The sequence below is a fragment of the Strigops habroptila genome, chromosome 5, assembly GCF_004027225.2.
Source record: "Strigops habroptila isolate Jane chromosome 5, bStrHab1.2.pri, whole genome shotgun sequence".
In the NCBI taxonomy this organism is placed as follows: domain Eukaryota; kingdom Metazoa; phylum Chordata; class Aves; order Psittaciformes; family Psittacidae; genus Strigops; species Strigops habroptila.
In genome coordinates, this window is record NC_044281.2 from 72,267,999 (window position 1) to 72,412,177 (window position 144,179).

Genomic DNA, 144,179 nt, shown 5'->3' on the forward strand with positions numbered 1-144,179 from the left:
TGCAGGCATGTTTTAGGTGTGAAAGAAGGTGACTGCATTTTGCTTAACAGCTGTGTGTTTCTTTGTAGCCTGTGGATTTGCTACAGGGACACTGAAAGCTGTGGGGTCACATAGCGACTGTATATTAATGAAGGCTAGTGAGAGCTGCTGAGATTAAAATCTCAACAGTATTCAATGTGCTGGTCAACGTGCTGATCTCCATGTGTCCAGCTTTGTTTTGTGCTACCTGTCAAATGAGAAACGAGGATTTTGCAATAATTATGACTGTTATTCAGGGAATTGGTTAGAAATTAAAGGTCATCTAGAAAACCAAAACAAAACAGAAAAAAAAAACCCAGCCTCAGAAAGAGAAGACAAGAATGAAAACATCAAGCACTAGGAAGCTGAGAAATATAGCTAAACCTTACTATTCCCCAAAGAAACTTGACACAGGGGTTACAGCGTATTTGGTGACTTTACTGGATCTTACTGCCTTGTTCCCAGCACTGAAAACAAATGCAAATCACTCTGGGAGCAAGTAACTGTCGAAGGTTCCATTCCTTTCATTCCCTTTCTTGTCATTTCTCTTTCAAACCCCGATACTTGCTTTGCAGACTTTATTATTGGCAGCTGTGGCTGGGACTGGGGAGGGCGTTGCAGGAGGAGAACTATAGATATCTTTTTCTTCAGATAAAATGATGTCTCTTTCTTGGTGTTCAGTGCCTTGGAGCAACTTCACTGTGGTGTGGCAGGGTGTGTAAGTGAAACGGAGCTAGTAATCCTGGAAAAATCACCTTGGACAACCTATTTAACTTCCAGGCTGCTCTGAATTCAACTCTGGGGCTGTCCAACGCCCCTCAAAGCTCTGTTGTCATTTTATGGAAGAAAAAACAGTCAGTACATATGTTTGTGATATCTACTGTGGAAGGTTGGCATTCAATTAAAAGAAGGGCAAAACAACCCATTTCCATTTAGCACCAACTATGCAGAAGACACATTACAGCAAGGAGCATATCACCTTTGTATGTTAACTTACCAGGGATTTACCAGGCTTGTTAATTCTCAGCCACAACAATGCTAATAATAACTTTTCATGCTGAGTGAGTCCCAACGTTTTCCACTGAAGATGACCACTGAAGAAGTGTAGAGCAGCTGCTGCGCAGGGTGTCCTGGGTGCCAGCAAAGAGAATAAAAGCAGATGTTCTTCTCTCTGCATTGAGCAGTGCAGTGTGGCAACTCTCTCCCCCCTCCGACTCTAAGTCAAACCAGAGCTGCTAAATGTTGGTTATATGGCTTGAGAGCAGCATTACTGTGTCTGGCCTATGCAGCCAAGCGTCTCTCTGCTGAACACATAGGGAGAAGAGGGTCAGTGAAGGTCTCCTCTTATGGTGGGATCAGGGTGCAAGTGTTTGAGATTTCTAAACACAGTTTCAGAAATGTTTCTGTGCCACTATTTTTAGGAATTGCTTAAGCCTCTTCTCTTAGAGAGCAGTAAAGCTAGGATAATACTGAGATGGTTAGAATGCCTCATCTTCTTTCATTTAATATGCCAGGTGGAATAGTCTCCGTTAAGCCCCTGTAAATTATTAACTCTTTTTTTCTAGCCAGAAAAGAAATGTAGTTCTTTCTTTACAACTTTCTGACTGATATTTAAACATGATAAAATGAAAATGGCTTCACACTATAATTCACTGGGGCTTCTCTGCTGAGAATGGAATGGAGCAATGCAGGGTTAATGTTGATTTTATTACTCTGTGTTTTCTTCTCTAATGAAAAAAGCTCTTGCAGATTTAAGGGAATGTTTTTTTGTGTGGTAATCTCTGGGGAGCTGTGCTGCTTGTGTTTAAGGACTGTGTGGGTCCAAGCCCCTCAAGACTGCATGGAGGACAGCCCTTTATGAGGATCAGGGTGACTCAATATCATAACAGATTAGGCTGTAAGAAGAGGAGCCAGTGAAACCACAACGATCATTTAAAGGCTTGCCCTGGAGCCGATCAGGCACAGTAAGCTTTGGACCAGTCTCCATCAAGACTTCCTCTCTCAGGATTACAATTGTAGATGAAAATACTGTGTGTTTGTTTCTCTCTTCCCTGCAGTACTTCCCTCTGCTCAAACATTTACAGACTACAGTTAGTGTGATTTTGGCCACCGTGATCCATCCTGAACAATGCACGTTTGCACAAGGAATTTTCAAATACAACTTTCAGCCACCAAGAAATGTTTTCTAGATAGCTCCAGCCCTGGTTTTGTGTGTGTGGCTCACCAAGGTCTGCATCCTGCATGAGCTGCAGGGATTACAGGGGCAGGAATGAACAGAGTGCAGACCATCATTAGGTAGGTTATACAGAGCTAGAATCTGACAGTACAACTGGTAGGAAAAGGAGGTCAAATGTGGCATTCATTACCTCATGAACAGCCTGATAAATCCGTCTCTGTCTTTACCTTCAACTCTTTGGCTTTTGCCACCCACAGCCGCCATGACTCTATCATCTTCATGAATAATTCAATAAATACTTTGAAACTCCAGCTATTATTGCCTATTTAAAGCTTCCTACTTTATGGTTTGTGGGGCTTTCAGGAATTGCTGAGTGTCAGTTCTACGTGGTTTTTATAGGTTTTATAAAGGGCAAAAGAAAGCAGGTGGTGTTTGGTATAGCAAACAAACAATTCATTGAAACTGGCATAATTGACAGACTGCAAAAATAAAACTATGACAGTGGGTAAGAAAGGAGAAGAGGCCAGAGAGTCCTCAAGCATTAGAAGCAGCAGAAAGAAAGTAAAAGAAGAGGAGCCATTTGTGACATTCAAGGGTGGAGCGATTGAGGGGCACTGAGGTAGACCTGGAGGAATACGTGGATAGAGCATCTCTAATATGTACAGACTTGAGCAAAAATGATGAAATGCCTGGAAAGGTGGGAGGTGAACAGGGACAGGAGGCCAAGGTTTGCATTTTAGCTTTAGGGAATAAACAATCAAAATGAGATACTCAGGCTGTGGCTGAGGGGAAAATGGCAACAGTTATAGAAAGAGTCAAGAAAGAGTCTTGAAAGAGTCAAGAGTATAGAAAGAGTCAAGAAAGAAAGTAGTTGTGAAGCAAAGCAGTATTGAAGCTCACCTTGCCCTTGTCTAAACCAATTTTGCTTTTCTCTACTTTGCAAGACAAATCATGAAAATAAAGTGGTTGCCCCAGACCCATGCTATGCATTAAGGACAGTGACGCTGCATACCCCCCATGCATGCTTGCAAGGGCAATGGATGCTGCAACATGAAAAGACCTTTTGTGCAGCATTGTGCAACACCTCAATGCATGGCTTGGGACTTCTGCTCTAGACCCTTGAGATGCTCGTGCTCTGCTTGGCTGCTTGCTTAGAGCATGGAGTTAAGCAAAATGAATCAAGTTTCTGTTTACTCTCCTGTTAAAGATGGTTTCTAAACAGTTTACAATGTCTGGAATATTTGACATTTCAAGGATGTCACAACATGCTGTTCTAATTTCTACAACCCTATATGTTTTCCTAGTTTCTAGTAGCCAAGATGTAGAAATTTCTTATATGGGGACAGAAAATATGTTAGGAGTGGAGTCCATAAAAATAACAAAAAAAAAAAAGCTGATATTTCCTTTCTCTTATTTCCTTTCTCTTCTCTATTTGACTTTCACCTCAGTAAGTATTGATGAAACTGAATGGCAGAGAGATGGGTTTATCACTGTTACTTGTACTAGAGATATCAATAAATATCATTTTCAAAATCCTACCCTATATACATTCATCAAAGGTGGGGAAGGAGCCATTTCTTTCCCATTATCCAATGAGATATTTTGATATTAAAAATGTTTTCAAACATATCATTTTTACATTTTAATTTTATTTTTTTAGATAATTTGGGAAAAAAACCCCACAAGATAAATTAAAAAAAAAAGATATTACAAATTGCTAAAAAAAATAATCCAGAACTGTGCTTTTGTCCTAGAAAGCCATAAACAGGTATTCATAGTTTGTAGCAGGAAAATTGGATGAAGTTATAAAAAAAGAATAGAATTTTACAAACATGGGTAAATTAGCTATATAAGAAACAAAACAGCTTTTTGTGAAGGAAATCAAGTCTCATAGAGGAGTCAGGGGTACATGTGTAATGATGGCCCAGTTAATATAGTGTGCTTCAGTTACCAAAACTTTTTGATGAAGCAAGTTTCCAAAGACTTTTACAGTAACTAAGCTGTTGTGGAATGGCTGTAGATGTCTTCTCTTGGAATAACTGTCAAAAGATGAGAAACCAAATGAAATAATCAATGGTCTACTTTCTCATGGAGAGGACACCAGGGGAGTCTTGCTGCATCTGTGCTAGTCAACGTATTTCTAAATGGTCAGGAAAAGAAGCTGAAATTCAATGCTAATGAATGACAGAGAATGCTTAGGGAAAAAGCAAGCCACTATGATGGAGAGACTGGCTCAAAAAGAAATTGAACAGGCTCAGTGAAAGAACAGTCTAACTACAGTTACGAAATACAAGCGAAAAAATACATCGTTCAAAATGACAAGTTTTCCAAGTCTCCATCAGAAGCTGAAACGATATACCAGGGAAAAGATGGCTAGGTTTCTGCTACCAACCACACCTGCGCTGTCCAGCCACTGACTGGAGTGACTGTCGGTCTGATGAAGTACAGATACTGTTCCAGTCCTCATCTTCTCATTCCTTCTCCACAGAACTCCTGCCTCTGAAGTTAGAACAAAATCAATGGAGTTAAAGCAGATTACATCAGTGAATAAGAGGGAAAATCACTACTTAGCATTTTTTTCCTGGGATGTGCAGATGCTGTGACAGACAGCCTTAGTTAGGAAACATCTAAAGTGTAATTATATTAATAGAATCACTTTCTTAAGCATGTGAAAATGGAGATGATATATCATTTACAAGAGAATGAAGACTCAACACTGCTAACTGCTGGACTGCATAATATTGCCACAAAATGCTTCCATAATAATGAGTCCAGGAAATTATCGCAGCTGTAACACAAGTGTGGAGGAGATGATTAGTAGGGACTTTGAATAGATTTTTAGGTTTTCCCTTTTTAAAAATACCTTTCATCCTCAATGCAGCCTGATTGCATACGGTAGCTGGCCTGAAGGCAAGAAGCAACCACAGCAAAGCCTTGTAGAGAAAACTGTAGCATATTTGTTATGTGCTGACAACACAGCTCCAGGATATAAAGAATGTGCAGTATCCAAATCATAAGAAGGAAAGGATGACAATTTTGCAACCTTAACTGGAGGACTAAGTCTTTCAAAGAAAATGGTTCTTCCTTCTCCCCTCACTCTGGGTATTTATTACAGCCTTTTTCACATTCAGTCCAAGAATCTTCTGGCTGCATCCATTAGAGGTTTTTTGATAGAAAGAGTCTGTGGAGGCACTTGTCCAGCTGTGATGGCTGGTGCAGTTTTTCTGTCGCCATCAGGTGGAGAGGCTAGCAGAGGACAGTGAATATCTTGAGACATTTCCAGATGACTGGGACAAAGACATTGGGAACGGGTGTGGTGGTCAGATCTGCCCTAATCTGGAAAGTTTTATTTCCTTACATACTCAAGGCAAGAATCAAGCTATCAACACAAATGAATAAAATCCATAGAAATCCCACAATACAACTTTGGTGGTACAATCTAGAATAATTTGGTCATGCCCTTAGTTGATATTAATTAAAACTGAAGAGAGGATTTACTCTTGCTATGCAGATTTACTCTGGTGGAAGATCCAGCCCCATGCTTTTCGTTTGGTTTTGGGATTATGACATGTTAGATTTATGGGTTCATTTGCTACAGTAAATGAGAGTCTCTGGACTGTGCCACAGTCGATAGCAGAGCAGTGAATGGACTGGCTGAGGAGCGGGGCAGGAATAAAAAGAGACCATTTGTTCTGAAAGACAGAACCCAATCCTCATTTCTGTTCTAGTCCATCATGAGTGCTTTCCACAGCCAGTGAAGATTATCTGCTCTGGGACTTGCAAAGAACAAGTGCATTTTTTTCTTAAATGAAAAGTTTTGCAATGGAAAGGATTTGACAGACCATAGAATATATTACAGAGCTTTGTTGAAGTGAACTAGCTGCACTTTCACTAGAAAGAAAAGGGTTTTTTATGGTGCTGATTTCAATGCTAAGAATTAAAGTGTAAGGAATGCAGTGTACATGCTTGTAGGGGGCATGATAGTGTTTGTTTTTGCAGTTACCGGCTGCCTTCTATTGAGATGTCCAGACATGAGCTGAGAATCACGAGAGTGTGAGGAATTTGTGCCAGAAGAGCGTAGACTCCTGAAACTATGGATTAAAAAATCATACTTATGAGCTTAGTGATAAATGAGTAAATACAGACAGACGAGACATAATGACTTCGTATGTGACAATAACATGAAGCTGGTGAATGTGATGATCACATGTAACAAATGAGAAACATATTTTTCTCTGATTTAATTTCTGACTCAGAATTTAAATTTTTCTTTGAAGATCACTAAGAAGTGGATACTTTAGTAAGGAGGAAAACTGCTTAACTTACCAAAACTCAGAGCATAAGTTTCACAGAAGATTTTGAAGCATCTGCAGATAGGCAGCTGAGAATGAATGCAGGTTGAATGCCAGAGGAATGATTTTTCCAAAATGTGTTCCCCATTTTAATACCTATCATTGATATAATATCGCCTTAATCTTATCGTAACTGGTAATGATCACTGTTACCAACAGATTTATAGCAGACTGTTTCTAGTTTGCTTTATGAGGAGTTGAGCTCCTAGAGAAGTCTCTTGGGCTGGGCATGACACCTACAGGGTGTCATGAATGAGCTGCAGGGGGACAGTGTCTAGTGCACATCAGATACAAGAGAGAAGCGTATGAAGAAATACCTTCCACTTGTCAGCTGCCCAAACTTCCACTCTTGCCCTGCTTTAACTGCTGGGCCATACAACTTCTGTTCGTACAACAGCTCTCCCGGAGGCAGCACCTTCCATTGCACAGGCTTATGTCCTGTGTGTGTTATAGTGAATTAAGATCATTCCATTGTGTGTGTGGCATTGCCATTGACCTGGTCTGTTCTCATATCACCTGGGGAGAAGTGTTTTCTGCAGTGCTAGATCCAAGAAAAGACAGTATCTGACATGAATGCCCTTTTAAGTACAAAGCAACTAGTACCATAAAGTGATTTATAAAGTGTCCTGGCATTTACAACTACTAAGATGAACTGCTTTGGGGTATACGATAAAGCCCTTTATCAAAACTGGCTCTACGTGTGTGCTTTCATCCATAAAGAGAAATGTGTGAGAACATACCCTCCTCAGTCTCCCCAGAAGGCACAAAAGGACAGTTTGTTCAGTACAATACTTGCTGTTAGGGTGGGATTTGTTTCTGGATTATCAGCTTGTAATTAAGGGAGTTACTAATGCTGAGGAGGAATTTTGAGCTCAATCCATAATCCATTATCAACTTTAATGGATAAAAGTCCACTCAGCAGAACAGAGAATACAAGCTATTACTGTGCCAATTACTCCCCGGTGTGAAAAGGTTTGACCTAACTCTGTGGAACAGCACTGATGCATGGGAGCTGAAGATCTGGCATGGCACTGACTGTGAGGAAGTTAGACAGTTTGGGATGGCAATGTACTTTTTGGGCTTTCTTTCACTCTGAATCCTCTCTGCTCTTTCTAGAAATGGCTAAAACATCCTTGTTTGGTATATGAGGTTCACAGCATTCCCTGTGCTCCTGGAATAGCAAAGTGCTTGTTTGTTGCTCTGAATCCCCATGGGTCACCTTTATGTGAGAATCTGCCCACTTCGGTGCTTTTGGGGAGGCTAAATTTGCATCTTTAGAAATCTAAATACCTTTATAATATTACTTCCTTGAGAGTTTGAACCAATGTTCAGAGAATCAGTCTTGAAATAATGTTCAGTCTCCTGTCGACTTCAGATCTGTGCATCAGGGCCAGTGTTTGGTGTTGGTTTGTTTTTTTTGTTTTGTGAATGTGGATGTTCAGTGCACTGTTCTGAACTGTTCAGCTATGGGTTGGCTTCCTGTGACCAGAGACATCAGCCTCACTGATCCAGCCAGCTCTCTGGGGCCTGTGAGGCATGATAATCTCACTAATCACCACTACCACCTTTGCTAGCTCCTTGTTTACTTGACTTTGGACAACAACATGCTATCAGCTAATTGCTACCGGGTGCACGACAGAGCCCAGGAAGGCTCATCAGCAGACTGGATGGGAGGGAGAACAACTCGGTGACTGTTGATAATGAGGTAACTACCAGCAAAATATGGGAAAGAAGCTGGGGGAAATCAGGTAGCCATCACTTCCCTGACACTAACGAAGCCTAATCAATTGATGAGAAGGACCACTCGTCTGCTAATCGCAATTACTTGAATAAATGCTGAGCAGGGTGACTTTCCTGACAATTGGGAGTGTACACCGTAGAGCCCATCCATCTCAGGGGCAGTTAATTAACTTGACTGCCTGCTCCCTCACATTTGAGGAGGAAATGAGATAGCAAGTCTTGTCTCCTCTTTACAACCTTTTACCTTTATTTATTTTGGCATCACTTTGGCAGCGACTCAGTTGACATTCTCTACCTGGCTTGTGGCCATTAATATATTAAATATGCCTCGGTGGTGTGGGATGCAAACAACCTGTTTGCCTCCTTTGTAGTCCCAGGAACTAAAATGACTTTTCTCACCTTTTCCCACAGGTGGTATGCGGAAGGAAAACACCATTGGCCGATACTGGTGTTCAATGGAAAATGGTGTTTGGTGGAAACGTGTACGAGTTTGTTTTAGAGATGTTACAGGGAAGCAGGTGCTGCAGACTTAATGTTTCATCTTTCAATGGAAAAATTGTTCAGCTTCAAAATATTACAACAAAAATTGTTTTAGATGACCAGAAAATCAAGTACATTGCTTTTCCTGTGTTTTTTCTATTCTCCTTTTTCTCCCCCGTCATGTTTTCTAGTGCTTCTGTTGCTCTATACACTTGCAAAGCACTATATACTTTTTCAAACATCAGAACCACTAAATTGCACCAGAAGTCTGGCTTTTCAAAGCTCGTTAAAAATATTTGAAATTACAAATAATCCTCTCTCAGCCATGCATTCTGCTCTGTTTTATTAGACAGGGAAAGTGAAAAGGAAAAAATACTAATACTAAAATGTCCACTTGCAATCAGGACTGGATTATTGAGTGCGCCCTCAGCAAGTTTGCCGATGACACCAAGCTGTGTGGTTCGGTTGATACGCTGGAGGGAAGGGATGCCATCCAGAGGGACCTTGACACGCTTGTGAGGTGGGCCGATGCCAACCTTATGAAGTTTAACCAAGCCAAGTGCAAGGTCCTACACCTGGGTCGGGGCAACCCCAGGCACTGCTACAGGCTGGGCAGAGAAGAGATTCAGAGCAGCCCTGCAGAAAAGGACTTGGGGGTGTTGGTTGACGAAAAGCTTAACATGAGCCGGCAGTGTGCACTTGCAGCCCAGAAAGCCAACCGTATCCTGGGCTGCATCAAAAGAAGCGTGACCAGCAGGTCGAAGGAGGTGATCCTGCCCCTCTACTCTGCTCTTGTGAGACCCCACTTGGAGTACTGCGTACAGTTCTGGTGTCCTCAACATAAAAAGGACATGGAGCTGTTGGAGCGAGTCCAGAGGAGGGCCACGAGGATGATAAGAGGGCTGGAGCACCTCCCATATGAAGACAGGCTGAGGAAGTTGGGGCTGTTCAGCCTGGAGAAGAGAAGGCTGCGTGGTGACCTCATAGCAGCCTTCCAGTATCTGAAGGGGGTCTACAAGGATGCTGGGGAGGGACTCTTCCTTAGGGACTGTAGTGGTAGGACAAGGGGTAATGGGTTCAAACTTAAACAGAGGAAGTTTAGATTAGATATAAGGAAGAAGTTCTTTACAGTGAGGGTGGTGAAGCACTGGAATGGGTTGCCCAGGGAGGTTGTGGATGCTTCATCCCTGGCAGTGTTCAAGGCCAGGTTGGACAGAGCCTTGAGCCACATGGTTTAGGGCAAGGTGTCCCTGCCCATGGCAGGGGGGTTGGAACTAGATGATCTTAAGGTCCTTTCCAACCCTTACGATTCTATGATTCTATGATTCTATGATTCTATGATTATAAGTAATACCTTTAAAAGGACAGAATAGTTAACTAATTTCTAAAAAGCCAGCATCTTTCTGTAATCTTCACTAAACCCAACAGTTCTCATTTTTTTTTCCTTTGGGAGACTGAAACAGTTGGTATAACCTCAAAGAAAATGTAAAAATATACCACTACCAGGAAGTGTCAACGTACCAGGCTGATGGTACAAGCCTAGGAGAAGAAAAACAACCCAGGTGGCAGAAGCCCAAGCCTGTCTCATGGTTCATTTCAGGCATTCCTGTTAACACTGGTTCGTCTTAACAGGGTTCTTGTTTAATACTGGTGCAAGTGTCCTGGAGAAGTGGTGAAGTCCCCATCTTTGGAGATATCCAGGGGCTGACTGGACAATGTCTCGAGCAACATGTTGTGGTTGACCCTGCTCCAAGCTGATATCTGCCAGCCTCAGCCATTTGGTGACCCCATTGCAGAGCAGAGGCAGCATTTGCCTAGAAGGGGTATCACAGATGTAAGGGCAGTCAGGCTTCACTACCGTGGTCTCAGCATGACCCATACCCTCTCAGTTGCTGTCCTCTAGGAGAGCTGCATGACTTTCCCAAGCAAGGAGCAAAAGGCATTGTGTGGAAGAGCAGGGAGCTGGATCTGCATATGTGGAAGACTAGACCACCAGGGCTCCCTCCCCCTGGCAGTCCTTGGCTGCTTTGCATGGACCATCATCATCCTTTCAGGACTGTATCATAGTAATTTACACACTGTGCTTGATGCTAAGTCTGCACTGCCCTGAAAGGCTGTTTGTCCCCAACAGTACTGAAATCATGCCACTACAAGTACATTAAGCACATGAAGAGCTCTGACAAGAGGAAGAGTAATAACTTGTTTGGTAAGCTCACTTATGCTTTATTGAATTAATTTATTGGCTGTCCAACAGCTCCATCAGGTGCTTTTGCAGCAGCCAGACAGAGAGACATGACCTCAAGTCTGGAGTCAAGTCAAAAGGTCCTCCCTGCTTCTTTACTATAGTGGTAAAATGAAAATCTCCTCAAGCGAGCAGAGATGTCCTGCCACACTGACCTACACTATGTGCAGCACAGACTAAGCATTAGCATTGTTTCAGCAGCAACAGCAAACCGTGGCTGTGCTAAGCTTTGGCAGGTTAATGTGCTCTGGCCATGTCTGAAGTGCTTAACAGTTTGATGTGGCAATAGCAGGAAATTCAATTTTAATCGAATTTAAGCATTGTTCTCTCTCCAGGTGTAATAGCTTCATGAATACAACAATGTATAATCTCTCACATTTGTTTTTTTCCATGGTTGAATGCAAATTATAATGTGTCTTTAGCACACTGATATAATAACAAGCTGAGGCAGATTGCAAATGTGCCAGTGAAATACTGAAGAAGAGGACATTTTGTCTTAATGACTGCAGAATTTGAGAAACAGGTCATCAGAAGTCTAGTTTTCTGCAAGGGAGCTTGAGACAAACACCTCACTATTGCCACACATGTGCAAAACAATTACAGTAAATAAACCATAACAGAGAGAAATTTTAATCTATTTTTTGAGAGATAAGGTAAAAGTTGGCTGGCTTCTACTGGCTCAGCATTGCAACCTACACATTAAAAATGTATTGTACAGAATAAATAGAATGGGAATAGCTGATGAATATCACAAAACAGAGACACTGGGAGCTTTGCTGCACTGCTGGATAATGTTTGGATATTTGCTAGTGACAGATGGTAGGCCTTTTCATCCATATCTGCGTGCCCTGGATGGAGGTTTGCCTGGTGACACTCAGTTACTGTCACTGTCGTCTTTGTCATTTTATAGCATTCTTACAGCATTGAGGGCCTCTGTGTTTTTAATCATGCATGCAGAGATTTTATGAGGGAGTTACTTAAGAGTGTGGTAAGAGGGAAAATAAAACAAATAAAGTCAATTGCAGTTATTCTTAATCCCAGCGAAGGCACTGTCTGTGATCACTTATACTGTTCCTAAATGGCTGGGTCTGTATTCCATGTTAGCATCTGGACTGAAGACACACGTGGTGTCAACTGGTAACACGCAGAGGCCAAACAAATAGAAACACTAACATGAACCCATGTGTGGCCTAATTCCCTCCACGCTGGATGCCAGTGGGAAGGCACAATATGTGTTGAATACCAGAAAATTAATTTTGAGATGAAATACCCTTCAGACCAGCTTGCATTTTTCTGCTGCCCAGATGAAAAGTTGCACAAGGCTGGAGGGGACTGGAGGTTTCTCTTCACAGTGGCAGAGCACCAGACATATGAATCTCACCAAAAGCACTCTGGCTGCAGGGCATCCGTGGGTCTGCACCGGCATCAGTCTTAGCCTCTTATTCCTGGTCAGGGGCTCTAGTCTCCTACTGAAAACTCTGAACACTTCTTCAGGTACATTTTAGAGAAGAGAGAGAGCAAAAAAAAAAAAAAAAAAAAAAAAAAAAGAGCAAGCAAACAAACCAAAAAAGTAGGGTTTCTCTCTTCTTGGGATAAATTCAGGGCTATGACAACACCCAAACTAAGGTGCATGGAGGTATGTTAATAATGAGCTTTGCCCTCAACACTTTCTTTTGCCTGTGTACAGACAGGTGATACCAGGCCCCTCAGCATCCTGGGTCCCGAAGATACCTTTCTGTAGCATGACTATATCCGTACATACCTGGGCTCTAAGTCCTGCTCGTACTCTGGGCCATGGAAACAAAACCCAAGTCCTTACTGTTGCATGGCACTACCATTCCTTCACATGGCAAGTGCACCCTGTCCTTGTGCAGGTGGTGTATTGCAGCTGTTTACTTCTGAAAGCAAACTAACACGCAAGGAGAACTGCTCCACAGCACGTCCTTTGGGTGCTTAATGTGCCAAGATGCACATAACTGTCCTCTCTGCAGAAACCCGAGGTAAAACAATTTCAGCCTTTATCAGCTGAGGCTGGAGCCTTAGTTTACAACTATCCAACAACATTTCTTTTAGACCCGTGATTTTTGCCTCCCCATTTCTCACTGTGTCTTCCTCTGCCCCCAGAGGAATTTATTCTTATTTGTTGAAATATCTTCTCTCTGGACTGCCTCCAAACATCAGCTGTAAGCCTGATTAATTATCAAGGAGATCATCACAATTCATAATAAGTTGTGTGCTAATTACATGTACCCTACGAGTATTTTCCTCTCATTTATCTTGTGAGTGTTCATTTTACAGACTAATAATGAATATGACAACTGCAAGTGAAACTAGTACTGTGGACTGTCAGTTAAAAGCATGGGGGGATTAGGCTCTTAATTAAACCTGCTCTTTGCTTGGCATTAAAAATGCTACCACCCATCTTGCTTCCAGAAAAGACTATTTATTAAAAACATATTATTCCTAAGAGACAGATAAAAGACACTAAGGCACTCTGGTAACACCAAAAGAATCACATAGTATTGAAAACTGTTTCATACCCACACTGAATTAAAGAGTCTATGGAAAATCTCAGCCTGTAAGACCTGAAGAGCAATACTCTCTCTTATGCAGGTGAATACAAATAAGCTTTTCTCCTCCATCTGAGCCATAATCCAAAGAACTCAGGCCTGTGGTTTCCTTTCCCCAATCAGGCTTGGCCTAGTTTCTCTCCCTAAAACTGTCTGTAGGCCTCACGAATCATGTCTGTAGTCAAGAAGTACAATAAAATTGGCTGCAAGCGGTCATCAGTCAGAAGTTACTATTTTGGTCACTGCCAGCTTCATGGATACACAAGAATCTGCAGTTTGGAAGTAAAAAATGGCTTACTTTTATAATTTTAAAGAGCACCTCATTCCTCCTCACAACCTAAAAAACAGCACCTGTGGTTTTAAGACAATAAAAGCTGTGGGTAGAAATACATGCTGTGAAATCTCTGTATTTTAAGCTACAAGCCAGCACCACAGCAGCCAATGTTTCAGAGAAAACAAGTCTTTCTTTTGGGCATCAACATTCTTCTGGCTGTTTATAGCTTGCTTTGGGATGGACTTCTTTTGGTTGGATGTAGGTATATTAGGGCAGCTAGCTTTGAGAGTGATGTGTCAGAAAAACAGTTCTGCTGCCCCCATTTCTATTGAAAATCTTACTACTTTTAACCTCCTTTCTGTGCTGAGGGGCCTTTTCAGATCATCACCTGCTTCATTCCTTGTAGTAGCTCAGTTAAATTTCTGAAGAATGTGTTATTTTCAGTGAGATTTCTTTTGTTCCTCTAAAAAGCCCCAAATTAAATTACTATGGAGTTGTGTATGTGTGTTTTCCCCTTCTTCCTCCTCTCAAATAACCCCACTAATCTTAGAGCTGAAATTCAAAAAGTAATTTCCAACAACAAACAATTCTTACAACCCTGGCATTTCAGAAATAACAAGAATGAAGATGATCTCTTGTGGAATGGCTCTAAAAAGCCTTTTTTCTTTTAGGATTTTTCATACCCCCAGAAGAGCTAATTACAACCCATGTAATTTCTTGCTCATTAGTTCACGACTCAGATGCCATGTTCTGTTACTCAGAATGATCTCACATATTTACATCACAATAGCATAAAACTGTAATTACAAATAGTTTAAAAGTCAAAGAGGTTTTATCTTGAAACACTGGTTCTGCCCATCAAAGTGACTTTATTTGTTAGTCAGAACAGATCATGGTAGTAACAAACTGGCTGGTCATGAAGTACATTACATTACTACATGAAACTACTACACGTTTCTTCTATTATAAAAGATAAATCATTCTTTTATCTTACCACCCTCGGTACAAAGATTCTATTTCACAAGGGCACTGCCTTTCTAAACATAGAGTCTTCCTTAACTAATACAACTACAATTGCTAAAATGAAAACCTTTTCATAGAACTCAATATTTTAGTTCATGTTACCTGTGCATTCATCAGAGGAGGAAAACCGAACTGGTCTTTCTCTACTAGATCTTCCAGTACTGAACATCTCTCCTACAAGTGATGGACTGACTTCTGGACCCGCCCTTGCCACAGTGCCTTTCTTTAGTCCTGCTTTCCCACTCTTACTCTGCCAAGCAGAACTGCAATCAGCTAACATTGCTGTCAAATGCCTTTCTTTTGCTATTGATACCAATCTGATTACAGAGTAGGCAGTGAGTTTGCTGACACCGGTACTTAAATTAGAATAATATTTCTTATCCAGTACATTTGTTTTTATGACCTTGATGACATATTTATAGAATTCAGTTTTTCTGAGGGAGAGGCTGGTTTGTGCTTGCTCATCCAACAGCTGTGCTTTGTCCTTTGAGAAGTGAGTATAGTCCCTATGCTTAGCTATTTTTAAACTACAGAAGTCTCACTGGTCATCTAAAAATAAGTTTCTAATGTTCACATGTAGTATACGTAGAACCATCATTTGACCAATTATGGTAGCATAAAGGGAACCATATCAGGTCTTTGGCTTCTTCTATAGCACAATAATGATTTTAAAATACACAACGAAACCATAAACAGACCCTGAACTTCCTGTTTGCAAAATACCAAGAGCAGAAATTAATGCTTTTGTGCAAATAGTGTGTGGACTGAAGATAGATACACTCCGTTTTCTCCCAGCACTGATCAAACAGTGATGGTTTTTACTTCCCCAAAAGGGTCTGGTTAATCATAATCCCTGTACACCAAGGAAGACGAATATTTTGAAGGGAAAAGTAACATCAGAATGTAAAACAAGAATTCTGATCCTCAGATGATAGAGCTTTCACTGTTCTTTCTTTTAAATAAGCATAATCAAATCTTCTTGTTATCAAGCTTTTAAATCAGAATTTCTCTCTAAGGACAGGCCCAAAATATCTAGGCCACCTGATTCCCAAGGTTTTTCGGTTTCTTCTTCCTCACTGATCCTAGCTCAGAGGAGAGACCTCAGAGGACCTGGGCAGCTCAAACCCAAAGCAATCCCCATAACAGACCAGACGCAGGTTGTGGCTACCCAGACTTTCACAAGAAAAGCTTACCAACCTGGCTGAGAGAAAACGCCAAGGACCATCTAACATCCAGACAGCTGGACTACACAAGCTTTGGCAAAATCTTTTCATTTTGATTAACTGGGCATTTCTTTCACAATAAACAGAACAGGTTAGGTTTTCAAGGGACAAGTCCTTATGAAACCTCTGTTACAGTTTAAAAGAACACCATGAGCAGCAGAATTAAGAGGCTCTTGCTTCTTACTGATTTGTGTCTCAGAAACGGACACCTTGGTGGACTTAATCATTTTTAGTAACGGATGAGCCAGTAGCCAAAGCCTCTTTTTCTCACCTTCTGTTCATTACACAAACCCAGTAGAAACTTTGTATCTTTGAGACAACTGTTTTGCTTCAAAACCCGTAGACACCGACTGCATAGTTCCAGAGTTAATGGGGAAAGATTGGTGTACACAAACACACAAAGCACGCCACTGTACCAAAAAGCTTTTGCTTACAGAGCCTGAAACACAGGTATTTACCAATACAGGAACCTCTGACCTTTTGCTTATACAGCTGTATATCTAAATTAATGTGCTCCATCCCTATGTTGTTATTCTATAGTTGGGTGTTATCATCAGGCTAAATGTGTTCCACTTAACAGAATTAAAATGAGGAATTTCGGTCACCTAAGGTTTTAAAGATTGAACATAAAGACCTCAATGCAACTGTTTAGTTTTGAAAGTAGTCAGGGCCTACTTATTTTATGAACTGAATGGAATATGCAAATCCTTGTTTTGAAGACCTCTCAAGAAATATTTCTGTATGACAGACTGTGGATGGTTATGGGATATTTTTAGTGTAATATTTGAGTGCATAGCAAGTCTGCTTGCATTCCTCTAGAAGAGCATGAGTCATTACCCACAGAATAGATATGCAGCAAATTTAAGTTGCTTTTCTGCTCATGCAATACTATAAAGCAAAACAGAGTTTCCTGAGACGTATTCTTTACTGAAGTTCATTCTTCACTGAGTCTGTATTTTTTAATTTTATATTTCTGTCACACTGTATGTAGTGGACATGATTCTAACCCATTGCAGACATTAATATGACATTAATACAGTCCACCTGTATAATAAACATGCAGCACAGATTTCAGGGAGAGTTCTGCTCCCCACAAAACTTTAAAGTCTTGATTGTGTTTCACATATACTACACATCTTTTAAAGCTTTTCTTTAGCTTCCCTTTCACAATTCTCCTGTCTCCTCTATTTATGTTTATCAACTCCAGTGCTGCCTGTTTAGGTTACTAACAGCTCTTTACTCAAGCTTTCTCTGTCAGTATTTGCCCAGCATCTGCAATGCAAGAGTCCCAACATCACAGTTGCGCCTTACTGTAATACAAATAATAAATACAGCTCTGTTGTTCCTTTCTGCAAGCTGTGGGAATGGCTGGTATTTCCTTAAATATTCAGTGTTGCACTCAAAAGAACTAAAAAAGCTCTAAGAGTGTTGCCATCTGGTTATGATGGAAAGGGTTCTGACTGTATGACAATATGAAAGGCTATTGTAAGGCATGGCTTCCCACAAAACGGAAGAAATCAAGTTCTGTGGTTTCAGCTCAGCATGGGAGTTTTCAACTATGTTTCAGGGCTTTCTGCAGCAGCAGTTTTCATAAGTGAAGATGTTTTCATAAATGAAGATAGACTCACACAATTATAAGAATGAGGTTTGAACTTCATGGTAGGATGGATGACCTAGCATTACAATGCAGCTCCTACGAGGAAACTTCTATAGTGGGAACTTTGTGATGTTTATTGAAGTTTAAGTACCTATTTTTCTTAATACATGGCAGCTTTAATGCACAACATACTCTGTTGAAAAAACAAAGTCCAGTTATATTATTACACAGTTCAAAACTGAATGGGTTAGATTCCATGCAATTCAAATCAACAATGGTCTCTATTGTTATTGCTTATCTCATGATCCCTATTGTGATTATATAGGCTATTTTTTTTTTTTTTGTGTTCAGTAAAGGAAAATATTGCAACTAAACATTGTGTACAGATTGCATTATTCAGCTGGGGTAAAGGGGCAGAAGGAGTGTTCAGAAAATCACCCCTTAGAGAAGCTAGGAAGAGATTCCCAAAGTATTGGATTATCCAAACAAACAACTTCTTTAGAAACTCTGGATCATAAAGCCTGCAGGGCACAGAGAATTCACAGAAACCATGGGAGAAAGGTTGATTCAGAGGTTACTGACAGTGATATGTTATGATGATTAATGATTCTTGCAGATACACAAATTTTAAAGGCCAGAAGAAACCCTTCCATCACCCTGCCTGTTTTCTGCAGGAACGTCCTCCAGTGTCATCTGTAACCTGTGTTCGAGGAGTTTCCCAAAAAGCTATAGGATATGTAAGACCCTAAAGAGGTGGACCGTTTTATATTTGGCCTTTATTGGTGACCTGAAACTTAGGACCTTGTATTTTAGATATTTCCAAGTGTCCCCAAAGGGGAGCTTACACAGAATAACCTATTTTATGAGGTTTACGGCATTTATTCCTTTTTATTGTTGAGATCTTTAGAGAAAAGGGATGAGAAAGGAAAGGAGCTTTGTGGTGGTGAGGCCTAGAATGTGTTTCTTTTCATTACTGACTGAACAGGTCCAGAACATGGAAAGAAAGCTAGTGAGTTTTGTAAGATGGTGGGAGGAAAGCTGGGATAAGGAAGGCCTTCCCTGCTTGAGCTGCAAAGTCATTTTCCTGAGGCAAGAGAGACAACAAAAACCTAGGGCCAATAAATTGACCTTCAACTTGCTCCAGTGATGTGCTCATCACAGTCATTAATTTGAAAATGTTCTAGTTCCTGCTTTTGATTGAAGGTTTTAGTTGGCACAGTGTCATAGTTCTTTGACAGTTCAAAACATAGCGCATCTCAGATGCAGGAAGAAAAACTTCTGCATTTCATTAAACAGCCTTTGGAGGCATGATGGAAAACTGAAGGGTATGAAGAGATTGCAAATGCTGATAGAGGCATTTACACCAAGTTTCTAGGCTCCACTTTAAATTCAACTCCTGGCCTACCAAAGCTTGGCATCATCTTTGAGCAGGACATCTCTGAGATAAGGAAAGGAATGTGAATGAGCCCATTAGTCCAGATCTCATAGATCTTATGCTTTTGGGACTTTAGAAATTGACAGCATATGTTGGTAAAAAGCCTGAGAAATTAGCCAGGACAATAAGTTACTGTTAGGAAACAGCTTGCTTATTTGGCTTTAATTTGTTACAACTGAGTTGCTTGTATGAGAGTTTGTAGCTACACATGCACATAAGAATCTTTTCACTACCCCATGCAATTCCAACCAGACATACATGCCATCCTTCACCCCTTGAATGGCATACAGCACTCCTGAGCAGTGGAACAGCTATTTCCACTTTCAGAGGCACAGCAACAGGAAATGTATTCTAAACTCATCTCATTTAGTTTGTGGAATTACTGAGGTCTCTTGCCAGCTGGAAGCTGGTTGGCAGGCACATATTGGCTTCTAGCCTTTCTCAAACACAACCTTATGCAGCTCAGCAGAGTAGGTTATTAAATAAGAAAAGGCAACCCATAAATGAGGATGGATTGGCTGTGGATGCTTGTTCAGTCTATGCCGCCAGCACTCACTACATGCCATCCACACAAGGGTCACAACTCATTGCCAGAGAAGGGAACAATGCCTCAGAGAGGTCACAGAACAGGATATAGTGGAGTATATGTGCTGGGTAACACTGCTTATTGACCACCTTGCAGAGATAAAAGCAAGCAGACCTCTATGCCTCACACAGGTGACCCGATGTCCTGTAGCTGTGAGCTCCATAAAAAACCATCTTTGGTCAAGAAGCACCAAACAGAGAACCAAGAACCATGAGAATCTTGGAGCAGTGACTCCACTGCTGCCTCATTGCTCCAAGGGGTTGCAAAGGTTGGATGTGCAGCTTCATCCTGGGTAGCCCAGTGATGTCAGCTTCAGTACTACTTGCCATTTTATTTCACCCTGTCAACAGAGATTTAAATTAGCCAGTGTTTCCTATGCCAGCACAGCCCTGTAGGCAGCTTGAGACCCATGCAATTAAAGCATTTGGCTTTTGCATTTGGCCTGATAGCCACTGTATGGCCACCTCTGTCTCATATTTGTCCTAGTTCCCCTAAACAGCAACCAGGGGATTTCTTTTATATTTCCCTAGGGAAAATCCAGTATAACCAAAATACAGCTCACAACTATTTCCTGTCCATTTCTTAGGGTACTAGTATATCATTGATCAACATAAGGCACAGCCTTCTAAACGAACATGTTACATGGCAAAATATATTTTTTGAAAATTTTTTTAAAGGGTGAATATTTTTATAAGGGTTTTTTTGTTACAGAATTCAAGAAGTTAATAGGCTGCCTATAACCACCAAAGGCTTCTGTTACAGATGTCCTAAGAGCCATCTGTAAACACATAGAATCATAAAATGGTTCAGGGTGGAAAGAACCTTAAAACTCATCCAGTTCCAACACCCCTACCATGGACAGGGACACCTTCCACTAGAGCAGGTTGCTCCAAGCCCCGTCCGACCTGGCCTTGAACACTGCCAGGGATGGGGCAGCCACAGCTTCTCTGGGCACCCTGTGCCAGCGCCTCAGCACCCTCACAGGGAAGAACTTCTTCCTAATATCTAATCTAAATTTACCCTTTTTCAGTTTAAAGCCATTCGTCCTTGTCCTATCTCTAGAGGCCCTTGTAAAAAGTCCCTCTCCAGCTTTCTCGTAGGCCCTCTTAGCTACTGTAAGGATGCCATACATAATATTCATCTCTGCAAGGTGTGGGTTATAGATATCATTTATGTTAAAACTATGTATTTAAAAAGTAAAGAGACTGTGCACTTTGCTTTGAAGCTACTTCACTGAAGATCAAAGTACAGCTGGTTCTCTTGTGCAGGAGGGAGAGAGACTACTCAACTGGCCAAGGACATACTACAGAGACAGCACTGGGGAAGAAGAGTAGTGCATTCTTTTTGCTGTTTTAAGGGGTTGAAAGCACACAACATCAACCAACGTAGAATTTGCCCATGCTGGCAAAGTTAAAACAGTGATGAAACCTATCTTTAAGATACCATATCAGACTACCTCAAGTGGCCACCCTGGTTTGTGTGGTCCTGCCAGTGCAAGATGACTCCTTATAGACAACTCTATTTTTTGGCAAAGGATTGGTTTGACTTCACTGCGGAAGATAAATCTTGTCACGGTTTAGGCAAAGGCAAACCTCCTAGAAGTAGAGCTCAACTGTGCAATGTAAAACCCAATCCCAAATTGTAACTACCCCAAAAGCTGGAAGTGTAGTTCACAGTTTGTGGCCACCTCTTGCAACACAGCTCTGGCTGGTCATAAGCAAAGTTTGATTTATTTAACAATAAGAAAGGAAACAGAGCATACTATGACAACTACAAATATTAAGGTACCTGGAGGTGTTTTGTGGGCTAAAGACAGGAAAAGAATTGATATAAACAGCTATCAGGATGGCCATGAAATTTTCCTCCCTTAAGAGACTCTACTCCAGTTATGTCAGGAATACAAATCAATACCCTCAAATTGGTTTATGCTTTGTTTTGTACTTGGTGAACTGTACCACTGTATATGTTTTGGTTAAAACAATAGAAACAAATTATATTGGGGGTTTGTGGTACTTTTTTTTTTGTTTAGTATATTTATTTCTTCCCCCCCCCCCCTTTTTCTTTTGATAGCAGTTATTTCTGCATTTAAACAAATGCTGTTGCCATATGCAGAGCTTTTACTTGGTGAAATATGGTTGTCTTATCTCTTAGAGAAGATAACCACGGAGAACTTAGAAATTATTTCAGTTCTTGGAATAAAAATAAGAATAAAAGTATTCTTAATTCACTATTCATTCAACTCTTATCTTCCAGAAGGAAGATCCAGGGACCTACAAGCTGGTCAACCTCTGCTTGACCTCTGGGAAAGTGACAGAAGAAAATAATCAGGGGAAATAATTTTTAAACTTACGAATTACAAGTAGGCTATTGGAAGAGGTCAGCACAGATTTGCAAAGGGATGCCTTCCCACCACACCTATTCTGTGTTTCTGCGAGTCTATTACTGAAGATGAAAATTGATCCAGACGCTTACACCTGACAAATACCGTAATGCACCTTGTACCTTTCTACATGGAAATTTAGTAATAAATAAGCAACAGATGAACTACTGATTCCATTTAGTCATCACCACATTTAATTAAATATCTCAATAAAGAACAACTCTTGCGAAAGTAGAACAACTCAAATAGCCAGGTTCAGATAGCAAATTGTAAAATCCTTAGTTCAGAAGATAGCACAGTCCTAAATGCAAGCTCTTAGGCTAAGAGTCTTGGCTTAGCGATGGTCCTTGCCAAAGTGGCCTCCACTCTAATAAGACTGTATTAATCTACAATCTAATAATACAAGCAGTAAAGCTACATACATGCTAGTGAGTTGTTCCAGAAATCAGTTTGCTAGCATGTCAGAACACAACAAGTTACTTGGAACTTTAATTTGTATAATATTGCCACAAAACCCAAATTGCATGCCACAAAACCCAAACCAATGCATCCTCCTAAGCTCTGAATACTGGTGTCTGGACATATCTGGTGATCTGGTAAATGTGTTCTTCAGCTGTAATGATATTGCAATAGCAATTTCAGCCATGCTCTCCACCTTTTCATGGCTGTGGCATCTGATTTCAGGAATATAGTTTGTCTGTTTGGATGATGTGGGTAAAACATTGTTTTCAAAGGAAACAGAAGAAGAGTCCCAGCAGTAAAGAGGCAAACAGAACCAGTGAATACAGTGTTATGCTGTATCATTGCTTGTTGTATCATTTGCATTGAAAATGTGAGATACTAAATACAAAAAAAAAAAAAAAACCAAAACCCAAAAAACCCAATTCTCAATATCCTGTGATTCAGAGTGCATACATTACTGCACAGGATTTAAAACCCTAATACCCCGATGGGATTACTTGGACTGGTGGCAGGGGATGTGTATCTGTTTATGCGCACGTTTAAAAAATTTCCTACTCCATTCATTCTCTCAAACACATCAGTTGGAAAATATATACCATTATCCCCCATTTCATTACTTTGTTTTTACCAAATTGTAAATCTGGAATATCGACTGCCTCTCAATAAAAAAGTCTAAAGGTAATTCAAGGTACTTTAAATCATTTAGTTTTAAACCTGTTAAATAAACTTGGCAGTGTAATTTAAATTCTGTTTTTCTCCTTCCCTCCCCCCACTCTCCTTTATTCTCTCTCTCAAAAGAGATTTTGCAAATATTGGTATAGAAGAAATGATTGGCAAACAGGAATGAAAAAAATAAGGGAAGGACACTCAGGAATAGACAAAGGGGTTTGTGGGGAAAAACTGGAGCAAGTGAGGTCTGGTTTTCAATACATATTCCAGGGACAGTGCAGGACGCCTAGGAAGTAAGAGTGCGTGTGTGTGTATACTGAGTATCGAATCTTAGTTGCAACACAGACGAGGAAGAAAAATCATGTGGATGCAGAAGCACAGGATGTTCATAACTCTGGAATGAATTATAGATAAAGTGATTTATGAGTGGGAAATAGCAGCAGAGTAATGGAATAAAAGACATGGGAACTAAGGGTGAGTATGCCGAGAATCCTGTGTTTCGAAATGTGACAGGGTTTAGATCATTCAAGGTCCACATGTTTGTGAAGGTGTTTTAAAGACAAATGAAAAGGACAGGCTGTCAGTATGCAGAAACAGACAGACCAGGACAAAAACCAAAGCAAAACACCAAAACAATCCAACAACCAAACCAGTGTGAGAGATGGATGAACAGAGCTGAGGTGGCAGACTAACAGAAAGCATAGGAATATATCTGAAGAGACATTGTGGAGAAGGAAGTATAACCCACAGAGACAGAGGAATATTGACTCATTTTGACACCAGAAGAAATTAAACCTGTGGGATCATGAACTCCTTATTAGCGAGATGTCAGAAAGCATGTCCCCAGTGTCAGAGGTCAGATGAACTGTCTGATGGGAACAAAGAGAAGACAATATAGAAACCTGCAATTGCTCATGCTGAGACAAATGACTTCTGGACTTGCTGGAATGGATCAAGGTTGTCTATGATAAACTGTGGTCGTACAGTGGTGGTCCTGGGAGTTTTTCTGGTGACTGTAGAAGGCACAAATAGACCATGAAGATTAACATAGAGCTCTGGACTTTGTATACTAAAGTTTAAGACATTGAATCATAGAATAGTCAGAGTTGGAAAGGACCTTAAGATCATCTAGTTCCATCCCCCCTGCCATGGGCAGAGACACCACACACTAAACCATGTCACCCAAGCCCCCAACCAAGTCCACCCAAGACTCTGGTCTTGAACTCTGCCAGGGATGGAGCATTCACAACTTCCTTGGGCAACCCATTCCGGTGCCTCACCACCCTCACAGTAAAGAACTTCTTCCTTATATCTAACTTAAACTTCCCCTGTTTATGTTTGAACCCATTACCCCTTGTCCTATTGCTACAGTCCCTGATGAAGAGTCCCTTCCCAGCATCCTTGTAGGTCCCCTTCAGATACTGGAAGGCTGCTATGAGGTCTCCACGCAGCTTCTGTTCTTCAGGCTGAACAGCCCCAGCTTTCTCAGCCTGTCTTCAAGCACGGGAGGTGCTTGAGTCCCCTTATTATCCTCATGGCCTCCTTTGGACTTGCTCCAACAGCTCCATGTCCTTCTTGAGAACACCAGAACTGCACACAACACTCCAAGCGATCACCTTCTTCGATCTGATGATCGATATCTAACCAGAAGGAGATATTCATGGAGAATGGACTGCTCGTGGGTAGACTTTATTGGTGTCCTTGGGCATTTAGAAGACTAATTGTTTCCAATCAGTTCCTCTGGAGGAGAAGATTTTCAGCACTTCCTGTAAGTTTTAAACTTACAGAAAAGAAAGAAAATGAAGAATGTAGCAGCAGTAAGACAAGTATCAACATACAGGAAAATAGATATGAAAGAAACAAAGTGCTAACCATGGAGGAAAGATGTTTTCTGGACAATACTTTCTAATGAAAGAATCTGATGGAGAAATCAAATGAATTAGGATAAATCAACTTAAGATTCTTATTGCAAAGAAACTGGATGGCAAAATAGAATGAACTGGACTGATTAATGCAGGAAATTAAATTAGCTATATAGGGTAAACAGAATGAGTATGGAAAACCAGTTGGCTTGAGCAGAGTTACTAAAGAACACTTACTGTTCAAAGGCGATAGAAACAAACATGAAGTGATCCAAGAGGCTGAAAGCGTAGGAATTATGGAACTACAGGAAAAGACGTAGGTTGGAAGAGACCTCTGGTGGTCACTATTCCAACCTTCTGCTCAAAGCAGAGCTAACTTCAAAGCTAGATCAGATGCTTCAGGCTCTTCTCAGTTCAATTCCAAAAGTTTTTGAGGATGGACATTTCACCACCTCTGAAGACATTCTGCTGGAGCTACATACATGGACTTTTTAGAGGCACTCAAGGTCAGATCTGCTACAACTTGAAAGCTCTTTAATATTTTTTGACAGATAAATATTACAAGGAAATATCTCATTCTAAATGTCATCAACTTTCCCACTGGAAACTCAGAACAATGCTACAAATAACGTTAAAAGCTAAACCAATTTCTTCACCAAATAGCAAAGAAATCAATGAGGAGTGACAGCATTTTAGATTTCTTTTAAATAAATTATCATAGCATTACATAACAGTATAAGGAGATGATGTTGGTTAAAATAGTCCTGGATAGTGTGATCAAAGGTTGGAGATTAACAGGAAGAAACCTGATGCACTGTACTAGAAAGGCTTGCAGTTTGGAAGTTGATGCTGCTGGACTCTATGTACAGGGCAGTCTCTTGTGGCCCAGAGATTCAGTGAAACAAGGACTGGCATAAGACCTTGCGTTCTAAAATGTGCAGAAGTAGAAAGCCAGAATTATTATTTCTGTAATGCTTTTGATGCTTGTAAATAGCTTTTTTTTTTTTTTTGGTCCAGCATGCTTTTTAGATGTGTTATTTTGTTAGCTGGCATTGCTGACAGGCTGTGAAGCAATTTATTAATCTGTGAGGACAACTTTGTAAATTATATTTCACGAATGTTGGCATCTCCCTACAGTTTTTACAAAGCAACTTTGAAGATGACATTTTTATCTTGTGAGTGGATGATGGGACTTATTGGTCACACAAAATAATCAAAGATAAGATCCCATTTGCCATGGTTAAGAAGCTAGTCCCTTGTAATCTGTGTCAGATAGATTGAGAGATTAGGGGTAAACCAAAGATGATGACAAGGCATGCAGCAGAAAAGTATGAACAGCAGATGCTTTCACAGTTGAAAAGGAGTATGCATAGTCCTTAATTTGCTGTTTATCATATGGAATTGTTAACCTATGGCTCATTAAATGAAGCATCTGCTGCAGTCAATATGAAAAATGATGAGGTGCATGTACACCTGAACAACATCAGCTTTTGTATAAAAGAAAAAAACATGCAAAATGAAAGAAACTGAGGACTCTTGGAGTGGATTAATAGATAAGGAGCATGAAACGGCTTGGCAACACCAAGCAAAGGTTATAGGATTGCTTGACAGGTGATATTTGGAAGCTGATGAAACTCTGAAATAGAGGACATAGCAGCCATGTATTTTGTTTTTTTCCCCCCTTTGAGATACTGGAATAAAGCAGAGATCATCCAGTAAACTTGATGGTAAAACAAAGGAAGCTCCCAACTGAAACACTGGGGTGTCTCCAGCTAACACAGTAATCCTTTCCCATGCCTGAGCCTTGAGCTGGAGGGCTTTTCCACTAGTGTTAATGGGCAGCTGTGCTCAACCATGAGCATGAGGAGCAGCTGAAACCCACATAAGGACTGGGAAAAAAAGTGACAGAGTGCAGTGAGAAGAAACTTTGGGATTTTGGCCTGTAAAAACCATTTCATAAGAAAGTTTGGAACTTATGTGTTAGCTGAAAATGGGTTAGGTTCAGAGGGAAAAAATAAGAGAGTCAGCCTTTTTTATTTGATTGTTCTCCACTGATCACAGAACAGGGAATATGTGCTTTCTTTGACAAGACAGATGACTGCAGTGATATTTGATTTAAGGCTAATTTCTTCTCCTGACAAATTTGACTACTGCTTTGGCTGTAAAGGGATAAAAGTATTTTTCTTTGTATATTCCTGCTATACAGCCTATAAAACATCTGTGTATCTGGGAAGAAAAATATGACATATCATTTATCGTTAAGATTTTCTGATATGATTTAGCTCTATAGAACAGTCTGCCTTAAATGTCTTCATTTTATTACAAGTATTTTTTTTTTTTTTTTCTGATTAGAGAATACAGAACTCTAAGGCAGAATAAAGAATTGTGCAGCAGACCCACAAGGACACTTGAAGTGGGCAAGCTGAGAGCTAGAAAAGAGATTAAAAGAAAATTTCCCTTCATTTAAATAGTTTACTTTCAGTCAGGCTAGCTCATGTTCAGCAGGGAGGATTAAAAGAAGAGCTCTTTGCACAAAGGCAATGAACTACAGAAAGGACCTTCAGTTTCTGGCATTGACAAGGTTTCTTTTTAGGCCTGATAAGAAAATCACAATGTAAAGTTAAGTAAAACTTGGGATGCAAACCAGGAAACTAATGCACACAAGCAGCAGAGGACATCTGATGATGCTCTGTTTAAGCTTGAAGCATTTATCTTGCCTCAACTTTATGAACATTGAAGAGGCTGTCAAAACGAGAGCAAATCCCATGCATTGCACAGAATTATTTGAAACCTTTAAGTTTCAAATGCATGCAGTCTAAGAAGGTCATTAAGATACAGCCTAAAGGGTTTTCCTCTCTATGTGGCGTTGAAGGCATGCCCATTTTCATTAACGGTCATTAAAAAGACTTGATATCAATGACTTAATTTTCACACTTAATTTCCTGTTCAGAATCATGAATCATCTGTGATTTTGAGTTCTACATTTGCCTCATTTGGTTTTGAATGTTTTGTCCTCTGCAAGCAGTTCATATAAAGAACGGAGACACTAAACCAAAACAAAGAAAATCACTTAAGGCTTTCCTAACCTCATAACAGACTCATTGTTTCGAGGTCTCCTTGCAAAAGAGAAGAGAATGAAAGCGTTTCCAGGGCTTCAATAGCAATGATTTTACACTTTTATACTTTTGTCTCATATTAAATACGAACATCTACAAGAGTCAGTAGATTCCAAAGAGCTTCTTGACACTAAACAAAGTACACTAAGAAAAAACTTGGTAATGAGTACAGCATGAAAAAGGAGATTTCTTCTCCTGACTTGATTACTAGCTCCTCATATTATCTCAGTTAAGTCCCTCTACTGAAGAGTTTTCCCTTGGCAATTTACAAACTTGTAGCTCCCTCCCCAAACTCAATTTAAGAGATTGTGAAACTTAAAAACTCTTTTTCCTTACTTTTTTTTCTTCATTGGAGAAGAACAGGAAATGCAATTACTGTTATCTTTTTAGCCTATGGGTCTTGATGAAGAAGAATCCTGCTAAAGAATTTCTTCACTATAAAACCAAGAGCATACATTGCACTCAGGACCATGGAACTCTGGTCTCCTGTTGGATCCTCTGGACATTGTTGTAATAATAGACACCATATCCACAGACTCTCATTCCATCACATCAGACACCCAGGAATCCTGTGGAGCAGGAAGCTGGCAAACATGCCAGTGAGTACTGTGGCAACTTGAATGTCGGCATGTTTTCGTGCACACGTCTTCTCAAGGCCAAGAAAAGGCAATAAAAAAAAAATGCTTGTCTTACAAGGCTTCTACTGTTTTCAGAGAGTTGAAAAAAAACCCCAAAATGGTATAACAACATGATTTTTCTCACCAAAACCACCTTTTCCCACATCATACTGATTTTCTAGCTGGCTTTGTATTCTGCTGCTCCACCTATTAGTGCTCTCTTTTGGGACTTTAACACGAAGTAGAAGCCTCGCACAGCTCTCCTCCTAGCTGTGTTGCTAAGATGACAGCCTCAAACCAGCTGCTTCCATTTCTGATATTAGGATTGCCCTGAGACTACAGGGACTGGAAGGTACAAGCTAAAGCCCTCACTGAGCAGACAAAGCTCTTTGTGTAGACACTCGTTAGCATAACCTTGCTGAGGAATAGCCCTTTGGTCAGAAAAGAAACCAGGTCCTGAACCTGGCTGGGCTCTCTGGAGAGCAGAATCTAACAAAATGGCTTTGTATGATCTTCAAGGGGGCTCAAAAAAATCATACAGATTTTTGGATACTATTCTTTGGCTGATTGCAAACGCCAATTAAGGTGTAATCATCCCTTTTTGAGCATGTGAAGCCTGATGGTAACAATCTGTTCATATATAGATATCTTTTTCCTTTCCTAAGTGAGTGTACAGCATTTACCCATGTAACCTGAGGACAGCACTGTCATTACCTGGATTTTTGCCTGTGGTCTACAGTGAAACCAAGAATGTTTATGACCCCAGTTCAGATTCACCATTATGCAAATAATAAATCCCAGATGTTACTACTACAGGATTTCAACCTAAACGCAGAACTGAGATATGTTGCCAGTTCTTTCATTAGCTGATAAAGCAAATTTGACAGACTGGCAGAGGTTTTGAAGATGTTAAATTCCTGCAGGGTTTTTTTGAGAACAGAAGCCCAGATACAGAAGAAAAAGCTCAATTAAAACTCTCCCCTGCAGGTAGATTGCAGATCAATAACATTAGCTGGCAGCATGTCCAAAGAGGAGGAGTGGCTATAACTGCCACAACCACAGAGCTCGTGTCTTACCAGACACAGGAGGATTCATATGAAAAAACACCCAAAGACCACTCAAAAAGCTTAGAGAGGAACCAACATTTAGAAATACTGCTACTCACAGAATTGTTTCTTTCATTAAATCTGAGTTATCTCAGCATTTTTCTGGGATGATAATTCAGCCACAAACTCATCTGGCAATGCTTTCAGCATCCTTTACATTTTCTTTCTCCCTGCACTTTGCATTCTCACAGTAGAACAAACACCTCTGTTGCTCCATTCTTCTCATTTTCTGTAATAAATCCAAAGCACCAACAGGAGAAGTGGGGAAGCCTTTAGACATGACTTTAAAAGAAATCCACAGCATGGACTTCTAAGGATACAATGTTCTTGTCTTTTTAAATGAATCAGCTATTTAGCAGCTAAATTGGGAAAGCAGCCAGAGTGTTCCCAAGAGACCTGCTGGCAGAAACACATCATAGTCCTGTAATATAAAAATATGAACTCCATGGCATTAAAGCTCCTTTATTATAACACTTTCCAAGATGATTTTGGGTAACAAAATGTAACAGCAAGCACAGGGTCACATGGAATTCAAAGGCACAGACAAAAACACTTGAGCCCTCCTCCTTACATCCTGCTTGCCTGGAGGTGCTCTCAGCTCTGTGCCGGCCAAGAATGAGACAACAGACCACTGTTGATTGGCATTTTCATTTGGGTTAAATACCCATCTGTATCAGTCACAATAGATATATATGTGCAAACACGTCAGAGCAAGTGGGACAAGCACTTGGAAGGCCTAAACATGAAGATGGGCCTAAATGAGCCCCCTTTTGCTGCTGTTCAGATACACAGATAGACACCGGCTACAGTCTGAAACAACAGACAAGGCTGGAAGAAACATTGTTGAACACTCCTTTGTTTAAACATATTTGTGGTATCTCTATGGCACAAGTAATGTACTTTGCTGCATAAGGTAGGGGAGGGTTTTTCAGGCCAAAACTCAGTGCAGGCAAGGACAAAAGATCTGTCTAATCATGAGACAGGACCTCCACAGAGCTAAGCCCTGGAAAATAACCCTTGTGATTTTTGCCCTGAGGAAAGGTCTCAAATCTGTGTCAAAAACTGAAAAACCTGAACCTAGATAGATGATGTCACAGCCTGGAGACCAGCTTTCCTTTTGATGAAAGTGGCCTCACACACAATTTATGGAAGTTCATTCTTACAAAAGCAGGCTGGGAAAGTGTCACTAACTGTGAAAATAAATGGCTGCTACAGCTGGGGATAAAATAACTGCTTTGAGGTTTCTCAGAAGTAGTATTTTCTGTTGAGATTGGGCAGGCGAGCAACAACCAACACTCCGACACTTGTACGTAGAAATCAAAAATCCACCTGACACTCAGAAAAATAACAACTGTTTTGTATTTTCCTTCAATAGCCAGATGCTGTGAATCTTGTGCAACCTCGGGGAATAACAAGTTACTTGATAACATGTGATTTGATATTCCAAATGGAAGAATAACCTAACAAAATGATTTGCTGAAGAAACATTACCAGAAGCATCCAGCTGTTCCCATTTCTCTCTCATGCAACGTCTCCATGGTATCCAAAGGGGTGGATTGGAAGTACAAGCTTGCCACCAGGTAGAAAGATCCAGAGCCATTTTTATAATATGCAGCCCATTGCACATACAATATTTTTTTCCAGTGTCACTAAAGGAATCATCATCACTTTATCACCCAAATAATAAAACAAATGGCATGCTGGAGATAAGGTCCACATACAAGCATTTAAGTCTGTAGGTATTTGCTATTGAAAAGGATAATTTATGAGAAAAAAGAAAAGATGTTTTATTTATTCAAATAAAATCTGTTCTCAGGCAATGTAAAGATAGGGAGAAGGTTTGGCAAAGTTATTAACCTTGTGGCCCACAGATAAAACCATATTTTCCTCCTGATTTTTAGAAGTATTCTAGGCAGTGCATGGGCAAGTTGGTGTCAGCATACTCTTCAGCAGGCAGTTACAAAGCTTCAAGGGGTTTATCTGCTCAGCACTGGGGCAGCCATCAGAGATGTATTCCTGTAGAGCCATGGCCAACTGAAACAAACCTCCCTGAGAGAGAAGGAAGATTCTCCTTCCATGCTGTGAGGCATATGGTAACTGGATTCACACAAATAAACAAATAAAACCAGTTTTTCTCCCACTCTGTCTCCCCGCACACCAAAAAAAAATAATTCCTGAAACAGCAGGGACCAGGCTTCCTAAAAATACAGAAACTGGCTTTGTTTTATTTTTGCAGCTTCTGAGGAAAGTGACTGATTTAGCTTGTAAAGAACAGAGCTGTTTTTTTGCTAAAATCCTTGTTCTCCAGTGCTTTAGCCCCATAGCTAATTAAAATAAGTCTTAGAACAGCTATTAGTCCCAAATGCTGCTTATCACCAACTCCTACTCCAGCCTCAAGGATGAAGCATCTAAAAGACGAAGTTGCAGACAAGATTTAGTAACAGATGGTAAGAACCACAATTTTGCTTCCTGCTTCAGGTTGGGAACAAGATGTCTCTGACCTGAGACAGGATGACATGCTTGCAATAAGGACCTACGAGACAGCTGGTTTTGTAAGTGATGAGTAATTATAAGATTTAACTTCATAATTTCCATGTGAATTTTGAGCTCCTCCAGATCCTTCAGAGATAATATTTTCAGTCAGGCAGCTGGATATTTAAATATCCAGCCTGTTAATCTATAGACATTACGTACTGACTACAGCTTTACTGAGAACGCTAAGCCAGCTACCATGAATTTATTAAACAGAGAGCTGACATATGGGTTAATTACCTTATTTAAGAAGAGAGCCAGAAATCTACCCCTAAATAAAGTATGTTTGTGGTGACCATTTAAACTTCATCTGGGAACAACATACAAGCAGATAGGCTATTTTATACAACTTCAAAGCCATACTGAGTCACGGACTGCCTATGTCTGACCTACCCTGCTTTTGCATAAATTTACAAGTACAATTCAGTAGTACAGAATACATATTTGAAGAACCAGCAAAACCCCCTTTTTAGTTCCACCTTGTAACACTAGATCTGGATTTTTGTTTCTCTCTCAGGAATAACATAAAACAAGGACAATGCTTTGTGGTTCTGTGGTTGTGACTTAGATTGAGGTTAAGGATAGTTGTAATCTGAAAAGTATTTGCCGTTAGTTATATGCACATAAAATGAAAAAATACAATAGGAATACAAGAGCTACTTTTGGTCAGAAGCAAATTATATTAGTGTGCTCAGTCTGATAAATGAATATTAGTCTCCATAACTTTGTGCAAAACATCAGAAGTTCTGATATTTTGGCATGTACAGAAGGTATTGAAGTTCAGTGACTGCCAGTGAAACTATTACCCCACATTTCTGGTGCTTTTAAGTATCTATTATAGTAAATGTAATTTCATTTCTCAAGATCTTTCTTCATTACCATGATCTCTTTGAGGATCTTGACACAAAATGCCACTCAGGACCAAGCTATCCCTTGCAAGTTGATGGTAAGTTCTAAAGCTATGCGGCTGAAGACAGTTTCCTGTCCACCCTGTTCTAACATCCGTAACTACTTTCTGTAGAGTGAGATCTTGCTCTGACAGCTTCAACCAATATTTCATGTAGAACTGGATAAGTTTTCTTTATTTTTTTTGAGAACTAATTTGACTCATACAATGTTCTAATTCTGGATTTGGCTCCAGGTCATAAACTTACAATTCAAAACAGAAATTGGTTTCTCAGAAGGTTTTTTTCTGGGACCTTTCTGGTAATTGCAAGGGCTGCCTTGTTCCGGCAAACAAACATAGAATCATAGCATGGTTTGGTTTGGAAAGGACTTTAAGGCCTTCTAGTTCCAATCCCCCTGTCATGGGCAGGGATGCCTCATACGTGACATTCTTACATCGCTGTGGAAATCCCTAAACCTCCATCTGTTTTAAAGCATACTACGTTCCTTTCTTCAGTGTGAGGGATGTCACACCATGTGTTCCCTGTGACACAGAGGCATCTGTAGTCCATTTTCTTTTATGCTTCTTCTCATAGCAGATATCACGAGGTCTATGGTCTGTCTTTACATAGTTGCACTCTAATTTTTTACACACTGACCCCTGAAATTGTTCTGGTTTCTGAATCACAAACTAATCTCCTTCTCTACTGGAAATTGCAGATTGATTTCAGTCTGTCAAAACCTGTAGCTTCTCCTTTAGTTTTGTTTTCCATTCTTTCAAAGGGAAACATATGCTTTGTTGGCTGGAAACGCTCCTATAGCTTTTCTTTCCCCTCTACATGTCAATACATGTTTGTCATTATTTTGAAAGCATTTGCAGAGAAGAATAGAAAGCTTGTTATCCAACATGATCCCTGTATCAGCTTTCCCTTTTTTTGATATTGGAAATTGGCTACAGAAGAAGAAAACAAAAATCTAAAAATGAAACACTTAAGTGTATCCAGCCAAATCTTTCCTGCCTTGCTTTCTATGACCTTGGACTGCAACATTAGCTTCTCATATAGAACAAAGCTTTGCAGCGAACAGTCCGGGAAAAGAAATTAACTAGGATCTTGATACGATACGCTTAAAGAATTTCCACATGTTTATGAGAAGGGAACTTTGAGTACTGAAAACAGAATGCTCGCGTCATGCTTTTGCAAGCTTTCGACTTCTATTTGTTAAAAATATCTCCACAGACTTTCCCATAACTAAATGTTCGTAGCTATGTCACCTCCAGCTGTGATCTCATCAGGTGTCCCAGGCTGAGCAAGGTCAGGCCTAGCTGGTTCATGTATGTAGAGCTTCCAAGAAAGGTCATGTTGTGAAGGGGATGCGATACCAATAATACCAGATATCAAAATGTTGGATGGCAGCAATCCTAGTTTAACCTTGGGTATTGCTACCCACAGAAAAAGAGAAGGGGGATTGTTCAACAATGAAATTCAACAGCAGTGAGCGAATTAGTAGCTGTTTTCATCAACAATTTTTTGTAAATCATACATGCAAATCAAACATGCAAAGATTGTCCAAGTTGGGAACAAGAACACTTTGCTTTACACACATGGTGATGGGGGAAGTGGCTTGTATTAGCAAAGAGCATCTAATACAAGATGTATTTTTACAGAAGCTTTCAATGACTCTGTAGAGGTCCACTGGGGACTCAAGGTAAGGTGCACAGTGATTGCTACTGAGTGTTTCTGTGACCCAGGAACAGCATCACACATCCATTCACATAGTATACTTCCATTGTTATGGAAATCGCAGGTTTTCTAGAGGGACTGAACTATTTGGGCCATGAGAAGTCACTTCTGGGGTTATATCTTATTGACATTTTCATGAGGACTTACTTTGTTTACTTGGCTAGTCTCATAATGTGTTTGTTGAAACGAAAAGTAATATTTCCCCTCCCCCGCCTTTTTCCTTTCAAACAGGAAAAAATGAGCCTCTCTAGTAATAAAATAGTTTAAAAAACACCTTAAATTTGGATTGTTGCAAATGAAGATGTTTTTCAGGTGAAAGCACCCTCTACTTCTTTGGCTTTAGGAGGGATCTAGTGACTTTCATTTATTTTGAAGAAACTCTAGTGACCTGGCACTTAATTTGCCCCATCTGTTGAACAGTGAGACAGCCAAGGTGCTGTTCATCAAGTATAAAACCAGGCTGGTTCGCCATTCTTACCCATGATGAACAGCCTTACAGTAGCATGTTTGTACTCTCACAGTCCTACTTTATTAGCTTGGATGTTTTCTCACTAGCCTGGCAAGATATCCTTTGCTTTGTCAGATCAAACTGTTTTCATATATAATGTCTCATCTGCATTTCTTTGATGATCTATCACTTTGCCCAACTCTGCATCTCCTCTTTTATCCCCCATGAGCAGCAGTTTAATGTTGTTTCCTGCTTCAGTTTCCCAGTACTCAGAACAAATGTGCCACTCAAGTTCACAACAGGTTATCTTTAGACCTGATGACAAGCGTTTGAGCTAGATACAAGCAAACCATGTTTTCCACACACATACATCATGCCTGCCTCCCAGTGTCACGCCAGATTGAAGGGACAACAGACCCATGAATTTGAGAACAATGTCATTCATATATGCAGCTCAACATGCCCAGAGGCTGTATTTTTTAATGACTGAAGACAAGATTTGGGCTACACACTACTCTGATTTATTCAAGCAGCCTGGGAATCCATGTTTCTGCATGACCTGCAACTTCTACTGATCTTAGCTGATTCTGAGAGTGCTCTTGCACCACTTTGAAGAACATGCTCAATAGGGTGTTTAGTATGCTGGAGACTGACGCATACATTTCCATGCACCACAACTCCCTGGGATCTAAAATGATGTTGAAGTAAAAGACTTCAGCAAGTCTGGTGTATTCAGAGGGGTCTGGTTTTCTCACCTTCATTTGGGAGGAAAATGACAAACAGCAAGAAAACCTCGGGCAACTTAATTATTTACTTGCCTCTGCTGAATTAAGCCTTAGGCATTCAACCTTGAAAACCATTAGCTAAAAATCTTTGAACACTGGGAACCTGACAACAGTACCCACACCAGGCACAGCAGACAAGGACAAGTATAGAAGTTTTGTAGAAATAAGTACAAGGGAACCAGACAAAAAGAAATTGAATGGAAGCATTTACTTTGTTATGGTAGGGTGTCAGCTGCAGAATTTTCAGGGCTGGCTTCTTTGAGGTATTGGTTGCTACCTTGACTGAGAGGGGATGGCAGGCTTGTTAGCAACATTAGTTTTACCTGTTGAAACATGCAAGACAACTTCAAGAGAAATCTGTTCAATAACCCACAATTAGATTAAAATAAAAAATCCAGAATATTCTCTCAGCATCTGGATTTCTCTCTCAAAAGACCAGAAGATGTGATAAAGCCAGTAGCGGTCTTTGTTAATCATACTCTAGGACATGAGGATGATAAGAGGGCTGGAGCACCTCCCATATGAAGACAGGCTGAGAAAGTTGGGGCTGTTCAGCCTGGAGAAGAGAAAGCTGCATAGAGACCTCATAGCAGCCTTCCAGTATCTGAAGGGGGTCTATAAGGATGCTGGGGAGGGACTCTTCCTTAGGGACTGTAGTGGTAGGACAAGGGGTAATGGGTTCAAACTTAAACTGGGGAATATTAGATTAGATATAAGGAAGAAGTTCTTTACAATGAGGGTGGTGAAACACTGGAATGGGTTGCCCAGGGAGGTTGTGGATGCTCCATCCCTGGCGGGTGTTCAAGGCCTTGGGCCACATGGTTTAGTGTGTGGTGCCCCTGCCCATGGCAGGGGGGTTGGAACTAGATGATCTTAAGGTCCTTTCCAACCCTTACTATTCTATGGTTCTATGATTATCTAGAGACAACAAAATGAATGCTTTGCATTCTATCAGGAGTTTAAATACAAATAAATCAAATGGCTTAGAAAGCCACCAGTCAAAGAGTTAAATGAGACCTAGAGCTAGCTTTAGCAACAAGTGACAACAGTAACATCTAGATAACAGCCTTTAGGTTTCAGCTTTTATGGTACTAGAAATTGTGCCAGGTGGGGCAGGGGGTGGAACAGGAAAGAGAGGAGGAAGGGGGAAGACATCTCAGTCATATGTTTCAATGTGGAAGATCTTGTAGCAAACAGCTTTCATCCAAACATGTTAATTTTTCAGTAGCCTTAAATTTTCTGCCAGGCATTGGTCAGGACATCAGAGATTGAACGCTAACTCCAAGAACAAACTGCTCTCGACTGCGCCTTATTAAATTATACATATGCAACCACTTAAACAAACTAACCACTGTCCTGTTTACACTATGTCTTCCAAAAGCCACAAGAAACAAACCAACCCCCATATCTTTACAATAAATGCCTCTTGTACACTTTGTGAAATGCTGTGTCTGCACACAAGCCTGAAGACAAGCTGATTCTATATACAGGGCTATACTTAAATTGTCAGGAGCCCCAGGGTCTGCTCCTGCTTCTGCTCTATGCACTGGTTTCTCGCTCACCATATTTCACTTCCCAGGAAAACATTGCAAGTATTTTATTAATTTGTACACACGATTCTGTGGTCAGGGATTATTATAGAGTTTAGTTTGGTTCTGTTACCCCAAGACAACCAAAATGTAAAGAGGGAGGCTTAACACATGTTCAATCTGCGGGACACAACACTCTCAGTTTCAAGTGTCTCTGGAAAAACAGAAGTGTCCTCCAAACTCTGTTGCTTTTCATGCTCACAGTCAAATAATCAGCCCATTTCTTAGTAAATAACAGGGTCTTTTATCAACAAAAGCCTCATGTGATGCCTTGGATATATTAACAGCATTTATACTATTGTAGTAGCAGTGGCAATCACAGCAGCTCTAGGTCCTGTGTGGGAAGGCACAAAAGCAGGGTAGAACTACTTGCATGAGAAACAGTTGCATCCAACTGTGGAAAAGGTTTCGTACCCCAGCTTGAAAACCATTCACCCCAGGCAAATGGAATGGCTGTGGAAGTCAAATAGAGGGGTGCATAGCACTATAGCTATGTTCCTGTAGCATAGGCCCCAGGCAGGAGGGAAGGTCAGTGTAAATCAGGGTAAAATTAATCCCATGGTGCCAGTGTTATGAAGGAAGTTCTGTGATGCAGTAGCTAAATTTGGGCTTTGAAGCCTAACAAGTCCAGGCTGAACAGCCTCCTTCCTGTCCTGCACAGGCAGAAGGTGAAATCTGGGCCCCCTTAGTAACTGGATATTACCAATCTGCTTTCAACTTTCCTGAGGTTTTACAGGGTTACCTGCTTTTTTAGAGACAGTAGCAGCAAATCCCTCTGTGACCTGCTTGTCTCTCTCGGAGTGACACAATGGGAGTCTTCACACATAGGTCACATCTAGCACAACAGAAATCAGATGGCTGCTACAGAAATGATGGCAGATGACATAGTGGATGTCCTGACAACTCTAACCAGCTAGAGATCTGAATTTTGGTGTATCAATGTGTGCTCAAGCAGCCATCAGTACCTCCCTACAACAGTTAGTCTGAGAGAGCTAAACTGAAGCAGGATTTAAGCCAAATCCTCGAAAAGGTATCTGTATGTGAAATCATAATGCACTGCTTCCCTACATCTAACATAGAGATAGGTTTGCAGTATGGATGCTGAGCACCTCAGATACATTTGCAATCATGAAAGTTGGAGCTGGGGGAACAAGTAGGGTTTGTGGTTACTCTTTGTAGAAAGAGCTAACAACTGCTTTGGACTTCCTGGCCAAAGGCAAGATAGAAGGCTCAAGAGAGGTATAGTACAGAGTTACCAATGAAGAATCAAAAGAAAGTATGTGCCAACAACCTCTTTTAGAGGCAAGAAATAATCTTAATTCATTTACATTCTAATTAAAAACCAAATAGCCAAAAGTAAGAATTTGTAGACATTACCTTTGCCAGGTCTCCAGAATCCCCTTGCGTCTTGAATAGCAGTGACAAACCCTGAGATAGCATCAATTGCATCACCTCTGCTTCCGAAACCTCTTTCCCATTTCCTGCCCCTAAGGCTCATACTCCCAGAAAGAGAAAGCCTCCACACAGAAGGAAATGCACTTTCTAGAAGACAGCTATTGTTATTTCAGAAATAAGCCTTGCCTCAAAATTCATCCTCATACTAGATCTAAATTACCAGATAAAAACAAATAAGTAATATCTCCTACTACATTCCTATTCCCAGCTACCTTTCTGGTATGCCCCTTACCTTACCCTTTACAAAAATCACCTGTTCTTCTATCAGACTCAGCTGTAAAGATTCACAGGTGAATCCTCCCTCATCTTCCCTCTGCATCTGTCATTAAAGCTCCATCTTCATCCCCTCCACCTTCATTAAAGCTCTTCGGCTTCAAGTTTGGTCTAATTCCTATAATTGTTTGCAAATGCTGTTTAAAAAAATATTATTAGAAAGTTCTTATACCCCCCCCCACCCCCACTGCTCTTTCTTTGGGGAAATAAATCTGTTTGTAACAAAGTTTTCAAAAGGGTTTCCTGCACTGCCTACTCAGTGAAGATCAGAGGCTTTTGAAAATCTGAGTGAAAATTATATAGCTGGAGCTCAGCTGTGAATTTCAGCCTGCAGCTGATTGTCTCCTCTAGGAGAATGTATCTAGTAACAAGAGTCTTAGATAACTGTATAATTGAATTTCTGTTATAATTAAAAAATAGATAATTTCTTGTAGTTTAAGAATTGAACTTTAGCTTTTTTTTCTGTGATTTTAATACTGACAAAGACAATACAGTCATTTGCATAACAAAATTACTAGAATGACTCTGCATCTATTGAATATTACTTTTCAATCCTAAAATGTAGTCTAGGCCCATGGAAATATGCATTCAGGGAAATAAACTGATCTTTCAGAAGCAGACATTTGATGTTGCTGTTGGCTCTGGAGCACATGCAGAAGCCTAAGCTATGTATGAGATGAGCTTTATTCTGTAAATGTGATATTTGCCAAATGGCACTGCTCACAAGAGGTAATTCATGAGTTCCCTAAGAGTTTGGGGCTTGATTTTTTTACCATCTGTTGGAGAAATGTTAGCCAAAAGGACCATGCAACCATGGCTTCTGCTTGGAAACTATCTCAAATACCGTTGCGAAATGGTGGTAAACTGAGTCATAGTGTAAATTGACAGCTGAAAAAGAACCTGAATCCACCTTCTCCTGACTCCCCACCACACCTTTTAATAAAGTGAAGTTTAGAAACAAGTTCTAAGACCAATGCCACCTCAAGTCTAGACTGTCAAACTAAGAAATAGGCAAGGCCCTGAACAGGGAAATGTGTAGCTGATGATCTGTGTTGAATGATGGAGAGTTGCCATTAACCTATAAACATTATCTCTATTAATAATCTATAAAAGGAGGACTCAGGAAATGGGTCAGTGGAGGCTGATTCTCTTTCATGTAGCTGCTGCCTTCTTATTAGAGTTCTCCTTCCCCCTCCTCTGTCAAAGGGATCCACACACATATGCTATTATGGATTAGATTAGGCAGCTGGGACTGATTTTGTGGTTTTATCTTTCTATTTTTGATTTCAATAGTGATGAAGAATTTGCTTAGAGGAAAAGAAGAGGAGTAATTGCATTAGCATTGAAAACAAATCTCTGTTAAAAGTGATGCTCTTTGGGTCTAACCAATTTGATAAAATTTACTTAAACCATAAGAGCCCAGTACAGAATGGTAAATTGTAATCTAACATTTTTTTCTTTCTTCCTCTATGTGTTTTTATATGTACATACATATATGTCTATGTTTTTATATACATATATATACACAGAATGACATTTACTTAGAAGTGTGTGTGTGTATACAGTGACACACGGAGTTTTCATGCTTTAGCAGAACTCCCTAAAAAAATTTCATCCTTTTCTGAAATATTACAAAGAAGGAGCATTGACCACTTCTTTTTTCCAAAGACATTCCCCGTTATTCGAAGTGGAAATAGATTTTTAATTTCAATGATGTCAACTAACACTGCTAAGGCAATTTTGGCCAAATGAAGACCCACTAAACATGAGCTTGGTAACTGCCCTGCTCTGCCCCAGACACTCAAGCATGTACCAGATCAGGAAAGCATGTTTTCCCACCACATGATCTTTCCTGTGAAAATAAAGTGGTTTGATAAGGAGAACGAAATGGTTTGGGAATGTTGCACAGTAGGGATGGGATATCCTGGATCCCCTTCCTGGAGACATGTCAGAAGGGGACTGCTGTTTTCTTAGGTTTCTCTGTGCACAGCTGAGAGCCTGCTAAAGCTGTAACATTCCTAATGAGAGCATGGACAGTGTCCATGTCTCACTCTACAGAACATCAAAGAAAGTATATGTTTATGAACATGCAGAGGAGACTCATGCTCTTATCACAGAGGAGACTCATGCTTTTATCAGTACCACGATGTATAAGAGGGATCAGAAAAGCCAAGTTAGAGAAAAGGCTTTTTCTGTGTACTTAGGAACTTTCATTCCCATTCTTTAAAGTGTTTTGTACAGTTGAACTTTAGAAGCCAAGAATGGGGGCAGGAAATCAGGCTGGACGTGAGGTCTAAAATGCATAGGCTGAAGATCACTAGAAGACTTACGGTAAATTTTGTGCAAAACAAAAAAGATTTCTATTACCTAACTGTACTGTGGGATAAGAAAATATGAAGTGAAATGAAGATACGTCTCTTGAAAGTAATTTTTTCTCCTGAGGATTATATAAACTTATTCTTTTTTTCTCTCTGCCAGTTGACTTATAGTCCCGATAGATAGAGTGCAAACACTTCCAGCATTGAAGGATGTTCATTCTTCTATTTTTTTCTAAGAGAAGGAATCACACGGAACTTCCTCTCCAGGCTTGTTTTCTGCAGTCTGGATCCTTTCTTGTCCTCAGTAAGTTGTAAAAAGTTGTTTCACTTTCATCAAATAATCTCTTGGAAATAATTTTTTTTTTCCCGTTAAAAAGTTGATATACTGAGAGCTTTCGAAGTAGATTTCCATTGCAAAATTATTCTAATGGATATATTTTGACCAGCCTGATAAAGAATACTGACACTTGCTGTGATAAAGAATGGTAAGAAAAACTATTCATACCACCTAATATCAGCTTCTAAATGAAGATTTTAGTAGTAGCAGTAATAGGCTTCCATTGAGTTAATGGAGCAAGATGGAATCTTGCAGAGACTATTTATGAGAACTGGGTATGTGCATCTCTCTGCTAGCTGAAGAAGGAAATTCAGGTTTCATGAATCCTACTTTCCACAAAAAAAAACCAACCCACCATTCTTGGTGCTGCAAAAGTGGGGATAAGTGAGCAATATTATCTCTTTGATAGCAGAGAGAATGCACTAATGTTCTTCTCTGAGGAGCTAAATAGTCTGTGACTTCTTTCCAGAAGTCTTTCCATCCCTTGGGCACTTACACATATGTTATGTGTAAGGATGCTGTAGATTCTTAATTCTGAATTTCGTAATTGCTTTTCCTTCACCTTCAGATTTCAATGGGACAGCTGATACCAGACATGCCTAAGAAAAGACTGCATACATGGCAATAATGAGCCATGCTACTGACTGATATCTACACAGCAGTTTGCAGCTCAGCATATATTCCCCAACTTCAGACCCTAACATCTTCACTGGAGTTTCAAGAAAGGTGAATTCGCTTGCTGTCATCTCTATGGTACCACAAGTGCTATATAGTTGTCTGGTCATAGCAATATGGAAGTCTGTAGGAGTTAATTTACCTGGAGAAAGACATGATATCTGAAATTATTTCATCCCTCAAGGAACTTAGTTTGGTGGCTGTTAGGGGTGAAAAGAACTCATAACTTTAGAACAATCTAACAGATTGAGAACATAGGGCCTAAAAAGTATTTTTGCTGCTGCATAGTTGAGCAATGGGAAGCAGAAACTCATCCCTGATAAAATATAGATGAAGTTCTCCACCTTCAAACCCAGCCAAAATCTATCCTGAGTGTCAAAAGGATGAATTGCCTCATTGCTCAGCCTTGGTGCAGCAACGTATACCCGGGATCTGAGCCAGGTCAGAATGTATACTGAAAATCTCCTTAGAAAAGCCCATCTGAGTTATTTCCCTTCTGGCATCAAGTAACTCAAAAGCCCACACTGGCTGGTTTCCAGCACACAGAGTGCCTGTAAATCCCTTTGAAGTTGTTGATAGATGCTGGTACTTATCCCATAAGATGGAAACAAAATTAAACTTGCCATGGATTTATTAGAGATACTATTTCATGTGACATACAATGACCTACCTTGCCTTTGTTCCAAAATAAAGTCTCACTAATACCCTAGAGCATGCCCTGTGATTTTTTTTTCAGGAGGCAGCAGGACTGTGCTTCATTGGCCAGTTCCTGCTCTTCTCAAGCAGCCTGAGGTGCTTGGCCAAACCATACATGAGTAGTACCCACCATTGGCTAAGACCTTAACATCATTTACTGCTTTCGTGCTCCTGTTTATGACTTCTTCCTCACATATTCCCGTGGCCAGTTAAACATGCCACAAGGATGCACATTGTTTTCCAGGAGTCATTATCTATGCCTTCAGGAAAGACAAAGATGTCACAGGTAGTGTCAACCATAAGCAGGGAGCTGGTCTCTTTCCGCCTGCTAACCCCCATGGGCTAATTTTACAGGTCGTTTTTAGGCAGGCTCTCCTCCATGCAAAGGCTGATGTATCCCACCTCGTTAGAAAGAACATTGCACAAAGCACAGGAAAATGTAATGGCTGCATGGGAGTGAAGAGCAGCAGCTGTGTCAGCATGGTGCTTGCTATAATTACACACCCAGGTTACTTTATGGCGCACTGCTGGGGTGCGTGGGGTGAGTTATTGTTTCAGCAGTGGTGCATGAATCACCGCCTGCAGACTTGCTTCACTCAGAGGAACTATGAGTAGCACTGAGATAATGTTAATTTGTCTGTGTTAATGCAGAACACTGTTGGGTTTGGTGTTTCGAATACCTTGTGCAAAGGCTACAAGTCGCTTCTTGTCACTATGAGAGCAACAACTACCAAAATAGAGAAGGCTCAGGGAGTCTGCTATCAGCCTGAGATGTTATCATTGGACTCTTTTGCCTAGTTTCATAATTAATTTTGATTGTGCTCTGCAGATTTAATTTTAACTGGCTGAAATACAGTCCATGAGAATAGCCAGTGGTCTGGAAAACAGGAGTGCTTGGTGTTTTATTTCAGTATGCCACCAGTTTGCACTGCAGCTTTGAAGAGACTGGCCTAGAAACACAACAGCTCAGGACAACCATATGCTGACTCATGGATATATATATTCATAGACACAGATATTAGCATGTGTAAGCCTAATGTTAATTCTTAGCGCTTACTTCACAGAGTATGCGCTTTTCACTAAAAACACCCAACTGACAAATGTGCTGGGAGGGACTTTCACTGGTGATGCAGCAGCAGTGGGATGGGATGCAGTGTGAGATGCTCCCCATGGATGCTGCTACTGGGCAGTGCATCACACTGCCTTGCTCCCTGCACCTATGTGTGGGGTTTGGTCAATAGCTGCAGCACATGGCCACGGGGGGACACGTGTCTGGTGCTGGGAGTCACAGCAATGAAGTCCCCAGACGTGAGAGGCACGGGCAAAAGTGTGAAGTGGGAGCAAGCAGCATGAGTCAGTCAAAGCAGAGTATTTAGGAGAGCTCAGGGAAGTAGCAAAAAGCTTTGGATAATAACATATGTAAATACAGATTTGCATGCATATCTTAAAAATGCATGTGTCTCATTCTTGCGACTAGACGGCAAATTGTTTGAGCAATTTGTTACTCTCTGAATATTGTTTCCTCTGTAGGGGAAAAAAGAGGCACAGGGGCATTAACTCATTTTCTTGGAATCATTCAGCAGATTCAAGGTACATCTCTGGAGCTGGTCCTGGCCTGGATTGTCTCAGTCACTGTGCCACTGTGAGGAACATGGTAACTTGAAAAACATCATATTTCATGATTAAAACTCATCTTCTAATGGCCAACAACTCCTATAAAGACAAATGTCATCCCAAAATGTCAATATTTTAAGAAAAAAAAAATCACTTAATAGGTTGCTATGAAGAACATTTTTTTTTATGAGGCTTACTTCCCTAATTAGAAGTTACCAGGGCTTTACAAGAGCAATCTTAAAGTGTTTATGGGGGACATTGAATAAAATACAGCTTTATGCTAACAGTGAATGTCTCCCATTATTAGTCATAGCTAATGGCAAAGTCTGTCCATTTGCTTCTGACTGTGGACATGTCCTTGTGACTGCAAAAGATAAAGGGGATTTTTTTCTTTTAGCTGAAGAAAGTTGCATGGCACAAAGGTAGTATAACAGCAAAGCAGAGGGACTGTCTGGAAGAGGCAAATGCACTTAATAGGGGAGGAGTTTTGTGAGAAGTCTATGGTGTGTTTAGAAGCACTTTTGTGTGCAGCACAAATTAACAGTAGCTGAAACGCAAATCAGAAATGTTGTCACAAAACCTCCTCAAAACAGTAAAACTAAAGAAAACAAACAAACAATCAAACCCCCAAAAAAACACACAATACTTTTTGGTCCAGATCAAGTTCTCTGAAGAAACTGCCAGAACTATTTCCCTACCAATCTGCTTTGTGTTGTTAGCTTGTCTTCCAACAGCACTAGGCAACAACACAACGACTCTCACATCTGTTAGGCCATTATTATTTCATGTGTAGGGGTGACATTGCCACTCGATGATGCACAGTAATGACGCATAATGGCCTGGTGATGCGAGTGGGCTGGCTTCTTGCTCCCTGTCACTGGGAGTCTCGGCAGCTGTGACTGTTGGGTGAAGAGGAGAAGAGAAGCAGCTTTTATTTGAAATTGTAGTGTGACATAGCAGTGATATAATTTTAAGGGCAAGCAGAAGCATAGAGGTGTCATAACATACTTCTGGGGCATTGAATAAGCTTTGAGGGCATGAGGAGGGCTATAGAGCAGGGATGTATAGGAACTAGCTGATGATTGCTGAAAACACTACGCAGATCCAAATAAGCTGTGTAGGGCTCTGCATGTCATTTGGTGCTTCAAAATGGAGACTGAGGCAAAATCTCAAAAATATTCTGTTTCTAGCCTTTTATGTGAAATAGAATGGCCCAAGCTTGATCTTGGTACAAGAGAGGAAAGATGGGGGGGGAGTGTTTTTCTTCATTGGATCTCTTATAGTATCTGAGTGCTGCTTATCAATTCAAAGGAGGGAAAGAATGTACTGAATAATAAACATATTATTGTTTATTATCTTCTTCATTGGGAAGATTACAGAGGGCAAAAATCTTTTCATTGTTTTCTTCTGCTGGGTTCTTAAATTTCCCTTCAGTTTTGGACCATATCATTTTGCCAGGCTAAGTAAGCTGAGCTGCTGTAGCTTTCTCTGATGTGATTCCTACATCTGCTACAATTTAACTCCATCTTCCTTTAACCTGTGGAAAAGAAACTGCATGCTGTCCCACACATGACCCCACACAAGCCGTTTACAGCAATGCCTGTACTCTCCTACCCCTATTGCAAAGCCAGATGTTACTGAACACTCGAAGCAGTATGTGAAGGTCAATACATATAAGCATCATATAAGCTATATTATAATCACAGTTCCTTTTTGCATGGGGCCAATTCCCCTCCTTCCCTGCCACCCCCCAGCTTCTCTGGTGGCTACTGTGTAGGGGTGATGGCCTCCTTCCACGGGAAATGGGGTCTTCAAGCCCCCGGTGGGTGATGCCTCATTGCAGAGCCACTGGCTCCTTTTTGGCTCCCTCTCTCCAGTTCTATATGGAGAAAATCTGGCACAGTTCTGCCCACCATGCCATTGCAGGCACTGGGCACTCAGCTTTCATTTTGATGTCAGTGATTTAACAGGAATACTGTTGTGGCTCTATGCACTACCATGGGTCAGTTCTGCCATAAATATGGAGAGAGACATCTTATACCTCCCACGTAAGCTACTTCTATCCCTTAAGTCCCTCAGACAAAGTAGTAATTTTCATTTCCAAACTCTCTTTTGCCTTGCTCTTCAGCACTCCTGTTCAAAGATTACAGCATCTGTTTTCTCTGTGGCTCCTGCATGAATTGCCTTTATGAGCATAATCTCAACCGAAACAAGATTTATTAAAAAGAGGAAGAAATGAAATTGAAAAAAAAGAAAGAAAAACTTTATTTAATATTTGACACAAATTTATTTACATTCCTTGTGAGTTAAACTGTTCAGCTGTGTGATAAAAGTAAAGAGAAATATGAATAGATCACTTTCCATGAAAATCAGTTTTCTGTCTATTCAAATCTTTTTTTATCATGAACTTTCTGTCTAGAGAGAGATGTATCCTACTTGTTTCTCAGCAGACTTTTCTCCAGGTAAGCATAGAGTAGAAGCTGAATCCATCCCTTTCCCTGGCAGCTGGCTCACTGGGGTTGTTATCTTAAGTGTAATTAACAGCAGCTTTTCAAATGCTCATTTACTTGTTTCGGAGACTTGTCTTGCACAGGTTGTAATAACTCAGCAGAGCAAGAGTTCTCTCTTGCATCATCTTTATCATCTTTATCAAATTTTCCTTTACAGCAGTTTTCCCTTTAAGTCCATTTTTCCTGCACTAAAAAGATGAACTACGGACAGATCCCTGGACTCGGCTTAACATTTGCCCAGTCTGAATCTTCTGAGTTTTTGGTTGTGTTTACAGGAGACAAGTCAGAGTTGGAAACCCTGAGCTGATCATCTCCAACTTTCTGATACTTGAGATCTAAAATTAACCCAAGGTCTGAAGGCATTTCTGCTGCTATGAAATAGCACCTAAAATGCAATTAGTCTTTGTAGTTGTAACAGAATTTCACCTATTCTCAGAACTCCTAAAATGCAAGAAATAAAGGGAAATGACTGTAAGCAACACAAAAAATGAAGGGAACTGACCAAGCATCCACACAACCACAGTGTGTGAGCAGCATGGCATCTGAGCTGCATGGCAGGTGTGCAACTAAACTTCACCCATTACCTGCTAAAGCAAGTATGAAGGCAGAGGACTGCTAAAATGAAGAAACTTCAGCTAATGATGTTGTCTTGTCCTAGCCTGCCATGAAGTAACAATGCAATTAGGAGAGGCAGTCTGACTAATAAGCAGATTGCCATTGTGGGCTATAGGAAGGATTTTCTCACGACTTCTCAGAAAATGGAGGCTTTTTTTTAGGGGGCTGAGCTGTACAAAACCATGTCCTTGTCAAAGCCAGGCAGAAGGCAAAAGATGTGTGATAAGACCTGCCCTGGGAGATGCTGTCAGGCTGATGATGATGCTCTCCTTGTCAGTCTCTTCTGGAGGGCTCAACCTCGTTGACACTGAACACGTGACCAGACCAGCCTTGCACATAGGTTGATGGGGAACCACACACCAGATATTGTTTAATGTGTGTGAGGGGATGTTGCAGGCCTTCTCCCAGCTTGCTGGCCCCCATGCATGGGTATCTATGCAGGCAGAGATGCCAGCATTTTGTTCCCTGTGCTTCTCTTCAGCTTCCTCTTGAGCATTTGGTCCTGGCCAGATGCCTTCAGATACTGTGACGTTAAAAGGCAATTTCTCCCAGACAGCTTTAGCCATCTCAGACTTACATGTCTCCAAGGTACTTCTTTCCTCTCCCTCCAACAAGGCACCTCTGGTGGAAGATTATTCTGTAACCTCATGTAAGAATATGATGAATCTTTCTGCTGACACCTCTCTGAGTGTTTGCCTTAGTCAACTAACCTGGACTGGTGTGGTGGGTTGACCTTGGCTAGACACCAGGTGCTTACCAAGCCTGATACTCCCCTCCTCAGCAGTATGTGGCAGGGGGGATAAAATAAGATGGAAAAAACCCTCATGGGTCAGGATAAAGCCAGTTTAATAAAAGCAAAAGCAATGGCCACACATAGAAGCAAAGGAAAACAAAAGGTTTATTCTCTCCTTCCCACAAGCAGGCAATATCCAGCCACTTCCCAGGAAACAGGGCTTCAGTATGTGTAGTAGTTGTTCTGGAAGACAAATGATGTAATAATGAATGCCTTCCCCCTCCTCCTTTCTCTAAGCTTTTATTGCAGAGCAGATGTCATATGGGATGGAAAATTCCTTTGGTCAGTTGGGGTTAGCTGTCCTGGCTATGTCCCCTCCCAAGATCTTGCTCACCCTCAGCCTATGGGTGAGGAGGGAATGTTGGAGAGAAGCCTTGATGCTGCGGGGCACTGTTCAGCAGTAGCCAAAACACTGTTGTGTTATCAACACCTTTCTATCTGCCAATACAAAGCACAGCACTATGATGGCTTCCATGGGGAAAACTAACTCCATCTCAGCCAGATGCAATACAACTGGACATGAACTTTCTTGGTGGCTAAGGTCAGGTGAGAGAAGAGCCACCATGGGTATTCCAAGGCCCAAATTTCTCTGTGGGATTAACAGCCTTGGATTGGCACCCCCATTTGGAAAATACGAATCACAATTTCAGATGTTTTTCAATGTTTAAGGTTTTAGGTTGGGATAACTGCTGCTAAAAGTGCATGCTAAAGTCTCCCCTTGTGGGTGGTAAATTCGGTTAATCTGGGATGAAGACCTGACTCCTAGCTGTCTTCTTTTTCTTTGATAAAAACAGAGATCCTTGTTGCTGAGCCTCAAATGAGACTCTATAACTCTATGAGAGAAAATGGCACCTGGGTATGTCTGCTCCTTCCTCCATATCATCCTCCCTCTGGTGTAACCACTGTGATTATTGCATGCTCCCCAGCGAGCCTGGGACAAGCAGAAACATGGTCGAAACGGAAGCCCTTACCTGTGCAGGCTGAAGTCTCATCTGTCAGGACAGTCCTGCTGATCCCGAGCAAACCAATTGCTCTTCTAAGCGGCTTTGAACTGGGGAAGGTTTAATGGTGAAAACAAAGCACTTGAGCCATGCTTCTCCCTGTTTTGCAAAAGGATGAAGGGTCCAGGCCTTTGTGTGGATCTCTTCACAGCAGTTTCATCACTTTTACCAAAGCAAGAGCTGGCAGCTGTTTTTATGGGGAAAGCTGTACAGCTTGCACAGTAGTTTAGTTTTTCAAAGCAATCTAGGGGATTTCAGACACATATCTTCCATTTGCTTTAATACACCCTCACTTTAAAGAAAGATATGTGTCTGAATCCTCCAGGCTACTTTGGAAGTCTCAGCTATAGGGTCTAATTTAAAACCCACTGAGATCAGGTGTCTCCAGTGACGTTAATGGGTTTTGGACAGTCCCAGTGTGAAGGATGTTTCTTTATTGGATGTGCCTGTAAAGGCAGAATTTAAGCCTGTTCACAATGACCCATTCTTCATTTCAGGCAGAGTTTACTAGTCCTCACTAACAGCCACAGCCATAGAGCAGTGGCATTTTCCAGGCTGCCTGGTGATGAATGATTAAACAGCCACGAATACAGTGAAGTCTTTAGTGCAATCACTATTAGAAATGAATAGGGCAGGGGGGTGAGGTTGCCTGAGAGACATCTGTAATGATTACAAGGGTCAAAGAGGATGCCCAGAAACAGAGAAAAGATATTGAGATGGTAGTTTAAAATGAATGCAAAGGCCAGAAACATGTTTTATACCCTTTTTATACACAGCTTAGTTTCTAGGCTACTTCATCTACTTCTGAAACATCCAAGATGAACTTCAGCTTGAAAAAGAGGAGTAGAGAACACTGATATTCTCAGAGGTACAGAAAAGTCTTTCAGGGACCCGTTTGCTTTCACTTTCAAGCACTTGGGGTTAAGCTGCTTGTCAGAAGAGATTTCCCCACAAATCAGGCCAGCAGGGACTGTTTTCACTTAGAAATGGGAAGAAGGAAAAAGAAAGAAGGCCATGGGAAACATGGAGTGTTTGTTTTTCTTTGTATGTGGGATGTGATGTTCTTTCTCTGTTCCCTCAAAATTTTCAGGCAGTGCTGCTTGTTTCCTCTGCAGGCAGGAGGATGTAGCTTTGATGTCCACAAGTGTCCAAACTGAGGGTCTTACATTCTCTGTGAGCTGTTGGAGAACATTTGGTGTGTTTGGTCTATGGAGAATGTAAGATTTGGATCTTGTAGGTCTGGGGAGCGCTGCAGAGAAACAACAAAGGTGCTTCTCATGTTCCAGAGAATGGGCTCAACCTGTATGTGGCTCTGGCTGTCTTCACAGCTGAGAAAGTGTTGTATGACTGTTCAGCTGCCAATCGATAGGTTGGGGGGTTTAATTAATAATTTAATAGACAAAGTCACCAGAGCACTGGACCACTTATTAGTTCTAGAATGTTACAGAACCTAACGTTTAGATTATTCTGAATTTCTTGACAGCCCTTTGAGAAAATCAAGAGTAGGATAATTAACAGCTGTGTATTGTAAGAAGCAGACAAAATTTCTGTAGTTATCTTCCAGATTTTGTCTTTTTTCCCCATGAGTTTTCCCATTCTGACCAATGAGCAACACTCATCTATTGGAAATAACTGCAACTGAGAATGGAGCATCATTATCAACAAGTATCTGTGGGCTGAGGTCAGGGTCTTGTGAATTTAAATTATGCAGATGTATGTTTTTAGACCTCAGCTCTGGAAATGTGTTCTATCATTAGGAAATTCCAGGAATCACTTGACAGGTCTGGGTGTGAGGTGTAGAACAAAAAGCCCGTTATTTCTAAGAAAAGATGACAACTTTTTGAACAGTTCTCATGTTTCCAGGCTTTCCAGAGGGGCTTGCGTCAAGCAACTGTACCTACTTGGGCATTTAATGTTATGTTCTTTAGCCCATTTTACTAAAAGGAAGACGTATCATTTGAACATCATCAAGTAAATCAATGAATCTGACTGAAACTGGAGAGAGTTCTCTCCTAAACCAAATGCGAAGTCTGTTCAAACAAGGAGCTAATTTCTCAGCAATGTGATGTTACTACACTGGCAGCGCACAGAATTATGTGGTCACAGAATACAAAAGGGGTCTTCCACAAAGCTGGAAAATGAAGGATGCCCAACTTTGGAGAAATGTCCAACTTGGCACTGCTTGCTTCTGTCTAATTGTAATTCTAATGATTCACAGTCAGATATTTTGGATTTGTGTATGTGTCTGTCTACGTACGCATACGTACACACTTATATCTACACTGTCACACACCTCCCACACACTCTTATTTAGGAACATGAATCTAACTTGTGATTGCAGAACACCCCCCTCATATTTTAAAAAGCAGTGGTAAGGTGTCAGAGAATTGTTATGACAGATTGTTATGACAGGTTAGTCAGAAAACTGACGTGTTAGAGAGAAGCAACATATCCATCTGAACATGTTGGAAAACTGACAAGATTGCAGTTACATGTACAATTTGGAAGGAAGTATATAGGCATATATACTATAATCCCACTATAAGACTTCTGGCTATGTTACGGTATTTCTCCATATACCTATATGATTGTTATATGCTAGTCTCATCCATACTCTGGATTAGCTGTCAGAAGTTAAAAACTAGTTCTGCCCTGTTGACTTTAACAGAGCTATTCAAAATCATGACAGCTGATTATGTGCTATACTAAATGTATAAAATATCATCAATGTATATCTTATTTCTAAGGTATTTAGGCCGTTATTTTGCAATTCAAGCTGTCTTTAAAATCTCAGGTGTAATGTCAGTTCCTCTAATTTTCCCGAACTGCCTTCAGTGCAAGGATAGTATTTACCTGTGTGTCTGGACAACATAATTTGGATTGTAGCTTTGATGCTATAGCATCAACAATATTGATTCTTTCCAAAGATGTTGATTTGGATGGCTCAGAAAATTGCTCTTAATCCATACATATTTTGTCCCTAAATTGAAAGAGCTGCTGTTAGTAATCAGAGGTGATTTTTATACTTGTTCTGTAGGTAGGTTTGATGTTTAGGACTTTCTCCACACCCCTATATACACATCAGTAAAATCACCTTTTTTTTCTTAGCTGTCCCAGAACGGAGATGCAACTTTGATGCATCACAGAATAGTTCTTCTGCTTTTCTTAACATGTTTGTCCCACAGAAAAAAACCCAAAACAACTTACTTTTTTTTCCGTTTAATTTCTGTGGCTGTTTGGTCTAAACTAACACACAGAGAAAAGCAATAACATGGATATCAACTGTAGGGGAAAGAAAACACCCACTCATCAACGCTCCCTCATATTACTTTTGCCAGATTTAATTTCAGACTACCCAATTTTTATCCCTTCTCAAATGTCTCATTTCATCTGAAGTTTCTGTGGTATTAGAAGAACGAAGAGCCAGAATCTAACATTTATAGACAAAGTCTCGTAGCTTTTCTTTCTCATCCTTGTTTTTGTTTTAATTAATTCCCTTCCTGTTTTCAGAGAAGCAGAGCCATTTCTCAAACAGTATTGCAGAGAACAGCTACTTGAGGACTGAGTCATGTGCCAACATCTGTGCCAAGTCCCCGGTAGGGTAGGGAGCTTTTGAACCGTCCCATTGCTAATCAAACAATCTGGCGACATCCTGCCAACCCTGTCCTTGTCATCTGCTGCTCACTCTGCACGCACACTCGATTAGCTCGGCATCAGATTCTCCTTGCTGTGCACAAAGTTTCTTTTTCTTTGCTACCAGCCAAAGGAAGCAGGATGGGCTGATTTAAAAATCTTGGCTCATCTTATCTACTCATGACAAATATATTCTCAAATTAGTCTTGCAAGTCACTTTTTCTTAACTAGAAATGACTTTTTGCAATAGCCTGTGACATATTTTTATTATGCTTTATATCTTTCTAGCCTGCTGGTCTGTTTTTTCTATCACAGGCTCATTTTCCCAGCCTCTTTTTTAGGGTTTCATTCTGAAGAGGGGAACAGTTTGGGAAAGTGTTTAAGTAGACAAGCACTTTCCACTGCTTTCAGACCAGTTACCTGTGTTTTTAAAGTTCAGTTTATGGTCATGTCATGGAACTAGTTTTCTTTTCCCGAACATAGAGTAGTGTTATCTCCTCCTTTGCATATAATGGCTCTCAGAGGTTTAGCTACCTCTTTGCTCTACAGTCATTGTTCTCTCCTTGCTTTTCCTTCTCACCACAAATAACAAAGCAGGAAGAAGATTATGAAAGCAGAAATCCCCTTGGACAACTCATAGCCAGGATGAAGAATTACTGCTTATAAAGCACTTCTGGAATCAGTCCCATGTGCAGGGAAAGGTCAGTGAGTGCGAAGGCCTGTGGAGAGCTTTTCCATAGGGGTTGGTAATTTTCAGTGACATAAGGCTTCCCAAGACTATGCGGCAAAAAGAAAAGTGTCTTGAAAACCAGCAGCTCATTCTCTTTTGGGCTAAGGCCACCCTGTCAAGTTTTGAGAGAACAAACAGGGCTAAAAAAACCCAATCTTTTGATTACATTACTGTTAGAAGCAGGCCACATGGGTACTTAATCTCATGGGTCTGGACATCAGGCATATAAATATTCAAAATGGTTGTGGATAACAGGCATCAAATCCAGTTTCTGCAGCAGTGACTTTATACTCTAAAAAGGAATAATTTTCAAAATGTTAAGGGCTGAATCTTAGAGATTAAACCTTCACAATAAATATATGGATTAAATATTCTTAAGGATCATGGAATTAGGCTGCTTTATCCATCCCTGATATTACCTTAGTTAATAAAAAATATAGTCACTCGGCTAATGTCAGTGCGCACTATTTCTTTGCACTGGATTGAACTAGAGCGATGGGCAAGAGTACTTACAAGGAGATGCAATGAATAGAAGGTAACATGTCCATAATAAAGCAGTTACTGGAAACACCAGTAAAGACCACAGATTTGCTGTTGAAGTTGGACTCCTTTAGGTACAGCTTTCTTTGGCCTTGGATTGAATCCATATCTTGCAAGGGGAGGTTGGTTCATTTTTCTTGATACCTACACCCTTCACAGATGGGAAGAAAAAACCACAACCCCACCAAACAAACTATATGGAAGAAAAAATCCACCAAGTTCTTGAAAAGATTGAGCTGTTACAAAGAAATCTTGACTTGGGCCAGCTGTTTTTCCAGCTGCTGTACTTGGAAAGCTGTGAAGGCCTCTGAAGACAGAGGAAAGGCTTAAGCTTACTGTGGGATCTAGTTAGCCCTACTGTAGTAAGCACAGATCTGACACTGACACCAGTTCCGTGTTAGGACTCCTTGGGCAGCAGGTCATTCAAATGACTTCCCACCTTTAATTTCTCTTTACAGTTGCTCTGTAACTGCTCTTTTAATTGGATAATTTTGTGACTTTGTTGCCAGAATTGTGCTGTGGGTGCAGCAGTTCCACAGGGGTGACAGTAACTTCCAGCCCAGGAGAGACAAAGTTGTTTTGAGGCAGGATGAGATTTCAGGCAGGGAGCAGTCCCTCGGAAATCACTGGTGTTCACTGGCCACAAAAGGCTTTTACTGCGGCTGAAAGTGCAGACACATAAAACTGCTGTAAGCCTCTTTAGTGGTATAGTCCTCCACACATGGCTAGAGTTCAGTTAGGAGCCATTTTACAGCCTTTGAGGCTACTATACTCACAGTATTCTTTAGTGTTCAGCTTGATCAACTGTTTCATACATGAGATCTTTCACAGACAAAACAAGAATGAACTGTCATGGCTTAGCTCCAATGTGGATCCATGCTGGAAATATGTTGAGGCATAGATATTTTAGAGTACGTTAGCTGGAAGCTTTCACATGGACTAAAAAAGCAGTCCCCAAATTACATGAAAATAATTAGGGGTTTGGTTTTATAACTATTTTTTGTGTAGTGCATTGCACATATTATCTCTTAAGGTAGTCTTTAAAACCTCTTGACAATATAGTTAATTTCTAATCATAGAAGTTAATTTCTAATCATAGAATCATAGAATAGTTAGGGTTGGAAAGGACCTTAAGATCATCTAGCTATAGTAAGCTCCTTTTAGGTCATATAATACGACAGTTCTTCCCTGAATCTGGATCTATGATCATATACTTCTACACTGGGACTGTTTTATCTAGCCTTTTATTAGTCTTGAAAGCAGAAATTGTAAACACCTTTTCCTCTACAGTGGTGTACAGAGGATGACTCTTATGAAGAAGGAAGCTGAAAAGGATTGGGTGTGGAATTTGTGTTTGAATCAGAAGTCACTGGTGATTTGCTCTTTGGCTGAAATCTCGTGATGATTTAGAGAGCAAAATGGGGCTTAATATAAGCTCTATAAATGAAAACCGCAGAAAGATGGGTACATGTATTTGTAGAACAGACAAAGAGCTTTTAAAAACATGCTCCTAGAATAAAAATCTTGAGCCCTGTAGTTTCAGTGATTCAGCTAATAACAACAGTGATTGAGTTAGCTGAAAGCTCAGAGGAGCAAGTTTCTGTCATCTGAAAGTTTTGTTGTGTGTCAGCCACGTTGTGATAACACCCTCTGAGCAAACTGGGCTATCGTATGTGAATGCTGCTCTTCGTCAGCAGGCTCAACTGAGAGCACTCATGAGAGATCTGCTGCAGGGTAGGAGCAGGCACACAGCCAAGTGCTGAGGAGCTGCTGATACCAGGTTCTGCTTGTGGCTGAACCCCAGGCTGCTCTCAAATCACAACACTTTTCTCAAAGCACCCTGTTTCCAGATTTTACCTCACCTATTTTCAGATGACAGTTAATTGCACAACATGAGGAATCCCCCGTGCTGCTGGTTTGCTTGAGTGGTATCATGGTTTTGTATTCATAGAAAGGGAAAACCCAAGGTAAAGTTATAGTTGGAAAATCCGTTCATTTTTTAAGAAAAAAGTGAAGGTATTTGAAGGGGAACTCCTGATACAAAGCCCATTGAAAACAGTGAGACTCTTCACAGACTTCCGAGATTGTTGGGTCTTACAATCTTGACTGTTGCCATACCTTTGAGTTAGTAGGCACATTCAGACCAGTTATCCATTTACTGGGAGGGCTGTCTTCCCTTAAAATTAATTGGCTATCTCAGGGAAAATATCACTCTAAGTCCACCTGTGCATTCTCATAAAGTATAACTTGGAGTTATACTTTAACTTCTTTCTCTACTGCATTTCCTTTCAAATAATAAAGAGCAAGGCTCCTGTAAAGCAAACATGGTGTCTTGCTTTCTCTGCCTTCAGTGTGATATGTTCCTGTCAAGTGATGATGCATTGAATACATTAAGCAGCATTATAAGCTCTTTTTTTGATAGCTAAAACTTGTTGCAATTTGGATCATTAATCTATTCTCCATGCAGCATTGTCTTAAAAGAAAACACATTAAAAGGCTATAAAAATTGCTGATACCACGTTTGTTATCTGCAAATAATGGCCATCACTGGAGACAGAGCTATTGGATTTTGGCAAATTAACCTCTCAACTAACAATTAAAGCAACATGTCTGCTGAGGACCTAGTTTTACAAATTGATTTATTGAAGTAAATTTCTCTATGTATTTCAAGCTTGCAAATGCTGGATAAATGTAGAACATAAAAGCCCCTTGAAGTGAGGCCAACTTTCCCCCATCCAGGATCCTGTTTCTCCAGAAGAGTATAGGAGCAGGGCAAATGCATCATGATATTTCCACAACTTTGGGAAGGCTGCTTTCCTAGATTTCACTTGTTTTTAGTTTGCATATTAGTGGAGTGGGAGGGGATGACCATAGCTCCCAAGGGATATTTCTTCTATGCATTTCTCTAACTCCTTTTTGAAGCCATAAACTTTTATCCCCTACTAAACCATATCCTGCAGCAAGGAGATCCATAACTCTATATTGTGTGAAGTAAAGACTTTGCTTTGCTTTAAACCTGCTCTGTTAAGAAACTGTAAACACGTCCTAGTCCATGTTTTGCCAGAGGCAATCCTTTCTTATGCCACACAAGATTTAATAGACCTCTGTTGTACAGCACCTACTTCTCCTTATTCACCTCTGTTCCAGACTAGGCACCAAACTGATATACTCTTTTTTCATGTGTAAACTGCCCTACACCACCATAGAAGCACTGAAATCCTGTGAAACTACCCAGGTGAGGGTGAATTCAACCATAAAAAATACTGACTGTGGTATGTATCCAGAGAACCTTATAAATGTTATAAACATAAACCAATAAATTGTCTTTGCTCTCATGCCAACAATTAACTATGTCTTGTGACTAAGATGAATATGAATATGCTCTAGAGGAACTACTGCATAGTTCTCTGTGACTCTCTTCTTGGCTATGTGACTGTCTTGTAGCTATTGTAGCTGCCTAGCTGTGGGAACTATGCACAAAGAAGCAGATACACCTCTTTCACTGAGCCAACACCTTGGAAAGATAAGCGGTTATAACTGATTCTCTTAAGCATAAGATAAAAATATGAAACTGAAGTGTAGAAGAGCTGGACTTTAAATTCTAGTGAGAGAACTATCCGCTGTAGCAGTATGTTTCATACTTAAATACTAGTCACTTACATGCAGCCACTTATGGGACAGGGAGTGAGACCCACTCTGTGCCCCGCTGAACCAGAACAAGTGGGATAGAAAGTTAGATTAGCAACAAGAAGACAGACTCTCCTCATGGGGAACTGTGAGGTGCTGCAGAGCTTTTTATGGCAGCACAGAGAAATGTAAACCTTCTTGACCCTGTGTGTCTTTCCGTTAGCGAACATTTAAGCTGCGTGATATTTTGACATTGCTTTCTGTAAATATGTAAAAGATCAGCCGGATGCTTTTGAGGCTGGAGCCTAAAATTCGGGAGGGGGGTTAGACCAGATGTTTAGCCATTGCCGACTGCTACAGGGACTGCAGAGGTTTACTTTTTCACACTTTCAGCAACAATACAAACACAAAAAAGAAACTTTCTACTTGTTACACTTGCCATGGAAAGAAAGGTGAGGGTCAGGAAAATGTCCATGCCTGGGTATTAAAGAAACCCATAGTGAAATTTAAAATGAATTTTTACTGTTTTAAACATCTCTGGACAGCTCTCTTCTGCAAAACCCATCTCTGTATATGGATAATTCTTTCTCTGTTGCTCATTCCTACTTTACATATTTTTATAGAAATGGTCTTTGGATGCATAGTTCTGAACTATGACTCAAAGCAAATACGGTACAAACCCCTGTAGATTAAACAGCACTGATTTAATTTGAAAGCATCTCAGGTCTTGCTGAGCAGCTGAAGAACTGGAAAATCTGGCCAGAAGGGTGCAGATGGAGCTGGCTGTCTCAACACTGCATCCTAGATTACAGCTATCATGTAGACCATAAAAACGACAGCCAGAAAACACATAGCATACATCATTCAGCTGGGAAGAGGTTTAATTCAATGTCTCATAAAGAAGAAGAAAAAGGTCGCATCTAATACACAGCAGAGAAGAAAAAATTTTCCCAAGGAGATTTTAGCAGGAAAGGTCCCATTCAAACTTTTCCTATAGAAACTATTTTTTTTCCTTGGGGAAAACCAAGTGTAGGTGAAACTTTTCTTACTTTCTTTAATCGTAGAACAATTCCATATCAGGTAGGAACTGAAAAAGTGGTCGTAAATTGGTGGACAAGATGTTTTCTTTTTGAAAGTAACATCATCACTTTTAAATAACACTGAAGGAGGGATTGTTACTTTAAAGTGAAAAGTAGTGCTTAACTGTGAAGCTGCTACTGTCAGCTATTCTGTGTTACAGCTTTTATAATGATTTTTAAGGAGGAAAAATAGTGAAAAAAAGACTTTTTGAAAGTGAAAGTATTAAAATAGTAATGTTTTGAGCAAGAAAAACCCCCACCTTTTCCTATGAAAACTCATTTCAGCAGGTGATTATTACACCTCTTGCTATTAAAACAGTATTTTGGACTTGTCAGAATGGGATCTAGTTCACACTACAACATTAATATCACTACTGCCAATCATTTTCCTCTGAAAAAAAATGCACAAGAAAGTAAAACTAAACTCTGCTTTTTCATGGCTCAGCATTATAGAGGCATAAAGGAAAAACTGGCCAAGGACCCAACCCAAAGCCCATTAAAAATCAATGAAAAGCTTTGCAATGGGCTTCTAGTATGGGTTACCTCCCCACTGACTGTAAATGAAATTAATCTGTCAGCAATAATATGGTGATATAATTAACTTGCTTAGAATACAACCACTTTAACTTTCATTAAAAGTGATGAGTTTCTTTCAATTACCTTGCCAAGATGCATCTTGTTGTTTTTTGCTTGTTTGTTGTTGATAAAAATGAATAAATCCTCTTTTGGTTAAGTTCTCCCTGTACTGGTGATTGTTGCTGTGATAGGGTCTGACATCCAGGGTCATGCTTGCAGATGTAGTGACAAATAGGGACATCTGTAGAACGGGGAAATAACAGCCATTTCCTTAGCGGAAGCATGCACATTTCACCCAAAAGTTAATGAGAACTCGATGCAATATTGATTCTGCCTCAACAGCTATACGAATGGAAAGCTAGCGTTAAGATAAGAGATTGCACAAGTTTTCCAAGCAGAAATGGACAGGTGGGCGGCAAATGTGGGTCCAGAGTCTGGAGAGACCATGACTTTGGCCCTCTTCCTTCCAAAAACTTCCTGACAGACAGGTTTGTTTTGTACCTCAGGATTTCACTGGGCTTTGGAAACTCAATAGTTCTCATTGAATTCTCAGTGCCATGGTCGAATTGTGCTTTCTCTTGGGGCAAGAACTAGGAATGAGCAGTGTCTGCCTCCTCTGCTGCTGTCCTTCGTCATCAGAATCTCAGGACACTTCTGACTGTCTAGTTGTGATTTCTTTCCAGTCTGAATCTCATGTCTAACCAGGATGACAGGGAGGTGAAGAGGTTTGCTCTTCTCCTAAGTATGTGATGCTTCTCATCTATGCAACCTAATGGAAATTACGGAGAAGAGCTGCACCAAGCCACAGCAGGGGAAAAAAGAGCATAAAATAAAGATGAGTCTGTACCAAATGGAGCTATGAGGAACTTGGCAGGTTTGATTCCCTTAGGTTCACATGAGCATCTTCAGCTGCGATCCACTGGGCAGCTGCCAAAGACAGAAGTCGCAGGGGCTGTTTCAGCCTGGGCTACAGAGGAGGAGAGGCCAGTCAGAGTGTGAATTTTCCTTGCATTCACTCTCTGTCACATTGGTATGCATGTTAAGGTTTACATTCAGCCTTTTCTTTTACTTTTCAATCTCTTTTCTGAAAATATATAAAAGAAAGTCCACAGTTATCAACTGGAGTTAGTAGTCGGGGTAGAATAAAGTCAGCTTTGGGAGCGTCCTGAGATGGACTGGTTTTGACCTAGTAAACTAACCATATTCTTTGAAAAGGCAGGAAATATTTGAAAGTATGAAGATCACAGTGCACAGTCACAGAAAAGTCACAGTATAGTGTCAGACTGTATTATGATACTGACAGTTGCAAAAAGGTTCAGATAGATGCAGAGTTAAGCATAAACATGGGGCTAAATAAATAATGGTCTTGTAAGGGACAGACGGAAGAGTCAGGAGAGGAATTTTGTTTGGTTTGACCTGGAAGAATTTAGAGAAATGGAGCAAAGGGTCAAAAAAGGTATATATATATGAATTTCTAATCTGGGTAAACAAATTCTGTTATCACATTGTTTAACATTTATTTAAATATTAAAATCCAGCTTCATTTTAATGGGGTAAAAATGCCATTTAGAAGGTAATTAAACAAACTATATATGTTCCAGTTTGTGAAAGCTGACATTAAGATGTGATCATGTCCCTGCCAGTTGTTCCTTCCTGCCCCTTCTTCATGTCCAAGATATGCCACATGACACATTCACAACCTTCAGTTGCTCTGGAAATCCACATGGAGGTGAAATTTCTCTCCATCTGAGAGGGCTTCCTGAGGTCTCCCAAACCTGGTACCAGGAGTATGGCTTCTGCTTTTTTCTACATGATGAGCTCTCTGTATCATGGACAAATCCTCCAGTATGTAGCCAGTATCTTAATGCCTCTTGTTCCCAGAGGGCCAAGTTGATCTCCTTTGCTTGGACAGATGGTACTTGGGCTGGTACCTGCAGCCTGCTGAGCTGCCTAGCATGGCACTTCCAAAAGAAAAGGACCAGGCATTGAGCACTGGTCCATTTTTGTAACTGTAAAGGAGCAGAAAGGGTACCAGTGTCAGAAGGAAAAAGTAGGCAGTATCTTTCTCTAACAATGTCAGGAAGTCTTTGCAGATTTCACTTCTCAGCCTCAGTCTCATGTTTACAGGAACCCTCACTTACAGGTCCAATTTAAATCACTCCTTCCTCAGTTTCTTGTCCTTTCTGGTCTTTGCTTTGTGCTTGCTTTGAACCCAGCTAAGAAGGCTGCATCTATTCATGTCCTGTTTTGCAGTTACACCTATTAAAACTGGAATAATAAGACCAGTTGGCAGAAGTAAGCAGGAGCTGAGGTGAGTGGGCAATAATGTTTTACTGCCCTGTAGATACTTGTAAGCAGGGTAAAAGGTAGAGTTCACCCTTTAAACTCTGATTTAGGTCTCTTCTGCTTAGGATTCCCTTAGGACGTCTTTCTTCATTCTGTGCAATCTTTAATGTATGCAATGGTTGGCAAGGAAATGCCTTGTTAAATCTAACTTAGTATTCAGCAAACATCCAAACGGCTGAATGATACTCTAATTAAAACCTATTTGCCTCAAACTTCCTCTGTACCCATCATTTTTCCTCTGCACTATATCCCTTGGCATTATCTCAGATGTTATGCCACCCCATTCCTCCTGGTTTTGATACCAGCTCAGTAGGTCAGCATGCATCTTGCAGGGAATAGCAGGTTTTTAGACTCTGAGCTCTGAGCTTGACCCATGGGCCCAGTAAACAGGGGTTTTGACTGCTGAGCTCAGAGTCACAAGTACAAACAGCACTAGGCTTGCAGCGTGAGGCAAAGTAACTAGAGGATGAGAGGTGAAATACTCTGTCAGTATTCTGCTCCAAGGCAAAGCCAGTCCCTATGGCAGAGCTGTGAGCAGGAGGTGCTCAAGGCTATGAAGCCACTTGCAACAGGGCACTTCATGTGAAACATGCCTGTGAAACAGGGCAGTTTTTGTTCCTGGGTGTGGGTTTGGTGATCAAAGGTACAAGACGGGCATGCCTAGCCGCCCTAGACATAATAAATCGTACATGGGGACTAGTGGGTTCTGAGTATGGCTTGGATGCATGCGGAATCACTGTACTTTCTGAAACCCATTTGCATTTTTGTTGTGATACCTTTAAAAAAACCCAAAAAAACCTCTTTCCCCAGTATTTAACATGGTCAAGAGAAAGGGAAAGCTGAGTCCGTGGCCTGCCATGAGGACAGAGATATTGTCATCCCTGCTGTCTGGCATATCCTTACATCCTCTTTTTTATCAAGCTTTCATGTGGAAGTGAAAGGGGCAGAGATCACCTTTCCACCAAGTGCCTGGCATGGGGTGGTACAATGAGTCTGATTTCTCAGCACTGCAGCCACTTGCACTGTGGCAATATATAATTAAAGAACGCTAACAGCGTCAGGAGAAGTCTTTTGCTCCCAGCCCAGGATTAATGTCAGAGAGGATTGTATCATCACTGCTTTCAACTCATCAGCCCCTGTCAATTCTCATGGACATCTGAAGACTGTGTTGCCCTCCTCATGCTTTGAGGTCATCAGGATTTGAAAAAGCAGCTCAAAAATTATGTCCTTTATTTGAAAACTTTCTTTTCCACCAATTCATTAAATATTATATATATATATATTAAAAAAAAAAAAAAGCTGTTGGGAAAATAATCCGATGGATATGAAGTCTTTAAGCCAAGTTCTAAAATTAAGTCATGAAGTAACTAATACTAAAATGGAGGGCATACTGGTTTCCTTGCATAACAGAGTTATCTAAATGTATTAATTCACCATTCAGGCACCCATGTGCAGCATGTCCTGGGCAACCTCTTCCCCCTCCCCTCATAAGTTATGGGCTGAAATGTAACTAAAATGCTTGAGAAAAAAGTGTAGGGGAGGCAATTTCCTACCAACGCCTCCAACTTGGCACCCCAGCACACATTAGCGTTCCACTATTGTTGTTAACACACACAAATTACTCCATTTTCTACGATGGAGAGTAAAAATGTGCAGCTTTTGCTGAAAAACAGTAAATAAGGTTTGGGGCCAGTTTCTTACTGAGAAAATTCATGCAAAGCATTATTTAGCATTTTGTAAGATTAATCTGCATTTACCTAAGGGCTGTGGGGCAGGTTTGGCTCCAGGTACTTCATGGCTTTTCTGTGGCTGTGTTTGGCAGCCAGACAGATCCCTTAAAAGCCTTCCCTTTGTAAAAGCTGCTGTGGGGTGGAAATTTCAGTTTTTTCTGGTCAGCTGTATTTTCTACACAATTATTTTCTACTTTAGTCTCAGAGTTCTTTACTTAAATTACAACAGAAGATATGTTTAAATCTCTTTCATGCTTCTCTTTTTAGTCCTGTCCTGCTGTGATTTACTGAACGCTGTTAAACACAAGTCTCTGGCTGGGAAACCCAAGGCTGTGTGTTTGAGCAGAGGACAATGGTGGCTGAGATTTTATCGGGAGGGAGCCTGTCTTGTTTCAATACAGCTCATCCTTTAAGAGTGCTTGCCACCTTCTGGTTTGAGAAAGGATTACAACTCTTTACTCTTGGGCATATTGCGGAAATCTACTGTAAAAATGCTGATCCTGGTCCTAATCCCCCTGAAATGGATGAGAGCTTCTCAAGATGTCATAATGCTGATTGGAGAGTTCTGAAGTGAAGGGATGGATTTTTTTTTTTTTTTTTATTTTAGGCAGAGGGATGCAGTGACATCTAACAAGAAACAAATAAAAGTGATCTTTTAAACGAAACATTTGATTTGATACTATTGTTGGAAAATGCCCTTTAACCATTTTATAAAGCATTCAGGAAAAGCACTGAAAGCAAGAATAATGAAAAATTAATCTTATAAGTAGAATAGGTGCAAATCCTTCAAAAGCAAAAGAACTTTGAAACTGGGAACTTTTTCTCTCAAGGCTGTTTGCAGATTCTGAGCAGTCTGAGATGTTTCTGTTCAACCTTGTCAGCTGTCAGAAGTCTGCCCAATTTCAATGATGACACTTAAGAGCATTATATGTGCCATTTGTATGAGAAGAGGATCTACATTAGCTCTAAACAAGTCACTTCACAATTACAACTACTCAAATAATATGAATAGAACCACTACTAAAAATCAAAGCTTCAAATCTTAGCCAGTCATCTGCAGTTTAGCCAGATGAAAGAATTCCACGAAGCATATATTTAATGAAGGTCAGTACATGCTTATTCTAATGGATGTCACATTTGCTTGGCTTCATGTAATTCATACTTAATTTCAGATGTCACGGCACTGTCCAAAAAAATCATTTATATTTAATTCTACAGAGACTCTAATTGAAGGCACCACAGTATCTGAAAGCGTTCCAGCGGTGCGTGAAGCAATGTGACTAACATATGCCATTTGTTTGTTCAATTTGTTCCTTCCCAGCAAGGGACGAACGGGCAATGAAACAGTTCTTTTTGTATGTACGTTTTTATGACATGCACATAGAATTGTGTTTATATTGGAAAAGGCAGGTCAAAACCAATGTTCCTCACAGAGAGAGAATGGCAGTGAAGTTTCAATGTTCCACAGTGCTTGGCAGTTCACATGAGCTTTCTGGCCCCAAAATGGGTGTTTTCTTGCTCTAACTTGGCCTTACATCTTCATGCTGTAACATAGTCCTTGTCTGTTTTTGTTAATTACAGCAGACTTTGCTGTATCTCACCACTGAACAGTGCTTGAGTGATGACTGTGGCATGGTGAGGTGAGGAGCAGCTATTTGCTGGGTGTGATTCCCTAAGAAGGAGGCTTGGGAAGAGAAGCTGAAATTTGGAGGAATGTCAGCAGGTATGGAATAATTCAATGAGGTGCTGCAGAACTCCTTGCTGAGGATGCTACATCTCTGTGGATGCTAAAATCTACAGACAATACACAAAAGGACTGTAAAAATAAAGAAAATAAAGTCATGGCTTTTATGCAGCACTGCTTTTATGCAGAAGGAGAAGAGCTGGGGGTAAAAGCTCTGCCAAGTCTTTCTGTCCATCACAAGAATGTGAACAGGGTCAGAGACAGAGGGAACAAAGGAATAAAAAAGGAAAAAGAGGTCTCTGAGGCACAAAGAAATATTTTTGCGCCTTTTGCATTTTGCAGCCAAAGTTCACTTACTCCCAGGCCTTCGCTTGGGGCAATGCTCAGTTATAGTAACGTCTTGAAGATGAGCAGCCCAGATGCCAAAGCACAGTTAGCTGGAGAAGCAGCTGGCTGATGACCCAGGTGACTGAGTAAGTGATGGCTTTTCTCAGTTTTGCCCTAATCCCTCACAAATCACTGCCAGGCCAGTTTTAGAGTGGTGAGATTTTGGCAGGCTTCCTTCCCTGACCAGAAGAAGCACCAGGTTTATGAAAAGTGAGAGCATCCCATCCAGGCTAAATTCTCCCACTCCCCCTACCCGGATGAAAAATCACAACTATTCATTCCCAGACTCTCTTGACAGAGCCCTAAAATACATGGGGCCCAGAAGGAGTTTAGGTTTAAAGCTATAAACTTCCTCCTGCACAGGCTGCTGCTGTGTGTTGCAGCATTGACAGCCAGGAGAGCTCTGCGGTAGTATGCATGAAACAGGTTTCTCCTCCTCGCATTTAGTGCATAAATCAATTTGTTGTTTCTTTGCACTGGTTAAGCCAATTGTCCTGCCTTCTGTTCAGCCATATGAAAATTACTGATGGGAAACATGTTAACTTAAGAAGCTTTTTTGTCATGTCTCAAGCCCCATCCATTTGCCAGACCAAAACAGGGTACATTTTTTACTGAATATTTGAGTTAACTGTCAATAACAAATCTGACTGGCCATATTATAGACAGAACAATTGTGTTTGAGCCACACTGACTGTGTGGTTTGTTAATTTAGGAATTAATTTTGTTACCCAAAGAAGATCAGATATTGTGACTGCAACAATGAAAGCTCTCTGCAGGTCTGCAAGGTCTCGGGTATCTTCCATCACATCACGGTCTATCCACCAAGGACTAAACACAAATTCATTTGTCTGAAATAATATTTGTACCATCCAGAACAACACAAATCTTTGGAGGCTGAATAATCTCTACTAATGACTAAGGTATCTGTACATTTTACAGCGTTTTGTTATCTCTTTCTTAGGATCAGTTTGCCGATTTTCAGATTTATTTGTGTGAATCATTTCTGCTCTGTAGATCACTTTATAGCCATTTTTAGAGCACTGTGGAAATAAAATTTCATTGCTTTAGCTGACCACAAGTGATACAGTATGTATCTGTTCATTATATGGTTGAACATAATCTGGATTTTGAGGATAATATATTTGTAATTCCCTCTTGGCAAATTTTTTTTAATACTTTCTTAAATAAACTAGTTTCCATGGATGTTCCTGCCAAAACATTTATTCATTCAGAACTTTGGCCTTTATCCAAATTGGCCCTTATTTGTCAGTCAAAATGGACAGATGAAGAAGGTCAGCATTTTCTGAGGTCAGGCCATAAAAAAGAAATTTTACGTTCCAGCTCTTTCCATGCTGTTGAGGGTGCTTTTCATTTTAAGCATGGCTGATTCCATGGCTTTGAAACGACATTTTCAGAAGAGAAATCCTAAACCTGCTGTTAAATCTGTTGTATTTCTCAGCTCATGTGGGGCAACATGAGAGGAGGTACCACAGCATGATGAGATACCATTTCCTTTAAAGGAAGGAATATAGCCTAATTTATCTTGCCATGCCATTTACAGTTGAAATAAAAAAGCCCCACAGGTATGAAAGCCATTGGATGGTGCCAAATACATGCAACCTTTGCTCAAGGTACCTGCTGTCTGAAGATTTCTGCCTGCTGTAAGATAACACAGAGGTAAAAGGATGATTTAGTGTAAGTGCCTGTAGCCATAAGCCAAAAGTTTCCAGATGAAATAATGCTCCCTAACAGAAGCAATTACAGTGTAGCTGTCTGTATTGCATTTAGCATTGCTACTAAAAGGCTGCACTGCTCTCAAGTACATGAGTGATAGTAGCTAAATTTTTATGGGTAAAGAATAGTTTCTGCTGAACACATCTTAAAGCCTCTGGAACTTCACAAGAAGCCAGACACGGCCCACGCAGGCCCCCAGAATAGGTGTTTTGCATGTGAATACGTAGCTTGGATAGAAACTATGTATGCATGCATTCCTTTATACATATGTAAGCACTTACGGAGAGAAAAAAAATACTCTCAGTCTTATTTGGCTTTATCTCTAACATAAATCACTATATCCGTGGGATGATTGAAAATTTCTCTTTATAGCTCCTCTATTCTGGACATAGGGTGCATTTTCATGAGAAAGATATTACTTTTTTTTTTTTTTTTTTTTTTTCCATAAAAGAAACCCGGAACTGATAAATACATTGGTTTGGTGTTTTGTTTCAGTTTGGTTTTGTTTTGGGGTTGGTTTGTTGGGGATTTTGTTTAGATTCATTTGAATCCAAGCTGTTTCTTGGCTTTTCAAAATATTGACCTTTTTTTATGACAGCTAAAAAAATGAACATTTTCCAGCCATCTCTACTAGTTGCTTCAATGTGTTCAAGTGCTTTGCATAACTCTTAGCAATTTACAGGAAGATCAAATTCTTCATGAGACGACATCTAGAAATCTGTGTTATGCCTCCTGTGCTGCCTCCACCCCGGAGTGATGTGCTCCGAGCTGACTATGCCCTGCTCCTCCTGACCTGAGCGGGTCAGATTGTGAAACGTGAGTGAATCCATGCTGGGAACTGATGCCTAGAAGAATTCTACAAGAACCATATTTTTATGGACATAAAGGTGTACTAGTAAAGTCTTCTACACAGAGGTATGTCAGAGGTCTTATGGTTGCCCAATAAATTAGTATCGGGCTCATAATTTGATTTGGAGTCATCAAGAAGCAGAGAGGTCACCATGTCTCTAGACAGTTAATTAGGTGATTAACTACCTCCACCACTTTAGCAAACATTGTCATTTATTTCTTACTAGACTATGTCTGACTTGATAACTTTTCTAAATTAAGGAGACTTCCACTGCACAGTTTTCTACACTTAACTGTAGAAAATACTGCACGGAGATAGTCCCTCTAGGCAGGACTTCCTAGTTGATTATGAGACTTGAGGTTACATCTTGTAAAATGTTTTGCTATGTGATCTGGATCTACAGGGCAAGATAGGTTTAATTTGGGGGTCTTTTGCACAGCATAGGTCTGCCTTCTCTGCAGAATGTATTGCAGGATTAAACTCAGCATAATGTAAAAAATGAGCTTACAAATTGCAAAGTCATCCTGTTTTCTGCTCTTTATTCTTCTGCTTATATAAGCTTAAAATTACAGAAAAAGAGAAGTAGATTTCAAGAAGAGGTTTGTTCTCTCCACATTGCCTTCAGCTCTAAACTGCATAATTCAAAACGCATATGTGAAACCCTCTCTCAAAGAGACTTCTCATGATCACATCTCTTTCTTGAGCAGTTACACTCATTTGTTTCCTGAATATGATTCCTAAATCCTTTTTTTGTCTTGGATCCCTGTTTTCATTATATCATAACATACCACTTTGCAGCAGTGTATCTTGAAGTTATTCGAATAGGTCAGATGGCAATCACATGATGCTAGATCCCTCTGGATCATTCTCCTGCCCTTATCTTTACTTAACAAGCTACCAGGTTTTGTCCATACTTAAAAATAACTTTGTACTTCCTTGATAGTCCTTAATGAAACATCTACGATAGCATAATCCTGAATCGGAATCACTCCCAGAAAATCTGCCCGAGAACAGCCCCTTTTTTCTAATGATTTCCTATTAGTAGATCTCTTTTAGCATTTGTCAGTTAATTCTTTGTACATATATTGTATTCTTCATTGGTTCTAAACGTTAATCAATCTTTGAGACAATTTATTTCAAACACTTAAAAAAAGATGTAACATCATAGATTAACAGAAAGTACAGCTGGAGGAAATAAAGGGATGATCAATTCTTTCCCATACTCCCAGGCAGGATCAGATGTACCAATATCTCATTCTAAGAATATTACAGTTTTGGAATAACTTTATCATCAAGTCTTGCATCCTTGTCAAAGAACAAATAAAGTTTTGTGTGACAAAACCTCTTTTCCACAGAGCAATGTTTATTGGCATTATAAACCTTTTTCTTATCCATTACATTTTAAGAGATGTCTTTTAATTTCAAGTGTTCACATTTGAACATCCCTTTAAATGTAGAAATGAAGATTCTTCATTCTGCATTGCAAGAAATTTCATCTATTTCCAACTAGATATTATCAGGCTTCTCATCTCTGTTCAAAATTACAGTTTGATTCAGAGATCACTAAAGCCAGCAGGAGTATTTGCAATTATTTAATAACCCTGGTCTTTTCTACTCTTTAAAAGGTTAAAATATTTGTCAGCTTCTTAGTCTAAACAGAAGTTCCAAATGGGTAGATTTTATTCTACTGAGACAAAATAAGACCTCAGAAAGCAGGGAGCAGTTGTCTTTTTCATATTCACATGCCAACGTGTTGAAGAATTAGACTCCCTCTTATAGTAACAGCCTACAAAACACCCTTGGCTGCTGGAGAGTGAGACGTGAGCAGAAGGAAAGTTTGTTGATAAGAAGACCAAACCCTTAGAAAGTCAGAGAGTGCAAGAGACAACTGTATACCTATGATCATGTTTTTATCATTCTAGTTTTTTTTTCTAGAGATACATGTCCTAAAGACACTAAATTGCCTCTGAACTTTTCTTGTATTAACTCAGAATAAACTTTCTGAAAACACGTTTGTGTGAAAGGCTAAATACTTCCCCACATATTCTTTTTTGAGTCCTCACCATTCATTACAAACACCCTATTGTAAACTAGAGGAACTTAACTAATAGTTTTGTTCGTTTGTTTGCTCTTGAAATTTAGCAGCTTGATCAGACCTGCTTTTCCTGAGCAGTTTAAAAGCAAATTAGTCTTCAAGCCCTTAAAGTGACAAACATCTAAAGTATTATTATTTTAATCTTTCAGATGGGGATTTTTAAGATTAATGTGTTACATGCCATAGAACAGCAAGTAAAATAAGATTCTGCTGAGGGAAAAGCATGAATCTTTGAGAAGGCAATTTCTTGGTAGCACCTTTTATTTATTTATTTTTAATGTTTTATTTTGCTATTTGAAAATGAAACTGTCTAATCTTGGTTTTCTATGATCGGTTAATAGAAGTCAACATATTTGGAGGGGGTGGAAAGGGCAATTGCCACAAATGCTACAAGTTTATTACTGAAAACTTAGTTCCTCAAAACTTTAAGCTATAAAGCAATTTATGTAATCTTTCTGACCAAGCTTTCTCAGCTGGCTGGAAGGCATATGGGTTTGCTAATTGCATGTAGTCTTTTCTACATGGGATATTGGTATTTGCTTAGCTAGGGTTCTCATGGAAAAGTATCCTCCACTTTGACACTCTTTTTGTGTCCCAGAATGAGGACCTTGAAGCTTTCCTAAGGGAGCTGGTTGTGCAGTCACTGCTGTGTGTATCTCAGAAGATTTAATGGTTGACTTGCAGTTGCACATGCAGAAATTCATGGTAGATGAATTTGTTCAGCTGATAAGTGTAAGAGAAAAAATATCATCTGGTAGCCTTGTCAAGTCATGCTGAAATAGATAACACTGTCTAAATGTTTGTTAATAGTCAGTAATACAATACATTCACAGGACCTGCAGAGCAATTCCAGCACACTTCAACACCACCAGCTCAAATCTTCTCAGGCTCTAGAGCTGAAACCTGTTACCCTGAAGATGATGTCCTCGCTAGGATGAGGCTACCATGTAGAGGAAGGGGAAAATATGGGAGGAAGCTGGGTCTGGCTGCAAGAAGGAGATTTGGATTTCGTGTTCCATACTGTCAGCCAGATGTCGATGTCAACCTGCATACCCAAACCCCTCCGTCAAGTGCAGATAGCCCTGTTGTTCCTCACACTGCAAACCACAAAGTATAAAATGGGACTACGGTTACAGTGCTGTTCTGATAAACTGCTGACCTGGATATATGCATATTTCAGTTGTGCTTATAGTTAGCCCTCGGTCCCTGAGTTTTGTTGTATAGGCTAAGGTACAAGCGTAAAAACGATGATAGGTTTGTGACATAAAGGTAAGTGTCACGGATGCTTTCTCAGGAAGATAAAAATTACTCTTGTTTTAGGGACACGTTTCAATCAAAACTAATTAAATGATTTTAAATTTTATTTAAATACATGTAAAATTAGAATTCCAGATTGCTGTTGAGCTGTTCATCTTGTTTATAGTGCTTCACTGAATTTGCTGTTCCAATGAAACACCAAAAACTCAAAATAGATAAAATTTTCTGTTTTTTCTTTTGGAATTTTGAGTTGAACTAAATAAGCCAAGTTTTTCTGAAAACATATGACCATATATACTCTGTTCTTTTCTTAAAAAGTTTGCAATGCCTCTCTCATTCAAATCATGATCATTTGCTGCTATGAATGTTATAATGAATACAATTCTATATTGCATATCATTCAAACGAAAGAGAAAACGTATGTGAATTACAGACAATTAAGTGGATGAAAATTCTGCAGCAGATGCATGTGGCATAATTTTGTCAAAGTAGTATCACAGAATTATATGAAAATACCAAAGAGGAAAAGACTTTCATCCTGAAGTTCCTAAAATAACCAAACTGATTTGGAATCAAAGAAGAAGAAAGCCGCTCCGAGTGAATTATAGGGTTCCCCCTGGCTGTATTGATCTTTGTGGAAGAATCTGCTCTCTTTCATCTCTTTAGCTGTAAGATGAGGGTTATCTAAGGATCTGCATCTTTGGTGGCATGAGTACCTTTCTGAAGGGAGTGTTGTAGGTAACACATAGAAAGACTGGACAAAGACTGCTTTTCTTATCCCTGCGAAAGCCTGTCCGACCCTTTGAACAACTGTCAAGTCAATGTATAGCATACATCTTCAGTGTTAAATCTTGTTAAATCTTCAGTGAATACCCTTGCAGTAATTCAAATACTTCTTACTAATGAAGAAAAGGAGGATAGATAGTCAGATGTCAGTGGATGAGAGCTACCACTGAAGAGTAAGAAAAACAAGTCTTATAATAACTGAATATATCATCCACCCTGAAAGAATTGCTTTGAAATAATGTCTTACTCGGAAACAGATGTTAGAGAGAATCTAAAGTGCTGGTAAATGTCAACAGAGAAGCATCAATCCCTTATTTTTCTTGGACTCACCTTTGCATGACTTACCCCTACATTTCCTAATTTTCATTACTTATTACCTACTGCTGATTTTGTGCTGCCTCATGAACATGCAACTTTATTTCTGACCTTGTGGTTGACTTTAAAAAATAACTTTATGCAAGATTTGTTTAAAATTCCACCCTTAATCAGTTATTAAATTAGATAAATACTAACATCTCCGAAAGATTACAGTGCTCCTTCCCAGAGTGATGTTTCTCTACTCACACCTTGTTCCAGCCCTCACTGGCTTCAAGTCAAAGCCAGAACATATTCCTTGCTTTCCTTTGGATATATCTGACCATCTATCTGCCTGACAGCCCCATCTTAGAAATACCTTGCTTGGCAAAATGCAGTCGTGCTTGTGCAATGCAAATTGGGAGAGCCCTAGCCGTGACTGGTGAGACCGTTGCAGAACTGGGCAGGCCATTTGGAAAGTGGCCAGATGGCAACCTGATTGCTATTCCTGCTACTGAAAACGACACAGAGTACCCATGGATGACTGGTGTGATGAAATTCAGACAATATTTTCTTCCTCTTCTTGTTTGTTGATAATAGAAAGTATGGTCCCTGAAGGGGGCTAACTTATTATTACAGCCAATTGAATGTACTGTGTAGTTATGTCCCAAAATACCCATGTGAGAATATATTCTAAGTCTTCTTAGGACTCAGTGAGTAAACCCTGGCACTGTTGACAAGCCCACGGAGGGCTATTAAATGCAGAAATACACCTCTGGCACAGGAAGTCTCTCAACCACAATTTCCTGAAGGCTGTGAGAGTGTTTTGGGAAAACTATCATCATATAGTCATCTTGTTTTATATTCTTCAAGAGGCATCTGCTATTGGCCACTGGTGGAACAGAGGGACTGGAGCACGTGGATGCATCACAGAAATCAGAACTACTGTTCTTAGTGAAGCTGATGGGAGTTTTACTGAGCACCTCAATGGGGAAGGGATTCTCTCACAGCTTTCACATTGGCAAAATTTAATTACCTAAGTAAAAGTTCTCCTAAATAAACACGACAAGAATCACATTAAGCTCTTAGATTTATGCTGCTAGGGCTGGGCTACTTCAGTACCCAGCTCATTCATACACAGCTAGTTTGCATATCTTCATACCAAACCGAGGTCTTCTATGTAAACCAGTCCTGTTACTTGAAGATTTCTGCTCAGTTTGGGGAGGCATAAATTACTCAATTATGGGAGGCATAATCCCAGATTTGATAATCTTGTTGGATCTGCAGAAAGCACTGCTAGTGCCAAAGCCATCCCTGTGTTTTCAAGCTACAGGTGATGTAAGCTTTTCTCTGTAGTCATTGCTTCAGTCAATATTCACCTGTGTTAAGGACTATGCTAGGAAAGGAAGCAGAACCTGCCATTTTGGGAGGGGAAAGGAATGTTACACAGCTTTTTGTCTCTGATACAGTGCTCCCAGACACTGTCACAAATAAAGAGTTTGCCAAGAGATGTGGGACAACAGGGAAGATCTGCAGGGCAGGAGGACATCTGTCATGAAAGTCTTTGGAACAATTTGTTCATGGTCAGGAGATTTAAGATTTGCTCTGTGTGGATGATCACAGATGTTTTCAGAGCCCAGATTATAAAATTACTTATGTCTATTTTACCCACATGGAGCGAGTATGCCAGAAGAAAGGTGAATACTGAACCTCAGGTCTATGAGTTAAAAATAAATACATATATATAAATACTAAGACGTGTATTTGAAAAGAGACCCTTCTTCCAATTTACATGGAGGTCACGTTGCCTGTTCAAATTTTAAACCTACAAAGTCCAATATCAGCCAAAATATCTGGGTTAAAATGAAGTTTTCCTACTGCAATGCTCATGACAATAATGGTGACTAAAAATTCACAGTTTAGAATGCTCAAGCAGACAAGTAATCTTCTTGGAAGAAAACACAGATATCAAAGAGCAGACAAGAGTGCCCATAAAACTGCTGCACTGTTCGTATTTTGCATTTTTTCCATTCACCCATGGTACTGTTTTCTCAGATGCCACACAAATCCCTCCAGTGAATTTTCTACCATCCATAAAAGAAACCCCAGATTTTGGAGGGTATGATGATCTGAAGAGGCGCTTGACGTGCATCGCTGTTTTTCCATTCCCAAATGTAAATAAAATGTGGTTACTCCTGGCGCATGGTTTCCATTAAGATTCCCCTTCTGACTGTAAAAACAAAATTGGGAAAACAAACTTACTGTTTCCAAAGCAGCTCACTGCCTCTTGTTTCAGTGCATGAGGCACCCAAGCACATGAAAACAAAGACCAATTGCTTTAGATTCAACGTGACCTCATCCTCCTATATTGTTTTATTTCCAGCTGGGTCTAATGGAGCTGAATGCATTGTTTCTGTCATTCCAAAGCAGATGTGTATCTTTTACTTGAGCACAGTTCTGATTTCTATTTGAAATTTATGGAAATTTACTATTGATTTCAGATGAGAGATGGCTGGTCCTGGAGTTAGTGTGACAGACATACTAAACCACCTGCGCTCCTATCTAAGCAATTCCTTGAAAAATACATAACAGCAATGAAGTTCAGGAATAGAATCAATGACATTTTTCTGAGGTTGATTGTCAGCTGATGTAAATGTTTCCAGCTAATCTTGAAATCTAGTGATGTGAGTAAGCAGCAGTACTTGACAACTTGGACATTGTCTTTGTAACAAAACCACTCTTAACTGTGAGAGTTCAGTGAGAAGAGACTCAAATGTTCGTATAAAAACTGACCCGAGGCACCAAACTATTTGGTTATCTGTTTCTAAAGAGCTTATATGGAACTGCATTGGCTCTGGTCACCATTTGTGCCCACACCTTCTCCCCAAAACCAATGCCTCTATCCCTGTTGTGACTCTGTTTTGGTGTCCCTGAGGCGGTGTCATTGCCATACCCCTTCCTCCATCTGAACTCCCTGGAAATGACCCCATTTCCACTGACTTGAGTGAGAGGCAGACCCTGCCATTTGTTTTCTCCCCTGTTCACCATCTATTCCTATTTCCTAGTGATTCCTGATTATGGTTCAGGCTTGACTGTGTATTAGTGCTAAATAATTTTAATGCTATTAGCCTACTGGCAACCCAAGTTGTGTTTCTTTACTGTCCCATTTGCCAAATTGAGTTGCTTTTAGACTGTAACCTAAACCAAGGCAGGATACTCTGTTATTTGCACAGCATACAATAATGAGGGAACAGTCATAAGACCCACAACAACCTACGTATTGTATTTTGTCTATTTAGACAACAGTAATTTCCAGAGAGAAATCAAACTAAAATGTTACCCAAGTCACCTGGTCTCAGTTTTACATGTCCCTTCTGACTCAGTCATTTAATGTTGTAAGGGAGACAGGCAGATAAAAGAAAAACCCCAATCTGACTCACAGGTCCTGCACCTCAATGGCTTCTTCTGTTCCTCATGACCCTCCAATGTTCCTCAGGAAGGAGAGAGTGGGGATAAGTGATGCTTGCTGGGAATCATAGTTCATTTAAAGGAAGTGGTGGAGGATAAAGGTTTCTGAGAGCTGTGACAAAGTGGCGTGCTAGAAATTTTTCTTGCGTAAGATAGATAAAGCCATCCTGAGATTGTCCCTGCCTACTGCGAATACTTGCTCACATTAAATTATAGCTCCAGTTTATCCACTTGTAAAATGTGGTTAATGGTATTGTCTTCCCCTATTAAGCTATTTGAGATTTCTAGGAAAGAATACATCACATGAAAGCCAGCAGCTTTCCTTTGTGTTTGTCTTGTCCATGCTTCCCTTCTCTATACGACTGTTTGCCCTTTGTTTGTTCCCTGGAATGAATTCCTCTCTTACAATTGTAAGTCTGAATTAGGTCACAGACCTTCAAATCCTTAGTCTAGCTTTGAGCTATGCTACTTAACGCTGAAATCAAGCTGAGCATGGATCGGGACAAATTATTTGCTTCTCAAAAAACATGGATTTCTATGTGTAGGTTTGTTGTTTTTTTTCCTGAGCACAATTTCCATGAATTTTATACAGTAAATCTTGCAGCAATGCTGCAAAACAGTCACTAGAACTGACATGACATTTCAGGAAGCTTTCGTACTTAATGGCACACTGTACACAGAGTAAATAACCAGGCCCTGTTCCATTCCACTTTACATCCCACTAAGGTTATAAGGTTGGCTCAACTTGCTTTGGGCTGAATCATCCACAGAACCTGAATCCACAACCTCTGCGACTACAGTTATAATTTTCTATGACTGGAGCTAAAACCACTAAATTCATTGCCTCAGAGGCAGTAAGAGCCTTATCAACCTCCTCTGCACTTCAGCCATGGGAAGGAACTAAAAAATATCAGAGAGAGCATAATGCCAAACTAACCCACTTGTAGAAAAAGTCCTAAATCTGGTTTTGTCTAACATGTAAGCCTCACCTGCCCATTTCACTTTACAGTCATCATAAAAAAAACAGAGATCCTTTTCAACAAATGCTACTTAACACAGCACCTGATTTCTGGAAAAATAATTCAGCCAAGCTTACAGCTCATGCAAACCTGTGTGATCTATCTCTTTAAAACAAGATAAAACAGTGCTTTTCATTTCAGAGACAGTGAGAGAAAACAGGGACTAAGGGATTCTGCGATAAGGCCATTGTGCCAGTTGAATATTAAAACAGTCTCATAAACCCTAAGTGATATGCTAACAGCTAAGCAGAGATGGGATAAGCTCTGCAGGAATGGGAAGAAAACCCCAACAAAACAGTTATTTACAAACATATTCTTTGCAAAGGTCACAAAATGTTCCAGATGAAAATGTTCACCATTAAAAGTAGTCTCAACTGGAATGAGTAAGTCAATACTGTGTGGAGAGTTTTTAGCCAAAATTTGACTGAATTTTTATCTGTGTTTCAGGCTTTCTCTTTGTGTCACAGGAACCACTAGTATCTGAGAGGGCTCAGCTCCTTGTGGCTATCTTCAGAGCACTTGCATAATAGGGTCCTGTCTGGTTGGACTTTAGCTGAGCTGCACCTTTCAGTAATAACTCCCTTTTTAGGCATCACTGATGATCAGGACTGTCCTCTCTAACTTGATTCAGTCTGAACATAAACATTCTGGCATTCAACAAGAGAGAGCTGCTTAGTGTTTACGTGAAAAGGATCTCCTGAGCCCTCTTTTGCAGGGACTCAGATATTCCCCTGCACTGAAGTCTCAGATGACTCTATCACATTTTATGCATTGGGAGGCTGAAGTCACTCTCCAGTAACTATTCCCTTGTGTAGGAAGTGATTTTTGAAAGGAAGCTTTCATAGAAGGAACCAAAGTCCTTTGTAATCACTGTCTTTGCATGATAATACAACTAACAAGTGGTGTTAAAACAACATTGTTACTGACTTTGCCTTGCTCATCTCTATAGTGGCTAAGGAAACATTACGAATGAAAAGCAAATAGAGTGTTCAGGCTAGTTCAGGAGCCACATGGCATCTCTCATCCGTCCCCCATCACAGAATAAAGCTCCTTTTCTGGCCTTAGCAGACTCCTCTAAAGCTGCTCCTGTTGCACTGAGGAAAGTTTTATTTCTAGTGTAAAAAACATATGAGCCAGACCACCTAGCAAATAAGAAGTGATAAAACATTAATATGCTCAAGAAGGAAGGGAGAGGGGAAGAGCTGGCAAGCTTCCTCCCCAGAGTGGGTGAAGGTCTTTCTCTTTTATTATTTTTTAACGAAGTATCCCAAGTTTGTTGTGCTTTTCTGTACCACTGCCCTACCCACAGTTCCTTCTTTCCTTTTGGCTTCTAAATAAGCACCCTCTTATAATCTCACTAACTCCACGTGGACCCCAATACTCTCTATAGACATTTCAGCATAGGGCAGAGGATAGCAGCAATGGCAACACGGCAACATGGCAATACATGTCGTTCTAAGCGAGAGGCACAATAAGTAGGAGCTCAGAGCCCAGCTAGCTGAATAGACTGCTCTGAGCTGCTCTTAAGGCAAACATTGCTTTCTAGCACAAACCAAATTTCCTAAAAATCAAGGTGTGCTTAGTTCAGGTGTCAGCATTCAGAACCAACCCTGCTTTAAATCAGTATGGACTGCCTCCCCCACACCTTTCCTTTAATCTCAGTTGCTGAAATTACTGTGATAATTACTGTTTGACCTCTGCCACCCATTTGTTAATTTTTGCAGCCAGAAAATAAGGGATATTCAATTTTTACTTCAAAACCAGCATAATCTCTTTCTCAGCATTGACCTGCTCTTTATTTCTTACCAGGAGGCAAATATTTGCAGTGATTAGGTAGGCACATAGAAAGCTTATTGATAAAGACTCAATCAGCATGCCAAATACTTTGCTATTTACTTTCATGAAAGGCTGATGAACCCACTGGTTTGTTTGCTTTTGGTGTTTTTATTTAGTTTTCTCCTTTCTGCTTGCGCTGCCTCCAGGAGGGCTGATCAATTTGTTAGCATCTCATTTTAATCTCCATTACTCCAATTAACATAGTGTCTCTAATTGTTTATTTTTAAAATTTCCAGGGTTTTCAGAGTCACATAGATCTTAGCCTGACAGACCAAGGGTGTATAGTATGTCACAGCACTGATGCCCATCAGAGAAAAGCTATAGATAGGAAGTAAGCCAATACATTAATTGCCTGCAAAGTCCTAGGGTATTTTTAGTCAGGGAAGAAATTAGAAATGTGTGTGAAGGAAGAGGTGAAGTACTGGGGTCCTACACCCTTCACCCTCAACAAATCAGAAGGGTCCAATTGGCTTTGCACTGAGAGAACCTGAAAAAAACCCTTCACCTCTCTCTGAACTCCTGGAGCTCAAAGACATAGTAAAGTTGGTTGTAGAAACAGGAGGTAAAGCTTCAGTGACAGGGATCCTGCAAAATTTTGTGCTCTTTCCCTCTTGGGAAAGTAACTGAGTATATCTCACCTGAAGCGAGCTTTCCTGCAAGTTCCAACAATCTTCTATGCCCTTTTTTCTACACACTTTGCCATCTGTGTGCTGGTACCTATCCTGGCTCTGTATCAGGTCAGTCGCTACAGGTGAGCCATGATAACACATCCTTGTGCTATCCTTCCTTCCCCCAAGGTCCTCAGTTCATTCACACATCCTACCTGCCTTAAAATTAAACACAATGAAATCTCTGTGGGAAAATTCTCTTTCCTGAGGTGGGTAAGCAGTACTCAGTACTATAACACCTTCATGAGCCAGAATCACACTTGCAGTGATTTCACTGTACTCTGTTGCAGTGATTTCTAATTACAGTCTAGGGAAATTGCTTCCATGTAACCTTTGGAGTTTTGTTTGTTTGTTTATATTGTCTTCTATATCTAGAAAACTGTTCAAGAGATTTGTGTGTCAGTTCCTCACAAGTATGTTGTGTTCATTAAACTGCCTGACCAGGAGTACTGTGCATCAAGGAGCACTTCCAACCTGTTGGATCTGTTTTTCCCAGAGATCTGTTCTGATCGAAGCAAGTGCAGGCATTCGTGGTTTCCTCAGATATAAAATGCTGCCCGTGACTTCTTTCCAGAGAAGCCTCAAAGTGGGTCCTCAAGTCCTTCCACTAGGTGCAACCACCCTGCTACATGATCAGAGACAAGCTGTGCTGATTGTAAGCTGGAACCTGTTCCAACAAAAGACTCAGCAATTGTGGATGTCCAAATGTATATTTTGATTATGGAGAACTTACATAATTCTGATTGTAGCTTTTTGCTGCATCTCTGGTTCTGGGGATGTTTCAGTGCAGTTCAGAACATGAAGACTGAGCAGCTAGACTTGGGAAAATAACCTGCCCTACTGACCTTCTTTTCCTCTAGACTATTCAGTTGCTGCATCTTCTGTATTATCGCATCAAGCTTCAAAATAGAGCCAGAAAGCCCAGTAAGCAGCATGCAATTATCTAGTCTAGGTGTTACCATTCCTGCCCTTTCTCAGCTATTACTCTTCCTCTGTGTAGGTAGCAGAAAGAGACATGTTTATTAGCTCACATTCAGCTGTGCTTGATTGATATGTACACAATAACAAAATAGCTCTTGCAACGGTTCCATTTTTGATGAAGGATGCTGATTTAATTGTCATCATCTTTTGTTAAGCATTTGTATGTTGTTGAAGCAGCTAAGGTTACACACTAGCAGGATTAATGAACTGCATGTTCTGTTTATACAAAACAGACACTAAGTTAAGTGACTACATACAAAAAAAAAAGAGATCTCGGCTAATAATTGGCTAAGGACTGAAGGCAAGGTAGTCAAAATTGCAAGCATTCAGGGCCTTTCTTAGAAGGTATTCTATTATTAGAACAGGAAATCTTTTACTCTTTTGAGAGTTATGCTCTTAATAGTTGCTGTTCTCAACCATTTTAATGAAGACATATAATAGTGGTGGTAGCTTTTGTATTTTTACAGTGATTGCTTAAGATATTGAACAGGGTTTCATGTGGAAGTAGATTAATTTCCCAGATCCATCAAAGACATTTTATATAACAGAGCCCAATTTAATAATATTTGAAGAGGACTTTTCCCATCAAATTCAGTGATGTTTAAATTAGATCAGAAATTTTCAGATATAACTCCTAATTCTCATTCCTCAGTTACCCTGGTGGTGAGGGAGGCAGAAACAGAGAAAGTAAAAGAGCTAATGAAGATTATTTGACTGTGTGTGATCAAGATAAATGAACAAAATCTGGGTACTCTTCTAATATTATCCATGTAAGTATTCAGATAGAAAGGACATAAAATATTTTCCATAGTCAGAATAAACTTTCTCTTTGTTTTTTGGCCAATATAGTGCATACTATTCATATGTGACACTGCTATGTATTATGGAGAATGGTCAGTGGCAGAACTTACACAAAACTGAGTGAAACTTTTAGTTTTAAAACTTGATTCTCTTTAAAACGGCTCTAACTGGAACGATACATGAGAGAACACTTGGAAAAAGTCAGTTTTTTTATGTAGTTAGTGTATTTTTTTTTATATACTATCTATTTACTGTTTATTAAGTATAGCGCTTAAGAATAATCTCTTTTGTGAGAAAAGTTTTAGGAGAATGATAGTGAGATTCACATACAGAAACTCAGAAAGAATAATTTCGTGAGGTGATTTCTCATGGAACAGTTACATCTGCAACAGAGCAATCTTAGGAGCAATGCTATGGAAAAGAATAAGATCAGATCCTCAGCCACTGGCAGAATTAACAACTGAAGTTGTCCTGGGTTCAATAAAAGTCAATGAATAAAACACCCATTGGAACCCAATGCAAAGTGCTTCACCTCTGAAAAGTCAGGACTCTCATCAGCAAGAGAAAGGTAGGCATAATATGACAGACTATATTCTATATTGACAACTGAATATACTGATGTCTTCAGTCCTAAAAATATTTATGACTCTAAAAGAGGTCATGATTATATCCTGCATTTCTGTTTTCTCCTAGTGTCTCTCCCTATAGGAATAAAAAACTGGGTCTCCGTGCCCAGAGATCAGTAACTGTGGACCTTTCTGATGTCTAGTCCAAATGCATGGCTAAAAAATCTTGCAGTGGCTGATGCCAGCATGAATCTCTGTTGGTGCCAATGGTTTGCCATCAGCACGATAAGGGGATCGCTGCTTTGTAGTCAGCAGCACACTGGGTATTCTTGGGGGCCTTAAGAAAGGAGCAACTGTGGCTTGAAGAGGGTCATCTTGCAGCTTGCTAAGGCCAGTGTTCAAGGTGACAACTAAATATGGGTTTTTTGATCTCTCCAGAAGAGAGCCAAGAGTTTCAGGGATTAAGAGAAAGGAGAGAGCCTGAAGGAATTTGGGTGAATTTTTCAACACGGAAACCACAAACTCAGCTGTGATTATTTCCCAAATGTGGGATTAGTTTTTATTAGATTCTATATTTCACAGACTGCATCCATCTGTCCCCCATTCTCTGTTTCTAATCCTTCAGAGTGAAACAACAAGTTAGAATATCTCTGACCTCTTTAAGGTTTGAATTTAGAAGCTGAAGGTTTATCACAGTTTATCCTCTGTTACAGCAGAAAGGACTTGGATAACATGTGGTGATGGTCCACAAACACTAATGCTATCTGCTTATAAGCCAGATTGCTAGTTAGCATTTTTGCTGTCCAGTTGTATACTGATCCAAAGACTAGTTTAGATGCTTGTCAAAGGTAAAGGAAATAATTTCATTATTCATAAACAAATTTAGGGTTATTCTTGTAAGTTTTAATTTATTCCATTCAGTCACCTGTTAAATATCTATTAACAGTTCTTTAGCATCGCTGTCATTGATTAAAGTTTAATTACTTCACAACAAAGTATGGGGCAAAAAAATACTATTAATGGCAAGGAATCTTATCCAGAAAGTAATAACTGTTGTTCCATTAGGTCTTCCACCCAGTGATGTATTAGGGCCTTAATGCATCAGTCCTTTGAAATTCTAACCATCAGTTCTCATCCAAGAAAACATTTAAACATCTGCTTAACTATAAGTCTGTGAACACGTCTGGCAGATATCCTAAAATGTGGCTGAGCTGACAGCAGAATATTCAGCAGCTAAGAAGTACTGTCCTATTTAACGGCTATTACTGGAGTGAGAAAGAGCCATCAAATTCACTGTAAATTGTTACCAAAAAAGAAGTAGAAATAATTAATTTCTTAAATGAAATCAATAACAGTATTAATCCTGGGGGAAAACACTTGGCAGGGGCAAAGATACATTATGTAAGTCCACTGAAGCTTATGAGTAAATATTCACTTTGTTCTTATATAGTGATCTATCAGTGAATTCCTCAAGGTGAGCTTTAGGCACTTTGGACACTTGGAAAAAACTAGGATGAGCCATCAGGGGTTTGATGGAGATCAGGTGGGCGAGAAGAAGGGAGACTAGGAGGGGGCTATTTGTCTGGGAAGAGATCTTTACCTCTTTCTTTCTTTGTCTGGAGCAGCTGGGTCTGCCAGCACAGGCAAAACTGCTGCCTGGTTTGCCTTCTGCCTTGAGTTAGTTTTGGTAGCTCATCGTTTTTGCTAAGTGATCTACAGGATGCCTTGCTTGCACCTGGTGCCAATACATTGCAGTGAACTGGCAGGACATAATAAATGACACAAAAATCATGCAATCAGCTTGATTTTCTACTTGACTGCTCTAACAGGGCAATAAGCTTGGTGTGAGATATGTTTCTGCTGATGGCAAGAGTCAGGGGCAAAACTTGTGCACTGGGATGGCAGAATCAGCAGGGTTATGGTGAGGACAAAGGCAGAGGCTAAAATTAGAGACATTTCTTTTTACTAGCTCTATAATGCAGAAATTCATCACTTGATTTTTTTAATGTCATGGTTACTGTCTTGAAACCACAAATGAGATAAATACTGCCTCTGTTAATCTGAAAACCTAGAAATCTGCATTTGCTGGCGTAAGCTAGTAAATATATACCTGACATAAACTGGCAGAACTCTTTAAAGAGTTGTTTGAATGAGACTGTTTCAAGTTACCTGTCTGGGTTTTGCTGACATTTGGCAAGTCCAGTGTTCAAACCCAGTTGTTCTACTCTGAGAATATTTTGTTGGATAATGGCATGATTTATTTGCTTAACCTTACATGTCTCTGCGACAGTGGCACAGGCTATTAGTTTTCATCTTGGAAATAAAAGAACATTCCTATTACACTTATTTTTCCCTACATCAAACAAAATAAAGTCTCCATAGAGGAGAAGACAAATCCATAAATTTCATTTAAAAGAATCTCAATTTCCTCTCTTTTACCCACCGAAATGCTAGTGAAGGTCAATGGAAACAAAAGAAATGCAACTCAGTGTATTTTCTAAAACTCTGTTCACATTACTCAATCTCATTCTTTCTGTGAAAGCTAGCAATCAGTTTGACCCCCCCGCTGAATGTTCAGAAGAAAAAGATTTTTAAAATGGATAATTTTGTGTATTTATTTATACAATATTTCATAAACAGGAAGCGAAAGGGGGAGAGGCAACATCATTCTCTTAATCCACTTGTTAGTCATTCACCATGAGCAAGAGCACATGCCTTCAGCATTTCATGGGGGAGAGGTCAGCCTCACTAGTGAAAGGAGCAGATCAAAACCTATATGATGCCAGTACTGGTTTTCAGCTGTTCTGAGTCAAGCAAACTCCTGGAAATATGGAGGGGTTCTCAAAAATAACTGCAGCAACAGCAACAAATGTCTTAAACCCAGACATTTAATTAAAAAAATAATCCTCACTTTGATATTTGGAAAAAATCCACGTCTCTTCCTCTCTTTCCCCAGTTGTTTCTCCTGTTCCTGTCATACAATTTTTCATGGGAGAAAAGAATCCCCTATTCATGTGCCAAAATTAAAGCAAGATTGGGCCTTGATTCTTAAATCACAGATTGCATAGAGTGCAAATAATCCAAAATGAGTCACTCCAGACTGCGCAGTTTCCATCACCCATGAGCAGCTGATAGCACTTCCATAGGTAATTAGCACTCGTCAGGGATAGATCAAAGTAGGAAGTCAGACTAGGGTTATGTAAAATGCCTAGATATGGAGGGTGGTAAGCAGAGCTCGTATTTGGAGAGTAAAGTGTGAAAGGAAGCTGAGAAACTGGTAAGCAGGGATGCAGCCAAAGGAGCACCCAGCCTTCCACCACCAGGTCTCTGAGAATGAAATGACATGAAGGACTCAATGAGTATGGGAATGTAACACTACCTCCTAAATTTGATTATAGGTACAGGCAGCAGCTTTGAAAGGGGTGTATTCTGTGTGCAGGTATGGTGAAATATCACACTACTGATTGGAAAGTTGGGGCTTTCTACAAATACTTGCCCCCACTTAAATTTTACCTGTAACGAACATCTACTTACCTGAGTGAAAAATGAAAATGAAAAAATATAGATTAAGATGCCTGCTGTTGCTACTGTACTTACAAATTCTAGTATGGATTTATAACAGAAGCATGCTGTGATCATCCAGTTTAACTCCTATACAGCATAGTGTAAAATATCTGAATTAATTTCTGTGTGAATTGGAACACCTTTATCAGTACATTTCAAGCTTATCCATAGTTTACTTACAACACACCTCCCCTTTTTTCATACATGGGAATGTTCTAATATCACAGCAGCTGCTAAACTGATGGCAGATTAATAAACCTGTAAAGAGAATTGATATAACTCTCACTCCTTTAAATCAACTGAATAAAAAAAAAAAATACAACACAGGACCTTCAATTTCTTTGTCAAGCTCCTATTGCATGATTTGGGAAGGAAATTAGAAAGCTAAGCCAGAACTTACTCAATTACTCCTGCAACTATTCATTTACCTTCAGCACAGAAAACCTGATCTTCCCAAGGGATTTGATGACAAAGAATTTGTGCATTAGAGCCAGATGGTGTAGGACATTTATAATAACAGAAAGGTATGATTAAATAACCTTTCTTAGATTACCCCCCCCCCCCCCTTCATTTTTAAAGAGCACAGTTGTGCATTTATGATACAGGACAATTGCTTTCCTATTTCTGGAACAGCCAGACCGCCCTGACAGAATACTGTTTGACCTCTTTCCTGGCTTTCTCTCCATGAGTAAATATTCCATAATATTTGACACTGTTTACAAAAACATTACTGCAGTACATTAGATTAAATTATTCCTAGATGCAGGCTTTTACATATCCTTTTATAGCAACCCAAAGTTTACTCCATGTAAGTAGGTATGCACCAATGACTTAGAGTAACTAGGGAGAAAAAAACCACTATTAATCGTATAGAAGTTCACTCCTGAAAATCAGCTGAAGAACTACTGCCTTTGATCTGTCTATTGAATTCTCAGTGATGGCTGAAGAAGAGCTAGTAATTGATTAAAACACCCAGTTGATAGATACCATGTTTTCCACTTTGACTACAGTAGCATAAAGGTCCAACTGTCTCTGGGAACCCTTCCTGGTTCCATGGGAAGAAGAATAAAACAGTATTTCACCAGTATCCTTTCCTGTGAGATATTCTTTATTGATATTATCTATTTCCTAAGACTGCAATGATTCACATCAAAGGCCCATCTACCACAGAGCTCTTTATAAATCATTCTAATAATCACAAGTCAAGTGACCCTATAGTTTCACTATCTGAAAAGAGGTTTAAACAGATTTGCGTTGTCAAGCAGTGAAGAGGAAAGATAATTCCTCCTGTCCTTCCAATTGTTCATTTCCCTGTATGATTTCAGATTTCCTTGAACCTTGTCCTTTCATGTAATCAAGAAATTCAAGATGGCTTGATCTTCAATTATTGCCTAAATATTAAATTGTTCTTAAAAAAGCACCTTATCAAAAAATGCCTGTAGGGTTTGCACTCTGCAGATGAAGGATGCTGCCAGAAAACCCTCCTGTATTAGGTACTTTTACAGCACTTCATCTTGTTGCATGTCAGATTCTCAAGAGGCAAAGAACACGGTAGACTGTTCATTTCAAGGAGAAATTATTTGGACAGAGGCAGGCAAAAAGGATAAAAAGAACAGATAGAGGAGAAAAATGAAAACAAGGAAGCTTTCATAATTGTGTGATACAAAGAAAGGAATAAACATAGCTTTTGTTTAAAAGCAAGCCCAGCTGTTGTAGTTTATAACTCTTTGTGCAATGATGAATGAATACAGCAGATGCTATGTTAATGTAGTTTGTACATTCACATTTTTCCCTCCTTTTTAGCACAGGCACAGCACATATGTGTGTTCTGAACTGGGTCAGAGCTCCCTTGAACCTTATGTATTAAATTATGAAAGCTCACTGGTGACAGGTGGCAAACCCCTAGCAGCAGCTATTTCTCCCAAGGATGACTTGAAAGTGATACAAAACATCCTTTGAAGCTGCCCTTTCATAGATACCTGACTTTAAATATCATAGAAATTTTCATAAAAAAATAAATAAAATCTCTGCTTGATGGCAAGTGTTTTCTGCTTTTTAAAATTTCAAATGTTACCTGGTTCATTCTTTTTTTTTTATGAAAACCTAGAGAAAAAAAGATTGAGAAATATGACCACTGAAAAAAAATTACCACAGAAACCACATGTATAGAATATTTTTAAAAAGAAAAAAATTTTGTTCAACCAGTTTCACAAGTGACCAGATCATCCAAAATTAAAATACATAAATCAACATTTTGTTATACCAAACTTTCCACTACATCTAGGAGTCTAGTCAAAATGCTGCAGTTTCCTTCATACACCTCTAATACAAACACTGTATCTCTGCAACAAACAGATGTACCTATATCCACATTTATGTGCATAGTGCCCTTATAGGAAGATCAAAACATGGTGGTTTTGAATCATGAATTACGAAACCGCTGCAGCATAATACTTGGTTCATTAGAAGATCCTGATTTCCAGACAAAGTATAATATATGGCTTTAGTTTTCTAATATTCTTAGAAGAGTTAGTCTTCTGCTGACTCCAAAAAGCCATTGCATAGAATCTCAGTCCAAAATTCATGAACAGTGTGCAGGTTTTTGACCTAGTTGAAAGGTTTCTTCAGAAAAATGCATTGTTGGTCAGTGGAAAACATTTTTCTATCTTCCTACATACATTCATTCACAGCTTATTCCTACACATTGCTTCCTCCACACTCATCTATTATTAGAGTTTTTCTTAGCTTTACTATCTCTTTTCCTTGGTGTTCACTTCAATTTCTAATGCACTTACTGGCAGTAATCACCTAACTCTCCTCCGTCTCCACTTTGCTCAGCTAAACAAGCCAAACTTTTATAGTTCCCTAAGAAAAATTCCCTGTTTTCCTGGTCTTTCTAGAAACAGCTATCTGTGCCTGGTTTACCCTGAATACATCTTTCTGAACCCAGATGTCTGGGTTGCAAGCTGCCTTGCATTTGGAGTTTTAATGTCAGCTCAACAAAGCAGGAGTAACAGAGAAGTTTTCACTTACTAACTGGTAGTTAGTACTAGCTATTTGATCACGCTAGCCTGTATTTAGCTTCTGCGAGGAAGTTTCTGCCACGGAAAATGCAACTGACATGATCTCTGGCTTTCATAGCAAGCAAGACCAGGTCATTTAAACAAAAAACCTCAAAACTCAACATCACCACAAACTTCTCTTTTAATTCCTATCAAGTTTTTTTCTTTTGGCATAGCAAGGTCATCTCAGTAGTACAGGAAAGTAGAGAGTGTTTCTGATGTCATGTTAAGTATGCATGCATGCATGTATATACCATCTAATGACTATATTTCTTAAGGACACTGAATTATTATACTCCATGATCATTAAGGCAAATTTCTGAAGCACATGTAGAGCTTTGGGTATATACCTGACATGCACTGGCTTCCACCGGCTCCCTCACCTGCTTAATTCGAAAATAATGACAACTCCACAATGAGCCAACAAAAACCACTGACCTGACTCCACTTGAAATGTGGTTGTTTTATTTAACCTACTTTGAAGCTGGCACAGAGTCTGAGTAGCAGGCTGAATATCAATCATTCGTGATTGTATTGTTCTGTACCTCTGGGGACAGATGTGAAGATGTGAAGATTTTTATTGAAGTTCTAGGCTGCCATGAAGAATTGTACTCTGACATTTAGTTCAGGCATTTACCTGATTTTCCACCTACCAGGAAAAACAAATCTGCTGTCTGCTATCCACTGGTACATATAGGCAAGGCATGGTCTATTGAGGAGCATACAATGACGAGCAGTGCTTATTCAACCTCAATCTTTTGAAACTCTGTTTTTTCCACTGGCTTTCCTTAAAAAAAGAAACTGCCTAGAGGGTAACCATGGTGAAGACAAGCCTTTCAGTGTGAGCTGAAGATAAAAGTTTTAATGTTTTTTGCCTGTCTGCAGAGAGCTAGACAATAACTCTTGAGTGAACTGCCCCATTTGTTTCAGTGAGGTGTTAACTCAGATACCCAGGGATAATAACACAATGTCACCACTGTAAACTATTTCATTCTTCACGAAAACACAGATTTAAAGAATTTATTGTGACAATCTCATTTTTCTCTCAGATCATTGTCTACTTCATGCAGATTGTCTTATCTCTCCCTTCAGCTCTCAGTGTCTTCCCACCCAGCAAGCAACGTCTCCTGGCACAGCCCAGTCTCTCTCTGTTCCCCTCATAGGGTAGGGAGCATTTCCATACTGCCATGCCAGCTGCTATGGCACTCCAGGTATGGCTGAGTTAGATTACATTCTTACACCACCCCTGCCATCACATCAAATTTGCATTCCCATTTGAGAAATTAGTGTATGGTAAGCCTGTGTATGCTTTTAAGTCAGATACAGCATTGCAGCAGAGAAGCAATGGCTTCTTAACCCACCCCCCACCTGTAATCAACCATGCAAATGCTCATAACCCCTCTACCACAAAGTCAAATGAGTTGAAACCCTTTTCAGCAATGCTTTGTTGAACTTTGAGCAGATAGGTTAGGACAAAATCCTAACTAGTTTCTCAGCTGCACTCTGCTCTCTCTGACCAGCTGAGACGCAGATGGCTATTTACTAAGCATTGGACATTATGGAAAGATGGTGTGAAGCTCTATCAATGCTACATACAGAGATTTGTAACTGATATGAAACCAGTTCAGATGTGGTCACAAGCCAAATGATGACACTTATGCTAACATAGTACCAGCATCATTCTGTAAAGGAGACAAAATACATTTACAGATACACTGCATCCATGCAGTGTACTTAGGGAAGGAGCTGTCCCTCATCAGGGAAATTGAGGAGATTGTTTAAACAAACACGCACCATGGAGTACCTTTAAGATATAGAGGAAGACCTAGACATTACAACCAAGCCTGAAGAGATTAGTACGAATATGATCCTTCTTACTGGAGCAGAACCAAGGAGCAGTCAAGCAGCCAGGAAAATTCTCATTTGTAACTCCCCATGATATGCACTGTGGAGTTGGGGGAAATAATGGCTGGCAACAGCTGGATCTTCCATGGTGGGTCAAGGTCAGATGAGTCTCCTTAGTCTCTCCCACAGACTGTTGTCTAGTAGCCTGTGCAGAGCTCTACCTCTTTTCCTCATGACACTGTTGTATTTCTTTTCAGTGGTAAAAATGGGAATATGTATTTTCAATACACATTTTTTTCCTCCTTGTCAGCTACAGATTGAGAAAGATAGGTCCATGCAGAAAAGAGAATAAGGTCTTACCCCCATAAGACCTTTGAAGAAAGTGGCTTTTAGAAAGAACACTCCACTCACTAATTGTCTAATATTTTCTAAGATTTAGCACAAGGCTTGAATCAATAACTTGCATACAAAAAGTTAGACAGGTTAAGCAGACTTAGAACTCTTGTCAAAATACGTGACATTAAAATTATAAAAGTGAGTAATAATAATACTCCATAAAAATTACGTTAGAAAGGAAGTAGAACAACACAGGTCATGTCAGCTTACTGCATAAATGAAAGGACAGGGTATAATTATTTTGGATTTTTTTTTCTTTTCCTAGTGAGAAATAGGAAGGAAACTGTAGCTCAGAGGCTATAAAGAGATCTCAAACATCTTAGGCCAGAGGCTTCAGGTGGTCCCACACAGACAAAATCGTGGACTCAAGTGAGCTTCCACAGAGAAATGGTGGGATGTTACATGGATCTTCGGTTCAATTGGGCTAAATCCAGTTACAATGGTTGGGTTTTGATGCTTACTTTGTTTTGGAAAAAGAAAGGAAGGGAGAGAGAGAAGGAAGGAAAAGAAAGACAGGAAGAACAAAATAAATAAGGTAAAGAAGAAAAAGAAAAGAAACAGGTGGAAGAGGCACATTCATTCTAAGGGGGCCTATGCGTGCATGCCTGCCTTTATCCCTACAACAGTAGTGTATAATGAGCCAGCTGGAAGAAAAGAAACAACGAGGAAAGGAGAAAAATGGAGATCCCATACCTTCAAGGTGTACAAGATTGCTGGTGCTGTGTGTGCTACTGCCAGCACCACTGCTACCCAAGTGTTTCGCTCCACACCAAGAAACAGCACCAGTATCACAAGCTACCCATGGCCATGCCAGAATTCAATCATGCCTGTGTTGGAGTGACATATTTTGTGATCGGTTGCTATGACCTTGCTGCTGATTTATGGCTGCTTTTACTTTTTTCTATTTAATTCCATATTGCTGCCATCAGTAGCTCCTCCTTGGATGTGTTCAAGCCTCTGAAATAAAACGAATACCAGGCCTCTTGACCCTTATATTATTTTCTCTTCACTACCCCTTTGTGCCATGTAAGAACCATAAAAGAATAAAAATTCGGCAAACTCTCCAACCAGTTTATGATGCACTCTAAGTACATTTTTATAGCAAGTTTAGTGCTAATGAGCATAAATTACTCTTGGAAATCATCATAAAAGGCATAAAAAGGCTTCTACTGTATATTTGATACCCTCTGGAGGCCATCTCCAAGATGGAAGTGCAATTTTAAGAGAAGTATACACAAATCCCCTCTGTGAGAGAATGATAATTTCTGGGTACATGCTGCTTCTGGGTTTTGGGAATGCACCACATTTATGGGAGTGCCAGGCCATTACTTATCTTTGAAAAGACAAAATTCGCACCCTTCTGTAACAAAAAAAGTCACTTGATTGGGAAGGTGTCCTCAAGACTGTTACTGTAAAGTCATTTTTGATTGCTGAATACTATCATTAGATGAATAAGGAGCTAATCAGCCTTTCTTCATCTAGTGCTCAGTTGTGCAGACAAGGACTTCTTTCAAAAAGCAATTAGAGGGGCATGAAGTGAATGAGCAAGGCTATAGAAATGGTCACTAGTTCTGTGAACTAATACTAATAACAATATCTCAGCGAGCGTAATTTTTACATGTTAATTCATACCACAGTGAAGTCGATGGGACTTTTCAGAGTTGTAAGAACCTGCTGAGCTGCTAACATATATGGGACAATCCCATAAACATGCTGTAAATTCCACAAACATGACATCTCCTGGCCAAGCCTTTACAGAAAATTTTAAGGAATATTTTGTTATTTAATTATGAGTCACAGTCACGATAGGAGGCAGAAAAGTATTTAAACAACCTATAATGCTGATTTCTGTCACTATGGTCCTTGGTCTCCATGGTAGATAGCAGTCACTTAAAAGTCTATATCTGACAACTTTATACCCACTGGTTTCCTTCAGGGAGAACCACAATAATTTCTATTCATCCATATATTAGTCTAGTATTTGAGTACATTAATGTGTTTAATATTTATTTATCATTGCAATTCTCTGGCAAGTGAGAATTTTGACCCTATCTTACAGATGGCAGGTGAAGTCAAAAAGCCTAGGCAGGTGTCATGCAGTATAGTACGTGTACTGATGTACTATTTCCCCTTGGTGTGCAAATGTTTGTGGGATCACAGTTTGCTCCCCTTATATCTATCAAATGGTATCTCAATTGACTCATCAGTGCTTACAAGCTTTAAATTGGTTTGTTGGAATTCAGCTGAGAATCCAGTCTTCCATCAGTCAGACTCATCTCCTTTTTTGTGTGTGTTTCTTCAGATAACCTCAGTTCTCAGGTACAGCAATCAAGGCAGGAGACCCAGGGAGCTCCTACCAAACTTGTTTATACTTATTCTACAATAACAGGATGTAAACGGTGGAACGGAGGGGGACTGGACAAGTTCACAGAATTAAAATCCATGGATGATCATTAAAAACATCAAACCCACATCTGACTCAGGAAGGCTCAGAGTTGGAAATATGGTAGGGACTGGAAGAATAGTAGAGGGAACTTCTATATCTTTTCTAATCAATACTCTTCCCCCAGCCTTGCTGTTCCCTATGCAGCTGAGCTTCAGGCAGCGTTTAAGATGGGCTACATGGGTATTTGTTATCACATAGCTCAGCAGAGTAAATATGTTTATAGGTTCTTGGGAATCAACTTATGGGTCACCAGGCGCTTCAGTCAGCTTTGTGTCTCACAAGAAAAATCAGGTAAGGGAATTTCTTGTTTGTGGCTATAAAGAGCTTCTGTGATCAGAAAAGTGTAACTTTCAATACGGTTATGGCTAGGCAACTAGTAAATCCTCCTAGTTTGGAGCTGTCCTGGACCATAAGGTGATGAAGTTGAAGAGCCTGAAGAGGTTGTGATCATTCTGGGAAGACACAAAGAGGTTTTACTTATCTCATGTAGCCCTGCAACTTGCCTGGTGTCAGAAGAGATTTCAGAAATGACAATTCTTTTTGAACAGGGAAGAACAAGGATTAGTTACTGAAATCTTGTTCTGTTCTGCCTCAGAAAAATACAAATGAGGAAATCAAATTATGGCCCCTCTTTAAGATCTTAAAATATCTTCCCTTTTTGATATGTCTGGCATAGGGTGTGAAAAATAGCATTCTTTCTTGTGTCAGCAAGTGGTGTGTGGGATTCTGAATGACAGCCAGATCTCCATCTCTTCCTTTCTCCTAATTAGCAGTGGAAAGCCCCATCCCAGCCTACCCTCACACATTGCACTATTCTTAACACTCAGAACAGGGCTGCCATTTTAGACAACATGATAACGTCTTAGTCAAGATTCTCTCTAGTTCACTGTCTTTGAACCTCTTATTGATACAGAAGTGAGATTTTTCAGAGGAGCTGATGAGCCACTTTGAGAAACATGTTATTTACAGAGTGTTCTGCTGGTTTTTTTCTGATATTCACTGTTTCTCTTTTTTTCACAAGTAATTTTATCAAGACCTGGACATGCAAAGATGATGGATGCTGCAGTTATGTAAAGTTTTCAGTGTTTTCTATTTTTTCCTCTATTTCTTTTCCCCTCTGTAGTACTGGAAGTATTGCTTGGGAGCTTTTTTGAACACACGTAATATGAATGTTGAAAATCCTAGCCCAAGTCCTTCCTAAAACATCTGTCACTGTGGTCTGGCTTTATTTTCATTTCTGAAATTTCAAGTCAGCCTGAACTATGGTTTGAATAATTCCTGAATCAGTACTCTTAGAAGAGCTAATTTCTGTTGCTCAGAAACTTTCTTATCACAGTTTTAATTCTATGGGAATCTGTGAACCTGTTTCCTCCTGGATTCAGTTTAATTTGTAGGCTGTATATGTCAACATGTGCTCTCTCCTATTTGTTTCAAAATAAGAACTCATTCAGGGTGAGGAGGAACATGAGTTGGATTTCCATGCAAACTTATTTGGGTTGCTTGTATTGCCCTGAATCTCAGAAATAAAGGTAAATGGAAAGGGCCGAGCCTACACTGGCATGGCTGCAGCATGGGAAACCAGATCTGAGCTGTTTTTAAATTGCTAACACTACTAGAGCCACAGCAAGATTTAGCATGAGCTATAACACTCAACAGGGGATCAATATTGCAGCCGTTCACTTGGGCTGAACTTTAAGATACCAGAATTCCCTTTCCTTGGTATACCTGGCTGTCCTAATGCAATTATCTGCATAACACTTCCATGAGGTTGGGAGGTGCTCTTAGTCTTGATAATATACTGTCCAGCGGGATAACTTGCCCATCTGCGTGGGTAGATGGAATAACATGGGTGGTACAGCAAACCAGCTGGAGTGATTGCAGGAGGAGTGGCTTCCCTTTCCCCCAAACACATTGTAATTTCCCATGAGTCATTTGGAAGATATTAACAGTCACTTGTGCCACGCCAAACATAACATTTGTTTCTCCTGTTTCAACTAGTGACATTGAATTATAAAGAAGAAATGTAAATAACTTTGAAATATCTCCAGCTCTGAAAAGCTCCTTTAATATCCAGAATTAGCTGCCAGCTTTGTCATATAATAAATCAAATAGTCGCTCTCCAAATAGGAAAGTGGGAACCAATAAATCTCTGAACTAACCACTACCAGGCACAGGCACATTCTGTTTGGAAAGGATGCCCTTAAACAGAACACACAACTGCATGGCCAGCAAAATCCAGCTCTACATTCTGCAAGAGGTTTCCTTTACACATTTCTATACCAAAGCAGATCTTCCTGTGACTTTCCTGGTCCAGCCTCCATGCTACGTGAGGCTTTTGTCAAGACAATACAATTCTTCCTACTGCCCTCTGGAGCTATCTCACGTTGTATACTGCTGGGTGTCTCTGACTGACAGAGATATATTTGTACTTGCAGGCAATACGTAGGCATAAGAATTCATCAAAACTCTGTGGTTTCAAAACCTGTAGCCCAACTTCATGTCCTGTGGCCTGAGCAAATAGCTCAGATACAAGGTAGTAATGTAAGCAGGGAATTTTACTCAGTATGCCATGTGGCTGTGCTAGTCTGGGTCTCCTTGTGAATTGTACATCACACCATCACCTTGTATATCATTATGTTTTACAAGTGCTTACTGCTGTGATATTGAGGTTACAAAACACACTAATTTAAGGTTTGTCAAGGATAAAAAGCAGTTCTTGGCTGGGTGCTCTTTAAGGTTATTCTTCTTTTGATAGCAAGAATTCAGACAGTGGTGCTTTGGGGAAGGCTGACCCCAGATACAGGAAATAACATGCAGGGATTGCCAGCTCTCTGGATCTGGTGGTTCAGTGGGGAAGATGGACAAGAAGGTCCTCTGAACCAGCCGAGGACAAGTGCTGTACACACCTTGCCATGAGCTGTCTCCATTCCCAGCAGCTCTGTCTTGTCCCCTTCCAATACTAATATCCATCTTCCTTAGAGCATTCAGAAAGGGATGTTACATGCTTCATTAGGATGTTATGTACTTCTTATACTAGCAAACATTGAAATAACCTCAAGAGAGGTTTAAACACAGATTGTGGCTATAGAATTCAGTGGTTTATGAAAGGGAGAATTGAATCCCCAGTGAAATCAGTGGGAGATTGGCATTAGGTACTGGGGGCAAGAATTTAGCTTATGACTTTTTTTTTATAACACTATTTATGGTTTAAACTGTTACTGTTTAAAATATATTATATTTTAATATAATAATTTTATATGTATATATATAAGTCTACAGAAAAACAACATTTTCAAATTCTACAATTTAATGCTTTTTCTAAGGAAAGACATTTATAGTGCACAAGCTCACAGTGATTTATGATTTAGTTTCATCTTAATTTTTACTTCTATATGAGATGCTAGTCTGCAAAATGAATTAGATTGTAATCTGTCTGGATTTGTGTCAAATCCAACCCCTCTTCATATATTTCATGTTCATTGCTCACCATAATGCCACAACCATGGCAATGATTGTATTAATGAGACGAGGAGATTCTGCCTGGTCCATAATGAATGAACGGCAGGAAGGTAGCATAATACCCAGTGAGTAAGAATTAATCTTTTAAATCCAAATATATTGCTGATAGCAGGGCTTTCTGTTGAATGCTTGGAGGCACTGTGGGAGGTTGGATTCTTCAGGTTTAGTGTTAGCTCCCTTACAGTCTCTTACGTGGCTCTGGCAATACCTCTTTCTTTATGGTCAGATTAACATATTTTGTAATTGTTTACATAAAATTATAGGTATTATATTATAGGCAATAGAATTTTCCATCTGTGATTAGGGTTTGTAAAAAGAAGCTGATTTCATAAAAGAAAAAATTCTGCTGAAGTCAGTTAAGAAATTTGCATTGATTTAATAAGCTTTGCTTTTTACACCCACTAAGGAAAAAACACCCATGTATTTATAAGATTTCTATGACTTTTCCAGTTTTTCTGTAAGAAATCTTGAATGCTGTCTTTTATATACAACTGTTATGGATATTCTGCCAGTTACTGACACAACCTACAAGAAGCAACAGCATTCTGGAAATGTTTTATACGTGTTTTTTTACTGGTTTACTCCTTTTCCACTAACAGCATACAGAAATGGAGCCTAGAAGCCATTTGGGGATGGGGAAGTGGATGCTGGAATTAATATTCTTTATGAAAATGGATTTGGTGCACAGTATCTATGGAATAGCAGCAGCTTTGTGCCCTGCAGTTGAAATTTGACAATGAAAAGTGAAACTGATATATATTTCTGGAAAGAGTTGTTGTGGGCAAGTTTTAAGTCACTTTTACCGTACAACCACCACACAGAAGGCTATTTTGGCTGCACTGTGGCTTTAATAAAACACATCTGCTCCTCTCAGTTTTGCTTTTAGTGGCCAAAAGCTCACATCAGTGAAACCACCACCAAGACTGGCAAAAATTGTCTGCGTGAGTAAGATAATGACTGTGGGACTCATGGACCTCATGGGCAGAGTTCAGTTTGGCAAAGTCAGTAGCGAGATTCTCAGCAGCTTTTGGCACATTGGATGAAAAGTTGAGTGCCTGAAAGGGAGCAAAGAGCCTGTGAAAGTCACACTGCAGTTGGGCAGAAACTGAATTGGAGAGTAGACCCTTTCAGGCACATTGAAACCCACCATTGCTGTCAGGACTGGACAAGTTCAGCAGGTAATAATGCATTCTGGCACTAAGATTGTCAAATCGGCACCTCTCACAAGCTCTGAAGTAACACGCATATAGGTAAAAACCACAGGTAGGGATACACACAGCCACAGAAGCTTTTCTTGCCCCTGACATGTTTTATCAACACTGTCAAGCTTAAGAAAAACTGCCATTCACTTCTTGCTGTCCAAACAATGACAGCTTACAGCTTCCTGCTAAGTTGTACAACTCACAGAACTAAGTACTTTTATCACGGATTTGACAGGTGTAAGCTCATGGAACTTAGCTCTTCTAACTCACTTCTCAACTCCAGCTGCCCTCTGCACTTTGCCAAGGCTCTTGTAAGTGTGCTGATATGCTCTGTTTGTGCCACGGATAAACAAGATCTGGTCTGCCTTTTTAGAAAGAACCTGTCTAACTGTACAGAATTTTGCCAAATATATACATGATACATACACACACAACACACATACTTAAAAGGAAATTGTGCCTGGCTCGAGAGAAATTGCTGGTTCTTGCATTTCCTGACTTATGCATAACTCCTCACATTACTTTTTTAATTATTTACTATGCTATCTAATCGCAGGTAGGCCAGGATTACCGAGATGACTCTAAAGCACTGGTTTAGGTTTGGCACTACTTAATCACTTTAAAATGTTCCCAAGAATTTGCTTTTTCAGAAACCTGTTAAGGATAGTAGTATTAGACTGAAGGAACACAGAGTAAGAGTACATTACATATGGGACAGAGAAGTCCTTTTTTGAGAATTAAGGTGAAATAAGGTGACATGAAAGAACACACCACAGATTAGCTGTGCTGAACAGTCAGAAAAATAGTGGCTTACAGAGCCCTCCAGTTCTTGGCAGGCTGACGTCTCAGAGCTAGGGATTCAGCCCAGGAAATAGAGGATGGAGGTACTCGTCTCCTATTTCCCTTCATGAAAGATCAATCAATTGAAATTATCACATATCTATCACAACTCTGAAAATACAGGATTGATGAAAACACATTGAGTGTCTGATGTAAAGCTAGCATCAGTCACAACAGAGCCAAAATTTGTCCAAATTAGTAGATCAGGCTTTCGAGGTTATTCCTTCTGATTGATGTTATTTCAGATATCCCCAAATAGCATAAATACTGACAACTTCTCAGGAAAAAACAGGGGTTGAATAGACAGTGTACCAGATTCTTGCACATCCTCATCAGCCTCCCTTCAGAACACTTAATTGGCTAAACATATTGTTTGGCTTCTCCTCTAAGCTGCACAGGTATTTTATCTTTCATTCCACAGGTCATATTTAAGATGCCCTCCTGAAGAAGTGTAGTATTAGTTTTACAGTCTTTGTATAAAACATTTGTTTCAAATAGAACAAACACATCCAGCACAGTAGCAAAAATACTATCTTGCCACTTGAATATTAACTTTATAATCTGTGTCAATCCGGGGCGAAAACAGACACTGGAATGAGACTAGTGCATATTTTAACCCTTAGCATCCAAACAGCTATCATGCAGCAAAGCCTTCCAGTTATTGCTGACCTGGAATTAATATAAAGCCGTGATTAAGAGAGATATAGGCTCTGTGTTTGTATGGTTCTCCTGATGTTTCTAGCCAGGACCATTTACATCTGCCTTTGTTTTTCTGTTTGTTTTTTCTGTTCCTGAGGTACAACTGTTTTGTTACACAGGCCAGCAGCCCACTAGACTATTTCTATGCCTTGCCATTCTGTATTGCATTCTTTCTGGACAGACTGTACCATCCATTTTTGCTTTCAGCTGTCCACTCTCTGACTAGGAAATACATTGTGTTCTTTTGACAAGCACTTTGATTTCTATCGAATAATAATTAAAAAAAAAAAAAAAAAAAAAAAATCTACAAAACAAACCCAAACCCCAAAGCAACATCAAAGACCTCTCCTTAAGAGTTTCTATGATTCATTATCTGACCTCCAAGATGTGAAGCACCAGACACAGGAAATAAATGTTACAATAGTACATTCAGTGTGCTATGAAGAATTTTAGAAAACTTGATTTACTGACTGAAAACAGAAATTAAAGATTTTAATCACTGATCATAAGAATGCATAGTTTTGAAGGGAAAAGGCTCTGCATGTATTAACAATCCCTGCTAGCATCTATTACTGAAGACGAAGTATTTAGTTTTGCCTTGCTTTTCTGCTATTTGTGAATGATGCAACTAGGGTCAAAGTTATTCCATGGAGCAAATTCCAGCCAGTAAACTGACAAAGAAGTAATGAGGCTTTCTATGTGACGGTCCCTTCTCTGTGTAATCAGTGGACAAGTCTATTCATAAATGGCCACTGGATTCCATTTAGAAGCCTATCAACTCAGTAGGAAAGGTCTTCTAAAACCTTCTGACTTATGGAGAAAAATCTCTGCTAGCTAGCCTGAGGGCAATTTCTTCCCTCTGTTTACCTCTCTTAGAGCCAGCAGCCCAAATGAATTACTCTCTAGAAAGCCCTGTTGATAAAAATGGATGGGGGGGTGGGGGGGAGAAGGAATGAAAGGAAAAGACAAAAGAAAAGGAAAAAAGTTTCATAGCTGAAGCAGAGAGAGATGGCCAGAGTATTGCAACCCCTGGTGCAAGCAGCATGCGTCTCAAGGAGTGCATGAATTAGGAACTACTCTGAGATCCACCAAATTCCAATCTCTCTTCTGATTTTTGTGGGTTCAGGCCTAAGTAATTTTCCCTGACAGTACTATTTACTTTATGAAAACTTTTTGTCAGAAAGAAGGCATTGCAAGGACTGCATGAAAGCTGGTGATGGGGTCAAAAAGCTGGTATGCCTGTTTTGTGTCTGACTTTTGCTAAATCCTTGAAGCAAGCATAATCCATTAAAATGAAACTCAGTCCCTGCCTGACCCAAACATACGTCACGAACTAGATCATCATGTGCGCTTGCTGGCAAGGCATTCTGTTCTCTTCACAAAGGAATAACTTTTCCTCTGCAAAATGAACCCTCACACCAGCTGTAGTCAGCACCTGCAACATCTCCAGAGAAGAGTGGTAGAGATTCTTTATTGGTAGAGGTTACATAGATCCTACCATGAGATATCAACAGGTCTCAATGAAAAAGATTCCCTTTCCATTGACAGCAAAATATACCGAAATATAATTCAGGACCGGTCAGGCCCATGGACAGCTTTCTTCCCTGGGCATCTCAGAAAAATAAAAAAAACCATTTTTTTCTTTGAGTTCCTAGTGCTTATAAAGCTTCAGCAGATGACTTGCTGCAGCCTGGGAAGGTTGCAGTGGCCATTGCCATGGTTGTCCTCTCCCTCAGCAACCTCTCATGGTGGGACAGGGAGTTACTATCAGGCAAGCTCATGTTGCTGTTACCAATTGACTTCGCCGCTGAGCTGCTAAACTTTTCCCTTCAGAAGAGCCCTCATCTGTCAGAATGGACACAGCAACACTGAGGGAACAAGCTCCACACTTACCTGGAGATCCCAGCCTGCTGACACCAAACCCAAGTGTCTCCTCCATTCCAGAAGTAACAGCCTGTGCCCTTCTTCTCCCACTGTACCGCTTCACAAGCTCACATAAAACCTTTCATTTCCTACCACTGCATCCCCTCATTCTGGCCTCTTTGTGGGGGGAGCCCCAGCCGTGAGCCCCTCTTCTTCACTGCAAACATCAAGCCTTCCTCCAGCAGATTTTTACGCCTCTGGTAGCACCCAGCTATTCAGAGAAACAACCAGCCTGAAGCCCTAATGAAGCTTCTTTCTCCCCAGATATCACACTTCATGACACGTAGGGCTGCTGTTGCATTTATAGGAAGCTGAAGGTTTCCTTAGGGGTGGCCATAGCCCAATTACTGCCTTCTTCCTTTTATTCTTACCCAAAATGGCTCATCTGAAGATAAATTGTTTTATAGATCTGTACTCTGGTTGATCTGTGACAGAAAAGCAAGTAGTGACATGCTCGCTGGACTACCATACTTGTGCTGGAAAACACATGGGTTTGGACTTCTAGGTTTTTCTAGAAACAGGCCTGAGCCCCAGATCTCTCACACTCAGCACTGAAGCACTCAGACAAAGCTCAGTGGAGGACTGAGGCTTGAGAAATAAAGTCACTTAGCAAAGACAGTGGCAGCTTGGAACAGCTCAGATAATTTATAGTAATTTTTAGGTGGCTCATGTGGAGTCATGAGAAGAAAAGGCCTCTCTTGAGTCATCTTGTACTTAAGACACATTTTCTCCGAGAAGAAATTTGGCTTTATATGGTGGGGTTTATTTTTTTGGTTTTGGTCAGATTTTGGTTGGGGTTTTTTGGGGTTGGGGGGGGGGGGGAGAGATTTTTTTTTTTTTTCTTTTTTTAAGATCAGAGCCAAAAAAGAATTAAAAAACTTTTAATCACTATAAGAATCCTATTTAATCAGACTACTGTCTGGGTTCATTTCTTCAGTAGTGATGAATTAGTGTAATCACTGCTTGATTTAACTAGGATACTATCATTTTAAGTTTCACAGTTAGTTGCCTACGTCTGTCTGTTACAAAACCTGCTCATAGAAAAGGGTTGAAAAGAGGTCCCAAATACAAAACCGGTGACCAAATTAGTATGAACAGTTATATTCAGACTTTGCTATCCTGATTTTCTTAATGTGCATATTTAAATAATTACTATTATCCCATGAAGCACAAAGTGATTCTGATGATACAAAGTTAAACCTAACTGGATCAGATATTAAAGAAGAAAGGAAGATGAAAAGATGAGAATCTGAAGGAGTTGGGGCCTTTTTCTAGAGTGGCATGATTTACGTCATGATATTTTCCACTTTTTTTTGCCAGGGAATTCATACAGACATTGGATTCATACCTTTTTGGCTAGCTACTTTGAAATTCACAAGCTAATTAAAATCAACCCACTGTTGAATTTGCAAAGAAAAAAATAAATCATAAACTCCTAGAATGGTTTGGGTTAGAAGGGACCTTAAAGATCATCTAGTTCCAAACCCCTTGCCATGGGCAGGGGCACCTTCCAGTAGACCAGGTTACTCAAAGCCTCAAATCACAGGTAAGACACAAACTGGTTAATGTGAAATTGGTTGTAACAGTAATATTAGAGCAAGCTTAATCTCATAGCCCAGTAGAGTCACAGACAGAGGATTTTTCTGAAACCATATGGTATCTGCCGTGAGAATGTGAAGAAATGTTGTTCCTAGACACATAGCTGTCTGAAGCATGGCAGATGGAGGAAAGAGTACATATGCCAGCATGTCTAATAAGCAAAGAGACTCTTAATTCCTCCGTTGTTTTTTAAATGCCACTTGTTTAAAGCCTGATCCAATGTCCATGGAAGTGAAGGGGAGTTTTTCTATTGACTCTGCTGGACACTGGTCTCACACCCATGAGACAGAAAAAAAGATTTATATTTGTCTGCTGACTAGTTGCAGAGTTGTTTGCAAGACACAGGCAAAGGAAAGGAGTGGATCAAGAGCAAGGTGGAGATTGGGCTACTTCTGATCATTAACTGCTCAGGGTCTATAATGAATGGGACTTTTCCTACTCAGTCCAGGCTGAGGGTACTCCTGGGTGTTCTATTAATGTAACATACATACACAATGTAACAACTGAAATCTGGTTTAATTTTCTCTCTCTTCCTCTGAGAAAATATTTCTTTTTCTCTCCTGGTTAAAGCTCTGCTGCTCCTCCTGTTTCCATGTTGTCATCTCTTTTCCATCTCCTGCTCCTGCACATTGACATGCTGCAAAACATCAGGCTGTACCAGGGATCCCAATCCCCCAAGAGTGGTTCATTCTCGCATCAGCTGTCTGGCTTGGTTCAGTTGCTGTGCTTCATCCTCTGCCAGCTCTCCCATTCCCAGGGAAAGCGCAAGCATATACCCGAGGGACAGTCACCCACTTACCCCAGACGCTACAACACTCAGGAACAGAGATTCTTCTGCACAAGGGAGCACTTGCTACAATGATTTACAGCACTGCAGAGGGATGCAGGCTCAGCTGCGCTGCTAAGGAGAGCTTAGCTTCCCCTTTGCTTTGGGAAGGAGGCAGCAGGCTGTGTAGGAAACCTCTGTCCCAGGCCAGCACTGATCTTGTTAATGGTGGCTGATCATGCTGGACTGGGAAGAGGTCTGGTCACTTTGTCTGCCGAGCTGATAGCTGCCAAGACAACCCTCCCACAGCCCAGTGTAAACAGTCACAACACTGCCAGTCTGTACCCAGGGCTGGCCTGAGCTGATCCTTGGAGAGGGGTTAGCAACAGTTCAACGACTTGTGCTTTTTTTTGAGGAAATGTTATCTCAAGAGGGGTTGTTGAAGAGAGGAAGTATTGCCACGTTTACCTCTTACGTATGGAGGTACAGGTACATGGGTGATCACGACACATCGAGCAAAAGAGAGTGTTTGGGGCAAGACTCATAATGCAGTCCTAAACACTGTCAGCATCATGGGGCATCTTACTCAAACTGGAGAGGAGTTCAAATAAAATCAGATCCTGTGGCTGTCAGTCAGCCGGTTCTAGACATGAATGGTTTGGACAACTCCTCCTTTTCACTGCTGTGTGCTTAGGAGTATCTAGGTATTAGAAAAAGAAGGAATGTTTCCAGAAAAGCAGGCAAGACCAGAGTGGACATGGTCTGAACCCATCTTTCACTCAGGGAGAAAGAAAGATGCTGTTCAAATCCTAAAAATGTAGCTTATATAAGCAAAAACAGAAATATAAGCCCTACACAGCACAGTTAAAGCTGCATAAAGGCAGAGGATTTGCACGGTTGTATGTTGCTGCTTGTTCCTATGATAGGCATACAACTAAGTTTGTAAAGGCTTAAACACAATAGGTACACAAGAATATGGTGAGGAATTTTATTGTTTGGGTAGCTAGTTTGTGGTTTTTTGGGTAGTTTGGGCTTTGTTTTTGTGCTTTTTTTTTTTTTTTTGGTTTTTGGGGTTTTTTTTGGGGTTTTTTTGTTTGTTTGTTTTTGGTTGGTGGTTTTTTTTTTTTTGGTTTTTTTGGTTTTTTTGGTTTTTTTTTTTTTTTGGAAATTTTACTTTTGGAGACATCATTTCCATACTCTAAGAGCACACAGGCATATTCACACATTATCTGGGTTGGGAACTCTGCTGGGGGGCTATCTGGTTCTTTCCAGGACTCACTGGCTTCAGCTCAATAGTTTCACGTTTAGAACTATTAGAACTAATAGAAAGTTAGATCTTTAAACTCCCTTTGCACTCAAAAAAATTACAATTTGCATCCATGTTTTTGCCTTAAATTTAGATTTTGAGGACTCTGCCTTGGAAAATGGTAGGAAACTTCCTACTATCAGAAGATGTTTGGACAGAGCTGACAGTGCAGGACCGCACGTAAAGTTTTGAGCACAGGTTCAAGGCAAGGGTGTAATTGCTTTCAGCTTTTAAAATCCTTTATGGCAACTCTCACAAGACACTTCCTAAAACAGTTAAAAACCTAACCAACCCAAAAAAACCCCACACCAAAAACCAAACAAACCCAAACTAAAAAACCCAGGCGTCCTGCAATATGGGATGATACAGGCTAATTTTACATTTAGATGTGGCCCATGAATAATAGTAGTCAAAAATAAGAGATACTTTCCTTCCCTTTTTATATAACTAACTACGGCCAATTAAAACAAACACCCTGCTCCCCAGCTTAATCATCTCAAAAGTCAGACAGAATTTATCTCCATTTTCTGACTTGATATTCAGAATTGTCTACTTTGATTTTTTTTTTTGTATTTTTGTATGAAAAACTACTTCTCAACATTGATTTATTTTGTAAGTCCTTTTTAAATTGACTTGCTGGTTTTGCTTGATATTTTCTACTTCCCAGTTTTAACCACATTCATAATCCACTAGCATTTGTAACATCTGAGAAAATTCACGGTCAGAGAACCATTAGACTAAGCCGAATGAGACACATTGCCTATTTAGTCTTATATACTGCCTGCAGGAATTGCTTTTGCTTCCAGGGAAAGAAACTCTACTTAGCATGTAGATGCTCAATTATTAAATGTAATGACTCAGAAGAAAAACTTGTTCTTTCTTATCCCCTGGAGATAAGGAGCTTATGACTTCAAGAACAATGGTAAATACCCCAAAGCTTGAATTTTAGATCACAGCATTATATCTACAGCTTTGCAAGTCAATATGGAATTCCAGCTTCCTTAGCAAACCCCAGCATTTTGTCTATTGAGATATGAAGTGTCTGGCAAACACACTCAAATTTAAAAGGAAAAAGTATATTGAAGGACATAAGCATCTCACTAAAGGACTTTGAGGTGTTTGCCAATGCGAAACTGAACATGAGCCGGCAGTATGTTCTCACAGCCCAGAAACCAGCCGTGTCCTGGGCTGCATCAAAAGGAGCATGACCAGCAGGCCGGAGGAACTGATCCTGCCCCTTTACTCTGCTCTTGTGAGACCCCACTTGAAGTACTGTGTGCAGTTCTCAACATAAGGACATGGAACTGTCGAAGCAAGTCCAGAGGAGGCTACAAGGACAATAAGGGGGCTGAAGCACCTGTATGAAGACAGGCTGAGAAAGTTGTGGCTGTTCAGCCTGGAAAATAGCAGCTGCTTAGATACCTCATAGCAGCCTCCCAGTACCTGAAGGGGGATTGCAAGGATGCTGGAGAGGGACTCTTCATTAGGGACTGTAGTGATAGGACAGGGGGTAATGGGCTCAAGCTTAAACAGGGGAAGTTTAGATTAGATATAAGGAAGAAGTTCTTTACTGTGAGGGTGGTGAGGCACTGGAACAGGTTTCCCAAAGAAGTGGTAAATGCTCCATCCCTGGCAGTGTTCAAGGCCAGGCTGGTCAGAGCCTTGGGTGACATGGTCTAGTGTGAGGCATCCCTGCCCATGGCAGGGGGGTTGGAACTAGACAGTCTTAAGGTCCTTTCTAACCCAAACCATTCTATGATTCTAAGACTGAGAAGACATATTTTTCTTCAGTTACCAGCTTGAAGGTAGGTCAGTCATCAATAACAGACATAATTCAAAGGTTGTTTTTGAAGTTCTTAACTCAGGTAGGATGTATGATTCTGAGCGATTTTGTAAGTCATGGGGTTGAGTCCCTTGTGTTTGTTTTTACTGTATATTAGATTAGATCCTGCCGCATGCAGGTCCACAGAAAGTCCACTCGAGAGCACTCGATGCTACCAGCCACCAAACCATAATGCTATGGTCCTCCTAACAGCCCTTCTGAAAAAGCTCTGACATTATTGAACTGTGGAGCAGATGGGAAAGATCAGTTTCCTCCTTGAACTGTAAAGTACCTGTACTCTTCAGGCTGAATTCATCAGCACCTGCATTAAAATTTGTCATTTATTTTCCCTGAAATAAGATAACAAAAAACTTTCTAAGAAAACATCTGACACATAAAAAACAAGCTGCCCTATCCAGAAAGTATTGCTACAAAAATCAGGAGAGCTTTACCACTGTATGCTTAACCTCACGCTATGCATTATCAAAAACTGATCTGTGTGTATATATCCTTTAGCTAATTTGTTTCATCTAGATCTTTGAGATATTTAGAACTTGTTACATAGGGATGTCTTTTGCATTTCAGGTAGCACACTCCAAGCTCTCCAAGAAATATAATGAAGCTGATAACACAAGGGAACTCTTGAAGAGATATGTAATATCACAAGGAAGAAACACACTATTTTACTGGCAGAGTTTATTGAAAACCAGCAAAGCAAAGGAAATAAAATATCTGTTGGTTGGGAATACTCTTAAAAAGTATTCCTAAAGCATCAACTCCAGGGAAGTAATTTCCCTTGGCAGTGCCATCTCATTCATAGAAAGAAATAAATCATGGAATTGATCAATGTGATTCAATCCTAAAGCGGCAGGAGTCCAGAGTATCAAGTTCTACGCACAAAGCACATGAGCTCAGTGGGCCATGGGGCAAACTTTCTGTTATTTTACTCAGAAAAGAAGCTGGTAACAAGCTTATCATAGAATGGTTTGGGTTGGAAAGAACCTGAAGATTATCTAGGTCCAACCCCCCTGCCATGGGCAGGGACACCTCACACTAGACCATGTCACCCAAGGCTCTGACCAGCCTGGCCTTGAACGCTGCCAGGGATAGAGCATTTACCACTTCTTTGGGAAACCTGCTCCAGTGCCTCACCACCCTCACAGTAAAGAACTCCTTCCTTATGTCTAACCTGAACTTCCTCTGTTTAAGCTTGAGCCCATTACCCCTTGTCCTATCACTACAGTCCCTAATGAAGAGTCCCTCTCCAGCATCCTTGTAATCCCCTTTCAGGTACTGGATGGCTGCTATGAGGTATCCATGAAGCCTTCTCTTCTGCAGGTTGAACAGCCCTCATTTTCTCAGCCTGTCTTCGTACGGGTGGTACGTATCTTTGTATCAGGAATGTTAGATATTTTTTGTGCTGCTTTGCAAAGATTACTTTATATTTATGAAGCTTCTCTTTACTAATCAAGTAGCAGAGTCCAACTACTCCAGAGTCAAAACAAAAAGGAACAAATCACAACAGCAGTCAAGATAGCAGAGTTGTTAAGGGAAAATGATATCTGTGCTGATGCCGTTTCCCAGGAGTGGTTCTGGAACATGAAGTGAATGATGAATGGCATTGCTGCCCATCAACTTGAGTTGATTAATGGGGGATCATGGACAGAAGCAGGTTTCAGGAAATGCTGTAAGATTTGGAGAAGAGGTTGTGGAAATGATACTATTCTCTAAGGCCTCAGTACAGAGAACATGGCTGCCAAAGCAATGTATGAAGCCTGACACTACAGATCTGTGCTCTCCCTGTACACCTGCATGTCCTGGACCACAATCTACAACTCTTCTGACGTGTGGAGCCTGGGCTATCACATCAAACTTAAAGCCAGAGATTTGGGCGATATTAGCCCAAGCATACCAGTATAGTAACATAGATAAAAGCATCTAAACACATCTGTCTAGATAGCTGTATACAAAGGTATGTCAACATCTGCCATAAAAGTACAGTGGTAGAATATTGACTAGACAGCTCTTACTGTTGGCTTAGAGAAAAACCAGGGTCAGACACAGGCGACAGGGATGTGCTGGAAGATCTGCAGACACAGGTATTACAGGTTTCCAGCATAGAGACGATACCCTGTTTCACACTAACCATAAAAGACTCACTGAGAGAAGATGGATACTTTTTGGGACATACAGAGAGATGGACATATTCACCACATGGTGTTGTTAATGCAGAAGTGTATCTCCATATAGGCTTAAAGAAAAATGACAAACCGAACAGCTACTTCAGATACGAATATGAACCGCTATTCAGGACCGATGAGCCTGGATCATACCAAGCTGGGGAAAAGAGCATATAGTGACCAGTGTTTACCATGACCAATCAATCATACTCTGAAGGAATACTGTTAGATATCTATGTCTGTTGCCTTAAAAAACAAAACAAAAACACCTGAAAGCCTGGATGCCATCACAGAGATTTGAACTAAAAAAAAATCTCTGCTCAGGATACAAGTGACATCAGACAGTAATAGTAAGGGGTGAAAATAGGGGTATGGCATAGCATTGCAGTATATTAAAAATACAAACAAAAAACCCCCTCAATCTCGAAATCTTCAATTTTTTCCCATTCTGGGGGGAAATAAATGTTTTCTTAACAGTGTGCAGTATGGTGCAGCAGAAATTGGGTTTCAGTGCAGAAATCCTTCTTCAAGGAACAAATGGTTTTGAATGATTAAGGAAAGAGGGAAAAAAAAACAACAAATAAAAGCCGAACCAAATCCTGAATAGGGCCTTAATTATACATTTTGAATAAGACAGTTCTCTGGCTATTTTTGTTTTAACATAATTTTAATACAAATTCCTTCAAGCGTTGTGGAGAGAATGTAGATGATAAATCAGACTGCTCCTTAACTGCTGTAATTCTAAGGTATTTTGCATTTTCTGCTCAGATCATGTTTTAGGCCCTTTTTGTGTGTGCATTGGCAATTGACCTCTGCAGGGGAAGTGGAAGGGGATAAATGAATAATCCCAATTAAATATGACAAAAGCATTTATCAGTCCAACAGTACATCTTTTCTCTCCCTTTCCTTGGGCAGTACATAGCTGATCTCTGCAGGAGGGAGCCCTCCAGAAAATTGTCTGGTTAGTAGCATTTCTTTGATCCACTTTTTAATTATCAAAGACTGGTGCAGCTGTATAACAGGGCTTGCCTGTTGTCTTGTGCTGCAATGTGCGTATCAGAGTTCTTCTGAAGGATCTCCTGCAGACCTTGATTTCCTTAATTCAAAATAGTTCATACGTCAGTCTCCTTCATAAAGTGTATGTATACAAAGCACCATGATGGTCATCCTTCTGTGAAACATCCCATTGCCTGGGATAAAGCATATGAGATTTTGAGAAGTGGGGTTTGATGCTGTATCTGAACACAGTGCCTGGTCATTGTTTGGCAATGTGGCATATCTTCTTCTTCAGAAAACATTCCCTTGACCCCAGCATTATTTTTTTCCTGACTAAAAAGACAGCCATGAGAGAGAAAAGAAGATCAAAACAAAACATCCCTATCCATGCAAAGTTTAGCACTAAAAACTGACTCAGATTCCACAAAATCCCTAAAGTTTCACTACTGGCTTCACAGTGAAGAATATGGACTAAATCTCAGGACAGAGGAGAATAGTGGGTTATAGTGAAGATTAAAGTCTCCTGGCACATGAAATAACAGGGAACTAAGTAAAGTGCCTAAGTCTTAAACCCACTTACATGCCAGCATTCAAGAAATCTTACAGCAGTTGGTGGAATTGCTTGTATGTCTTCAGCTAAGTGTACATGTAACCTAAAGAGTTATTAAACAAAAATCTATTTCAGTGTCCTATATCCCAGTTCAGATCAAAAGCTAAAGTTGATTTTACCTTATTAAATCTTATCTAGATATGTTCAGTCCAATATCTTTTATTTTCAAATCATGCTGGAAATTTCAAAGTTGCTGTTAGGATTTCTAGGATCCAGTGGTTTCACCATCAAAACACTTTATCCAGGTTTGTGGTGTTTTGGAAAAGAACTTGAGCCCATGGATGTACAAACCCCCTTTTATTTTAAACTTCTTTGGAGGCTAGCATCTATTACATCTGATAGGAAAAGAGGAAATGGCCTCAAATTACATCAGGAAAGGTTTAAATTGGATACTAGGAAAAATTACTTCACCAGAAGTGTTATTAAGCATTGGAACAGGCTGCCCAGGGAAGTGATTGAGTCACCATACCTGGAGGTGCAGATGTGGTGCTTTAGGGACATGGCTTAGTGGTGGACTTGGCAGTGTTAGGTCTGTCAAAGTGGATCAGGATGTAAGTTAGCTCATCAGAATGAAATTCAAATAACTATTGTGTTCAGCACAACCCTCCAGGGAATGAAAAGCCGAACGGAATCTTGACATTTACAGCTTACTATGTAGATATCTTCCTGCCTAATTACAATGAAAAGATATTTGTAGGAATTGAAATTCTTTCTAGTTTAAATCTCTTTTGGGTTCATATGCAGGGAATTTTGGGTTAGAACTTAATATTTGAGACGGAAAATGCTTGTAATTGTATTTGGTTTTTTACCATCTGTTCTTAAGTGACATTGTTGCCATGTTCCTCTGATGTACTTCACCTCTGCAAGCTTGCTCAAGGGCACTAGGGCAAACTCCAATCTGAATACAGAAGTGATGTTTATGACTACACACAGATTAAAGTTAAAATGTCAATATACAGAAGGAGGCATGCTAAAGGGTAAGTGTTAAAAAGTAATAACAGAGAAAAAAATTGCTTGGAGCAGGTCAATAGTTTCATTGAAATTCTTTGTGCGAAAACATAGATATTAGCTCTTAGTTCCAGGAAAGAAAAAAATAAAATCAGAAAATAGTTGAGAAATAAAAAACCAAACCCAAAAAACCCCCAGAGATCTCAATTTTACCAATATTATTAACTACTGTTTATTTCAATATTTTATCTCAACAATCAACACATTCTCATCTCAAACTTACCTGGATGTTCTTCCCACTCAGAGCTACTAGTAAATATAACAAGCAAGAAACTATTTCTATGTGTATCACAGAAAACATAATTAATAGAAGTGGGGTTTTTTTTCCAGACTACAAAGCTGTAAGTAATACTTTGTGGGACAATCTGTTAATCTGGGCATAAAGAAAAAAAGTAGATTCCAATGAAGATTCTTTTACTTTGCAGTATAGAAGAGAAAAGCTAAGAAACACAGAAACAGGGAGATGAGAGTGGTAAATTACTTGAGAGATAGGTAGGAGTTTGCATAAGAGGGGGATACAGACAAAACAGCAGGGAAAGTCCTACTTGAACAATCAAACCATAACCAGAATGTGAAAATCTGTATCCAATGAAACGAAAAGTTTCAATGACTTCTCAGACCTACTGATTGAAGAATGCTTGGGCAGCCTGTTACTCCTCAAATATTCCCAAACACCTCCTATTATAATTTTCCCATCGAAAAGAAACATTTCAGAAGTGTGGACTTCCATCCAACATGAACTAAACAGCTCTGCAATAGAAGTTACAAAAGGAGGTTAAAAGTCTCCAGCCAGCACCAAAAGAGCCAAAAGAAGTGGCTGCTAGAGCAGTAGGGTGCTGGGGCTGCCGCTGTTAAATACCTGCTCTCAATATGTGCTACAAGTAAACCCTACAGTGAAGAAACTTGTACCACTTCAAATAGAGTCTCTACTCACCACACTGGTACAGGATTTCTGTGAGAATTCCAGCAAGAAACTTAATCTCATTATTTTCTTTTTCTTCATCTGGAAAAGTGGGTCAGTGATTTTTTCTTTTATTTATCTTTAGCATTCTGACTAAAATTCTTCAAGACAAAGACATTCTTTCCTTCGCTGTAGTTAAGTTAAACCTTGTTTCCACCTGGCACTCCTCAGAATAGAGTTGCAAAGCCACACCATTAAACATCAGAGCCAGATTCAAAGACAGTAGAAGTTGTTTTGTGGCAAGCTCTATACTGCTGCAGTCAGACAGAAACAGAGATTTCTAGATAGCATTATATTTTATGTCATCTATGTCAAGCTAACAGAAATTTAAATGATCATTTGTAGGTGTCCCCCTATTTCCATCCTCCCTTCTAACACAGATGCAAGACAAACAGTTATAACCTCCTCCCAAATGCAAGATTTGAGCTGAATTGGGTCCCAAGCTTTGTTCTCTCTCTCACTTAATATTCCTTACTCCTCTTTCAGGTGAATTCATTGAATGTTATGGAGATGTCTGGAGTCACAATAATGTTTCCTATAAGAAGATATAAACTATAAAAGCAATACATTGTCTGGCTCAATCCATGTTTCCTTCTTGCAGTTGATATATTTTCTTTTATAATACTGTGTAGTACTAGGGGTTGTGACATTGAAACCCTTCCAGGTAACAAGCCATGGATGGTTTTGCTATAAATGGTTGGGGTTTTTTTCCCCCATCCAAGTCTACATTAGGATGAAACAGAGACAATTAGAAAGGGCTTTTGACAAGACAGGGTAGGCCAGCAGAAGAATAATGTATAGGTTGAATATTAAAACTATCACCTGAGGGAAAGCCTTCTTACATTCACTGTTTATTGTGATTTAAAAAAATGGAACATTTCAATGAGAAAAGGCAGACAAAACTTATGTTTATTTCTTAGCTTCAAAGGCAACACTTTTCTAGGACATAGAAAACACAAGTTCATATTCTTGGTCTGGAGCATGGATTTGCAAATCCTTTTCATAAGGAAATACTCTAATCCTGAGGTTATTTGCTTTCTGATAAAGTTGGAGTTGTTTAGCCTGAAGAAGAGAAGGATCTGGGGAGACCTTAGTACCAAAAGTGGGCCTACAAGAAAGCTGGAGACGGACTTTTTACAAGGGCTTGTGGGGACAGGACAAAGGGTAATGGCTTTAAACTGAAAGAAAATAGATTTAGATTAGATATTGGGAAGAAATACTTTACTGTGAGTTTGGAGAGGCACAGGAACAGGTTGCCCTGAGAAGCTGTGGCTGCCCCATTCCTGGCAGTGTTCAAGGCCAGGCTAGACAGAGATTGGAGCAACCTGAACTAGGGGAACATGTCCCTGCCTATGGCAGGGTGGTTAGAACTAGATGATCTTTCAGGTCCCTTCCAGCCCAAACCATTCTATGTTCTCTCGTGTCTCAGTGATAAATTCCATCTAAGGTCCTAAGGTCAGGTTGGAGGGGAAAAAAAAAAAAAAAAAAAAAAGGAAAAATTTAAAAACTAACAAGCCCAACATTTTCCTACAAGACCTCCAGCACATCAAGACATTTCTAACCAATTCCAGCTCTAATGGCATCTCTTGACCTTTTGTATCAATTTACTGGCTCATTGTGGCTCTTCAGCTGTCTAAAAGGTCATTAGGATTTAACTAGGTCAACAAGATCAGAATACCCCATGTGGAGGGGAAACTTAGAATAGTACAGAGGCATTCCTGCAAAAATTAATCACCGATCCCTTTGCACATATTCCCACCAAAAGCAGTAGTTTTAATAGCAGCTTTTGGTGGGAAGAATGTTTGTCCACTGATCTTCCGAGTTAGCCCATTTTATAAATAGTAATGAATAGCAGCAATTGATGCTCACCTCAGCACTAGAGCAATGAATTTTATCTTTTCACCAAGTAGATAGGAATTCACAGTCAATGTGTTGACTTTTCATATAATATGAGTCACAGATTTGTTAACAAAGACAGTTTGGATGACCTGACTAAGAAACTTTGTGGAATACAGCAAAGTAAATTTGCAGCACAGCTGCTACTTTAACAGGTGGGTTGTTTGTTTTTATGATGGGAATAGCATGTACAGAGACCAAAAGCTCTGTAAGTTCACATATTACCCTGTGGGTTTTTTTTAATACAGTGTCCTAATGATAAAAAAAGGTCAATTTTACCTACTTGGGAGGAAGGTCAATTTGTCAGTTGCAATGCTGCTACTTACCCATTTCAAACAGGCAAAAAAACCCCAGTCAAAACAATAAAATCAAGGAAAACCTCCACTTTGGACCTGTTTAAAAGTTCTGTGAAAACAATATTTTTCCCCCCTTTTCTGTTTTGTTTGTTGGGTTGTGGTTTTTTTTTTTTTTTAAGCAATTTGTCGGGTGTTGCTCACAATTTTCTCCTCCCAGCCTGGATTGTTCAACAATAAATCTTTCCTCAAAGTGATTTTGAGAACCAAACGAGGCCTGTGCTGCTCTTACTTTGAGATCCAGAAAATGACACCTCACACATCTTCAGTTCCCAAAGTGCTTTGTTATAGCCTGTTGTATCCACCAAGACAACATTACATACTACATGCCCTGAGATTGACTGTTCGAGGAGAGGAATCACCATATGGAGTGCCCTTCACTGAGCTGAGTGAACATACAATTTGCTTCAGCCTGGACACCTTTCAAGGGATGGAAGAACCCTGGATCTTCACCAGACAAACCATAGCAACTTTCAGCACTTCATAGTGAGACAAAACCACGAGAACGGCTGCAAAATGAGACCATGGGTTCACATAACACAATATCCTGGCTTTTTAAATGAATTTCAAGTACTTCATACAATGACTTCAATAACAGATGAAAAACTGTGGAAGAAACAGGATTTCTATCCTTAAAGGGAATACTTTTTGTGTCTTTATCTGACCCTGCTACAAACGCTTAATTTGGCTGGAATGTCTCTCTGAAATAAGAACATTTGGTTTGTTTATGTGTTCCCTTGATACCACCCCTGGGACTTACTGTTGCTCTGCTTTGTGCGGCAACCACAAAGTGCAGGACTAGTTGAAAGTGTTGTACACTATCTTGCTCTAGAAACTGAAGATCCACTCACATTTTACTTGTTCCCATTGTTCTGCAGAGCTTATCTTCCTTGTAATTTCCAAGCAGATAAGGGACCATCATGTTTTCTTTCCAAATCAGACTGAGCAAGAAAAGTCAAGCCTAATCAGTAAAGTGACATGATTTCTAAAGAATAACCCATCTCCAACTTCTGAGGTTGTCCATCAGCAAGGTACTGTGTGATCAGAGCAAGCCAAAAGAGCCTGTGTGTTCATGAAGTGGTTTTGATAAGTGAGCCTGTGCTGCAAAGCCAAGAGTAGATAATTATCCTGGAAGATCTACTAGGGCTAGGAGAGCAATTTAAGCCAGAAACAATGTGCTTGGCTATCTCCCCATGCATCCAAACACCAGAGGCGCCCATACAGCCTGCAATAAGGGATATACAATCCTGGACACAGCAGGAATACCATGTTGATGTTCTAACAGTAACAGGGAGAATTAGGCTTTTTCCAATAACTGTATCCAGCAACTAAACCCTACACAAACTCAAGAAACAGGAGGAAAAAAGGGAACATTGTCAGGAGATTGAAACCTATGCCAGCTCAGCAGCTGACTTATTCCCTGGCCAAATTGCTTTATGTTTCTATAGCTAATTTCCCTTTATCTCTTTCTGGTCTTGACCTGTCCTCTTGAAGAGTAAGAACTGGAAGAGAAACTGATTTGTCTTTAATATGTTTATACAGTAATTAGCAAGCTATCATCCTTTGATCAGACATACAACAGTACTAATAAAGGGCCCAGTTTTATTCTGATTAATCTTGTCTAAAAAGTAATTTCATTTCATATCCTTCTAATTTTGACTTTCTCTAATAAGGATGTACATGGACATAAGCATTAAAGGAATCTTTGCCTGTTTTATTTCAACTGAACCCTCATTCCAAAGGGTGGTGCCAGAAGCTGAGGTTCAAGACCAACACCACTGTTATTCCTAAGCTTACCGTTCTTCATAAATAGTTTGAGACGGAGTTACATGTTTATATTCCTGTATTAATTTAAAGGCTGATATATCAAAATATCTGAGTTTCTTTTTTTATAGATTTAGTAATAAAAACTAATCTAAAAATAATGTGTCCTATGAGATTTGTATTATTAAGACATTTTTATCAGTAAATGTTCTGCTTCTTGCATTGCTAAAATGATGGAAAAATAAAATAATAATAAAAAAATCTCCAACAACTTGCCAAGGTTTTAATTACAAGATTATAAGGCTGGAATCCTTCAATTTTTTTTATGCTAGATTTAGCAAGTAAGTGGCTATTTATGCTTCCTTTCCCAAACTCTATTCCACTCTGTAACACTCAGAAAACACACTGTTGTTTCTTCTTATTTCCAAGTTCATGTCAATAGTCAGAAACATATGGAAACCAAGAGAGGTGGAAAAATTTGTGCTGACTTCTGAAAGAATGTATGTAAATGGAGGACTCTGGACACAAGTCCCAACATTAAAGAACATCAGAATTTCCAAATTTGGGCTTTTTAAAGGAAATACTGAAATAAAGATTGCCTCTTGTTTGCACTAAGCAGTATACACTATCTGTACAGTCTTTGAATGCATAACTGGAGTTTCCAGCAACTAGCCACAATCCAGTTACTCTCTGCAGCTGTTTAAGAGTACACATTACCTACAGAGAAGTGCCTATAAGCTTCTTTAGGTTGTAGCACTGGTATTGTCATTCAAAAGAAACAGGATTAGATCCTTTCAAGAACATCCAGTGTGCTATTTAAAGTTTTGAGGAAAAGTTTCCATTAAACAACAATTTCACAGTCTATTATAAAACTTCTTTATAGCACTTACCTTTACATGCTGAAGCAAAGGTGATTGGTGCTCAGACTACTCATCCATAAGAGATTAATTCCCAGGTATTCACCACTGATCACTACACAGCACCTAAAAATAATGGCTCAAATAGAACAAGATTAAATCTACAAGAAGACTTTTATATTGATTTGAATTCTGTGCAGTTGGTTACAGGGAGTAGGGAATTGATTTGGGATTAAATTCACCTGCAGGATTGGGGATGAAATTCACCTGTAGCAGAAACATAGTCTCTATAAGATACAACAATTCCTAAGCAGCATTTTGATTGGATCCCAACATTTTTTTGCACCAAAAGCAATATGAAGATAAGATTGAAAGAAGGCAAATAGTGGTTACATGCACAACCAGTTCAAAAGATAAAAATAAATAGTACAGTCTGCACAGTTGGGTTATACAGTGATGGGGAAAAATACGCAAGAGGAGGTAGAGATTTTACAATAAAATATCTGAGCCAAACCCTGCCTTTGTGTTCAGCTGTGTAAAAGACCCACCATTCTGTAATGCTAAAAACATAGGACAGGAGCTTGTCTTTATCACTTAATCTCATTTGAACTCAGATAACACAAAAGATCTGAATAGGCTCCATAGAAAGATCTCTAAAACTGTTAAGTCAAAAGAAAATGCTGTTTTGGCTTTATTTTCAAAGTAGCTTGGCAATGTGCATTCATATTTCAAACCTGTTAGTAAACACTATCCTTGTAAGTCCAGGGTATCTGACTGACTTCTTATAGTTGTGTGGATTTTCCTGGAAATCATGGGAGAGCACCATCAATTCAAGGATGTTTTGGGAAGCTCACAGGTGTTCTGCAAACACCTGGTGGGTAAGTGGCAATATTCAAGGAGGCTACACTTGGTTATTGGAACATTTTAACAAGAAACAGTTTCTTCCTAACAGAAACAAAGGTTTTTGAATGAGAAAGAAGATTGCAAGAGGGCACCATGCTGACCCCTCCACTGCGTACCAGGTCAGTGCTTGCAACTGACTGTAAAGAGAAACTGCTTCATCCCAAAGTGATACTGCACTGTACTATGACCTTCTTCCATAGCTTTAGCCGTGTCTGCTGGATGCTTCTTAATACTCTAGGTACAAGTCAGGGGAAAAAGCTAACGTAGAAACAGTTGTGGGAACAGCTCTGTTGTTGAGTCAACCTTATCTCCTTATTACTGAAATTCAAGAAGTTAAAACAATATTGAATAACCAAGCATATGTTTTTAGTTATCCTCCTCCTTGAAAGGGAAGCTGGTCAGATGACCTTCCAAGCTGAAATAAATAGAAAGTACATTTTGGACATACAGCTCTTCCTGTGAATTCTTTATGGGAAATTGATTTTTTTTTTTTCCATACAGAAGTTGCTTACAAAGTGAAGGTCTTGTTTATAGATTGTAAAATATTCATGCAAATAGAATAATCTCAAAGTTACATTGTCAAAGTTTTGATCCATTTACAACATGGGGAAAAAAGAGTGCGTGAAAGGTTTTGATTAGTCTTAGAATCATCTTAATTCTCAGAGCGTAGCAAAACATTAGTCCTGGTTTTTTTTTAAATTTACTCTGCACTAAATCCTGTAGCACATTTCTAATATTTTTTCATAAGACAAACTCCAATATTGATTTCTAACCACCATTTTGTTCTTATGCATATATTACTAATTAACACTTCTATGATTCTAATTCAATACTCTGAGATCTGTAAACGTTCCCTAAGCCTGGCACAAATCCCACTGAAGACAGTGCAAAAAAAGTCTACTTATTTCAGTGGGCTTTGCAACAGCATTCCCTAAAGAAATTTAGGCTTACACGCCACCCTGTGTTAGACCTGCTCTCTTTATGCATCTTCTCAAATGCAACAATTGAGCCTGAAAGATCCTGTAAATCATGTAATTGAGAAACTAATGCACATAAAAAGAACTATGGCAAAATCAATTTTTTTTGTAGTATCCTGATCCAATGTCCAGGATGAACGGCATTCAGAGCTCTCTAGGTGATCATTATGGTTCAAGAAATGTTTGGGAAAAAAATGTTGCTCCAGAGACAGTAAACAAGTATTGAGTAGAGCCATTGAAGTGGTTTATGTTTCAACCACAATGGAAAATCACTAAGGAGATAGAAATTGCTGCCTAAACCCATGACCAGAATTCAGAATTGCAAACGGCTTCACTTCAGTACTACCAGTATACATCTGGAGATGATCCACTGGCTTCAGAAGAGTCACCCAAAATGGCAGTGGCTTTTTGAACGACTATTGGTATTTAACCGTGCAGGGTTTGGATCAGTTTTTTATTTCAGTAGAATTGCTATGCATTCATCCCAGTAAATCTAACACTTCAGTTGAAGCTACACAATTTTTGATGAGTGTTTTTCATGTTATTACTGTGGTTCGAGCCCTTCTGTAGTCCATAATCAAGAATATTTCTTTTGACTTGAACTCTGTGTCTGATTTCATAACTAGTTGACAAGATGAAAAGAATACAGGTTCTGTATGACTGCTTTGTTATGGATGTGCATCCTACAGTGAATGGATTACAAACTTAGATTTTCCACTGTCTCCTTATGTAACTGAAAAATTCTCCTGCTGTTTTTCTGGGTTTTGTCCTTACAGCACAAAAAATGATGCTGGTGACATTTGGGCTGCTGGTCTTGACTAAACTGGCAAAAATGTGTAGGAACTAAATTATTTGTGGATTCTCCCTCTCTGGAGATATTCAAAACCCACCTGGACACGTTCCTGTGTAACTTGTTCTAGGTGGCCTTGTCTTGGCAGGGGGGTTGGACTGGGTGATCTCCAAAGGTCCCTTCCAACCCTAATGATTCTGTGATTCTGTGATTTTGGGAACTCAGTTCCTTTACTATGCTGGGGAGAGATTGGCTAACAGGATTCAAAATTCATTAGGTGACATGCAGAGTAATGTGTGACCCTTGCTTTCATAAGGAGCCAGGCTAAAATCCAAACTTAATCTTCATGATGGGCATGAACTGGTGTCTTTGTGGTCACAAAAGAAGGGAAAGGACTGAGTGAACTGTCTGTACCTATCACTTGGTAAAGTGATTTTTAAAAGGATTGCAGAATTCATACAGTTCCTGTACCACAGTGCCCTTTCAGTGACAATTCGTTCTACAGATTGGAACCCCCCCATACATCTTAATAACCTAAAAGAGGAACCTGCGAATGAACTCTGTGTGTGTGCCCTTCCTGAATTCTGGGTAGTACTGACATGGTTTGTTAGCAAGTGCCAGCATACTGAAGCCCAACCCATTGGTGACACTGTTCTCTGCACTGCTGTCACTGAAACACTGGGAGATTTCTCAGTCTGACAAAAGCAGAGCACCCTGCTCCTGGGAATCAGCATTAGCAACCTATCAGTGATGTGAAGCACTTGTCTGAAGCAGCGGTGAGTTGAGCTGGTGCCCTGGGCAACGCTCTCTTCTTTCAGCAGATTCTGTTCATTCATCAAAAAGAAAAATAAGGACCAAAAGATGCCTTCAAAAATTTTTTAGTTGCTGTGATGAAGGTTGCAAAATCTTATCTTCAGAGTGACGATACTGATCACAATGACACCATGTCCCTGTGTGCCCAAGACATGGTACTGCAAGCTATGAAGTCAACAGGAGCTGAGCCCAAAGAGGCAAAATGGTTCCGAGTTGCCGGCTGGGCTTAAACCATGACATTAATGACTCTTGTGACAAGAAGACAAATCTCAGCCCTTCCCAACCCATTCTCCAAAATGAAACCAATTGGAACAGTAGGTGTACTTCAAAGTATAATCCTTCAGACGGCAAGCACATCACCACTTGGATTTCATGGATAACAGACCAGGAATTACTCTGCTCAGAAGTGATAAAGGATTACTGGAATTAAAAATAACAAAGCCTTGGGTGGGATGCTGTGTTATTTAACTGCCATTTTGTCTAAATAATGCATTCAAAAAACCCCACTAGGAAAGTGAAAGCAACAAAAAGTCACACATACCACTTCAGGCTACTCTACTGTTCTAGAAAGAACACTGGTTTTCTTTGCTTCCAGAGTCTCTGGAAACAGTGTCATTTTTCTCTGTCATAACACTCTGTGTCTCTGGAAACATTCCTTATTTGCTGAATTCTCTATACCTTCTTCTTTTAGCTGCTTTGCACTGCACCAAATGATGATTACTCATACAATCAAAAGCACAGCAGCAACTTCTCCTTGCCCCTTCTGTTGTCCATGACTGAAATTTCTCCTGGTGCTGACAGGCTGGAAGTAATTAAGGAAACTACTGTTTTCTATAGAAAAAGAGAGAGGAAAGAAAACCTTACAACAAGGATAAAAAAAATTAAACAAAACAACTTCCACCACGATGCTGGCATATACTGCCTGTACACATCATTGGGAATCCTGAGAGATCAGTGAGAGGTCAGATGCAACAGCAGACCGTACTATACAGACATGTCCTGTGTATAAATAAATAATAAAAGTAATACTGTACAGACACAGGTCTGGACTGTTTCCCAAAATCTGGGATCATTCAGACCTGACTAAGACATTGCCTGTGACAGTCACAAGCCCATATCCAGAACTCCCAGCTCTAACCTGCTTAGATTCTGATTTTCACCCTGTCACTATTGTAGAAGTGTACTTTGTTGCTCTGGTTTCCCTCTTGTGCTTTCTTATTTTTTATGGTGGTTATGAAACGAATCCTGCTCATAGGAAAAGTGTGACTGGTTTTGTTTATCCTACTTACAATAAGAGAACAATTTGCTGGCTGTCATTTTATTATTAAATTTGAAAACAAAGCAACTACAAATCACTACACATCTGGATGAAATGAAACTAAGCCCATTTCTGCTTTACATGTTTAAGCAAAACTTAGTATAACTGACAGTAGGTGAAGCTTGTATCCTCAAACACCAAAACTATTAAATGGCTAATCCTTGTTGTCAACAAAATGTGCTTTCAAAGTTTACTCTACCTTGTCTACCTTCCAAAAATTACTAGGATATTTATGATTCAACAATAACTCTAAATTGCTTCCTCTTTGTGTTGATCTGTTTTCCTGGAAATACAATTAATTCTCTATGCTGAGCCTTTAAGAATAAAACAAATCGTAGCCCTTGCTCACTTTGGCAATGCAATCACTTTTAATCAGCGCATAATTAGAATTTAAACAGTATCAACCTGTGCCTGTTGCAAGAAGGTAACTGCGCTTAAACTTCAATTACTCCTAAATTTAAAAATCAATGGCAAATAAAATGTCCTGCTGCTGATGCTAAAGAGATTAGAAAGACCAGGATACATTCATGGGGTAAGCTAGTCATGTCAACACAATTGCAACAAGCAGCTGCCATAATGTAGGTAATTCAGCTGTAATGCAATATTAAGGCCTTTATCTAATCAAAGGCTGTGGGCTAAGGCTGTCAAAAAATACAAGATGCTTCAAAAGGCGATTGTTTTGTATATGGCTTTATCCTGTGTGAGATAAATGAGCTGCTTTGTTTTAAGAAATTATTTTTAGTGTGAATGCTTGAAAATCCAGTTTTCTTCCTCACAATTTACCTACAGCAAGATGACAGAAAAGCTGAAAACCAGCCATTGTTTGTGATGGGCCTCCAGCATGCTAAGCATTGCATAAAGACGTGGTAAGGCAGTGGTCTTGCACAGAGGCATGACAGACAACTAGGAAGACCTGTGAGGAAACTTGGGATCTAACTCAGATTTCTGGGCCACAGTTTTATATGCTCACCCCTGATAAGTGTGCAGGGAAAAGGGCTCACAACTGCACAGTATGTGGCTGATGAAGCAACACCATCAGTAGGCAGTGGAGAGAAGCATGCTTCTCCTGGGACCTTCTCTGAGAAGGATAGCAGGAGCACAGAAATATTCAGCAGCCCATCTGGACTGAAAACTTGTACTGCTGTGTGCAAGGAGGGAAGGAACATGAGATCTTCCTGCCTTAGGCACCACAACAGCTAAGGAAAATTTAAAAGGTTTATTCATGTCCTTGGGTGGAAATTGCCAGAAAAAAATTAAAGTTTCATCATGATCACTTGCAGATTGCCACTTTTTAAAGAATTCATCCAAACCACCTATCTGGGGATGCAACTTTGATGTCACCATGGGAGGAAACAGTAGCAGATTAATGGCAGCTAAACTGAAGTGTGCTGAAAGAAGTGTTCAGACTCTAAATGTGTGAGCAGATACCATTCTGCAAGACTGGGTGTCATGCTCTTGCCTGCTAAACTACATTAATAGCTTTACAGTCTGGTTCCTATCAAAATGATTGTGTGAGAAGAAAGCAAAAGCACTGAGGTACCTGGCAGGTAAGTGGTCAGGTATGCTGTTCTGATCATTCTTTCATGTTTATTTTTTCTGCAAACTAGGCAGACACTAATGAGAGCATATATGACAAATAGCATAGCAAACCTCACACGGAGATTGCCTGCCTCCTCCACTTTTTAGGGTTGAGGAGAAAATTATTTTCCATCCGAGACATGCCTTTGACCTTTCTTATTTTCAGAAACCTCTTCATTTTCTTCCAATGTTGAAGAAATAGGCACCTGGCAGCTGCATCAATACCATTCAGTAAAGTAATGCTAGTGGATGTCTCTCGTGACACAAGAAGAAACTTATTTATTTGGTACATCCTAGGATATCCCAGGGCTGCAATGTTCCCAAAGGAAAGGCAGAACCCCTTTTCACCTCCATTTTTTTTCTGCTTCTTTTCTTTTATTCATTGATGAGTATTACCAGCTGGTGTCTTCTTCAACTTTCCTCTTCTTTTTTGAAACAGATCACCATAATACTCTGCCAGAGCTAATAAAAGCGTGACTGAAGGAAGTAAGCTGCTGAGGAAATTCCTTAGAATACTTCTAATGGTCCCAGGAAGAAGGGGATATAATCTCATTGTTAAAGAGGTTTTAAGTCTTGGACCTATATGCAGGTGGAGGCACTGCTTCATGTATCTTCTGGGTGCTCCATCCTTTCTTGTTCCTCCTGCAGGTGAGATTTTATTGACAACTGCTGGGGCTAAATGCCAGGACACGGTACACAAAATAAATCTGGGAACATAAGAAAGTCCTCATCTCTGCACATCCACATCTGCAACCTGGGCTCTCTCTGACATACACCTTGGTGTCTGAGTCAGCTTTTATTCATCCTTCACTAGGGCACATCTCCCACTGAGGCACCATTACCTCTGCACTCAATCCTCTCACTGAATGTCCTAAAATGAAGCACAGCCTGGCATCCTACAGTGTACAAAAGTGAAATAAAAATGTTTCCTTTGCTTCTGTGTGACACAGGTGCAAAAATCCTTCTTTCTGCCTGTGGCTTGGTCATTCTAACCTGACTAAGTAGTCAAGTGCCACTCAGTACCACATCATCTAAGAGAATATGTTAGAAGCCTCAGCCTATGTGGAGCAAAAAAAAACACGTAGAAAAGACATGATAAATGGCCTCAAAATAATTAAGGTCAGGTTTTTGATTTTCCCTTATCCAACCTTTGTGCAATTTCCTACCTCTTAAACCTATCAATGGCCAGAGAAATAAATTTTCCTTAGAAACCAGGCAGCTAAGTGTATATCTACACGACACAGTCTCTGGTCTCTGTAAAGATGTATTAATTGCATCCTGGTCCTGTAGAGAAGAGGAATCTTAGTACATGTGCAGAGGCCCATGGTACCAAACCTAAGGGTTTGCAGAATGTAGTCACTAAGACGGCAAGATCAGAATGCATCTGCATTTGTATCCATCATAGGGTGAGTGGAAGCAAGCATGGAAACAACCAGACAAACATCATCTTGAAGCTGGGTTGCAAGAAACCACCCTGGCTTAATGCCTGTTTTTACTGAGTCATAAGATTAGGGTACAACAAGAAAAAGGCAATGTTTTGTGTTAGCTGAGATGAAGGTGCAAGTAGGGGAGGAGCAATAGAGTTACTTGATCACCCACCAGGCTTGTAACAACAGAGCATAATAATTTTTAGATTACACACCTTATCAGTTACTGCACAGCTTGCTCTTCCTGGGAGCAATGCCAGAATGGATGCTGTCTTCATGAGGATTCCTATGCTCAGATATACTCCTTCCTCTCTGCAGCTGAACAACCAGTTGTTACTCCTTTTGCTATAAAATAATTTTCTGGCAAATACAATCAAATGAGTTTTTATATCTCCTATGCAATCTGACATACACACTCATTAAAAATAATAGTGTAATCACTGAACTCTTACATATTATCTAATCAGGCAGATTCTAACTTGTTGATAATATTCTTCTGCAGGACTGAAAGTCCTTCTTTGTGTTTCTACCTTATTCAGCATGCTAGCCTTTTGTCAAGCTCAAGCTCAATACTGCTGACATGGAGACAATAACACTGTTAGGAAATGATAAGTGCTTTCTCCCAGAACCTCTGAAATCAGTTTTGCTACAATAGTTGTCTTGGCATCTCATGCTGCCACCAGCCTCTCTAGTGTCGAGTGTCTTCTATGTTAAACCAATGCCCAGGTATACCAATAAGAATAGAAATAGAATCATGGAATCATAGAATAGTTAGGGTTGGAAAGGACCTTAAGATCATTCCTGAAATTGGGAACAGAATGTGATTTTTTTTAAATGTTGTCAATATTCAGAGTTCTGTTGTGACCCATTTTTGTGCAAATATGGAGAACCATTAGAGAGCTCTTAATAATGCATTTGTAAAAGCATGCAACTTTGCTTTTTCAGAATATAGTGTTCTGAATGATCCTAGGTTAACAGAATTACCAAAAATGACTAGTCATAAACACACATAATTTATCCCTAATTTTCTGTGATGGTAAGAAAAAGGCTTTGCCATAACAAATAGGCTTTTTTTTTTTTTTTTTTTAATCTTGTAGTATTTTGAGCTTGACCAAAAGAAGTTGAGTTCTGATCAATGGTCAAAGTTTTTATCAAAGTTCAAGTACTCCACAAAAGCTGTAGGTAAAGTAAGCATTTTCCAACTATTTTGATTATTTAATATAACATAATTTTTCAACCAGCTCTTCTTGTAATGGCTTCTGCTGAATTTTCAAACCAAAGAAATTTCAGTACAAGGGGAATAGGCATCTGGAGGGAAGTTGGGAATGAAAGTGTTGTGCTGCAACTTCCTTTGAAGCCATTAGAAAAACTTTAACTCACTTCACCAGGCTTTGGGTGAGTTTTTGCCCAATTCCCTTTTTTTCTTCCTGTGCCTTTGACTCTCACAATCTAAACACATCGCACTGAGAATGAGATGATTATTTATTTCACAATGATATTTCTTGATAGTTCAGCTGCTTTTACTGGCTCCCATGTTCAGAACAGTTTGGATTTCCTGGTACCTCCGGAAAAGTGATATTTCTCCTTTCAATTTCTCAGGGTTGCTCTGGCTGTTTTCTCATTAGGCTCACAGCAAGAAATAAATGAAGCAGGTGACTGGTAGTGAGATTGCAATTCTGATGGGATCTCTGCTACATAGTGAGCTATAGCTGTAACATTAAGTATGTGCATTTAGGTGAGAAATACAGATATAAAATGAGTATCAAAACTTGGCTGATTTCATTGGGAAAAGGCATGATTTAGTTATGGCTGTATCGAAAGCAAGAAGGTATGTGTTTTAGCAGATTCCTCTTTTGTTCATAATATCCTTTAACAGGTTTGACTCACGAAGTCTTACGATGTCCAAACCCCAGTCCTTTCCCCAGCAAGCCATCATAATTTGTAATAGCAAGAGTCTACACACCCAAAAGGCCAAATCTGATTCTACTGTAGTCAATATACATTTTGCTGTTATCTCTAGCGGAAAGTAGATTGGAACGTGGAATTGAATGGATGTCATGTTCATGCAGAGATAAGAAGCTTCCTTACTATTACCTTTTTTTTGATCAGATTTGGAGCCACTTTTTTTTTTTTTTTTTTGTGCACTGTGGACAGCTGCCTATTTCACTAGTGTTGCAAACACATGCTAAGCAGAAATATGTTATTTCACAAAGATTATGTTTATAATTAAATTGCAATTGCTGGCAGTGTTTTTGGTGGCCATTGAGGTTCTGAAACTGCTTTGAGAAAATTATAAGAAAACAAAAAGCCTCGGATAATGGTGAGAAGGACAACACCTAGAACCCTTGATAAAGCTCTCAAGATTTGAGGCTTTTGTTTCAGGGTCCAGTGAGAACTATGACATTGGAGATTATTATGTGTCATAAAAAAAAATAAAAAGGTCCTTCTTATCTATATTAAGTATAAATTCTTTCTAATATACCAAGAGAGGCTAAATTGAGCATATCTAAGAGTAAAAAATGAGAATACCTACAAGACGATCCTGTCAAAGTTTGGTTAGATAGCTGTCCTTATCAACTGAAAGATATCTTCATGCTGTTGAAAGTTAAGACAATCAAAGGTCATTTGGGCTATTTGAATCTGACCTGTCATAGCACATACAACTTGAGGTACTTGCTTTTGCACATTACTTATATTTGTAAGCGTGTTTAAATATTTTCTTTTTTCATCTTAGTTCAAAAGATAACACTTGCGGTGACTTCATTATTTATGACTTTCACACATATTCATTTTCTACTCTGTTCTGTTCAGGCATATTATTCATTAATATAGATAATTTCTTTATTGTGAGATCTTTTGGTCTTTGCGGGTGTTTTACAATTTGCATGAGTTGCACAATTATTTTTTTTCTCCACATCTGAAAATAAGGAGTTCCTTATCCTACTCTAATTGCATGTTTAAATCCTGCCAGTAATGCACCTGAATCTATTTAATTGATGTAGAATATTGGGAGACAGCAAGATCAGATTCTTTCTCTGGTTTACGATTTCTATGTCAACAAAATTTCCTTGTCTTGTGTCGTGGTTTGAGCCCAGCCGGTAACTCAGAACCACACAGCTGCTCGCTCACTCCCCCCCCTTCTTCCTCTCCCCGCTCCCAGAGGGGTGGGGAGGAGAATCGAAAGAATGTAACTCCCACGGGTTGAGATAAGAGCAGTCCCGCAACTAAGGTATAATACAAACCACTACTGCTACCACCAATGATAATAATGATTAGTGAAATAACAAGAGGAGAGGATACAATTGCTCACCACCCGCCGACCGATACCCAGCCCAACCCGAGCAGTGATCTGGGCCTTCCGGGTAACTCCCCCCAGCTTATATACTGGGCATGACGTGCTGTGGTATGGAATAGCCCTTTGGCTAGTTTGGGTCAGGTGTCCGGTCTCTGTTTCCTCCCAGCTTCCCCTCCTCCCTGGCAGAGCATGAGACTGCGAAAGTCCTTGGTTGGAGTAAACATTACTTAGCAACAACTAAAAACATCAGTGTTACCAGTGTTGTTCCCAGGCTGAAAGTTAAAAACCGCAGCACTGCACCAGCTACTAAGAAGGAGAAAAATGACTGCTATAGCTGAACCCAGGACATCTTGAAAAGAGCTGCTCCTTCTTTACTTTAGTTTAAATGAGAACAGAATCAGGTCTAATCAAGGGCCAATTCTTAATTTATCACAAGATCTTTTTGTCAAAAGAACCTGAAAGTCAACAGCATATGTTAAGCATTGTGGAGCTGAAACACTCTCTTCTAGGAAACAGCCATCTAAAGAGCATTTCCTCACTAGCTTTCCCATTCTTCAGTACCAGGGATATTAGATTTCACAGATACAAAGCCTAGAAAAAAATTATTCTGAGCATTGAGTTTAGTACTCACATCTGGAGAGGAATCTATAATTCAGGGTTCAAAACAGAAATCCTAGCTCCTACCTCCAAGATTCCCATATTTGTGGGTTGTTTATTCAAGCTGGCTTTTAAGCCCACCAGGAACTTGGACTCATCACGTTGTGGTTTTGCTTATGTTTGACATTAACAAAAATTAGTTATTCTGAAACCAAGCTCACAACTTAAAAATGTTTGTAAAGCAAGTCCCTTCTTTTCCCTTCCACAGGAAAAGATGAATGGACTTGATACACTGTAAGATCTCTATACTTACTCTTCTTTCTATTCTTTTCTCTCTCTTCCAAGAATCACTTGAATATAGAACTTAATGTGAAAAAGCCTCAGACTATAACATCATGTAAACCTCCAGTGAGACGCTGTGCTAAATGCTGTGGTTAAGGATGTCTATGCCTGATGCACTGAGCACTAGTAAATGGGCAATTAAGGTTCCCAGTGAAGGCCTGCAAACAATATAATGCAACTATACCTTTTATTTCATTGATCAAATGCAATCAGGCTTCTACAGTTCCAGAAGAAAGAAAAATCTACCGTGTTTTTTGACATCAGATCTTTGCATGGCATAATAGACATTAATTACACTGTGTTCATTGAATTAGTCACTTCTAACTAAGCTGATATACAAGGAGTGTCTTTTATGAGCAGCTATTGTCTAGGCTAGGAAATATGCTAAGCAAACTGAAGCAATTAGTTCCTTAACAAGAACAAATTGGTACAGAGTTACTAAAATTCAGTGTAACTTTGAAAACTCACCACGGGGGAGACACCGTTCAAACGCAGATTTCCTTACTTGCAATCTCATGCACAATGAATCTTTCACAAAGTTGCCTACAAAGTGGAATTTACATAAGGCTTTCTTACTGCTAACACAGGAATCCTGGGTGCTTGAATTACATATATTGTTAGTATGGGAAGCGCAGGCTGAGCTACCTGGAGACTGGCAGTGTCCTTTCGGAATACGACAGGTTCTCCCCAAGGGATCTGGCTGTCAGCTGCTTTTCTCCTAGATTTCTATCAGAGGAAGTCAACTTTTACTACTTGCTCTTCAGAACTGAAGGGTAAAAAGGAGACTGTAAATTCGTTACTACTAAGGACTACAGTAATGTCCGCAAGTACTTGCCTCGAACTGTTTTAGGAGCTATGCACTCTTGGTCCCCCTATGGGTCATACAACAGAGCCATGGAAAACCAGCACAACACATTATTAACCAGCCTCCTGAGTATGTGCTAAGACTACTTTCAATGGGTTCATGGGTGCAAGACCCGCAGTGCCAGTCCGGACCAGGAACTAGGTTCCCTGTGTGGGCAGAGGGGCAGTGATGTCTTGTGTGGAGTTCCTGTAAATAATACCCTGCACATAAACAAAGAGTATTCCAAGTTCCTTTGCTGCAAAAACACCTTCCTTTGTTCAGGTAATTCTGATTTTTGCTGTTGCTATAAATATTATTCTCCTTAAATGAAGGCCTTTCTGTGAGCAATGCTCCTGAATTTAGACTTTACAGCACTTAGGATAAATAAAAGCCAGGAAATCAAGACTTCGTCCTCATACTTGCTATGACCGTGCTGGGCAAGGCACATTTTCTATATATTTCCAGTTGTCTTCACCTCTTGCAGCATTCTTGCCTGATTATGCAGACTGAAAGTTTTTCTCTGTACTAGGTTCATCTCTGTCTTGACAGTGATTGGAATTTCAGGATGCTTCTCTAACATAAATAAATTCTGGAGTCAGACTCTACAACTTTGGGCTGAATTATAGGTTCCTGAACAAAATCCTGCACAGTATGAAATGGTATAAAAAGAGATACTGTAATAACAAGGATAGTTCTCAACAGACATTTTATTTAACTGAAAATGTCTTTTTTCTCCAGTTCCTCCGTTTCCAATGAATCAGCTGATCGGTACTGGTAAATAAGATAATCACACAATAGCTGGGCTAATATAATTTAGGCATCTTCAAAGAGATGAACAGTGCATACTACTGGAAAGGAGCTAATAAATCACAAACTGCACCGTAACAGAGTCACGCATTAGTCACAAAGCCAAAAAGGCACTGACTTGGACAGGGTTCAATCCTAGACACTGTTTAAGAGAGAAAATGCAAACCCATTTGAAATGCAGGAGGATTATAGCAGAAATTCTCTCAAAACCTTGTCCAAAGCAACAAAAAAACAGTGACACTGGAGTACTGATTGGAGTCTGACAAAGGTGAAGCGCTCAGGTGGATATTACAAGACTGTAAGGTTGCTGTAAGCTTGGGGCTCGTTAGCAATGAACTGATACTATACAAGTTTAACAGGTGCTATTCTGAGCCTGCTGCAAGGAATACAGCAGGGAAAATCATACTTTCAAATAGCAAGTTAGCCTGTCTAAGGTAAAATATACAGAGATTCTCTCATGCTCTGTGCAGGCCGCATTCCAGGTAGGTCTTCGGCTAACTGCGTAAGTATCAGAAGTAAAAGGTTACTATATGAAACATGGTCCCTCTCTTCCTGTAATTCCCAACACCTCATTGCATGCTGAGGGGTGAAATTCAAGAGCATTGCAAGTCCATCCTTTCATATGAACATACCAATTGGGAGGTCAGATAACAGAGGAAAGCCGGCAAATTAATTATATGGACAAAAATGTAACATCAACCGCCAGATCTACAAAATTATTTGGATCTTTTGTCCATCGGTTTAAACCCTAGAGATTATTGTTTATGTTTGTACAAGTCCCTACAGTGATTACCAGAAAGTCTTTCTTCAACTATGTGCCAGATGCGATATGGAATCTATTATCCGATGGATGTCTGCTGAAATAGTGAGCCTGTCCATGGGTGAAGCTACATGTACATTCTGCACATACATTATTACTAAGAACCTAACATATCCCCTTCCTAAACTGATAGACCCTTCAAGCAATTTATAGTCTCTCTGCCTTGCTTCATGCTTTAAGACAGTTCTTGTCAAGTGCATAAGCAAAACATACTGATTTATACTACATGTGATGGGAGTCCATTTTCATCTCAGCATCATATTTTGTGTCCTATTTTTTCTCTTATTAACAAACCTGACAAATACCTTTTTTTCACCCCCAGAAATAATATACAAGAGATCTTACTATCACAGTTGTTCAACCATCTCCACATCCTACTAGTGATAAAAGCTTTAACTGTCAGGGAAAGACAATCCAAACCTCTTGTATTAATGCACCAAATCTCACATTTTAAATAATGATTTTCACCTTGGAAAACCTCAAGAAAGGAACTGCTGCAGTTGTCAGCTTCACTCAGCTGAGGATGATAAGAGACAGTGTCTATTTCCACATAAACTGAGAAAAATGAATCTCATTATTTTTGATGATGAAGCAAAGAAGTAATGACCCTATGGGATCTTATTACATGGCTGAAAAGTGAATTAACTTGGGCATAACCATATCGAGTGAATTACTCTAATGATCTGTTTCCTAACTCTTATGGGTGATCTCATAACAATGCTCTCATAGTCTGGGAGTATACACGAGAGTATAAATTGATTTTGCTTTTCAAAATCCAAACTTCATTCTCAAAGCAAGCCACTGAGACTCTTTGTTGTATACATTGCTGAGGGAATAATGACACCTTCTGCGACAGTGATAAAACTGGTCCAAAGCAAAGGCACTTACATCTCACCATACAGATGAAAACTTGAAGGTGGCCTTCACATGAAAGAGCAGGAGGAACTATTGGCTTACTCTGACTGGCCACCTCTATTCACAGGATAGGCTGAGAGAACTGCAAAGCCAGTCTGCCGGGAAACTTGTAAACATGAAAAGAAAATGAGCTGGAAGTTAAAAGGGGAAACTTGACTTTTACAAGAAAGGCTGGATTTTTCAGCAGAGAAATACTCAGGACCTTCTCTAAACCGCATCTTCTGAGAGACTTGAAATTGTGGACACTCAAATTCATTAGTCATTTACAGGTTAGATGATTAAGGTCCGTGTCTCCCATTTTTGTTGGCTGACAAATATTTATCAGAATTTGAAATAATGCTACCTAGAATATCTCATTTGGCAACAATCATAGCAAGGTGTAACATGGATTTAACTCCCCATTGCTCTGCCCTGGGGTAAAATAAGTGTCCACGTTGTATCTAAAGATGCATGCAATGTGGCTGACTTGAGTTTCTGCACAGTGCCAGAACTCCTTGGAGGAAGGCCTGTGCTTCATTCTGTTCAGTGCCTCCATGTCCTAGAGTCTCAATGTTACCTGCTAAATTTGTGTAATGCTAATCAATGATGTGATCAGACAAAGTAATCAACAGTAGTTCTGCTGTGCACCATGATTATTGCAAGTTAAGATGTGGGTAAATATGCAATTTCGACATAGGAATTTTATTTCTGCAGCAGCAGGATTAATGAGTTTGCTTTAAGTTGGCCACCACTGGTGTGTAAAGTGATGGAAAGCAGAAGCCGGCTGTGTGGCAGAGGTGAGCACTGAACATGTGTGCATGGCCGTGCTTGCCCTGTTGCTGGAGCTCTTCTCCTTTCAGGTCTTGTTGCTTTAAACAGTTGTTTACTACAAAATCCTTCATGGAGATGAGGATCCTTCTGGAGGTTAATTTTCTGGCACTTGTGAAAAGACCAGCTGTTGGGTGACAGCCTGTCAGATTTTTTTAAACCATCTAACAGTACAGGCAAAAATACTGTGTCTGACAGCAGTAGCAGCAGCAGTTTTGCCAGGCAGCTAGTACAGCAAGTGGGTTGTGAGGAACTACAGCGCCATATGCCGTCTGTCACAGAAACTCTGCAGAGGAGATAAAATCCAAACCCAAGCACAATAAAAATATGGATGAAGTAGTGCTTCTGTGTGTCCTTAGCTGCCCGTCCCTCACAGAGCCCTGGAAAGGGCAAAAAAGGTGTCGTTCAGCTGTTGCCAGCACATACTTCGTTTGTTACAGAATGAAGCAATTTTTATCCTTCTCTCATCAAGAAAGAACCAGAGCAGAGAGCATGAAAATGGCAAAGCCAAGAGGAGCCTGTGGCTGAGCTGGATACAGAACCTCCTTCTTCTTCACCCCTGGGAATCCCTCACAGTCACCAAAGTGATATGATTTACCAAGTATATACTTTGTGTGGAAACTTCGACAGAATGAGGCACAGAGAGAAATGGTGCCCTTGTGTGCTTGGCTTTGTATGGTGCTGAACTCTGTTGGGCAGTTTGGAGCACGACCCTTGTTGCCTCAAGACCTCCCAGCTAGGACTGACATAGGCTGACTAGTGCTGTTCTGTGACTACATAAGAATAAACCACAAAAAATAATCCTTGTAGAGACAAAGAGTTCGCCTAACTCAGAATCTTGCCTGCCACAGAGGCCACAAGAAGATGCCAAAGGAGTATATTATCACTGGGCAAACCCGTTAGTTATACTTCCTTTTCACCAAAATTTGGCAGTTCCTATTCTCAAGGTGTCTCTTGCTACATACTTTGCTGTGATATGTGTAGAGAAACTCATGGGTCAGGCAAATTAATGCCAATGAACAGTTCAGCAGCTCAATACTGACCCAAAGTGCTTGATCACAATATGGAACCTCATGTTTGTACAATTCATTCATGATACCGATGAATTTACCAAAACTGAGGCACCTTGGATCAAGCCCTTGAACGGAGCTGTCAGGAATTGACATGAGAACAGCAACACCAGCAGCATCAGGCACAAGAAGGTGGCAAAATCAGCATGGATGTGGTTGCTGAATTGCTCACTACACATGCTCCCTGCTTTTTAGGGGTGGAAAGAAGAGCTGTTAGCCATCTGCTTGCAAAGATAGACAATAAGAAGACTCTGAAACAGTTATGTGCGTTATCTGAGCAGTCCGGGTTTGAAACACTAGTATTTTTCACAGCACTGTTCTTACCTGCCTGGGAACAATAAAACTAGTAGCAGTCATTTGAAATAGCCAGGAGCAGCTGTTCACGCTGTTGGCTTGCATAAATCTCAAGCCATTTATAATAGCAGCAAACTCAACCTGAGCTACAGCTGATCTCTAGTGTTAAAATTTGCTTTCCTCTTGGGTCAGTCTCACTGCTCCTGGAATATTTCTGATAATGTCTCATTCTTGAGGAAAACAGTGGGACACACTGTCATAAATTCACTGAAGCAGATTCTCCTAAAGATGATGAAACATCATTTGTCACTTCAAGCACCACAAAGGATGGAAAACCACTCAGCAGAGACTTTTGCCTGAACTGTGTGTTGATCTTACGCAACAACAATACCTTTGCAAGTGCCATAAACTATAGTAAAATATGTTCATGGCTGTTTGCACTGCCCCACTGGGGAGGTCATTTGAATTTCTTTCAGAGAAGTCAGTCATCAAGACTGATGTTTCAGAAGCCGTCCATTCCAGTCTCATTAAGTAGACTCAGACTATGAAAAGTGGGCAATTCATCTTTTCACAGCATCTACCACTAAAGAGCTCTATCACTTTAACCCGTTCCTGAAGCTGCCCTCTAGGGTGTTTTGGCTCTAGATCTGATAATTTTCCTCCTACTTTTCTCTCTTTGTCCATTATCCTCTGCCATATAGGTATCACTTTCTCTTCTTGTCCCATCAGCTGGTGTTGTAGTATAGAAATACGCTAGAGCAGAGACCTCACTGTCTACTTTACTAGTGTTTAAAACAGAGCAAGCCTAGCTACAACTTTTGAGTGTTACCACACTATAAATTATACAAACGAAACCACTATTTGACATTCAAGAGACACAGGGGAGCACAGATTAAACCACAGAGATAGACACAGATATTTTTTTAAGGGCAGAAGGCCTCTGCTGATTTTTTTGGACCTTCTCTCAATACAAGCAGCAGAATACCACCCAGTCAGCTCCATGGTCAGCCCAACATTGTGGGAAAACCTTTAGAAAGGTTTCCTTTAGAAAGTTAGCTAGGCACCAGATTACCTCTGGGAAAGCAATTAGCACAAAGCTATGTAAGGCTGCATTTTTCAGCAGTCAGGAATATATTAAACATGCTGCCCTGGGTGCAGCTTTCTTATTTTCTCCTTAATGCCTCTGCTGCACCAGGATTTGAATGGGGGGGAGAGGTATTCATTAACCTCCATGTCTAATTGCTCAAATGAGAAATGACAGCATGATCCAAAGGCACAGGGACCAAGTATACTGTGTTACCCTAACATTTAGGAACTTCTCAGGTTTGTTATTTCCTCAAAGTACAGCTGTGCTTTACATACAAATGGGAGAGATGACTGTGAGGAGAATCACTGATTTAGGACAGCAATGCAAATGGTTGTGACATTTCAACATTATCCAATAAAGGTGCATAACCCTTCTATTTGGCTGAGAAGTGAATATTAATGAGAACCCACACATTAAAACCCTTCTGGGGTAAAGAGGAGGGAACATTTATATGGTTTTACATTTTGTGTGTTTAACAAATTAATACATTTTTATGCTTCAGACACTTTGATTAAATCCTCCCAGTGCTGCTCTGTCCATTCATTTTTTGCTGACACCCAAGTGGCCACTGTGAAGGTGATGCTGATTAATACAACAGAACATTCAGCATTGCAAACAGAAAAAAAACCAGAGATGAGGTACCTTCTGCCATTCCAAACTCCAGCTGCCATCCAAATCAATTTATCTCCTTCCTCTCCTCACTCCCTCTTCACCCACAAGCTTCTTTGACATGTTTTCACTCCAGTTTATGGTTTCTCTTGCTCTGAGGGTAATGTGTCCTCCTTCTAAAGAAGCCTGGTGATATAACAGAATAAGTGGAACGCCTGACTGGCTTTCTCATATATAAAGTGAAGACCTACATTACCAATGTGTACTACAAGTGATAGAAAGGCATACTGACAATAAGGAACCTAAATTGTCCCGATGCCAACTGTGTGAAGGTGGCTTTTGTGACTCTACCCACAGCATGCTGACATGGACATACTCAGGATGTAGGTTCCTATGGGTCTCTGAGGCTGACCTTTGACTATGCCAAGTTTCTCTATAAAAGTTAGTGAGTTTAGTGGAGCTTGATTTTGGTGGTGATCCTGCCAGACTGTGATCAGGGCCAAGATTTCTGTCTTTTGCTCACCTTTGTTTAGCTAGGATGTGATTTCTAGCAGTACTCCTGTACAGCACTTTGCATATGAGGGTGGTGATGTTGGTTGACACCCTCTCTGTCCCTGTACTACAGGCAACAAAATTGTATCAATAGGAGGAACACTAAAGAAGGAACAAAAAAGGTTTAAAAAGTTAGCAGTGCTCAGTTTACAGATACAGCTCATGTAGCACTGTGAGATACAGCATGCATTTCTACTCAACAGCTTAGGCATAGCTGTAGAAATGTCATGTAAATGGTCTCAGAAATGGAAATACTGAAAAAGTCTGTTCTACGTCAATTATTAAGCTACTGTTAATCACCGATACTATAGTATCTTCTCTCATTTACTCCTACTGAGGATCCTTCTGTCACAAATACTGCCTCTAACAGTGTTGTCTTCCTTGTAATGCTGGCTCAGTCTGTACTCATGCACCCAAGCTTCTAATTCGCCAGTTTGCAGTCAGCTCCCCATGACAAACCAGACGTAACCTTCACTCACACACAGCTTTATGGATCACCAGTGAAATTTATATAGCCTGAGTGCCCTTTAGCCACTCCTTCATAAAACCTGTTCACAAAGGCAATGTATTCTTTCAAAGAGTAACAACTAGGTAGAGACTAGGCTTCACAAGCTTTGTTTGTGATGTTTGTACATCAAGTAAGTCTGCTATGCAAGAATTGAACATTGAGAAAGCAAAACATTTTGCAAAGGTATAAAAGTACTTCTGAAGACAGGCAAGACTCAGCCTCCTGAATCATTTAGACGTCTAGAAAACAATCATCCAAGGATCTCTCAGTGTTTTATGCAGAGAGACAAACTCAGGTCATGTATTTTGGCTCCAAGGAAACAGAAGCACAGGGAAATCTAGATGAGGGGCACCACACAGGAGACCACGTTTTTTCTACCCCAGCTCTTCCACTGCCTTGATAGGTCCTTTAAAGAACTTATAATACTGTATGAAAACCCTTTCTGCAAACTAGAGGGAACAACGTGAACAGCCTTTTCCCCCCAGAATTGTCAAGTCAGATGATAATTTGTACTAAAATATCAAAATATTATTCTGGTTGCAGTTATGCAGCTTATTTAGCCTTTTAGTCTTTATTAATTATTATTCTTTGTCTTATTATAAAGGCTTATTATAAAATATCCAGATGATGCTGCTATTCTCAGTAGCCTGAGGAGGCTAATTTAATGTCAAATGCTGTACTGTCAGGAACATTTAAAGACTTGGCCTGTATTTGTTTTTCTTTAGTTTTATTCGTTTGTTTCAAGCTGTCTCCTCGTACACTTCACAAAATCCTTCCCATCTTCCTCTGAGCTCATGGTCTCCAAAGGCCTAGGTCTCTTTAAACATTTTCTTTTATCCTTCATCATGAATCACCTCACAATTTCAGCTGGTTCATTTTTAACTCCGTCTAATTTATTTGTCTCATGTAGTCTTGTTGCTTACCCGACCTCAGCAGAATTTGCCTAAGCTTAGTACTACTGCAATAGTGACACTGTTTTTCTGCTCTTTTTGCACCTTATTTTTAGCCATTTCAGTGACCTGTGAAACAACCATTTGCTAATCCACTTCAGCAGTAATCAGTCCTGCCTGTCTTAATCAGCCAGCATGCAGCCTATGCCTGAGGATTTGCTCCAAGTGATAAAGATGATTTCCCAAGGATGTCTCAAATGTTCCTCATTTGCTTTACACCTCTCTTCATTTTTACAATTGTCTTAATGCTTCTGATGCTCAAGGATGTTGGCAATTTGTATGCATGTAATTACAAAATTCTGGCTAGCTTGGAGTTTTTTCCTGTTCCTCACCCCATATAAATCATTAACAGTAGCAGAGCCACTAATGCACATCATGATATTTCTGATACTTTACAGAATTGAAGATCAAACCTAGTAGCAAGCCCATTCCTTTGTCAAAAAGCAAATTTTCCTCTAGACAGATGATGAACAAGCTTTCTGGTGTGCTATCCAGCTGGTCACAAGGCTTCTGTAAGGCCATAAACCTGAAGCAGGAAAATCATCTGAGTTACTCTAAAGGACTGGTAAAATAATGAGATATGAAAATGTCATGGCAGAGATAAAAAGATTGGATAGGTGCAGTTATAATAGCTGGGATAAAATTAAAAGTATTATCAAATTTCCTGCTTCATGATATGAAGTGAACACCAGCTGAGTTCAGGAATAACTCCTTCCTCTGAACAACTTATACCCTAGAGCACAAATACTGACAGACCTTTAATTTTATTCTGATTGAAATAATTGCTGACATGGCTGCAATTTTTCATCTTCCACTGCTGCAAATGACATTGATTGTTCTCAGAGATTAAATGAACCAGTGTTATCTTGTGGTTTAGAAAGTCCGTTGTTTTGATAGGCTCAGCATTCCTGTGTGAAGACAGAACTGATTTCTAGTCTGGTGCTGCCTAGAGAAAAGCCTGGTGAGAATTATCCACAGCAAGGACACTTCCATATTAGTTTGCCAAATAAAGCAGTACTCAAGTTTCAGAATTCATTAGTACAGGGTCAAATATCTGATCAAATTCTGGGGGCTTTAGATATGTGGGCATTTTAGAAGTTACTTGATCTCTCCTTTTCACCTCTTTTCAAGTGTGCGCTTTGAAACATGACAGATTCAGAAATCTTTAAATTCGTTTGGAGTAAGCAGTTTTACAAAAGCAGGATCACATATTTGGCAAAAGCCAACCATCAGAGATTCACAGAGCCTAATGTAACAAAAGCAGATGACTTTGTCAGAGCCACTCTAGTTTATGCCATGTGAAGTTTTGACCCTGCACAGAATGGATGGATAAAGAAGGTCCTTAACTTGTTTGTACCTTAGGTCCCATTTGTTTGTTGACTAATGCAGGATGCATCACAAAGACACAAAAAGGCATCTATAGGATCTTGCAAAAGTCCGGTACTCTTTGCCTGTTTTACTGAATGAGTGGTACAGTTTGAAGGCCTGGGCTGGTAAAAAGATTTTTTCCAAAAGTATGTGGAAAAAGGCATCAAAACATGAGAAAAACAACTAACTTTAAAACAAGCAGCTATGATAATTAGAGGGAACCACAAAGAATAAGACTTACATGTTTGCCTTGGTGTTTCCTCAGCAATCAAAACAGTACAAGGCTGAAAGTTCAGACAATATGACTAAGTTGTTGATACTCTCTCCACACCATCATGACTGCATTGCCTGTGTTGCCTGTACTGAACTTCAACCTATTACAACTTAAACCTCCTAACTAGTCTGATATAGAGTGGACAATACCCCCTGTTTCCAAACTGTAAATGTCATGTCCATGTAAAAACTGAATACCAGCCAGAAGAGAAGGGCTCCTCCAGGTTGGCTTCCTTATTGGCTTCCTCAGCCCTTGCAGGTTCACTTCATGGTGATCCATGGCTTGAGATTAGGTCTCTCAGCCACCACCATGCTGAAGGAATGTCTCTGCCATTTTTTTGGCACAACCGTAAAAAGGAACCACAGCTGACTAGGATGATCTGAGCTCACAAGTCACTGTTTGGCCACCAATGGTCTAAATAGAAAAGACATACCAAAACACATGTAGAAACATTATTATTACTATCCCATTATTCAAATAGGAAACTGGATAGAGAAAAGTTCTAGTTCTTGGGAATGCTAAGATTGTATCCTCTTTTGCCTGTATTGAAACTCATTAGTCTGGGCAGTGATCAGCACAGCTGATCTGACACAGCTGTGGAGCTCTTTGGTCCTGTAGTAGTATTTCAGCACATCTACCATTATAGGGTAGATGTCACAAATTGAAAGACAAACTCCTCTAAGATTAATGATTTGGGGCTTTACCAAAAAAAGTGGTAGGATATCATCCACAGATCGAGTGTTCCTAATAAAAAAATTGGGGATCCATCACTTCTTCTGAGCAACTGGTTTCTGGGGACATCTGCTCTGCAAAGCAACCTTGAAATGTCCAAGGTAAATGTCAAAAAAGAAATAAAAATCTTGCCACACGTTAACTTCCATGTTCCTGTTGTCTATGTGAACGACTCTCTATGTGAGACCTCACTTGAAGTACTGTGTACAGTTCTGGTGTCCTCAACATAAAAAGGACATGAAGCTGTTGGAGCAAGTCCAGAGGAGGGCCACAAGGATGATAAGAGGGCTGGAGCACCTCCTGTATGAAGACAGGCTGAGAAAGTTGGGGCTGTTCAGCCTGGAGAAGAGAAGGCTGCGTGGTGACCTCAGAGCAGCCTTCCAGTATCTGGAGGGGGCCTATAAGGATGCTGGGGAGGGACTCTTCCTTAGGGACTGCAGTGGTAGGACAAGGGGTAATGGGTTCAAACTTAAACAGGGGAAGTTTAGATCAGATATAAGGAAGAAGTTCTTTACAGTGAGGGTCATGAAGCACTGGAATGGGTTGCCCAGGGAGTTTGTGGATGCTCCAACCCTGGCGGTGTTCAAGGCCAGGTTGGACAGAGCCTTGGGCCACATGGTTTAGGGCAAGGTGTCCCTGCCCATGGCAGGGGGGTTGGAACTAGATGATCTTAAGGTCCTTTCCAACCCTAACTATTCTATGATTCTATTCTATGAATCTATGTGTGAGGCCATTCAGTTTGCTTCATGTTCAGTTTTGCATTATGGACATTTTCTTCTAAATAGTGAAAAGAACTAAATAATGAAGAGAACTAAGCCTGAAGGAGCCAAAGAAACATTACAAAACCAATTTGAGAGTAAAAGAAATAAAATGTAATATAGCCCCCAAAGAGAATCTTTTCAACTACCTCTATTTGTTTCTTATCAACCACAAGTAATAATGAATAAATAAAAAACATTAAGTGGGAACCATACTCTTTCTCAAAATGAGGAATCGATGTCATCCATTGTGCTGACATAACTAAGAAACATAAAAGTGATGTAAAGGAACAGCAGCCACTGTTTATTTTCTTCTCTGAAGAAACATGAAAACATCAGAGAGAACAATTTTTGTCTGAAAAGAAACAAAACAGGGTGGAAATATTTTTGATCTAGAAAGACATCTTAATGTGCCTTCAACAAATGGAAAGAAGGAAAGACAGAAAAAGAGACTACAGTGGTTTTCCAGACAAATGTAATGCAACTTTACTCTTGGAAATATTGGAGTTCTGATTTTTCCCATTAATATAATCTGCTGAAAATGTTCTGTTTCAGACACTGTCTCACTTTCTGCCAAAATTTTCCAACTTATTTATTTCCTTTAAACAGTAAAGAAAATATACTTCATTATTGCTGCCTGCTCAGATCATGAGTTCATGTAGGAAGAAGCATTTATTTTCCTCAAATGTTTTTCTAGTTCTTGCAGGAAGATTGTTGTTCCTTTTCTGGGAATTACCTTCCTCTGTCCTCAGAAGACTACAGTTTGCATTAGAGGGCCTTTGAAGACAAATGTGACACTGCTCTGGGACAACCTTTAAGACTTGCCTTGGGAAATGGAAAAAGTGCCATGACTCTACCACGCTATGTGCCTGTCCCTGTGCAAGCATCTATTATGGCCTAATACAGTCAGACACTGCTGTTAAGATATCAGCCCTCAAGTGCCTAAAGGAATATTAGAATAATGAGGTAAAGAGCATATCTGTGCAAAGAGGCATTTGAATTGACTTTTGAACATGCAAAAAGTTGAAAACAGATTTTGCAAACTAAGCCAGAAGGACCATTGTGGATGTGTGGCATTTGGCTCCTCTGCAGGCCTCTGCACCACTGGCAGGGGAAATGGAAAACAGAGACTGGTGACATGAAAGAAGGTGCCACATTTTCACAATTTCCACAGACATCCAGGGGTCATTCTCAGTGTCCAGGGAAAAATTCCAGTTTGGACAATTTGCCAAATGCTGTCAAAGAGG

The 144,179-nt window shown here is 39.9% G+C and overlaps 1 long non-coding RNA gene across 1 annotated transcript; it reads right to left on the reverse strand.

Moving 5' to 3' along the window:
• Positions 1-49,234: 49,234 nt before the first annotated feature.
• On the reverse strand, positions 49,235-118,858 carry LOC115608375. Its single transcript, XR_003991520.1, has 3 exons — positions 118,531-118,858; positions 50,167-50,295; positions 49,235-49,378 (listed from the first exon to the last, which is right to left on the reverse strand). It is a non-coding gene; the product is annotated as an uncharacterized LOC115608375 (long non-coding RNA).
• Positions 118,859-144,179: the final 25,321 nt, after the last annotated feature.